The sequence below is a fragment of the Staurois parvus genome, unplaced genomic scaffold (assembly GCF_062004578.1).
Source record: "Staurois parvus isolate SC_StPar_1 unplaced genomic scaffold, SC_StPar_1.0 ptg000270l, whole genome shotgun sequence".
Classification (NCBI taxonomy): domain Eukaryota; kingdom Metazoa; phylum Chordata; class Amphibia; order Anura; family Ranidae; genus Staurois; species Staurois parvus.
Window position 1 is genome coordinate 812,411 of NW_028318066.1, and position 123,567 is coordinate 935,977.

The window sequence follows — 123,567 nt, forward strand, 5'->3', positions numbered from 1 at the left end:
AGAACAAATAAGGCATTAGCGTCATTCTTAACGGAATCCAGTACTAAGATCAATATATAGGCTACCAAGACATCTTTCTGAAGATATAATTTGACTGGTTGTGATGCTGATCCTCTGACTTCAGTAGTTAGTGAATCACTGACCAGGAACATGCCTGCAGATAAAGAGTTCTTAATTTGACCTGACTTTAATTTCAGCTGGTTTGTTCCAATGTTATTATCATTTCCCAATGTCCATGAATTTAAATTGTATCCAAATCCAGGAACATAAATATACTTCTGTATATTGAAGATTATTATTCTTTTCTCTCTTTTTGCCAGTAACACAACTCCTATCTGAGGGTGGCAACACTCACTCACCATACTGTGTCTATTGATCAGTGTTGTCACCACAGGACAGGAAGTGTGTTAAGACTACAGAACTCTTCTTCTCTTTACCATAGTGGGGATGCATTCTGTAGTCCACAGAGAGCGTTGGAAACAATACTAACTAATAACAGTCAGAAGTGGCAGAGAGCACAAGAAGTTAAAAGCTCAGATTCCTGGCAGGATCACAGGTATTATGTTGCACATATTATATACAGTAGATATCAAAAAAAACTTTCACTGATATATTTAACAGATCAAAAGGGAGCAAATAAGAGAAGTTCATTGTTAGAGTTTACATATAGTTTATTATGGTTATTACTAAATCTATTGTTATATGGAAGCTAAATCACTAGATTCATTATTTATATAAAGAGTATTTTATTTTTTCTGGTTGGCATGTGCTGAAGCAAAACATGTAGATTATCTCAGTATTATGTATTTTAGCTTTTACATTCAAGAAAAGAATGATTGAAAAAAATTATACTGCAAAATGCAGAGGAAAAAAAGCAGGAAACATTTCGGTTAGCCATTGAAACACAGGCATTTGCATTTTAATACTAAACGCAGCAGTTTACAAGAAGGCTTGTTGACAAAAGCCCTCAAACTGACCATACATATATAGACATCTAACAAATTCCTCCATCCATGCTAAAAGCACAGATAGACAAATCTTAGGCAGCAAGCTATTGTTTTCTGACAGCCGCCACCACCACCACCACCAGCTGTTACGTTATCTGAACAGTACCTGCCTCCGATTGGATGTACTGTAGGTGTTGTTTGACTGACAATTTCTCACCTGGCTTCTTCAACAAACGATTGAAAAATTTACTTTTACCCCATCTTGATTAGCAAAATTTATACTGGATTATAACTCTCAGTGTTTTCGAGGCTGCTCTTTAGAGGGTACGATGCTCCACATTCGGTGGACCTGTCCAGTGGCCCACCGCCTGTGGATTAGAGTTTATAATCTTATCTATTCATCCATTCATCTTAAAAAGGATCCTATTGAGGCCTTACTTTTTAAGCCACTTCATGGCCTCCCTCGTGGACCACACTCACTGGTTAATTTTTTTTTCATGGCTACTAACCAGACTATCGCTGGTTCTTGGAAATCCCCTACTCTTCAATTTGAGGAGGTCAGGTCCAGAATTCAAGGTTTCTTTATCAATGAATACTGATGGCGGTATTGGAGGACAAACTTCTTTCTGTTTGGCAATCGTGGTTGGATTACCAACCATTTCTCGTTTCACCACAAAATTTATTAATCTATGATGTGCTGAGTTTTGCCCCTCCATTCCCCTTGTGTGGGGATTGTGTCTCCCGGCTCTCCCCCCCAGGCGAACGTCTCTTCTTTGCTGGTCTGTCTCTTTTTCTCTCTGCCTTTTTTTTTTTCTTCCGTTTTCCTGTTTTCTCTTTCCTCTTCTGTATGGTTTGTGTATACTTGACCGAGTGCCTCTCAGTTCTTATTGTTATTCTGCAGGTCTATGATTTTACGGGACTACTGTCCCTCATGAGAACGTGGCTCTTTATGTGTTTTCTTTTTTGTCATAATTTTGTATGTAACCTTTATATTTTTGTAGGTGGTTGCAGGCCTTATGGCCCTTTGCCTTCCATAGTGTTATCTAGACCCCAGAGGGGGTCTTGTATGTGTATCTCTGCGTTTGTTGTGTGATGTTTCCTTGCCCTTTATTGTTTGTTGTTGCCTTGTAACATTGGATTTGTTACGGTTTGTATGTTTTTTTCATATGCTTAATAAAATCTTTGGTAAAAGAAAAATTTACTTTTGTCATTCTGTATGTTCCCAACAACCCATGAAGTGAATTTCAACTGATTCAGCATGAATCAGACTAAATTCGATGCATGTATGGCCAGCTTTAGGCTTCACGTGGATCCTTCAGACCATTGGACCTCAACTTCTGTTCTTATCAAGATAAGCCCCAGTCCCTCTATGTTCTGAGCCCTATTCATTGCTACAGCTGTGAAATTACAGAGCTTTTACTATCAACTGTACTGCAGCCTACTGACAATCCCACATTTATGGTAGTTTTGTTTTGTCCCATTTTATGAAATAATTTCTTTCCTGTTTATGGTAATCGTATGTGGTCTCCATTGCTCAATCAAGCAAGTGTAGAAGAATTAAAATAAATCAGAACGTGTGTGTGTGCACTACTCCTCTGCAGCATGTTACAGCCTATAAAGTCTAAAACTGGTAAAATATCTGTGCTGTCAATCTATAATATAGTAGAATGGCTGGGCACACTATCTAAGACCATTATCCAAGTTCCTAGCCTGCATATTAATAATGTATTTATAACACTATAACAGCTGTTCATTTTAATAAAATGGCTGATCTTCCATTAGATAAGAGTGAGATTAGAGTTACATTAGAGTTCTTTAACTACAAAAAGCAATAATTTTACAATGCAATGAAATTGCTTTGAACGACTGAAAAGAAAATGAGGAACAGAACTGAAATACTTCAAGGTTTTACTTCTTGTTTGTAACCATGTCCTACATTCATGACCTAACCTGATCACACTGCCAAATTCCTACATGAAGCTTCCTTAGGAGAAAAAACACACATGAGCAAAGGATGCATATCATAGTGAACTTAATGGAATTGAAGCACTAGTACAGCTGTGGGTGAACAGCAGATTTACAGGCAAAGACTATGCTGAACACTGTGCCAGAACTAATGGAGATTTGGGGCAGAGTGACCCAAGAGCATCTCACCCTGCACCCCTCTCTGCACCCTCCCTGACCTACACCGCTCATAGAACTCCTTTTTCCGTTGCACCACCAACACTCTCTTGAGGGCAATCTTGTTTATCAAAAGAAAATGACATAGATCAAAAATCAAATAAATGTGTTAAAAAGGAATGTTTGCGTAATCCTCCCTCGGTGTAATTAAGAATAGTAAATGTTTCTGTGATATTCTTCTGGTGAAAATCTATCACACTGTCAAGCCCTGAATTCATACTAGAGAAAAGTATAAAAAATAAACAGAACTATACTGAGAAAAGCCATTTATTATCACAATAAATCTGCTTTTTGATTAAATGGTGACATTGGACCCTGAATCCCTGCACTGTAAACTACCCACATTCTTATACAATTATGTAACAAGCCTCATGTTATTAAATGCCATTATAAGGTGGGAGTGCCATCATCCCAAATGACTGTTAAAGAAAATAATTAAAGGGGGGAAAAAAAAAACAAAAAGAGAATGGACTATCTTGGCATCGAAAGGACAACACAATCATAAAAACAATATATTTGTATTCATAAACAAATAATTTTTTGATCAGACATGTACATGAATCTGTTCTAAAATCACATGGATTCAACAGCATGATCTCATAATTCGCAAAGGTCATTATTGTTACAACTCCACCCGTAATAGGGGATAATGTTGACTCCTCTACATGTTTTGTGGAATTAATCCGCTTCTTCAGGAGGGAAAGTCAAAGAATACTCTGAAATAGAATCATAACAGTCAAAATACAACATCTCACAGAATTGCATATAATATATGTTACATATGTTAAAATCTCAAAATCCACAAATAAGTTACTTACCAATGTGAACTCATGCCAAATAGAAGGGGCCAAATGGGGGCACCAGTCTATCTCCCCCATGGCAGACATGGAGGGCAAAATAACGGGCACAAAGACAGGTGAACCACCTGTGCGACTAGAAAACATCAAAATAAGCATATTAGAAGAGAGAAAAAAAAAATGTTTTTTTGTCAACTATATACTAACTTTAAAAACAAGATAGCAATATCTCAGCTGAGAAAGGAAATACTGAATTGTGGTCTACCTTGAATGAATAGAGAGTGAAACTTCCCCTCCTGGCAACATCCGCAACAAGGGGCCTAACCAACTCCGGTCAGCTCCATACTATTCTTTCTAATCATTGACATCTCCTTACAGACCATCACATTCTCAAAAAATATGTAAGACTGAGTCTTGAATTGGTCTTTCGTCGTGCCACTTCCTTGAAAGAACATTTGACGAGTAGTCATGATTTACATGAACCTCGGGACTCTCCTGGTCCCCGAAGCACTTTTTGTTGTGGCTCTTGTACACGTTGCCCCTGGATCCAGAAGGGTTTTAACACCAAACGTCCTAATGATTAATTATTTTCTCCACGCACTTTTACGGATTGTGGTACCAGAGGGGTAATTTATTTGATGACCTGTATTTGCCGTGCATTTTATGTTGGCATAAATATCAGAGAACTTCACCAAGGTATAGGTGATCACCTTTATTATTCACCTAACGGTAAACCCACTACTGTGGGATGCCATATAGGTTTATTCGAATGGATTTGACTGTGCAGTGGTTAAGTACATGATGCTGGAGGTAATACCTGAAAATCCACATGGTGGCGATTGGGATTGTCTAATTCTACAGTGTGAAGCCCTGTTTATAGAGAGACTGAATACCACCATCCCCCCAGGTCTCAATGAAGTATTAACTTACAAACCCTTCTTATGAAATGCTATGTCATCTAGGTGGCAAATATGATTTTCTGTGCTGGCTTTGCTCAACGTCCCTTGCTGTTTTTTGCTTATCTATATTGAGTATTTGGGTTAGATTCCCTTTCTTCCCCTTTTTTCCTCTTTATTGTGTTGTTTTATATATTTGTTTATACATTGCTGTGATTGACTATATTGTACATTGTTGCCTCTGTGGACTCATTGCTATTTGGCCACTGGTTGGCGCCTTTGCGCTTCCCCATGGCGAACATGTGATTCTGGGAGAGAGGAGGTATTTCCCCTGCCGTGGTGGTCCTGCCTCCTTCTGAGCCTACTCACAGTCTCCAAGTTGGTTGCTACCACGAATGTGTGAGTGTCTTCGCATGCGCACTTTGGGGGATCTGGTCTGGTGGTCAACATGTCCACACGCGCTGGCTTGGGTGTATAAATGGTGACCCAGTTAGTCCCCTTGTTGCTCATGATGCCAGGAGAGGACGTTTTACTCTTGCTTCATTCAAAGTAGACTATAATTCAATATTTCCTTACTCACTGGTACATAACTCTATTTGACTTCATACTTGGGAGACTTTGATTACTATTATTATACTATTTAGGCTTTATTGTATATGGGAAATTGTATGTAATGGGGACTCCCTTGTTTATCTTTAATTATTGGTCTTTTTTGGCTCATTTATTTGGGCTGGATATATACCTCATTAGAATCATTTCTTATATGCTTGTAGGTTTTTTTTATGGGGTCTTATCTATGTTTGGTCAGCATGGACATCTTTAACGTCTTGTTCGGGGTCTCCTTACATCTCGAGTTATGACCTGATATCATCTTTTTGGGTATCTTTAATTCCCTCCTAGCTGAGCTATTGCTATCTTGTTTTTAAGGTTAGTATATAGTTGAAAAAAAATTTATTTTCCTCTCTTCTGATATGGTTATTTTGATGTTTTATGGTCGCACGGGTGGTTCACCTGTCGCTGTGCCCATTATTTTTTCCCCCGTGTCCGCCGTAGGGGGGATATGCTGGCGCCCCCATTTGTCCCCTTTCTATTTGGCAAGAGTTACATTGGTAAGCAATTTATTCGTGGATTTTGAGATTTTAATGTGTAACGTGTTATATCAATTCTATGAGATATTGTATTTTGACTGTTATGATTCTATTTCAGAGTATTCTTTGACTTTCCCTCCTGAAGAAGTGGATTAATTCCACGAAACATGTAGAGGAGTCAACATTATCCCCTATTTGGGGTAGAGTTGTAGCAATTATGACCTTTGTGAATTATGAGATCATGCTGTTAAATCCATGTGATTTTAGAACAGATTCATGTACATGTCTGATCAAAAAAATTATTTGTGTATGAATAAAACTATATTGTTTTTATGACTATGTTGTCCTTTGGGTGCCTAGATAGTCCATTCTCTTTTTGGAGTTGTTTTCCCCTTTAATTGTTTTATACACATTCTTATACAAAAGGATTAATCCAAAAAGTAAAAGTGATATTAAAGAGTGTTTAGTCATTTTCATATATCCTAATTTTTTTATGCACAGGATTAAAAATATGATTTCAAAATTGCTTTATTTTATTTAGTTTGCCAAATATAAAGTATTGCATGTGATTATTTCATATTTATATCTTCAGCCACCATGTAGAACTTTTGTGTATTTAAGAGGTTTTGCTATCTAACAAAAGCCGCTTTGTTGAAAAAAAAAATCAACATAGTTTACAGACCTCAATAGCTCAAGCTCTGATTATGCACAACCCACTTCTCTCCTGCTACCTGGCTGCTCTGTTCAGATACACCATATACTGATTTCAACACAGAGAGAGTCTGAAAGCAAACACCTACTGCTGTGCCTTCTATTTACAAACCCCACAATGCCGTGTGACACAAGTGACAGGAATAGACCCTGATTTAAATGTTTGCTTGTAAAATAATTTTTTTTTGTAAAAAGCAAACAAGACATAACAAGCCAGGGCTGGCAAGACAGTACCACATTAGCAGGCAGAGACAGTAACAGGCTGGGTCAGGAACTTGTGGGCAGCAAGATTCAGAGCAACAGGCAGGAACTGTATGCAGTGAACAGTCGATACATAAACAGATAAGGCTGACAGAGAGGTCAAGAAACAAGTTGGGTCAGCAGAAGGAATCACAGAATCAACTCACGGCTGAAGACCTTTTAATAATAAGGCCTGGCAGGATTATAAATTGCCCACTTGACTCTATTTCTAGCAATGACCATGTACTACATAACCGTGCAGAGTGTTATATGCAGAACCATGAGCAGGTGCACATGCTGAAATCAGGCTATGCGGGCTGGCAAGATATTTCTAACAAAAAAAACAAAACTAATTTAAAACCATTAACATAAAAAACATAATTTAACATAAAAAAAATGATTAACATAAAAAAAATGTAAGCACTAACTAAAGTACGTTTTCATCATATGCAACTGCCATGTTTTTATTTAATAAAATACAATTTTTTTTACCTTTTTTATTTATATATATATATATATATATATATATATATATATATATATATATATATTATTTATTTATTTTGTACCTGAGTGCTACTGATCCCCTACAGCCTCTTTCAATCACTTCCTGTCTACATGCACTTCCTGGTGCACGTCTCCAAACTGCCTTTATCAGGCCCTTGGGGCTCTGTTCTTATCACTGATGTGAGGAAATATTCCTCTCACTGATACGAAGCACTATTCCTCCCACTGACACCAATGATGAGGGACCATTCCTTCCATTGAGACCAATGATGGGGCACTAGTCCTCCTACTGATACCAATGATGGAGCACTATTCTGTCCACCAACAGCAGCTATACGGCACAATTCCTTCCACTGACACCAACAATAGGACACAGTACCTCCCACTGATATAAACAATTGGGTGTTATTTCTCCCACTGATACCAATGATGGGCACTATTCCTTCTACTGATACCAATGATGGGGCACCATTCCTCCTACTGATACCAATGATGGGGAACTATTCCTCCTCCTCATACCAATGATGATGCTCTATTATTTCCACTAACACCAGCAATGGGGCTCTATTTCTTCCACAGGCACCAACAACAGGACAAAATTCCTTCCACTATAAACAGTTGAGCACTATTTCTCCCACTGATACCAATGATGGAACACTATTCCTCCCACTAAAAGTAATAATGGAGCACTGTTCCATTTCCTACTGACCATCGGTGGTATGTAATCTTTTCACTCCCACTGACCATCAAGCCTGAGATGTTATTTCCATCAAGCCTGAGATGTTATTTACTCCCATTGATGGAGCATTTTTTTAATGGCCCCGTTCCGACCCCCCTAAAGTCCGAAGGACAGTAAACTGCTCTTTATTTGGAAAGTTTGGAAACCCCTTCTCTATAAGTTAAGCCATGGCAGACCCACTCAACACCAACAAGGTCAAGCACTACCTCACCCGTACACTACAAATCATTGTGACATTGTATGATGCTATATAAACTACCTACCAACTGAGCTCTTTTACAGTGTTCTGAAGCTCTCTCGCATTCTTGGGGTGTCGTATTTTCACCAACTTGGAGACACTAATACATTTGAGTTTAAGAAAGGACTAACCCCTTAACCGCTATTGCATATTAAGTGTATCTGGGATTTCCTGACAGATAAATGTACAGTGGGATTTGTAAGGTGAAAGCCTCGGGGTTTAACGTCAGCTGATCTAGATTCTCTCTGTATTTTTCTTACAGATTTTATCTAAAGAAGAAACACATGACTGCAAATTGAGCAGCGTCAGAGAACGGCTCAGGTTGTTAGTGTTTCAGGGAGAGGAGATAATGGATCCTGACCTCATTAGCACTAATCTTTATCAACAAGTCAAGGTTTTAAAGATTTCACTTGTAAAAAGAAACATTTGAGTCTGCACCTCATACAGTTCAAAAACAGCAAGCACTCAGAAAGATCCGATCTTTAGTGTGAAAGAATGGAAAAAAAATTCCAGCAAGATTTATTGTTTGCTGTAAACACAACCCATACTGTTCTACATAACATATTGGCAAAAGGATTTCTCTTTCCATGTGACTTGAACTGGGCATACATGCAGAGATCGATCGATGATACACAAATGATCCAATCCAAAAAAATCTCAATTGACTTTACCATCTCATCCATTAACATAAGGAATTTAGGAAAACAGCATCAGGCAAACTTCCTATTTCTGTGCCAATAATGGGGAATGCTGCTAAGCACTACACATCTGTATCATAAGAAAAGACTAAAAGCAAACACCAGGGAAATAACCCGCCTTCCTATTTCTTAACCAAATACAGAGTGACTGTCATCAAGCTGGTTGTATTACATACCTCCCAACTTTTTGAGATGGGAACAAGAGACACCTATTAGCAAATGTATGTAGGCATAGGACACACCCCCTGCCGCACCCCCTTAAAAGCGAATTATACAAAAAAGATTAGGTAAACCCATAAGTGCTTTTTATAACCACTATTATCCCTTTATACTGGCTTTTGAAGTTTACAAATGCAACAATTTTGAAATCAGATGAAAGGTTTAGCACTGTGAAACACTTTTTGAAAGATAAACAGTGCAGTTTATATACAATTATATAGATCTGACCAAAACGAGGGAAAATGAGGAGGAAAGAGGGACAGTCTCTCCAAATCATGGACAGTTAGGAGGTATGGCATTATATCACATCATCTGTAAATTGCTGCTTTTAAACTAGTATATCCCCACTTCTGATCCATTCTGATAAGCATAGTGTATTTTTGTATTTACAGCTTGTTTTTATTTTTACAGTGTTCACCTTATAGTAACTTTTTATTTCTTAAACATTTTTCAATGCTAGATTTTTCAATCTGTGTAATTGTACTGAATATAGAAGTTCATAAATGAATCAATAGAAGGAGCACTATGTGTATTTGTTATTTAACCACTTCAATACCAGCACTTATACCCCCTTCCTGCCCATGCCAATTTTCAGGTTTCAGTACTGTCGCACTTTGAATGACAATTGCGCGGTCATGCAACAATGTACTCATATGAAATTTTTATAATTTTTTTTCATGCATATAGAGCTTTCTTTTGGTGGTATTAAATCACCACTGAGTTTTTTATTTTTTGCTAAATAAAACAAAAAACACCTGAAACTTTTGAAAAAAAAACGCACTTTTTTTCATTTCTGTTATAGAATTTTGCAAATAAATACCATTTCTTCATAAATTTAGGTCAAAATGTATTCTGCTACATTTCTTTGGTGAAAATAATAATAATTGAATTTGTATTTTTTTTTTTGAATGTTTCTTTACTTTTTTTTATTTTTTATTACATTTAATTTTTTTTCTTACTATCTTATTTGTCAGCACACTGTGACCAAAGCAATACAATGTTACCATAGTAACATCGAACTACTCTGGATAAGGGATCAGGATTTTTTTTTAACACATTATGATTGCTAATACCAATGTATTTCATTGATATTTGCAATCATTGTTACTGAATGAAACTGATTCAGTCTTTTTGTTGTGATTAGCTGTGATAGGGCAAAGCTCAACACATGATACAGATGGGCTGTGATTGGCCCTGTCTGTATCATGTGACTGCCTTGACCAGTCACAGCTAACAACATAATTGTATACAATGGATGGCATGACAGGAAGCCATCCATTGTATACAATTGACATGTGATCTGCTGTGATTGGTCACACGGTCACATGACACTGGCAACAGGGTGGTGTAGTGATATGTCATTGGCTGTGTCCCTTGGACACAGCCGGTGACAGATCGTGCCGCTGCGTGGCCCCGCGGCCCGCATGAGCAGCTTGTTTTGATAGGACATCATATGATGCCCAGTCACAATGGCGAGTGTCCCGCCTGGCTGTCAATCTGCTATAGACCTGGTGGGAAGGTGTTAACCTTTCTACCCCAACACATTGATTGCATTGTTTTCAGTGAGTCACCCAACTCATCAACTTGCATTGTGAAAGGAAGCAATAAAACACAATCACTATGAAACAATACAAAACAGGAAGTAGAAGCTGCATATGTAATAAGCGAATATGGGGGCTCCCACTTATATACAGAATTTCACACTACAAGTAGATGCAATGGGGGGATTTACTAAAACTGCAGCAGACAGAATCCAGAGCAGCTGTGCATAGCACTTCTATCTTCAGTGTGTTAAACAGCAACTCCGCTTTTGTTGAAAACAAAACAAAACAAAGAAATCCTTTCTGGGAGATCAATGTACACCATTAACAAACTGTGCAGGAGATTCCTACCATTTTGATGTGAAGACACAGCTCTTTGTTTCACCAGACTGGTCACATTCTCATTCTGGATGGGAGTGACTGCTTCATTATAATCAGCTGATGCACTTTCTATGTTCTAATGAGGAAAGCTGCAGTGCCTGCATTCCTTTAGTAGAGAATAAACCTTAGTAAGTATCTCACCAATATGTACACTTCTATTGCAGAAGATGCCTAATATCTGACTTGTATCTTGGTGCAGACTTCTAGGAAAATCAGAAAGCCGATTAAACAATTAATAAATTACATTTTTCGAGGTGTTCTGTATACCAGTTGTCATATTGCATTGATTTATTTATTTTTAATTCCAGCACTTCAGATTGAAAAAGAAAGCTATTTGTAATAACATTAAACTACAGCATGGCTTGTATGTCAATTGTACTGTATATGTTATTTATATATATATATATTGCTATATTATATTTCCACAGGAGTGGAGTTACCCTTTAAGCTATAAAAATGAATGAAAAGCTGTGTAATTGGCCCTAGTACGTGTGTCTCTTAGATTGTAAGCTCCAAGGAGCAGGGCCCTCCTTTCCCTCTTGTATTGAACTGTATTGTTGCTGTATTGTCTCCCTTATATTGTAAAGTGCTGAGCAAACTGTTGGCGCTAAATAAATCCTGTATTATAATAATAATAATAAATTAATGTAAATTAGGGACCTTAGATTGTAATCTCCTTGAAGGTCAGAGACTGATGTGAATGTACAATATATATATATATGTAAAGCATTGCTTAAATTGACTTTGTTATAGAAGTACCTGCTGTAATAAATAAATAATAATAGCTGATTGGAAGCCATGCACAGACTCACCAGATTCTGTTGCCTCCAGTCTTAGTAAATTCCCCTGAATGTTTTTAAAAACACAAATTAATAATCTTTTATATAATGGCATATATATAAAATAAAAAAAAAGAATATATTTACTTTAACCACTTAGCTACCACCCCCCGCAATGTATTGAGGATTGATGGCTGCTGTAGGCAAAGCGACGTACCCATATGTTGCTGCCTACTTCCAGGTTTTCTGACAAGAGCATGCGCGTCCCCTGGCTGGCACCCACTGTGATTGTACACAGCAGGAGCTTGTAAGCAAGTCCCGGCCAATGATTCACGGCTGTGACCTGCTGATCGGCTGTGTACAATCACAGCACAGAGCTCTGTGTTCCCATTCAATATAGAGCTCTGTACACAGGGAACGACCTCTGTGTTTCTCATCCCTGCAAAGCAGGGATGAGAAGCTTAGAGATCCCTTAACAAAAACAACACACTGTACACATATTACACATAGTTAGGCACACATTTAACTCCTTGAAAGCCCTCGATGTCAACCCCTTTCCATCCAGTGTCATTAGAAAAGTGACAGTGTATAATAGTATCATTAATACATATTAATGTCACTGGTGATGTCAGTGGCAGTTAGTCAGTTTCACCCAGAGTCAGTGTCAGATTGCCTGCCACACGCAATCCCGTTATAAGTCACTGATCACCGCCATTAGCAGTATAGAAAAAAAATAAATTCCAGTATATATATATATACTGTATATATCATAGTTTGTTGACACTATAACTTTCATGCAAACCAATCAATATACACTTATTTTCATTTTAATCAGATATGTAGCAGAATACATTTTGTCCAAAATTTATGAAGACTTTTTTTTGGATATGTTTGATAGCAGAATAATGTTTTTTTTTTCAAAATGTGTGGTCTTTTTTAGTTTATATCACAAAAAATAAAAAAAACTCAGTGGTTATCAAATACCAACAAAATAAAGCTGTTTGTGTGAAAAAAATTCTATAGACTTTTTTTGGGTACAACACTGCATGACCGTGCAATTAATAGTTAAAGTAGCACAGCACGGTATAGCAAAAAATGGCCTAGTCATGAAGGGAGTAAAATCTTCTGGAGCTCAAGCAGTTAATAGGAATCAGATTAACACACACTAAATGTGTCTTGACTGTGGTGATTACCTTGACTTTTTTTTTCACAGGAAAATACACAGAAAGGATCACTCCAGTCAGTGTTGGCAAAGGTTCTTTAGGTGAGCTTCAGATTGCACAAGGACTGATGCTAGAATAAAAGGTATCTTTTGGCAGCTTATTGTGTCAGTTGACTACTAAGGCTTTTGGTGTATATCTCATGAATTCACTTGAAGGAGGAACTCCAGTCTGAACACAAACTGCTTGGCTCTCTACATTTAACCTACTAAGAATTTTGAATTATTTTCTGAAGCTGAGAGGGCTACCAAAATGCACATTATAAAAAACGAAAGCATTTTTTGTTAGGAAGCAATCAATATAATGTGTGCCTGCACTGGAGCTTTGGGAACCAGTGGAAGGAGTGTTGTGTCTGTGCCTTCCTCCATTACTGACAGCTACAAAATGTTGAGGGGGAGGATCTTTCCCTTCATTTCCTATCTTGGAGACACAACAGAAAGTGAGTGTAAATATCCTCAAATGAAGAGGAATGCCACCACTGGAAGATTTCCCCTCATCTCTTGACCATAGCTCTGAGGAAGGAGGTACGCCTCCAAAACGCGTAAGATTGCCAGTCCAGCTGGGTTGCATGGGCACACGTGATTCCCCTTGCTGTGGCATCTTGAGATTTTGTATGCAATTTTACTTTCCATTTGGCATCTATGTTTTGTGAACAATAAATCGTTGGTAATGCACTAGGCGTTTGCGTCCTCCTGATTGTTCTTTTTGTATTTTTCACAAGACTTCCCAGGTTGAGGAGGACAGCATCTACTACACATTCCTTGCAATGTTCATGATCCATTGTATATCATACATCATTTGTGGTCATCTTATTTTTTGTTAGGAAGCAATCAATATAATGTGTGCCTGCACTGGAGCATTGGGAACCAGTGGAAGGAGTGTTGTGTCTGTGCCTTCTCCCATTACTGACAGCTACAAAATGTTGAGGGGGAGGATCTTTCCCTTCATTTCCTATCTTGGAGACACAACAGAAAGTGAGTGTAAATATCCTCAAATGAAGAGGAATGCCACCACTGGAAGATTTCCCCTCATCTCTTGACCATAGCTCTGAGGAAGGAGGTACGCCTCCAAAACGCGTAAGCTTGCCAGTCCAGCTGGGTTGCATGGGCACACATGATTCCCCTTGCTGTGGCATCTTTAGATTTTTTATGCAATTTTACTTTCCATTTGGCATCTATGTTTTGTGAACAATAAATCGTTGGTAATGCACTAGGCGTTTGCGTCCTCCTGATTGTTCTTTTTGTATTTTTCATAAGACTTCCCAGGTTGAGGAGGACAGCATCTACTACACATTCCTGGCAATGTTCATGATCCATTGTATATCATACATCATTTGTGGTCATCTTCCTCTTCAGTAGACATCTGAGCGTTGAAATTTACAGAGTTTTTCATGAGAGTTCATCTTCTAGTTTAGGGACATCCTTCAACCTAAATGGATCTTCTGTATAACTTCTGTTATATATTGGCATTGTAAGCCCTAGAAAGCTAATTTTATTAGATACACTGGAACAGGGTGGTGATGCTGGCTTTGTAGGAAGAATCTTTCAGCCCACACAAAATGAAGATCCAACAGATAATGTAAATTCTGACGAATCTACTACTTTAAAACATGTAGGAGATATTTGGAACTGATCAGAGCATAAAGAGAGGAAGAGATAAGGATAGAAATAAGCGTCCTTATAGTAGCTAGTAGGTAGAGAAGGAGAAGGGAGTGAAGAAGAAAAATAGTACAATTAAATAGTGGAACAGATGGAAAAGATAAAGAAATAGGAATTATCAGGAGACGACAGGGGGAGGTAATACATAAAATTTGTTATGGAAACTGTGATTGTAATGTTTTGAAAAATGTGTTGCATTTATAATGTAAAATTAATAAAAATTAATAATGTAAAAACAATTAATAATGACTACCTATGTCAACTAAGTATTCTGAGCAAAATCATGTTTAGGAGCTTATTATATAACTCATTAAAGAAAACCTTTACAGAGGAAAATACATAGCCTGAAACTGTTAAATTCTGATTCAATGACTTTATAATTGTATAATATAATTTCAATTATTTCAGCATAACTGACTCAGAACAAGTATGCACATTGGGAGCCCACTCTTTTCACTTACTGCATGCATTTTCTCTGCTCAGCGACTAAAGCTGGCCATACGAGAATTTTCATTTCAAAAATATTGATTTCATTTTCTAATCAGTAATGGGGGTCAAATCGATGTTCATTTTCAAGAGCAGTGACAGGAAATATCGAGGGGTAGGAAGGAAAACGTTTCTTGATCAAATGAAATTTTGATCAGTTTATGTGGTTATCGTTCAGAAATTACATTCATTTTAAAATCAAATGTTAAAAGTAAAAGACAATTTTTGAACTAAATTCATTCATTCATCAAATGTTCAAAGAATTTTTGTACGACTTTTTCTTAGGAATATTCTTGTCCAAAAATCTACACGTATATGGCCAGCTTTAGAAAGTATAGAAACAAGAATCATCAAGGCAACTAGCTCTTTTTCGGAAATCAGCAATGTCGCCTTCTGTATTTCTTTTAGTAAAGGTCTCCTTTAACACAGTATGCATTTTAAAAGTAAAGCGAAAAAAAACCTGAGCAACATTTCTTCATATTTTTGTCATTAAAACTAAACCCAAGAAAATAGCTACACACAGTTAAAATACATACATAAGAGCTGTTTTAACTGCCAAAGATGTATCTCTTTCCAGACAGCCCTGAGTCCTGCCATGCAGCACAGCCAGATTGGTGACCGACTTTTCTCTACTACAGGTAAGCAGTACAAGTTGGTCACCTTCCTGCCCTCAGTCTTTGAATTAACAATTTTTGTCCCATTGAGAGGTCACTCCCTATTATAGTCTGATGTCTGGTACAGGGGCAGTAAAAGGCTAATATCAAATTATATTTCGGAGCAGGGCCCTCTTAACCCTGTTGTATTGAACTTGTTGCTGTATTGTCTCCCTTTATATTGTAAAGCAATATAAAGCAAACTGTTGGTGCTATATAACTCCTGTATAATCATAATAATAATTTTTAAACCTGTTACAAGTTGGACAGGAAAATACAAATAATGATTCTGAATGCATACATAACAGCAATTATTTGTTTCTTTTTTTTTTATATTTTCCTGGAGTCAGTGATTTTATTCATTTTGGGTTTTATTTTGGAGTAGTAGCGGTTTAGTTTTTCCATTCGGACAGTGTCTGTCAGACACAGGGGGGGACTGACCATTTGGAAACTTGGGCACTGCCCGAGGGCCTAGGGTCAGTAGGGGGCCCCATGAGATGCCCCTGGTACCTTTTTCATAGTGTTTTTTGAGTTTGGGCAAGGACACAGGGGCCCCATGATCCCCTATTGCCCGGGGGGCCCCATGATTTGTCAGTCCACCCCTGGTCAGACAGCTGAGAGTTGGATTGCAGTGCAAGTCCTAGGCCCAGGGAAATCTTGTATGACTCTGGGCATGGGTGCACTTGTTTGGCTAAGGAGGAACAACTTCAATGAGAACTGCTAGTGTAGTGAGTATATGGTTTGTGAAGTGGCAGTGCTTTGCTGATGTTAAACGACAGATGAATATGTACTCACATAGACTTATATTGCAGAGAATGGGAAGAGGTGTGTCAGATCAGTTTTTTTTACTGCACTGATTGGTGAGTCCAACACTGGTACCTATTGGACTGTCATATTAAAGGATAAGTTCACCTTTTAGAAAAAAATAATAAATGCACATTTATTTGCAGGTAAAAAAATGTGCATTTATTATTTTTGTCTGCAGGAGCCTGTAGACCATTGTGCTAACGATCAGCAGATTACTGGTGCCATGCAGGTCTCCTGCACATCTGTCAGTATATCTGCTTGCCCGTACAGGATGTACAAGCAAGCAGGCATACTGACAGGAAGTATGAATGAACATACCACAGCATCGTGGTAGTTCATTGAGAAATACAAGCCGAAAGCCCATAAGGCTGTCGGGACTTGTAACCTCTCATTCACAGATGACTGTGAATGAGTAATGCGGCTGTGTGGGCGGAGCCTCACACTGACAATTTTTTTTTACTTTGATAGCTAGCAAGGGGGGGAGAAGATCCCCCTCTAGCTGTCAAAGTGGGGATTGGGGGGGGGGCGGGGGGACGGTCTGATCGTAACATGTTACATGTCACACCCTGAATATGGATGTAACATGTAACATATTTTACGAAAGGTGAACTTATCCTTTAAGACACCCAGTACAATTGCTGTAACAGGACAGCAGAAGTAAGACTCTGAAAATAGATGTTAGCATGTTATCTATCAAAATGAATTAATATTTCTGTGACTTCAGCTGAGCTTTGATAAACGTTTAGCTCATAGTAATGTAACCCTCTTGCAGCATAGTCTCCCTGTTTAGTAGCACAGACAATTAGATTTTATAAACTTGTAGTTATTTACATGTGTAGCACCCTTGTATTAAACAGGGGTTACCATTAAATTTAGCTGTGCTAGGTTGCTGTTAACCTGATGATTTGTAGTCTTTGTGAGCATTGGGGTTATCCCCTAAGCTCAGTATAGCTGTAGTTCCTCCCTTTGCCAGTAGGTGTCACTGGTACCTTTGGCATTGGTATGATGAGCTGCTGTGAAACTGAATATGCATACTTCTCTCAGCCAATCAGTAGGAGTTGCATGGCCACTGAGCATGCTGGGAGAGAGTATAAATATTCAGGGAGGTCAAGCAATCGGGGTCTTCCCACCCAGACCTTGGCCTGGTGTGGGTGTGTGAGGAATTGCTGTTCTGGGTAGGCCTGAAGCCTAAGGCCTAGCCATGTACTTGAGGCTCTGCCTGAGAGAGCAGGTTTGTTGTCTGGAAGCAAAGGGTGTAGACCTGAGATGAAGTACCAGAAGTTACTCTGCCATAGACTGAGGAACTGTGAGAGCTGGCCTCATCCAGAGAATTCCTGCATTTTTCCTTGCTATAGGAGGCTGTTGCTACAAAAATACAGATTGCTGGTCACAGCTTAAAGGTTCTTTTCCTGTACTGCTATCTACCTCTTCTTCTATTTTTTTTGTTTAAGGAGTCTGCTAGTCTGCTGCTTTATTTGACTTAGGGTGACTTGTGCCCTTCCCCTCTCTCCCTGAATTGTTGTTGTTCGGAGCAATAAACTAATTTTTGTTCAGTATAGTGAGCAAGAGACTGGCACCCATTTTTCTACACTGTCCACCACCCACCATGCCTACCAACCTACACCCTGAGGTGAAATGTCAGCCCACTCTGTCTCTGGAGGGCTCCACCATTCCTCTGGAAATCAGGAGGTGGCGCTACACATGCTTTAAAAGGAAAGGTAATTGGCTAAATGATCAGTCACAGAGTAATCATAACTTGCAGTTTACTTTATAGGTGCAACATTAAAAGCAATAAAACAGGTTCAGGATGGCAAAGAGCATACATACACTGCAGAATAAAATAAAATAGAGTATGAAACCTGCACAAACATGGCCTCTTAACAGCAATGTCTCTGTGGCTCAATCAGGGTAACATCTGGCTGCACAGCATAGACTCTCTATGACTCCATAACAACAGAGAGTTTATATTTAATCTTTATTTGATTATTTTCACATATTAACATAAAAAAAAAACAAAAAGGAAAAAACAAACAATTACAGATTTGTTATATCATCAAATTATTATAGGTTATAGTACATAGACCAATTACTGCATAACAGTTCTAATTTTTTTCATTCAAAATCAATAAGGTTCATCAGAATATTTATTTTAAAAGCTTGTTGGCATAAATACCCAAGAGTCCCATGAAAGGCCCTTACAATTAATGGATATAATTAAGCCAAATTACTAGTAAGCATTAGAACATGTATTTTTAAAAACCACATATTAACCTATAACCCAGGAATAATTCAATTAAAAAACAAAACAATATCCTAAAAGAGGACAAAAAACACCCAAAACTATGTCCACATTCTGTCCATGAACACCCCCCCCCCCCAGACCAGTTAACAGACTATATATAAGAAAAAATAAAGAGGGAGGGGAGGGTGAGGATATACCATCTTAAAATGTAACTAAAGTTCGAGAATGTTCTGATTGCAGCCACTCAGCTGGGAATCCTTTCCTAAGTCTCCCTTCAGTATGGATCATCTGTTCCATTGCCCGAATCTCGTTCATTTTGCACATCCATTTTGCTATTGAAGGGCAGACTGCCTTTCGCCAATTGCAAGCTACAACAGTCCATGCTGCATTGAGTATATGATGTAAGATGCCTTTTCTTATATGTTTAATAGAGCCTGGGATGATTGATAGTAAAGTAATGTGAATATCTAATTGAAGAGAAGAATCTGTAATTTCATGAAAAATGCGAACCATGTTTGACCAAAATGGGAAGTTGAGAGGACACTGATGACAAATATGAGACATCGTACCCCGTGCATTTAAAGATCTCCAACAGGTCTACAACAGAGAGTTTAGACCAGAATCACTACTTTAGGAAAACAGTTCAAAGCACAAGCAGTTACTTGAGATTATCCTCATGAACAGGATCCCTCTCAGTAAAGTGCAATGTAGCTCTGGTAACATAAGTGAACAACTGGAGGGATCCAAGCCCTAAGGACATAGAGCCACCAAACTTGAACTGGAGCATTCTGGTTACTATTGGGGAGAGGGCCCCCACAGAAGTTAAATCTTTTGAAGAATCTGCATGGTATTGAGCTCTGGCTCAACAGTCTGCATGCCAGTTTCGTGTGAAGGGCCGTTCACCTGGCTGCAGATCAGGTGTGGTCACTCCCAACTGTTGAGGGAAGTAAGCTAATGAACCTTTCTTTCCTCGGTGTGTTTAGCAACCCAGGAAGTTGTGTGAAATGAAGTTAAAGCGGCCTGTGCCTGAATCTAAGCATGCGAGTAAATGGGCTCTTCACTACACTCCACCCTACTTGAACATACTGTCCCTGGCAAGTCTGACAACCATTCAGATTCAGCCTGTGCAAAGTGTATAGGGGGTCTAGCTACTTTAGTTCCATGTTCGGGAACAAGGGGTGATGCATCTGTCTTCAGGTGCTTCAGTGAATTGTGAATCACTAGACTCCACAACTGGAGCATGAACCTGAGATGCGTGACCATTAGGTTGTTTAATAATTTCAGTATCCATGGCTTCTCCTAGGGGGCTTGGATATAATGGTTGAAAAGCAGTAGGCAGCCACCACTGAACCCTTGGTGGGAAAGATGTTTATGACTCACAAATTTTAACAGGTTCTTCAAAAAATCCCCATATCGGCCTCTTTGTGAGCCTCAATGGGTTTGCATTTACAGTCTAGGTGTCTTAGCTTTTCCTGGGTTCCCTCTCTCTGTAATCTTAGACCAGTGTTTCTCAATCTTTTTTTATTCCAGGCACCCTTTAAAATTATGGACAGTACCGAGGCACCCTTTAAAATTATGGGCAGTCTTGAGTCACCCCCCATTGTAAAATGTGAAAATCTATTCTAATAGATTTATATAACACAGCATCATCTACAGATGTAGGACACTTGACATTAGAGGTGATTTATTCTTCCAAAGGAAATACACTTTTGCACACTCGTACTGATTAGTATTCCATTGGTTCTCTTCTGGAAGTGTTTCTCTTCTCTTTTCTCAATCACTAAGCTAATGTGACCTCAGCACTGATGGAGAGGGACAGGGGAAGGTCAAACTAGGATGCTCTGCAGGCAGCTAACAACCTCCTTATCAACTGATGATGTCATTGGTTGTCAGGATGCTGGTGTGTAGAGGGTCATAATGGTGCATAATGAAAACCTGTGGCTTTGTGTAACTAAAATGCAGGCTTGTTCCACCCACTGGCCTGGTCAATTTTTAGACATTTTACCAAGGCACCCCTGAAGAAAACTCAAGGCACCCCAGGGTGCCTGGGCTCCATGGTTGAGAAAGGCTGCCTTAGGCTGACAGTTGGAATGGGCTGCTGTAGGAAAACCTCTTTCTATAGTGTTTGCTAAAGGAATAGAGATGGTTTCCTTTGCAAAGTGAAAGTTTACTGAGTTCAACAAACAAGCTGAAACTGTGTTCACTTCAATATATCAATCATGTACCAGAAAATTTTCTGTTCCCTTGAACTCGATTGGGTTTTCAAAGTGAACACAGATTTACCTTTTTAACTAAGATTAACTTAGTAAAGTAAACATACAACACACCAAGTAAATATTTTACATTGTTCAGGGAACAAGCCTCTACTCCTGGCCTAAACCAACCTCTATAGTTTCCTTTAACTTTGGGGTCTGAAGAATTTAAAATGGATTGCTGAATTTTGCCAACACAGCTTTTTATAGCCATTTTTAAACACGGCTTTGTATAGCCATTTTTGATATTTCTAAAGAAGACAAAACATAATATTACAGAATATTTGCTTGCTGGATTGCTATACAGTACAATGCTATAGAAACTGTGTGACTAGTTACTTGTTATACAGACCTTTGCCTCTACTATGTTTCACTTCAGCAGAAAATGTTTACAATTTCAAATACGACTGTTTTTTCTATTGAGTTTGTAAAATAATCTGCTTCCATTTAGTGTTTTTAAAGCAGACCATTTGCCTGTTTTCCAGTTTGCCGTTATGTAGGTCCCAGCTCCATAAATATTTCAGAAAGTGGCCAATGAATTAGATAACAATGAAGATACACAAAGCTCAACTTCTGTATAAATAAGCCCCCATGTCTTTTTCAGCTCTACATACTGTAATTCTAGAGTTTGGTCAGACAAAGCAGTTTCCTGTTCAAGTTACCTGTGATCTTCAGCCTTGTGTAGTTCCTAAATATTGTAGTTCTACAAAATAGGAAAGAAAAAGGAACAAGAAAAGAACAAAAGGATTTTTTTTTATAAATCTCATGCTCAGAACATCCTTGATTTTACTGACAATGTTAAAAAATTGTTGACTAACCATAGGAAATAGCATTAATTGCCATTCTAAATTGAGATTATATCACAATGTGCCCAAATATAGTTTATAATTTCTACAAAAAGGATGAGCAGCTTTGATATGGAAAATGTCCCTGAAAGCTAATAGGAATGCAGAAAAGCACATGGCACAGATGGTTATAATATGTCCTTGGAAATGAACGCATTGCAATTTTTTTCATTAACACACAAAAAAAAATTAAAGGTAGATTTGAGTCTATTGTTTCATGGAATGCCATGTGCCCATCTGGTTAGTACACAGCACAGTGTTATCAATATACAACCACAGCAGCTAAAAGGACATAGAAAGAAAGGGCAAGTCCTATATGTGTCACTAGAGTTAATGTGTAGATAAGAGGTCTGTCACTGCGCACAGCAGATATTCACACATGGTTTACATTTGTGTTTAATTCAGAGGTTGTTAACCTTTATCGGTCAGGGACCTGGATTAAGCCTGGCATTTTGCTTTGGGACTTTAGGTCTTGAATTAATAATGTATTTTATTTTTAAAAACTTTACTGTTAGCTGCATATTTTCCTCAGTATTTTCGTAAGTGTGAAGAAACAAGATACTGTTGCAATTTGAGAGTAAAGATTGTAAAGCTGGATTATTTTTAATATACATTTATGTGGCTCATAAAATGTACTTTTTCAGGCACTGAACAATATATTCCATTGATAAAAAAAGAAGACACAGCAGTTGTCAAAGTTGACAGACCAAAATAAAACTGGAAGAGCAATAAACATGGAGATTGCAATTGAAGACCTGCTTCTGAAAATGCTAGTTGCCTAGCACTATGCTTATCAATGATCTTGATAGGAAAGAATATTCCATTTGCAAGTGTATATTCATTTGGCTTAGTACATAATGAATGGCAGTGTTCAAGTTAAATACTGAATTATGTGCAAGAAACAGAAGAAGAAAAAATGGAGTATTGCATGCACATAACTTGATGACTGGAGAAGTAAATACAGTTTCACCTTATTCAAAAGTCAATGTAAAGTATACAAGAAAACACTCCACACTCCACTGGTAAATCAACCACGTGGAATCTTATTGAAATAGTTTAGCATCACTGCTACAATAATGGTGTGGTTAAAAAAATAATTAGAGCACAGTGATGTGCTTTACAAATTTTCTCTTGACTCTACATCTCCAGGACTATGAAAGTACTGAAACACAAAATGAATGAGTGTTGTAAAGAGAAAAAAAAAATCCGGGTGGAGAGCCTGATCATATGACTTTGAAAAGTCACATGACATGGCTCTCCTCTTTTTTTTTTGCTTTTTTTGTGCTCTCCTCCAATCACAAAATTCTCTCTGCGCCTTTGATCAGAGAAAAAACTCTGCAAGGCTTCACCAGCTATACAGTCCGATTTTCATGGGATGGGTAATAGTGTGCACGGCGCAGTTGTGCATAACAGCAAGCGTAGAAATATAAAAATAGACACATAAAGAGCATTGTAAACAATTCCTGGATCAAGAAAGAAAAATTATATGCAGGTTAAGCTAAATAGAATTCAAATGGAAACAAACATTTCTGGGTTTAGATCTCCTAAGTTTCCTGCAGCATTCAATGGTTCCTTCTTCTAATCTCTATGTTCTTACAGGAGGACTTATTAGTGATATATATACCAGAGGGTGGAACCATTGAACACTGAGGGAGACCATGGGGATTGACACTCCCTGAAGTGTCAGTCTCCCCTCAACCTTGAGCTGGAGATTTCTTGGGAACAGAGTGTGTCCACTTGATGTGTGAGCCTCAGTAAATCAGGCCCAATGTTTTGTAAAGTGCAGCTGATCTTTGCCACATGTATAACTAAAAATATACACTGAAAATGCAAAATATTATCTTTATTTGAAGCCCATCTCCAGACAACATTAGAAATACATATATGGTTACCAGGGGCAGGCTGACCATTTGAAAACTTGGGCACTGCCCGAGGGCCTGGGGTCAGTAGGGGGCCCCATGAGATGCCCCTGGTATCTTTTTCATAGGCTTTTTTGAGTTTGGGCAAGGACACAGGGGCCCCATGGTCCCCTATTGCCGGGGTGCCCCATGAGTTGTCAGTCCGCCCCTGATGGTAACTATTTGCTAAAGTTAAAGGATTTCTATTATGTTTAGCTTTCTAGTACCCAGGCTGCACAGCCTAGTTCTCAACCTCCACTTCATCAACAGTGGAATTTGCCCAAATATAAAACACCAGCCTGCTGAGTAAACAGAAAGGGGAGTAGCAACACACTGATGAGATTATATGTCTGCTCACTCTGATCTCTCCTCCTCTCAGCACATATACTCTGAAGCAGAGCTTGATTGGCTCCTGAAGCTGACCCTTCATGTGAGAGTGCTACTCTGCAGGGTACTACAGGAGTCTAATATCTAAACAAATGTAGGTGCTTACAGCAACAATATTTAAAAAAAGTTTTTGTATGTTTGGCTGCATTAATCTGGAATGCAGTTTTTTTTAAATAATTTGGCATCAGAATTTGCCAGGGAAAATTGACCATAGATGGACAAAATGGGTGATAACATTTGGCTGGTTCAACATTGTCTTTTATAGTTACTGTAGAGATAGGAGTGGCCTTGCAGTTCATCCCAGTGCACTGATTAGATGAAGAATCAAGTCAGATCTAATGTGTTACTGTCATGCTTTGTGTGCTGCATAGATCATCTTGTAGATGGAGATTAACTGGAGCAGATTGGTGTTCAGTATCCTATGACATGTCCTCTTTTGTGGTCTCTTCCCTTTGAAAGTTACAATTTAACAAATAAAAGTGCTTGTGAAGACATTATTTTCACAGGGGATGTGTGCCTTGTTCTTTGCATTCACCGTCCCAGGCTGCTGCGTCATCTGCTCGTACTCAGTGCTTTCGAAATCACTGCCATGAATAGTTATTTACAGCGGACACTTCATAACAGCTGACACTGGTGGGGTTAATCTGGTGGTGCAGAGAGGACACATGAAGAACATTGCAAACAATCCTTCACCAAAGAAAGAAACTTTATATACAGGTTGAGTTGAAAGGAATGTAGAGTGATTTTGTACATATATTCTTTGTCCAAGATGTATATAGTTTATATATATATATATATATATATGCCAGATAAATATGAAATATATTAATGTTAGGTAGTCGTCTATCCAGCCGTCAAATGGATCTGTAGTCTAATTTTCTTTTTTTTTTTTTAAATCCTTTTATTGTCAAAGAAAATTAAAAATGGGAACAATGCTTACAGAATATTGAAGAAAAGAAAATACAATCAGCATAGTATACAGTGTTAAATCTTGGATGCGCAGATCCAGTGACATATGAAAACCAGAAGTATTAAACAGATATAGCATTGAAATATAAGGAGCCATAACTACTTTGACAATACACATAGAAACCATGAATAAATGAATAGATCACCTGGGACACTGTGAATAGGTCTATGGGTGTCCGTGATCACTTACTGAGGGATATATGGCGTTATCGGCATTAGATTAGGGTATCACACCTGCAAGAGCCTGTCTACTAATAATTGAGAAGGGGCAAGCCCAGGTACATCTAGTCAGCCTTGCCACACATTCTGAAATTTGTAGTCTAATTTTCATAGTGGGGTTGATTTATTAAACCGGGAGAGTGCAAAATCTGGTGCAGCTGTGTATTGTAGCCAATCAGCTTCTAACTTCAGCTTGTTCAATTAAACTTTGTAAAAAAAAAACCCAAAACCTGGAAGCTGATTGGTTTCTATGCGGAGATGCACCAGATTTTGCACTCTCCAGTTTTAGTAAATCAACCCTACTCTCTCACTCTCAGCTATGTAGGCAGAAGAATATTGTTTAAAGAAACAAGTATGCATCTAACAAATTAGCAATAAAATGAGACAAATGAGATCACATCATATATCAATACTTTTTTTTAGCATATTTGCCTTCACTGCACTTGCAATCCTGGGCAGCCAATCAAGACAAATTTGCACAGGTTTGCGACCCAATTAACACTGGAGATGATACATATTTTTAACAAAATGGGACAAATTTTCACTCAAAGTAAATGCACAATTTAGATGTAGCCAGGTGCAAGTTTCATTCTGTGGGAGTGCTACTTTAGAGCATTTGTTATTTAGACATTTATTTACTTTTGCAAGTATAGCAATCTGTGTAGTAAAAGTGCCAGTGACATGGTTTGGGGAGAAAAATATACAGGGAACATATTTTAAACAAATAGTTTAAAAGAGCATTTCGGCCAAAAAAAATGTATTCTTAAATTGTATGTGGTTAACATATTAACAGTATTGTGTATAAAAATTCCTTTTACTTTTTTTCCCATTATAGACACACATATCAATTTGGTTGGCAATGGCGGAAGGGACGATCTATAACAATGACAGGGAGCTCATGCATATAGAATGGAGCCAATACAAGACTTCCAGCCCACAATTTGACCAGTTTGGGTCCTGTTGTATACGAGGCTAAGGCTGGAAAACTGGAAAAACGTCTTGGACTCTGCTGTCAACTAGTCTGTGTTGCAGAAGCACTGACAATGGATACAATGTGAATGGAGAGTTTAACAAAATTGCCACATTGTGTTTTGGTTGTAGCAAGAGCAAAGGCTTGTCATTTAACTTACTCATAATGTTGCTCTAGCAAACATTTAAGACGTTTTTTTCCACTCTAACCCCTTTTTAACTAGTAGTTATTCATAAATAGCTCTAAACTATTCCTTCCTTTTTCACTCATTTATACACATTGTTTTTGTTCCATATTTGTTCATTCATTCATTTTTTTTGTAGCATTGTATTGGAAATATACAAAATAAAAGGGCAATTAAATTGCACCAAAACACATAAAAAATGAGGGAATTAAAGGAATTAAAGATAATTACTTCTAGTAATGCAATTATTTTAGATTTTAGCTAATCAAACTGGGAAAAGTGGGTTGTTGTTATTATTAAAAAAAACCAAAAAAAACCAAAAAAACTTTGCATTTACTCTCTCTCTCTCTCTCTCTCTCTCTCTCTCTCAAATGCAAAGTTGTTTTGTTTTTTTTGTCTTTATATGTTTGTATGTATGTATGTATATATATATATATACATACACACACACACACATATATAATTTAGTCACTGTGGTCCTTATACACGTATGATAAAGAGTTAAAACTCTATAAACACGTATTGCTATGCACACATTTGACTCTATGGGATATATTTACTAAAGCTGGAGAGTGCAAAATCAGGCTCACGTCTGCATACAAACCAATCAGCTTCTAACCTCAGCTTGGTGAATTAAGCTTTGAAAATACACCTGGAAGCTGATTGGTTTCTATGCAGAAGTGAGCTTGATTTTGCACTCTCCAGCTTTAGTAAATAACCCCCATGAGCCCCACCATTCGCTAAAATCTGATACCTGTTTTTACCCTCACTGGTCTTTGTAGCAGTTGCTCACTACCTATTTGTTGTACTGTACCCCATTCCCGTTGGAAGAAAAGATCTTTGAATTGAGCTGTACTCTCGTTTTTTCTTGATATTTTTTCCGGCTGCCTTGCATGACAACTTGTTTGTATGCAGGCTTTACAAAAATTATTTTTAAAATAAAATCGGATTTTAAAAAATCCTATAAACAGAAATTACTAATAATTTCAATGGGACATATAGTAGGAGGATATTTTCTGCTAAAATCACTAAATGACAGTAATGGTAGCAACAGAAAGGAAGACTGTAAACTATATACACCAGTTCTGACAGTTGGAACTAGAAGGTGGCTGCAGCAATATTGGATTTTATCAGTACATCAAATTGTGCACCAAACTGAATTTTTAATTTTTCCATGCGAGTATATTTGATCTCAAAAGGCATAGCAGCTAAAACAAATCACTAAAGGACTGGGTATCAGTTCAACATTTGATAAGTGAACAGTGACATCTAGTGGAAATTCAGATTTCTGCATTGTTGTGTTTTATAGCAGTAACTACAACTTGTTGAAGGGCTCATTCATAATATGTATTTATTTATTTAATTTATTTATGCATTTATTTATTACAGGTACTTATATAACACCGTCAATTTATGCTGCGCTTTTCATATATATATATTGTACATTCACATCAGTCCCTAACCCTGAAGGGGTGTACAATCTAAGGTCCCTAACTCACATTCATACATACTAGGGCCAATTTAGACAGGATCCAATAAACCTACCAGCCAGGGGCGGACTGACAACTCATGGGGCCCCCGGGCAATAGGAGATCATGGGGCCCCCGTGTCCTTGCCCAAACTCAAAAAAGCCTATGAAAAAGGTACCAGGGGCATCTCATGGGGCCCCCTACTGACCCCGGGCCCTCGGGCAGTGCCCGAGTTTCCAAATGTTCAGTCCGCCCCTGCCCACGTCATAGCTCAGCAAGGGTACTGGCAGCAAGAAAAACATAAAATATTCTGCAGGTGCATTAAGAGACAATCATGACTTGAAGAGAAAAAACACACTGGTAAGCAGCAAAGACATCCCTATGGTACACTTCACAGGGGGGGGTCAGGCCAGTCTGCACATGACCTCCCATCTAACTGGGCCAAAGAATGGAACTTTGCTTTAAGCCTCATGTTGGAACCAGGCGCAGTCCCTAGACACCATTCCAAATGTGTTCCCATTAGTAAAGTGAATATCTCCAAGATCATTAGACTATAGCATTTTCTAAACTGTATTGTATCATTTATATTCACTTACCACTGTAAGACAAATCAAGAAAACCAAGAGTCGAGGTGTATGACCCAACAGCATTGTCTAAATCACTTGAGCAAAAAAAATGACATAAGGAGGAGAAAAAAAAGAGAAGAAAAGAAGAGAAGGAGAAATTGGAAATCATGGGTGTGCCAGTCTAATGCAGGCCATAGAAGGGTCGTTTATCGGCTGATTTTTTTGTCTGCACGAAAATCGGCCGATATTCACGCCGTTAGTGGGGCCCGCCCATCGGCCGTTTTTCATGGATCGTCTTGTTTACTTTTATCGGTCATGCTTGAAAATCCACGAAAAAGAGCTGACGGGCGTGGACGATGGTGGCAGCATCGGCATTGGCGCTGACCGATTTTTCGTTTATCGGCCGAAAATTCGGCTGATAAACGACCCGTCTATGGCCTGTGTAAGAGTCCATCATCAGCTCACCAAGAAATCACCTCTAGGTATCCAGAACCTGTAAATAAGAAAACCAGGGGATCCATATCTTTTCAAATGGTGACTGAGTTAGAATTTTGACAAATAGTTTCCTGGGGAAATTTTATTTTATTGTACGCATGTTACACAAAAAACATTGCAGCTTACCAATCAAGAGATGTGGTGGCTGCATTAGTTTTCTTTTCTTTGGCTTCTCCCCCTCTGTTTTACCTGGTGATCTGGCCAGTAACACACCTCCTGTATTATAGAGACACCACTCTGGATGAATGACAGCAGAAACAACGGAATTGTCAGTCTGGGGGGAGGGGAGTGTTAAAGCAGAGCTCCACCCAAAAGGGGAAGTTCCACTTAAGCCTTTGTCCCCAGCCCATTAAGGATTGGCACCTTTGGGGAGGGGGTACCCGAGTTTTACAGGTGGAAGTAGAAGGTGTCCTCCCTTCCTCCCCTTAGTCTTCTGGGACATGTCCCAGACTGAAGATGCTGGCGCCGGGGAGAGAAGGCGGCCGGTGAAACCAGTGGTGGTGAGGACACGTAAACCAATTAATTTACACGTATTGGGATTTTTTTTAGCAAAGACATGTAGCAGAATACATTTTGGGGTAAATTTATGGTGAGATTTGATTTTTTCAATTTTTTTACTGGACATGTTTAATAGCCCACAGTCAAAAATATTGTTTTTTTTTCTCAAAATTGTCGGTCTTTTTTTTATAGCGCAAAAAATAAAAATGCACAGGCAATCATATACCACTGAAAGAAAGTTTAATTTGTGGGAAAAAAGACAAATTTAATTTGGGTGCAGCTTTGCATGATCGTGCAATTGTCAGTTATTGTAACGCAGCGCCGGAACGCAAAAAATGGCCTAGTCAGGAAGGGGGGTAAATCCTCTGGAGGGCAAGTGGTTACAATACTTTGTTGTGATTATTTATGTTACTTCTGTATCCTGAAAGCCTTTTTTTATGTCATGTGACCAACACAGCACCAGTCAATGCTGTGCAGACACAGATTCATTCATCAGCAGAATACTAGAAACTCTTCCATCAGAACTTTCCCTGAGGACAGGGAAGACCTGGGAAACATCATGTGACCTCTGAACAGCAATCATTAAATAAGGCACTCAGATGATTTTTTATATTAACGTGTTACTAAACCCAGGACCTGCATTCACTATATCTGATCTCCCACAGTACACACAACATGGAAATTCAATTATTTTATAAAAATAAACTGCTAAATACCTTTTCTAATCAGCAGTTAGAGCAGTCGTGTGACTTATATCAGTGTTTGGCCAAGCACTGGTTAATTCTGTTGGGAGAGTTTTCATTCTCCTCTGACTGTCCCCTCTGTCTGGACAGTGCTGATTGGCCCTATGCTGATCACATGCACCCTTCCAAAAAGAAAAACTCTCTAGCGATACACACTAAACTGAGCATGTGCAGAGTGCCTCCTAGGGTTTTGTTCTATCGACAGATAGCTTGCGGACTGTGGAAGAAGGGGAGAATCAGAGAAGACAGGATCAAACAGCCTTTTTGCACAATGCAGAGGATTAACCCCTTAGGTTCCACAGTGAGTATATCAAGCATGCTTTACTGCACATACAGACTGAGTTTACTGTTGTGGGTTTAGTAACACTTTAAATGAAATACAGCGGCAAGTTCTTTATACATAAATAGTAGGAATAACGGCAATTAAACATTGTATGTTTAGCGTCACTTTAACCACTTCAATACTGGGCACTTTTACCCCCTTCCTGTCCAGGCCAATTTTCAGGTTTCAGCGCTCTCACACTTTGAATGACAATTGCACGGTCATGCAACACTGTACCCAGACTAAAATTATATTATTTTGTTCACACAACTTGAGCTTTGGTGGTATTTAATCAACACTGGGGTTTTTATTTTTTGATAAATTACCAAAAAAACCCGAAAATTTTGAAAAAACCCCTACTTTTTTCTTTGTTTCTGTTAGAAAAGTTTGCAAATAAATAACTGTTCTTCATAAATTTAGGCCAAGATGTATTCTGCTGCATTTCTTTGGTGAAAATAACCCAAATCAGTGTTTATTATTTAGTTTGTAGGAAAGTTATAGAGTTCACAAACTATGGTATAGATCTGAATATTGATCAATCCTGAAGTACTGACAGCCAATCTAATTTCTTAAGGCCCAAGAATGTCAGAACAGTACAGATATCCCCCAAATGACCCCTTTTTGCAAAGTAGACAGTCCGACGTACTTCATAAGAGGCATGGTGAGTTTTTTTAAGTTGTAATTTTTTTGTCATAATTTTTCGGAAAATGAAGAAATTAAAAAAATTATTTTCACAATTGTTTTACATACTGTCACCAGTGCAGTACAATGTCAGCATATAACTGGTGTGGCGGTTATCAGGGACACTGACTGGTGACAGTAGAAAAAAAAATTGATAATTTTTTTTCAAATTTGTTTTATTTTTTTTATTTTATTACATTTTTTCTCTTTTTTTAAGATTTTTTTTCATATTACACTATGACCAAAGTAGTATAATGTTACCATTGTAACATTGTACTACTTTGGGGAAGTGATCAGTATTTTTTTTTTTTTTACACAATTTGATTATAGCAAAGAATTTCTTTGCTATAAGCAAGCATTTAACTGAATGAAATTATTTCATTCATGTTTATTTTGTTGTGATTAGCTGTGATTGGCCATGGCTAATCACATGACACAGATGGGCTGTGATTGGCCCAGCCTGTGTATGTGATCGCTGTGACCATTCACAGCTAGTCACACTAGTATACAATGGATGGCATGAAAGAAAGCCATCCATTGTATACAAATGTCATGTGACCTGCTGTGATTTGTCACAGCAGGTCACATGGTACTGGCAACGGGGCCGGTACACAGATCTGTCATCGGCCATGTCCAAGGTACACGGCCGGTGACAGATCTGGCTACAGCTCAGCCCTGTGGGCACATGCAAAGTGCGATCCGGGAAGGACATCATATGGAGAGACGAGGTGTTTGCTTGGCCGTCATTTGCCGGGCGGCAAGTGGTTAAATACACTAAACAAACTGAAGCCAAATTCCAGCTCACACTTCATAAAGTGGGATAAAGGTTTTACAGGAATAAATAAAAGCTGATTATTTTAACCACCCCTGTCAGTGGTAAATGGATTGTGTCATTCATGTAAACTGATACATTCTTCAGGAGAGCTTGAGCTTCTGGAAAACAACAGACTTACTGGTCAGATCACCGAATGAAAACAAAAGAATGAAAGCCTAAAAAAGAAAACTAATGCAAACATCATTATCTAAGAATTGGTAGGCTGTAATATAATAAATGTTTGCTTTTTGGGTTTAATATCGCTTTAATAACAAATAATCCTTCAGTGTGTCATTTATCTCTTCTTTTCTACATAATTGTTGTCTTTCAACATGGATACACAAGAATATCATTTCAGGCAACACAATAGAGAAGGAAATGACTTTCTCACACCATATACAGTACATAACAGGAGCTGGTTTTGGCATAGTTCTTTGAAGATGTATAATCTGTCATTTTTGTGTTAACCACTTGCCCTCCAGAGGATTTACCCCCCTTCCTGACCAGGCCATTTTTTGCTATACAGCACTGCGCTACTTTAAACTGACAATTGTGCGGTCATGCAACACTGCACCCAAATCTAATTGATATATTTTTTTCACACAAATACAGCTTTCTTTTGGTAGCATTTGATCATCACTGGGTTTGCTATAAAAAAAATAGAAAAATTTAAACAAATAAAATGTCTTCATAAATTTAGGGCAAAATGTATTCTGCTACATGTCTTTGGTGAAAAAAAATACAAATAAGTGTATATTAATTGGTTTGCTTGAAAGTAATGGCATCTACAAATGGCGGTATATATACTGGAATTTTTTTTTAAATTCTAGTAATGATGGCAATTGTATGACGGGCATTCTGACACTAACTGACACTGGGTGGGAACTGACTAACTGACATTGACATCCCCAGAGACACTAATGCAGGCCATAGATGGGTCGAAAATCGGCCGATTTTTCGGCCGAAAATAAAATCGGCCGATTTTCGGATCGTTAGTGGGCTATTTGGTCGGCCGTTTTTCGGTATTTTGGCCATTTTTTTTCTGTAAAGTTGGAAAAAAATCGCCCGATTTTGCCGATCGGCCGATTTTTGCGTCAATTAGTGGGCAAATCGGCCGATTTTTTGCCGATAAAAAATCTGCGCATGAGCAGTGACCTGCAAGAGGAAGACAAAAAGAAGAAAAAGAAGAAGAGGAAGAGGATGAAGAAGAGGATGAAGAAGAAGAAGAAGAGGAAGAAGAAGAGGATGAAGAAGAAGAAGAAGAAGAGGATGAGGAAGAGGAAGAAGAAGAAGAGATTGAGGATGAAGAAGAAGAAGAAGAAGAGGATGAGGAAGAAGAAGAAGAAGAAGAAGAAGAGGATGAAGATGAGGATGAAGAAGAAGAAGAGGATGAGGATGAAGAAGAAGAAGAAGAAGAGGATGAAGAAGAAGAAGAAGAGGATGAGGATGAAGAAGAAGAAGAAGAAGAAGAAGAAGAAGAAGAAGAGGATGAGGATGAAGAAGAAGAAGAGGATAAGGATGAAGAAGAAGAGGATGAGGATGAAGAAGAAGAAGAAGAAGAGGATGAGGATGAAGAAGAAGAGGATGAGGATGAGGAAGAAGGAGAAGAAGAAGAAGAGGATGAGGATGTAGAAGAAGAAGAAGAAGAAGAGGATGAGGATGAAGAAGAAGAGGATGAGGATGAAGAAGAAGAAGAGGATGAGGATGAGGAAGAAGAAGAAGAGGAGGAGGAGGATGAAGAAGTAGTGGATGAGGATGAGGAAGAAGAAGAGGAGGATAAGGATGAAGAAGAAGAGGATGAGGATGAAGAAGAAGAAGAGGATGAGGATGAAGAAGAAGAAAAAGAGGACGAGGATGAGGAAGAAGAAGAAGAAGAAGAAGAGGATGAGGATGTAGAAGAAGAAGAAGAGGGTGAGGATGAAGAAGAAGAGGATGAGGATGAAGAAGAAGAAGAAGAAGAAGAAGTGGATGAGGATGAAGAAGAAGAGGGTGAGGATGTAGAAGAAGAAGAAGAGGATGAGGATGAAGAAGAAGAGGATGAGGATGAAGAAGAAGAAGAGGATGAGGATGAAGAAGAAGAGGATGAGGATGAGGAAGAAGAAGAAGAAGAAGAGGATGAGGATGTAGAAGAAGAAGAAGAGGATGAGGATGAAGAAGAAGAGGATGAGGATGAAGAAGAAGAAGAGGATGAGGAAGAAGAAGAAGAGGAGGAGGAGGATGAAGAAGAAGTAGTGGATGAGGATGAGGAAGAAGAAGAGGAGGATAAGGATGAAGAAGAAGAGGATGAGGATGATGAAGAAGAAGAGGATGAGGATGAAGAAGAAGAAAAAGAGGACGAGGATGAGGAAGAAGAAGAAGAAGAAGAAGAGGATGAGGATGTAGAAGAAGAAGAAGAGGGTGTGGATGAAGAAGAAGAGGATGAGGATGAAGAAGAAGAAGAAGAAGAAGAAGAAGTGGATGAGGATGAAGAAGAAGAAGAAGAAGAGGGTGAGGATGTAGAAGAAGAAGAAGAGGATGAGGATGAAGAAGAAGAAGAGGATGAGGATGAGGATGAGGAAGAAGAAGAAGAAGAAGAAGAAGAAGAAGAAGAAGAGGATGAGGATGAAGAAGAAGAGGAGGATGATGAAGAAGAAGAGGATGAGGATGATGAAGAAGAAGAGGATGAGGATGAAGAAGAGGATGAGGATGAAGAAGAAGAAGAGGATGAGGATGATGAAGAAGAAGAGGATGAGGATGAAGAAGAAGAAGAAGAAGAAGAAGAGGATGAGGATGATGATGAAGAAGAAGTAGGATGAAAATAAGAAGAATTCCAGTCCAGCAAAAAGTGTCTCTGCAGAGAGCTCCGCTATTTCTGACAGTTCTCTGACAGTTCTTTGACATTTACAGCGGTTGCAACAATGTATCTATTTGTTTCCGAATAAAAACATCTGTATCCTAAATGGAAACAAATAGATACAATGTTTCAACCGCTGTAAATGTGAAGGAACTGTCAGAGAACTGTCAGAAATAGCGGAGCTCTCTGCAGGGACACTTTTTGCCGGCTGTAGAAGGGATGAAAATCGGCCGTTTTTTTTTACCATTGATGGTAACGTCGGCCGCTTGAACGACCGCATTTTCGTTTTTTAAAAGAAAAATCTGCCGTTTTTCTCCCCATCTATGGCCTGCATAATACAGTGATCAGTGCTAAAGAAAAAAACACTGACACTGGGCAGGAAGGGGTTAACGTCTGGGGCGATCAATGGGTTAACTGTGTGCTGGCTTTTATCTGCTTGTTTGCAGAGAGATACAATCCAGCTGACAGGAGAGAGATCCCTTTTTTTTATACTCACAGATCTCTCTCCTGTCAGCTACTCCACTAATTGTCGAGTGATTGACACCTACAGGAGCCAATGACGATATGATTCCAGTGTGGGGAAAAAAGGGTCTTGCCCCTTCCTGCAGGTGTAATTCTGCAATTTGAGCCATACAAAAGAAATGTGGTGCAATCCCTGTCCAAAACACAGGCCGTTCCCTGCACGGCATCAGTGTGAACCGGCCCTTAAAAACTTTATCTTTTATTTACTCAGGTTATCTTTGTGTAATATTACAATGTGTTTGATGATCTGAATCACTGAAGTGTGACGAATATACAATATATATATATTAGAAAGGGGGCAAATACTTTTTCACATCACTGTGTAATGGCAACTTTGAGAATACCAGGTAAAACTCGGACAGGAACTTGAGGAAAACAAACCTTTTATTAATCAGCGCTGAGTGACCTAGCAAGGACTCATGTCAGCAAGCTAAATGCCTTGAAAAGCATCTCACAGGGTATACATCTCAGCAATTATGTCACAATGCATATATTTTCTCTTTCGCTTTCTGTACATTCAAAAGACTTTCTAAACAGTGCAGAATATGACCTTGTGGTTTCACATATAAACTCTCTTCAGCTAAACATAAGGGTACCAGGTGCAGATTGGAACAAACAAGGGAGGGGGGAGTGAGCTGATAACTTTGCTGTTCAAACAGATGCTGTTAGAAATGTTAAAACGTAAGGGCAACTCTACAATATTTGGGTGCTGCCACAACTGTACAGGTCTGTGCACTTTTAAGAGCTGACCAGTTCAAGACATTTTGAATGAAAAAGAGTACTGCCCATCTGCCTGAGGGGAAACAAGGGACTTCCTGCAGGCTCTAATGATAACAAAAACACACAGTGCCCCAGGTAGTCGGAGTCATGTGACCTCTGTCTAGGCTGACAATGACAGGACTGAGAATCTTCTTATGGCAAGAAAGGGTGGGTTCCTGTATTTAGAAATGTGTTTTTTGGTTATTAGTGATTTTTAATCATTCCTCCACTTTATTGCCACATGGAGGCAGACTTTGTTACTTCCATTCTAAAGCCCCTGGTGTAATAAAGGTCATATACGATAAAAAATACATAGTGTTTTCCCCTCCACCCTGCACAAGGACAGAGGCGCTCTCTGCAGCAATGCGCAGGCGCAAGACATGGCAGCGGACTACATGTCCCGGCAAGCATTGCCCTACGCCGTCCAGTCCTGCACACGCTCAGTGGAGGCCCTCGGCTATCAGGCAACGGACTCAGTGTCCCGGTATGCATTGCGGCTGTCCTCCTCCCACACAGCGGGATTACTGCAGAGATGGCTGCCCGCATAGCATGTCTGGTGAGGAGGCTTCACCCGGAAAGGACGGGGATCCGGAGGATGCTGTGTACTGGAGGTGAGGCCCCCGGTCACAGGGCAGGCGAGGTGGGGGGTTGGTGTCATTCACCTATAGAGCCAGATATACTGCATTGTCACACAGACACTGTCATTTATTGTCATAGGAGGGGGCAGTGACATCTGATTACTAGGTAAGTGAACTGAAGAGCTGACACTCTAGTGATGGCTGGGTGTATACAAAGTGTGACCTTCAGGAAGTCCCAGACACTCAGTGTGGTCCACCACAAGGACGAGGGGGCGGGGACTATGAATGAGGGATGGAAAGTCCATTGATAGCTCCGCCCCCTCCATTCATAGATCGCTCTTCATTCATAGGGGCTGTGACCTGGCTTCTATGAATGGAGGAGGGGAGCATTGATGGAGAGCCTGTGACAGCGCCTGCACTTCTATTAACCCTCACCACACCAGAAGATTATGGGGGAACATCAAAGGAAGACAATTTCTACTTAACCAATTGCCCTCCTGAGGATTTACCCCCTTCCTGACCAGGCCATTTCTTTTTTCGTTCCGACGCTGCAAATTGTGTGGTCATGCAATTCTGCACCCAAACAAAATTTACGTCCTTTTTTTTCTCACAAATGGAGCTTTTATTTGGTGGTATTTGATCGCCTGTGCATTTTTATTTTTTGAGCTATGAACAAAAAAAGACCGACAATTTTGAAGAAAAAAATATATTTTTGACTTTTTGCTATTAAACATGTCCAGTAAAAAAAAAATCAAATTTAGTCATAAATGTAGGTCAAAATGTATTCTACATGTCTTTGCTAAAAAGAAAATCCCAATATGTGTAAATTAATTGGTTTACGTGAAAGTTATAGCGTTTACAAATGGCGGTATAGATACTGGATTTTTTTTTAATATACTAGAAATGGCAGCAATCAGCAACTTATAGTGGGACTGCGGTGGGCATTCTAACACTGGTGGGAACTGACTAACTGCCACTGACATCACTGACACTAATACAGTGATCACTGTTAATAAAAAGCACTGACACTGTACTAAAGACACTGGGCAGGAAGGGGTTAACATCTGGGGCATTTTGTGTGTGTGCTGTTTTACTATTTTGTCTGTGTGTTTTACTGTGTAAGTATGCTGCTTTGTATTGCTCTGCTATGCAGAGTAATACAAAGCAACACGCTGGTGCTGACAGGGGAGAGAGCTGTATTGTGTTCCTCGGCAATCGCCGGGTGCCAGCAGGGAATATCCACCTGGGACCTGGTGATCGAAACCTGTGGCTGCCAATGGCAAAATCAGGTATATATATGTGTGTGTGATGGTGAGCCCTGCTGCACTACTTCTGCTATAGGGCAGTCAGGAAGCGGTTAAATAAGATTCAGCAGCACGGGACACATCACACGGATCGGAACATCCCTTAGGTGAGCTTCTGTAGATCAAATTGCTGAGAATGTTAAAGTGGTTGTAAAGGCTCATTCTATGTATGAAGGTAAAAAAAACACCTGTGTGCAGCAGCTCCCCCAGCCCTCCTAATACTTACCTGAGCCCCATTGCAATCCAGCGATGTGTACGAGAGCCTCGACTCTCCAGGGACCTCCCTCCTTATTGAGATAGCAGCGGGAGCCATTGAGCCAATAAGGATAGAGATCGGGCCGAGCTGCTGCTGTGTGTGTGAATGGACATGCAGAGCAGCGGCTCAGAAACGAGCCTGATTGGGTGCCCACCATAGAAAGCTGCTTGCTCTGGGGGCACTGGACAGGAAGGAGGGGCCAGGGGCACTGGTGGGGGACCCAAGAAGAGCAGGATCTGGACTCCTGTGTTCAAAACCACTGCACACAGCTGGTAAGTATGACGTGTTTGTTTGTGTGTATATATATATTTTTTTTTATTGCCTTTAACCCTTCACCTACAATGCACTTATACCCCCTTCCTGCCGAGGCCAATTTCCAGCTCTCAGCACTGTCACACTTTGAATGACAATTGCGTGGTCATGCAACACTGTACCCATATTACATTTTTATCATTTTTTTGTGACAGATAGAGCTCTATTTTGGTGATATTTAATCACCTCTGGGTTTTTCATTTTTTCTTAAACCAAAAACCGCTGAAAATTTTGAAAACATTTGGCACTGATGGACACTGACAGGTGGCACTTCTGGGTCCGCACTGATCATCAGTGCCCTGACAGCTGGCGTCAAATCCAGGTAAGTATGAATCTGTTGGGGAGCTGTTAGTAAGGTATAGTAAGAACATAGCACATGGAAAACAATTGATTTTAGTGTTTAGTTTTATGAATGGGGTACAGACTTCTTTCCTGGCAGTGGTCTGCAGGGTTTATGGGCTTGTTCACATGGGTGGTGAGGGCAGCTTGGAGGCAGTAAAAGCAGGCGGTGGAGCCTTGGTTTTACTGACCCTTGACTGCCCACCTGAAGGGCTGTACACATTGTGCAGCAAAAATTAAACCATGTGTTGCATTTGATGGGCAGTACTACGGCTGTCAAACGAGACTCAACTGCAACACATGCAGGTATGGATCAGTGGTTCAGCCTTTTTAAATAAAAAACAGGTGATGGGGATGTGACATATCACTTCCTCACCGTTTGTCAAACACCCTCTAACAAGGGTACCACCACAGATCGCTTTTTAGAGGGGCAACAAGGTCCTTGATGCACATGAGAACAAGCCCAAAGACATGAGAACTGCTCTGTAGAGCTCCTTATTTGTGCAGAGTGTGTAACATCATCCAGAATTGTGATGTCATGTTTGTCCCTTTTTTTTTTTTTTCCTTTTTTTTTATATCAGCCAGCAGTTTGGTGAGCAGACCTCCTGTGTTCACAGATCCAGAAGTACAGAGCATACTGAAGAAGATGACTGGTCTGGTTCTGGAGAAAGTTTTCCAGCCGGGGAAGCAAAGCGGTATACCACCCACATACAAGTTAATGACACAAGAACAATTTGAAGAGGTATGTGTAAAAATGAAAAGTCCCTTGCAGTGCTGGCTCCATGAACTCCGAGAGCAGTGAGTGTTAGGCCTGTTGGACATGGGAGTAACAAATGCTGAGTATTTTACTGATCTGAAATATGTATTGTTGTCTATGGGACTATGCACACAGCTGAGTAAAGATTGGTAATACAGCATTGACTATAGTAAAACAAATATAGAACATTTTTCATTTTAGTGCAGTAATTTTACTTGTTTACATGAGTATACAGTGAGGAACAGAATTATTTGAACACCCTGCGATTTTGCAAGTTCTCCCACTTAGAAATCATGGAGGGGTCTGAAATTCACATTGTAGGTGCATTCCCACTCTGAGAGACAGAATTTAAAAACAAATTCAGGAAATCACATTGTATGATTTTTAAAGAATTTATTTGTCTTGCACTGCTGAACATAAGTATTTGAACACCTGAGAAACAGCAAGAATTCTGGCTCTCAAAGACCTGTTACTGTGCCTTTAAAAAGTCCACCTCTACTCCACTCATTAATTTAACTTAGTAGCACCTGTCTGAGTTCTTTAACCTCCTTGGCGGTGTTCCCGAGTGTAGCTCGGGGTAGAATTTCTATACCAAGAACGGTAACCCCGAGCTACACTCGGGCTTACCATGCAGCGTTCTCTGGGGGTCACTGCAGCACTTACCTTGTCCTTCGCTCCCACGATGGGTCCCCTGCAGTGTCCCCGTCCATCTCCTCCGGCGGATGCCGGCATCTGGCTTCCGTGTTCCGGTCCCCGTGACGTCGGAACGTTCGGGCGGCGGAACCGGCGGGAAATTTGAAATTTTTAAAAAATGACATTTTTGCTGTCATTGCTGTTTCACTGCATTTCACATACATTTTGTCCCCACTGCTTTGTCCTGTGCCCTGCCTGCATTTTGAATGTTCTTTCTGCCTGGAAACTTAGAAAAGTCCATGGCGGCCAAAAAAGCATCCCTTTACGTCAAAAGCGGTTTTAGAACAGCGATAGTAAATCAGAACCACTTGCAGAATTGAGTGATAATGATTTGTGGGGAAATTCGTCATCAGACACTGAAAACGATTTTGCGACTTTGCTCAGCGATGTGCGAATTTGCCTCTGTATTTCAAATTTCAGTGTTTTTGGTTTGATTATATTATTGAATTAAATTTATTATTATTATATTATTATTTTTTATGATTATTTATTAAATTATAATTTATGATTTCGTGTTTCAAGTTTTATCATATCCGGAATGTTTAATAGACTCTTTTTCGGACAGATTTCAGTGAGTTATTCCTAAAAATTACAGCCTACAATTAAAAACTACATATTTCCATGCAAAAAAAATGGTACCGCTTTCAGCACAAAATTCCTGACATGATCATACCGCCAGGGAGGTTAAAAACACCTGTCCCCACCCCACAGTCAGTCAGCCGCCAACTACTACAAATACCACACAGGGAGAACAAGCAAACTCCTTGCCTTTAGTTCCATGGTTGGGATTTGAATTGGTAACCCTAGGGCTGCTAGGCAGAAGTGCTAACCACTAAGCCACAATACTGACTGCATATATATACTGTATATGTTAGTCTGTTTAATAATCACATTTTACAGGAACAGGTTAACTCTTTTCAAGAAACAGGTTGACTCTTTGCAACGACATTTCCAGGCTTGCCAACAAAGGTATTTACTATAGCACTTTAAAAAAAACGACAGGGTGAAGGCAGTTTTCAGTTTTCCTGGTCTGCGCATGCTCAGTCGTCCCACTACTGAGATTTCTGAACTGGGTGAAGTCAATGCCTGTTTGGATTTTTTTAAATATATCACTTTATACAGACAAATTTACAATTCTTGTAAAGCAGTTATTTTTAAAAATGTCAAACATATGTATAGGTAATATAAATTGCTTGAGATCATGTCATTAAAAAGTTTTTTCACTGCTGTTGACCTGGTTCTAAGAGGTGAACATATTTAGACAGTCTCTAAGTTTTGTGACCATCAGTAAATTCCGAATGTGTCTATTTTTAAGAGTTCTTTAGTAAATATCTTCTTAAAGTAGTCGGTCATGCAGGGAACTGCAACCATTTGCAGATAAGGTGATTTAGTAAATCAATCCCTATATGCCTTGAGGGAACGTTTTCACGGCTTTTGCCCTATGGCAAGATGCATTATTTAGAAAAATGATGTCATCATCACCAAACATCCTTTCAATTGGTGGAATAAGAAAGGTGTCCAAAATCGCAATATAAACTTGTGCATTTATTGGAGATTTAATGACTGTCCTCTCCCCCATACCTTTACCTGACATGCAACCCCATGGGGGGCTTTGTAGCTCTGGGCCCCCTGCTGCTCTAGCCTGCTAGTGACCCACAACCAGATTTCACTGTGGCTGAACAGAGAGGGGAGGATGCAGGAAAATATATTTCAAGATGGTTAGTCCCTTCGCCAAGAATGAGGTTGAAGCCAAAATGGTTGAACTGCGTCCATCTCTGATGCGCACTTTTGCGACAGGCATAACTACAGATTTAGAAAAAGTTACAGAGAGACCTGATATGGATGCAAAATCATTCAACAGTGAGCATGAATTAGGCAAGGATACTAATGGGTTAGTAAGAGCATGACATCAGCATACATACATAACTTAAATTGAGAGACCAAGAGCGGGTACCCTGAGATATCTGGGTATGACCTTATGGCAATGGCCAACGGTTCCAAAACAAGCACAAACAGTAGGGGCGAGAGCGGGCACCCTGTCGGGTGCCTCTGCCCAGGGTAAAAAAAGTCGGAATTGCAGCCAGGCAGTCTTACCCTTTTTTGGGGGAGTTGTATAAAGCCCGTACACCAAAGAGAAATTCTTCACTAAAGCCCAATTGCTGTAATAAGGAAAACAGATGAGATCAGAGGACACTATCAAAGGCCTTATTAATGTCTAGGCTCAACAACAACTCCACCTTAGAGTGCACATTAGCATCTTGGATAACATTCAAAGTGAGAGGTACATTATCTGTAATAAGCCTGTCAGGAATAAATCCCGATTGATCAGCTAAAACTAAGAAAGAGATAATGGGGGCCAATCTACAGTTGTGTCCAAAATTATTCAACCCCCACTGAAATTGAGTGTTTTGGCCAGTTTGACATTGCTTTTGATCATTCAGTCATCTTGCTTACATTTACATTAAAGAGGCACTTGTAGGTCAGACAAATATAACATAACAGTTATAATGAAATAACCACAAATGTCTTTTCTGTGCTCACAGCATTATCAGTTTTATTCAACCCCCAAGTGACATTCAATCTTAGTACTTAGTACAGCATCCTTTTACAGTTATAACAGCTTTTAAACGTGAAGCATAGCTTGACACAAGTGTCTTGCAGCGATCTACGGGTATCTTCGCCCATTCTTCATGGGCAAAGGCCTCCAGTTCAGTCACATTCTTAGGCTTGCGCACTGCAACTGCTTTCTTTAAGTCCCACCAGAGGTTCTCAATCGGATTTAAGTCTGGTGACTGCGATGGCCACTCCAAAATGTTCCAGCCTTTCCTCTGCAACCATGCTCTAGTGGACTTGGAGGTATGCTTGGGATCATTGTCCTGTTGAAAGGTCCAACGTCTCCCAAGCCTCAGGTGTGTGACGGACTGCATCACGTTTCCATCCAATATCTCCTGGTACTGAAGAGAATTCATGGTACCTTGCACACGCTGAAGCTTCCCTGTACCTGCAGAAGCAAAACAGCCCCAAAGCATGATTGACCCTCCACCATGCTTCACAGTAGGCAAGGTGTTCTTTTCATCATAGGCCTTGTTCTTCCTCCTCCAAACATAGCGTTGATCCATGGGCCCAAACAGTTCTAATTTTGTTTCATCAGTCCACAGAACACTATCCCACAACTTTTGTGGTTTGTCCACATGGCTTTTGGCATACTGCAGTCGACTCTTCTTATTCTTTGGAGACAGCAAGGGGGTACGCCTGGGAGTTCTGGCACGGAGGCCTTCATTACGCAGTGTGCGTCTTATTGTCTGGGCTGAAACTTCTGTACCCACATCTGACAAATCTTTTCTCAGTTCCTCAGCAGTCACACGGGGACTTCTCTCCACTCTACGCTTCAGGTAGCGCACAGCAGTCGAAGTCAGCATCTTCTTTCTGCCACGACCAGGTAGCGTTTCAACAGTGCCCTTTGCCTTGAATTTGCGAATGATGCTTCCTAAGGTGTCTCTTGGTATGTTTAACATCTTTGCAATCTTCTTATAGCCATTGCCCTTCCTGTGAAGAGAAATCACCTCTTCTCTTGTCTTCCTGGACCATTCTCTTGCCTTCACCATGTTTGTAACCACACCAGTAAATGTCTAGAAGGAGCTGAGTATCACAGTCATTTTAAAGCTGCCTAATTGGTGCTTATTATGCTTGATTGCTGCTCGGTGACATCCACAGGTGTTTTCAATACCTGATGGAAAGCACCTGTATGAACCTCTGTTCTTCAGAGTGGTAGTCTTTAAGGGGTTGAATAATTGTGGCAATGAAGAAACCACATAAGAACCATTTACTACTGTATTACATAAACAATTGATGTCATTTTAGTTGCATTTGGGTAGTTACAACGTCCTTGTAGGATTTGATTCTGAATACAATTCCAAATGTACACTATAGTCCCTAAACCCCTTTACAGCATTGGGGGTTGAATAATTTTGGACACAACTGTATATGTTAAGATACGGCTGAAGATCTTTAAATCGTTTTTCATGACAGAAATGGGACTGTAGTTTTGTGGTAAAAGGTGATCTTTTAAGGGTTTGGGTAACAATGACATGTTGGCCAAAAGCATCTCGTCAGGAAACCTGCCCCCCTGCAAAACCTCATTAAACATAGACACCAAAGATGGGGCTAGAAGAGGGGCAAAATGTTTGTAATAACTGGCCGAGAACCCATCGGGGCCCGGAGCCGTGGAACTTTTCAATATGCTAATTATTCCTAATAATTTCCTCCAGAGTACAAGGGACATTAAGAGATGAAATCTGAGAGGGTGTAAGAGCGTGAAAAGGTATGGTATCAAGCCAAGAGACAGCAGGGATCTGCATGGTGAGGAGCTAACAGGGAGGAGTAAAACTCTTTAAAAAATTTCCAAAACTTTGTGGAGCAAAGAGGAAATATTACTGTGCTTATTACTTAATATAAATATATATATATATATATATGGGGGACGAATTGAATGGCTACGTTTACAAGCGAACGTAGTCGACACTAAATTTCTGTGTAATAAAAAGGATGCCTTAGACCAGTGTAAAGCTTTTTCAGTTTTTTGAGGTATCCGCAGGTGCACCTTCCGAGTCCTCCCAAACCCCCCCTCCCTATCCTTCTCCTCCTTTGAGGCCCACTGCGTCCGACTATTCTCCCCAACCCCCCTGATGATTGCTGTGATATACCGGCCTCCTGGATCCATACCCCGCTTCCTGGATGACTTCTCCTCCTGGCTACCCTTCTTCCTCTCCTCCGAGCTACCCACCATCATCCTTGGGGATTTCAACATCCCTGTCAACCTCGACAACCCGGACACAGCCCGTCTCCTCCACTTAACCTCCTCCTTTACACTTGCACAGTGCATACAATCCTCCACCCACTCCGACGGTAATATCCTTGATCTCGTCTTCTCCAACCGCTGCGCTCCCCACAACCTCACTAACGCCCCCTTCCCTCTCTCTGACCACAACCTGATCACCTTCTCTATCTCCTCGTCCTCCAACGCCTACCCCTTCAAATGTCACACTACTACCAGCCGTAACCTCCGCAACCTTAACCCTGCCTCCCTCCACTCTGCAGCTGATCAACTCCATGACAGCATCCTTCCCCTGTCCTGCCCCGACTTGGCCATGACTGCCTACAACAACGCGCTCTCAACAGCCCTTGACTCACTAGCGCCTTTAACCACACGCAATATCAGACCCCAACCGCTCCAGCCCTGGCAGACTGATCACACCAAAACCCTCAAACGACACAGTCGTGCCCTGGAGCGACTATGGCGCAAAACCAAATCCCAACAAGCCTTCACCCGCTATAAATCTGCCTTCCACACCTACACCTCCTCCCTCCATGCTGCCAAACAGGCCTACTTCTTGACCCTCATCAAGGCCCTCTCCTCCAATCCTCGCCGACTCTTCTCCGCCTTCAACTCTCTACTCTCTCCACCCCCTCCTCCACCCAGCACCTCACTCACTGCCCTTGAGATTGCCAATCACTTCAAAAACAAGATTGACACCATTCGCAAGGACATTGCCGCAACTCACACACCCTCTCAACCCTTCCCCTCTCACACAGCTACCCCCTTATCCCCCCTCCCCCTCGACATAACCCGCAGGGACTTCATCGCTGCTCAAACTCTCTCCAACCCCCTTCACCCTCACTCAGCTACCCCCTCATCACCCCTCTCCCACGGCCCCACCACTGCTCTGACCTCCTCTTCCACCCCACCCTACATTCCTCATACTGAAGCTCCCCCAACACTCCGCACCTTTGACCTTACTACCATCGAGGAAGTCTCCAAGATCCTCTCTGATGCCCGCCTCACCACCTGCCCCCTCGACCCTATCCCCTCACAACTCCTACGACCTCCTTCCCCCTCCATCCTACGCTCCCTCACCCACATCTTCAATCTCTCCCTCTCCTCCGGCACTTTCCCCTCCCCTCTGAAACATGCACACATCACCCCCATACTTAAAAAGCCCTCCCTGGACCCCAATGACCCGAACAACCTCAGACCCATCTCCCTGCTCCCATTTACATCTAAACTCCTCGAGCGCCTAGTCTACACCCGCCTATGCTCTCACCTCAACGACAACAACCTCCTCGATCCCCTACAGTCTGGCTTCCGTCCCCTACACTCCACCGAAACTGCCTTACTCAAACTCTCCAACGACCTGCTAACCGCCAAAGCTAATGGCCACTATTCAGACTGGATGTCACTCCACTTCCTTAAATTGAACCTCTCCAAAACCGATTTTCTTGTCTTCCCCCCAGCCCGGACACCACCCCCCATTGACTTCTCCGTCACATCCAACAACGCTACCATCAAACCCGCCCTGCAAGCCAGAGTACTTGGTGTAATTCTGGACTCCAACCTATCCTTTCAACCCCAAGTCCAATCTTTAACAAACTCGTGCAGACTCCACCTCCGCAACATCGCCAAAATACGCACGTTCCTAACCCCAGAAACCACTAAACAGCTCATCCACTCCCTCATCATATCACGACTCGACTACTGAAACTCCCTCCTCACTGGCCTGCCTCGCCGCTGGCTATCCTCGCTTCAGTCGATCCTGAATACGGCTGCCAGACTCATTCACCTTTCCAACCGCTCTGTCTCCGCCACCCCCCTCTGCCAATCCCTCCACTGGCTTCCGATTGCGCAACGGATCAATTTCAGAATCCTAACGCTGACGTACAAAGCTGTCCACCATACTGCCCCGTACTACATCACTGACCTAATATCCAAGTACCGCCCAGCACGCACACTCCGCTCCTCACAAGACCTCCTTCTCTCTAGTTCCCTGGTCTCCTCCTCCCATGCCCGCCTCCAGGACTTCTCCAGGGTGTCACCCATCCTCTGGAACTCCCTGCCCCAACCCATCAGATTATCACCTACTCTCCTCTCCTTTAGGCGCACCCTGAAAACCCATCTCTTCAGGGAAGCCTACCCCACCCCCTGCTAACTTGCCGACCTCCTCCACTCTTCCTACCACTCCATCCCCCACAGCTATCTCTTCCTGTGCCACCATCCCCTCCCTCCTAGATTGTAAGCTCGAAAGAGCAGGGCCCTCGATCCCCTCATGTTTTGCATTGTATTGGTATTGTTCTGTCACATGTTCTGTCCCCCTTTGTAATGTACAGCGCTGAGCGAACTATTGGCGCTTTATAAATACTGTATAATAATAATAATAATAATATCAGGGTATTCAGTTCTAAGCGCTGTTGTGATATCATGCCCCTATTCAATATGGATGGGTTACCTACATGAGCTCTATAATGCGCTTCCAGATCCTTGGTGAGTGTCTGAATTTGTTTCCAATGATCCCTATTCCAGGCTGCCGCCATAGAAATAAGGCGGCCGTGTAGAACCGCCTTGTGACCCACCCACAGCATAGCCGGGGTGGTGTCAGAGGTATTGTTCAGCTGAAAATACTCTTGGATTGAAGTAGCTACGTCTTGACGGTAGGTGGTATCTGTGACCGTAGCGTCATTCAACCACTAGGAGTAAGGAGTACACGCTAGGCCTATAAAAGTGATAGACAACGCCATGATATTATGATCCGACCAAGAACACAAGTGTATCCCAGCATACGTACAGTCAGGTCCATAAATATTGGGACATCGACACAATTCTTACATTTTTAGCTCTATACACCACCACAATGGATTTGAGATTAAATGAACAAGATGTGCTTTAACTGCAGACTGTCAGCTTTAATTTGAGGGTATTTACATCCAAATCAAGTGAACTGTGTAGGAATTACAACAGTTTGCATATGTGCCTCCCACTTGTTAAGGGACCAAAAGTAATGGGACAGAATAATGATCATAAATCAAACTTTCACTTTTTAATACTTGGTTGCAAATCCTTTGCTGTCAATTACAGCTTGAAGTCTGGAGCGCATAGACATCACCAGTTTTGTCTTCAGCAAGTGAAATGCATGCTCAAACGGATTCAGGTCAGGTGATTGACTTGGCCATTGCCTAACATTCCACTTCTTTCCCTTAAAAAACTCTTTTGTTGCTTTTGCAGTATGCTTTGGGTCATTGTCCATCTGCACCGTGAAGTGGCGTCCAATGAGTTCTGAAGCATTTGGCTGAATATGAGCAGATAATATTGCCCGAAACACTTCAGAATTCATCCTGCTGCTTTTGTCAGCAGTCACATCATCAATAAATACGAGAAGCAGTTCCATTGGCAGCCATACATGCCCACGCCATGACACTACCACCACCATGCTTCACTGATGAGGTGGTATGCTTAGGATCATGAGCAGTTCCTTTCCTTTCCTTTTCCATACTCTTCTCTTCCCATCACTCTGGTACAAGTTGATCTTGGGCTCATCTGTCCATAGGATGTTGTTCCAGAACTGTGAAGGCTTTTTTAGATGTCGTTTGGCAAACTCTAATCTGGCCTTCCTGTTTTTGAGGCTCACCAATGGTTTCCATCTTGTGGTGAACCCTCTGTATTCACTCTGGTGAAGTCTTCTCTTGATTGGTGACTTTGACACACATACACCTACCTCCTGGAGAGTGTTCTTGATCTGGCCAACTGTTGTGAAGGGTGTTTTCTTCACCACGAAAATAATTCTTCGGTCATCCACCACAGTTGTTTTCCATGATCTTCCGGGTCTGTTGGTGTTGCTGAGCTCACCGGTGCATTCCTTCTTTTTAAGAATGTTCCAAACAGTTGTTTTGGCCATGCCTAATGTTTTTGCTATCTCTCTGATGGATTTGTTTTGTTTTTTCAGCCTAAGCATGGCTTGCTTCACTGATAGTGACAGCTCTTTGGATCTTATCTTGAGAGTTGAAAGCAACAGATTCCAAATGCAAATAGCACACTTGAAATGAACTCTGGACCTTTTATCTGCTCATTGTAATTGGGATAACGAGGGAATAACATACACCTGGCCATGGAACTGCTGAGAAGCCAATTGTCCCATTACTTTTGGTCCCTTAACAAGTGGGAGGCAGATATGCAAACTGTTGTAATTCCTACACCGTTCACCTGATTTGGATGTAAGTACCCTCCAATTAAAGCTGACAGTCTGCAGTTAAAGCACATCTTGTTTGTTTAATTTCAAATCCATTGTGGTGGTGTATAGAGCCAAAAATGTTAGAATTGTGTCGATGTCCCAATATTTATGGACCTGACTGTAGAGTTGGCCAGAAGGATCGGAGAGCAATATATGTAATCCAACCTAGCATAGGAATCATGCGGATGGGAATAAAACGTGTAATCCCTAGCTCCCACATTATGAGCCCTCCAAGAGTCAATCAGCTGGAACGAATCTAAACATTTCTTAAGAGATTTTGGGAAGGCTGGGGAAGAGGGTGAAGAGGAACTTCTATCCAATAACGGGTTGCCACCAAATTAGTCACCTCCTACCAATAAATGGGAGGACAGGAACTTATCAAGAACTTCAAAAAAATTTGAATAAAAGGTAGCCTGAGCTGAATTCGGTGCATGAACATTAGCTATTGTAAGTTCACGACCTGCTCTCTGGGTCACGATAGACCTGTTGCACATCTAAGGAACATGAGTTATGGAAAAACATCGCCATCCCCCTACTTTTGGTGGAATGTAAAATATAAAATGCTTGCTTATATGATTTGTGGAAAAATGTAGGATGTTTATCCGCTGCAAAATGGGTCTCTTGTAATAAAAGGATCTTCGCCCCTAGCCGCCTATACTGGAAAGCTGTTTTGCGCTTATGCAGAGAATTAAAACCCTGGACATTATGTGAAAGGCAATGGATCACCATTTTTAAACATGTAGCAAAGGGCACTTAACAACATTATCGTAGCAAAAAATTCTGGGGGGGGGGGATTACCCAGCTGTACAACCAAAAGTATGACAACAATCATGTACCAAAAAAGAAAAACAACATAAAATGATATAAGCAGGGCCAGAGCAGCCCCTATAACTATGGAGATCAAAAGAAACCATGGATCAGGTAGGCGAACTGCCTCACCTGAAAAGACAGAAAACTATCATTTCCAGAGGCCATCAGGGCCCAAACCTTGCCGCCAAGGAGGCACCTCTGACCATACTTGGCAACAGGGTGGGGTTGCACATCGACAGCTCCCACAGACCCAGCCTGCAAGCAAATAATAAAGGCCTAAGAACCCATATAAAACATGTAGCATGTCAAGGCGTATAGGGAGTTAACCCAAAAATAACGGACACAACTAATGATAAAGCGTCAAGAGACATGTCCCAATAAGTGATCAGAGGTGGGGGAGAACAGCTAAAACCGAGGATCACCTTCATACGGCCTCTTGTCTGACTCTCCTCCTATCATGCCGTGCAGATGGAGTGTTCCAAATGGGAGATACCCAGGAGGTTGAGGGTAGGCGTTGAGGCGCAGGAGCATCTGCTAGGCCCAATTTCACCAGGATTTCTTGACTATCAAGAGGAGTAGTAGATGTATACTAGCTTCCATTGTGTGGAATGATCAACTTAAAGGGAAAGCCCTATTTGTAGCGAATTCGAGCCGAGGATAAGACAGACATGACCTTCCTCATTTTGCGTCGCTTCTCCAGTGTGGCCTGAGAGACATCTGTAAAAATTTGCAGGGTCGAACCCTCCAAGGATATCATAGGGGTGTTGCGAGCAGCTCAAAGAATGTCCTCTTTAATCAGGAAATTTTTCATGCACAGAATTGTCCCGAGGAGGTTTATCTATAGGAGGCTTTGGACGCAGCGTTCTATGTATACAGTCACAAGTAAAGGCCTTCGCATCTTGATCTGGAAGACGGGACTTGAACAACTTAATTATAGCTTGTGAAAGATCAGTCACTGTCTCGGGGACCCCACGGATGCACAAGTTATTCCTGCGATTACGGTTATCAAGATCTTTCACCTGCGCCTGTAATTGAGTAAAGGTCGTGGTCCCTGGAATGCTCGCCATAGGCCAAACTGAGTTCATCATGTTTCGTTTCCAAACGATCAGTTTTGGCCTCAACTGCAGCTGTCTCCTGAGAAAGGACATTCGTGCTTTTATAAAGCTCTGATTGAAATTTAGCAGCCAATTTAATATACATAGTCTCCAGACAAAATTCCAAATCCCCCTTTGCAAGCTGCTGTGAGTACTTGCTCTCCTGTGCAGAGGACTGGGCCACTGTGTCCTGTGAGAAACGGAATGGGGATGCTTTCCCGGCGCCATCTTGGGACATGCTGCACTGCTCCTGTTTCCGCAATAGGTAATTAGTAAGGGACTTTTGAGCGGTCCCCTTACCTTTCTTTTTAGTTGACGACATGCAAAGTAAAAACCGAGTAGCAGACTGGCCCCAGAGAGCAGGCAGAACTTGTGGCAGGAACGGAGCTTCTACTACATGTGGCTGTCCTCCGGGAAGTCACTCATGTGCCGATTTTTTTTTTTTTTTTCTCTTTTCTCTACACAATTAAACAATTAAAGGAACATTTTCCAAGAGTGGTGATTCCATACTTTTTGCCAGGGGTTGTAAAAGTTACTAGTGATCTATCTTGAGATACATTCTTTAATTAATAATAATTTTGTATGCAGAAAGCCCCATGGTTTTATAAAAAAAATAGGACTTTAATACCAGCAGGAACATTGATGATCCCACTTCAGGTAAAGAAATAGATTGTGTTTGTAGGTTTCTTTAATTTTCTTGGATAGCATGTATTGAAGAAGCCATGGTGTGCTAACAGTTTACTTTTTTCCTGTCACATAGGCCATCCAGAAAGCTGCAGAGACTGCAGTGAGGTACTTGGAGATGCCACCTATGTTGGAGGAACGGACACCAATAAATGAAATCCTGACTGTAGATGAGATTCTTTCTGGCACAGATACTGCCAAATATGTGTTCACCGACATAACTTACAGCACACCACACCAAGTAAGTATACTGCCTGGCTGAAGCAACATGATGGCTCAGTTCATTAAGCACTAGGATGTATCTAAACCCAAAAACAAAAATAAAATATACTTTAACTTATAAGTTCTTAGATGGTGTGGCTGAGTTCACTTTCTTTTTTAAGCTTTGTTCTCTTTTTTACCTGGTGATTTATCCAGTAACGCTTTTTCTCTGTTAGGGTGACAACACTCAATTGCCCCTCTGTTTTCAGGACAAAAGAAACAAGATAGCACCCTTCTCCATAACATATAGGGATATAGTTCTGTAGTCCTCAGAGCTAACTAATAACAATGTAAAAGTCAGAGAACACAGGAAGTTGTCAGCTCACTTGATCTGAGGCAAGAACAATAGGCATTTTCTTAAAATTAACAAACCTCTCAATACCAAAATAAACAGGACCACGTAAGAGAAGTTTATTGTTTGGATGCATTTTAAGGATTTTTATTTTCAGCCACGTGTCTGTAATTTTTAAATCTTACTGGACTCTGGAAAAATATATATTTTTTAATAAAGATATTCTGCTGGTGTGTTACATTTTGTGAATTGAGCTCTGGTACCAAGGGAAACAAATAGCTCTTAGTTTCAGATGGGAGCACTCCTCTTTCTGTTCAAAAGGGAATCCATGAGTAGATCCCCTGCTGAATGGAATGGATGGCAATTTTGTGACCTCCATTCTTGTTCAGTTTTTAGCCGCCCTTTGACATTAGATTCTGGTTGACCAATTTTAGAACTATAGGCTGCTGGGTGAAAATGAACTTGTGTTGATTTATGTCAGGCTACCTCTGACCATTTTTAGGTTCTTAACTGCCAGCTTGTGCGAGGGCCATTACTCCATATTCTCTCCATAGGACTTTTCATAAAACCCCTATCACTTGAATCAAAGTCCAGCTTTCCAAGGGAAAGCTTAGAAGCCCTGTCAGGTGTTTTGTGATCTGTATCCCCATTGGAGAGAGGAAGTGTCAAATGGTCAGTCTGCCCCTGCCTTCATGTATACTATGCATGAAGGTAAAAACCTTGTGTATACAGCAGCCCTCCCCCTTCTCCCCAATCATGACTTGGCCCCCCTCCTATCCAGCTACATTGCCAAAAGCCTCTGCTGTTTGGGAACTCTTCCTCATTAGTTCAGACAGCAGCGGGAGCCTATTGGCTCCTGCTGCTATCAATCACAGCCAGTGAGCCAATGAGGAGAGACTTTGCATCAGTCTTGATGATATCAGGGGCATCTGACTGCCAGAACATAGATGAGAACAGACTGCAGAAACCATCAAGGACGAGCCTGCAGGAGCAGAGGATCATTCAGTAAAATGGCTTTTCTTTATCGTACATCACAGGACACAGAGCAGGATATTCATGACTGTGGATTATACGCCACCTCTAGGTGAATGGACACTGGCTGATCAATCAGAGAGGAAATCCTCCCCTATATAACCCCTCTTACACAGGAAGTACCTCAGTTTTTTTGCCAGTGTCTGTAAGATGGATGGTCACTAAAAGTGTTGCTTGTGCTCCAAGGAGCATAACTAAGGTCTGAGTGGGTTCCCTTGGGAATCATGGACTTAAATCGGATCCATTCGGAAAGCTGCTTAGCCAAGATGGATGGTACCTGAGCCTCACTGCATAAAAAGAAGAGTCCTCTGGGATTTGCCTGTAATACTGCCTTACGGCGTTGGACCCTGCGTAATGGAACCCTGTGCAGTAAATACTGACAAGGGCGCTTTCTGCTGGGGTGCTGCACAGGTCTGAGGCAGCTGCCCCACATTGTGGGGACTGAGTCTTTTGAAGGTCTGCATGACAAAGCCCACTGTGATGGGTGAAGGTTGGACTCCTGTTATGATTCAGAGTCCTGTGGCGGGAATGGTAAATTTACATTTGCAGTATTAAACAATCTGCCAGCGATGGGGTTACTAGGTCAATCATTTTGTGTCAAGGGTAAGGTACCCTCATGTGACAGGGGTTGATGCCTTAGTGATTCCTTGGAGCCAGTTTTCTCTGATTTTATGCTTTTCCTCTGATTCAGCTGCTGCCACGTCTCTTATGCAGGATTTGGATGGAATCATTTCTGGTGATACTGATTGCCCCAGCCTTGCTCAGGAGGACCTGGTATGCAGACATAGTGAGACTGGCAGTGGAAGGTTCATGGTCTCTGCCGTGCCAGCCAGACCTGCTGGCTCAAGGACCTATATTGCACCCAGCTTTACAGCCACTAAATTTGACAGCATGGCTATTGAGACCCAGATCCTGAAGAAAAAGGGGGTATTGGCTTCCGTAATCCCCATTATGTTGAACGCTAGAAAGATAGTCTCTAGAACATTTATTGCAGAACTTGTAAGGCTTACATTTCCTAGTGTGAGGTCCGTAAATGGCACCCACGAAAATATGTGATTGGTAGGATTCTGTCGTTTTCTTTAATCAGGGTTGGAGAAGAAATTGGCTGTTGGTACCATTAATGGCCAGGCTTAAGCATTAGCTGTTTTTTTTTTCCTAGAGGTCCATTGTGTCTCACTCTTTGATTTGCACTTTTTTCCAAGGAGTAATGCATATTTCTCCTCCTGTCAGGTTACCTTTGTGTCCTTGGGACCTGAACTTGGTTTTGGAAGTTTTTGCACCATTTGAACCTATTAGGGATATTCCACTGGTCCTGTTGACTAGTGACAATCACTTCTATAAAAAGGGTGTTGGAGCTAGCTGCTCTTTCTTGCAGAGAACCACTTCTGGTTTTGCATCAAGATAAGGTTTTGTTACGACCTTAACCGACTTTTTGTTTACCAAAAGTGATTTCTATTTTTCATCTCAGTCAGGACATCGTTCTACCTTCATTCTTTCCTGGGCGTCAGTCAGCAAGAGACCTTGGATGCAGTACATGCTCTAAGGGTCTTCTTGAAGGTGACATCACAGGTCAGGAGGTCGGATGCCCTGTTCATGCTGCCTGAGGGGCCTAGGAAAGGGTAGGTGGCATCCAAGGTGACTATTTTACATTGGATCTGCCAATTGATCATTCTAGCCTTTGGTTTGAAAGGTAAGGTCCCACCCTTTTGGGTGAAGGCACACACAAGCAGGATTTGGGGGGGCATCTTGGGCAATCTGTCATCAGGCATCAGTGGCTCAGGTTTGCAAGGCCACTACGTGGTCTTCAGTTCACACATTCACAAGGTTCTACCAGGTGGCTGTCAGAGCTGCAGAGGATTCTGCCTTTGGCCGCAGTGTTTTACGGACGGCTGAGTAGGTCCTGAGGGAATGTTGATGGTGGCTATCAAGGTGTCGCCCTCCCCTCAAATTTCTTTATTGATTTAGGACAGTGGTCTCCAAACTGTGGAAATGGATTTTACAGGTAAGTAGGTAGCAAAATCCAATTTTCCTGTTCCCCTAGAGGTGATCAAGCTTTTAATCCTTGCAGTGTTAGATTCAGTCCCACTGCAAGAAAGGGTTTTTACATCCCCTGGAGTTCAGCTTTAAAATTATTTTTAAATGCATGCATTTTAAATACTAGAACCTGGTATCGGTCTCCTGCAGTCCCTGCACAGCAGGGCTGGGATGTGAGAGGAAAAGCTGTATAAAAAGCCAATCAGTTCATATTTTGTCTAGAAGCATGCTGAGAGAAGAAGAGAGCAGAGTGACATAAAGATGTGCTCATCATTGTGTTGCTTCTCATTTTACTGTTCAGTCACAAGGGGGTCCAGGTTGCCCTGGGCTTAGAGAAAGTGGGTTAATGATGCTGCCATCAAACTGTGGACATTTAGTTGTTAGGGAAAAAAAACTGATTCAAATTGAATATTGTAGAAAAGGTTGTTTTTTGGTTGTTTAATGTGCTAATAATTTTTATCTTGTTTTTGGTTGGAATTCTGCCTAAAGGACTCTCATATGTTTGTTTAATCATAGGAAAGATTTATTGTAGTGCGAGAGACAAATGGTGTTTTGCGGAAAGCCACCTGGGAAGAGAGAGACCGAATGATCCAGGTTTATTTTCCCCTCCAAGGTCGAAGATTGGTCCCTTCACTTGTGTTCAAAGAGAAAAACATGAAGGTAAATGACACACTTAAATGCAAGAATCCCTGCTGAGTGCCAAAACTGGGGTGTGATGTCTTCCTTGTTCCTTGCAGCATGTATTTAATCAAGATCGACACGAAGAGCTCCTAGACCGCTGCATTATCCAGTTTGAGCCTGATTCCGGAGAATATATAAAGGTAAGTACTTAGTAAGGCCTCTGGTTTCTTGATTTTCAGCTTGTGAACTTTGGTGTAGGAAGTTTCAACACCAATAAATTATAAATGAATAATATTTCAGAACAGATTGGTATTTGGCACCAATGCTTATAGTGCTTATGATCTTTTTGGACGGCATGAAATTCCAAAACCCTTCTCATCTTTATTCTGTAACCTTCACACCTAGCCCCTAATCATACAGTAGCCATGAACCTATCAGCAATGTTTATTTCATGCCAACAATATCTTATGCTGAAACAAACCTATAATAATACTGTATAGATATAAAACCTCAGCTTTAGCATACAGAACGATACTAAATGTGTCTGCCTAACACAGTTGTCCAACATAGGAACTGATCCACATCTGTGATGGAACAGGTATAATCCTTGTGTGTAGTAAATGAGTAATACCAGGTTAGCGCTGAAATCCAGGTAGATGCACAAAAACGCTCTTTGTTGCTGTTGTGTATTTCATTAACAAAGTAATCAAATGCATTTTACATTCAAATAAAACCAAACTCTGTGTTCATATCAACCGCTCTATAGTTCTTTGCACAGTGGTACTTTCACTGGGAGAGAAAGGGGCAGCATTGGGAGCCAACTAGGCTCTAGTGCATGGACATATGCTGACAGGAGGAATATGTTAAAGGATAAGTTCACCTTTAAAAAAAATTAAAATAAATGCACGTCTGTTTTACAGATAAAAAAAAAATGTGCATTTAATTTTTTTTTTTACTTGGAGCCTGTAAAGCATTGCACTCGCGATCAGTAGGTTGTGAGTACCATGCAGGACTCCTGCAGACCTGTCGGTGTATCTTTGTGCTTTATTCCTTCTACAGGCAGGCAGCTACACACTGACAGGAAGAGACAATGAACTACCAGAGTACCCAACAGGGCCATGATAATAAATTGAGAACTACAAGCCAACAGCTGCAAAGGTTGGGAGACTTGTAGTTTCTCATTCACAGAACCCGTGTTAATGAACGACATGGCTGGGTAGGCAGAGCCCCGTGTTTTTTTAAAATAATGATATCCAGCAGGGGCAGAATATTCCCCACTTGCTGCCACTACAGTCAGCGGCTGCAGGAGTGGAAACATGTTACATGTTCCACCTTTAAAAACAGGTGGAACATGTAACATGGTCCCAAAGGTGAACTTATCCTTTTAATGGCTTAGTGTGTTGCTGCTTTATTGTCCAATCAGCAGCCAGTTAGGTGCTCTGTAATTCTGATAGAACAAGTGTTGTCACACCCAGGTTGTGATGCCAAGCAGAGGTGTATTAATCAAAAGTTGAGTATAATTACAAATCACTTGGCTGGTAAGACAGTTCACTTATGTTTTTCAACAATTTTTTATTTTGTGGTTTGTCTGGAGATTAACTTTAAAGACTAGGCACTCATAATCAAGCTTTAAAAATGTTTATCTCTCAGGCACCTCTCTTTCTTTTCATGGAATAGAGAACATTCTTTTCTCTGTGCCAGAGCTCCGAGTTACTATCTGTGGAAGGATGCAGTGATCAAGGCAATGGGGGAGATTTACTAAAACTGGAGCACTGAGAATCTGGTGCAGCTGTGCATGGTAGCCAATCAGCTGATCATTTTAGCTTGTTCAATTAAGCTTTGAAAATAAAACCTGGAAGCTGATTGGTTTCTATGCAGAGCTGCACCAGATTTTGTACTCTCCAGTTTTAATCTCCCCCAATGGTGATGAGTGAATGATCTGCCAGTCTGTGGTTACAGTAACACAGATATTATCCTCCTGAGTGATTTTGCATATTTCACTCCTGTGTTGTAGGTCAGGAACGAAATATTTCAGGACATTGACAAGCAAAGAAAGTATAACCTGTTGAGGTCGACACGGCATTTTGGAGGTATGGTGTGGCACTTGTGCTCTCTAAAGAACATTGATGGACTTCTTATAGACATGCTTCAACAAGATTTGTAAGTTACTAAATCATACATCTAAAAGATTATTGTATACGAAAATATCTATAATATACCATCCTTCTGTTTATAGAGTGGACATGGATTAGAATGCCTTTCTGTGCCCCCATTAGGGAAAGTTAGTCTCTATTTGTCCTGTTTACTGTTATGACCAAAAACAAAAATTCCAAATTGAACAGAAATAGAGGGGAAATCTTCTGATGTGGACGCTAGGGATTTCAGGTCACTTCCTGTTTTGGAAGAGAAGAGATGGCAAAATAATTGAGGTTATAACCCTGTCTTACCCTGGCCAAAATGAAAAAAAAAAAGTTTTGCTGTTCTACTTTAATCCAACTGAAAGCCACTGAAACTCTTAGAGACTATAGGGTTATACGGCTGCTTACAGGTGGATTGGACACTGGCAAAAAAAAAAATGATAAAATTGTAGGCCAGCCCAGGATAGCCCTTCCTCTACCCAGCATGCTCTAAAAAGAATAGTTTAATCGCTTTTTGTGAGCATTTTTTTTCTTTATTTTGGATTTATTCTTCTATTTGACTTCAATCAAGATTCTTTGCTACATCACTGATTAAGCTGGCTTCTACTTGGCAGATATGCAGACTGGCCTCTTTTTCACCCTGACTTTGGAGTACCATACCCGGACCCTACTGAACTGAACACTTGCAGGGATAGTAATGTGTCTTTCTGGCACTGGGTTCTGCTTAGGTGCTCTGTAGACATCAAGTACTGGTAGAAGTTAACTGCAGAGCGCTTTCTAGGTCCAGAGCCATGGCATTGCTTCAGGACTTGTCTGTTTGTCTCTGAAGACTCACTCTGGGAGTTACCTCACATTTTGCACCACTGGGTGCTTTTTTTTGCTACTACTGATTTTACTGTGGAAAGGGTTAGAAATGAGCACTGATATCATCTGGATGAAGAGCCACACATTTTATGTTTTTTCTTGCCATTAAGCATCATCCTGCTGCTGCACCTTTTGAGTGATAATCTCTAGTTGTCCTCATAGAAGAAGGCTCAGTGGCCATTTTGTTATAGCTCAGAGTGTGAGATGGAAAGGGTCTACAGCACTGAGAGGATTCAGGTGGGGATATGTTAGGAGAGAGTCTTTGCTGTGATGATAGAGATATCACTGCACATGTGCAGCTTTAGAATCAGGAAGCACATTTGCTCTTGTGTTGCTGGGGCAAGTGTCCAACAACAGGCATAAGCCAGGACATAGAAATGTAAACATTGGGAATATATTGGACAGACTTGAGTGACTTAACAGGCCTACATGTATAGCATTTGCATTAAACAATGTTGTTATAAATGGCAGTGAATTTAAAACTACTGGGGCCCCTTGCCTGCTTCAACCAGTTTAAGTAAAAGGTGAATTTAGCCTTTAACTTTTTAAACTGTAGCAGATTAGATCTCTCAAAAAGGATCTCTTTACAGCCAGGGTAGACCCCTTTTGTAATAAAGCAGGTGCAACATATGTCTGGACCCACATGCTTCAGTTTTAATGGCATCTAAACCTGTTTCCCATATGGGTCTAATGTCCACATTGATGTATAAAGCACTCAAAAACGTACCTGACTTGCATGGCTTCAGGGACATTGTCATTGACCTAAACTTGATACCATTATCGAATTCCACAGGAGGCCAGAGCACACATTTGCCTCAAACTAAAAGGTCCAAGGATGGGTCAGCTGAGCTTCACCCTTCTTCATTTATTTCTCCAATAGATGTTCCCAGACCTTAAGACAACCCGCAAAGCTAGAGATCAGTTTCCAGCTAGGTCTTCTGCATGAAAGTGTGTCTCCACTTCTACAAGTGGGAGCCGATTGTGAATCCTTGTGGGTCTTTGGATGTTTGCAGAGAACACTCCTCTAGGCTCACAAGCCAATCCATTACCTCTTTCACTCTCTTCAGCTACTCCCTCTTCTCTTCCTAGTACTAACGCAAAGATTAATGCACTCTCTCCAGTCCCATGAGTTCCTCTTGCTCCTAGACTCCTTGCTCCAGTCCCTGGGTCAGCTTGGCCTCTTGAGCTGTGCCCCATTTGGGCCACTGCTGCCCTGTTTAGAAGGATCTCATACCCTTGGAGCATGTGTTGCCCTCAGTGGTACCTGGTGCTCATCAGCATTTTCTTTTTTCTTTTCTTTGTTACAGGGGAATCTGTTATTCTGTTTTGGTGGGTTCTGGTTCTCAGCTTTTCACTTGGTCCAGGTTTAGGTATTTCTTTCCATGTGGAGTTATTGCCCTCTGGTGGTGACTTTTCTTTTATTAGCCTTGAGCATAAGGTTGATTCTCCTTGTACTCCCTTGGGTCATGTTGATAGGTTCCCCTATTTGGTAGGGCGCTTGGCCTCATCCAGTTTCAGATTCTGGCATTGGTTCTTAAGGCAGCTCTTTGCCTACAGGCCATCCTCAAATCTGTTTTGTTGGACCTATTAGTGGTTGTTGGTCTGCTGTGCACCTCTTAGCTGGAGTGCTTTGGAATATGCTGAAAGTATCTGAATTCCTGTGTTCCTCAGTTAGTGAGAATGAAAGCATTTTTTGCTCTCCATAAAATGTTTAACAGCATAGGTCCCACCCCTCTCTGTTTAATATTTCATACAAAATTCTTTTACATTCTTATAAATGTATTGTAAAACCTAGGGCCCCTTCTGCGTTTATGTAGGTTCAGCAGTGTACAGTCTGCTTTTACTCTATAGTGAACTTAAAGCGCAACTTCACTCACTCAGTTAACGTTGGCTATTTTTAATCCTTATGCTGCTAGCGTTGGTAAATAAATAGGAAGGTATATTATCTGCTTCCTGACCGCCCTATAGAAGATATACTGCTACAGGGCGGCACGGGTGCGCAAAATCGTGTGTGTGAGAGATTTTTCAAATCCGGGTAGGGGGCGCATGCGCCCTACCTGTGCCACAATTTGTGGTAGCGGCTGTCAATCACCAGGTCCCAGCCAGTTGTATTAACAGAGTAACAGACCTCTAAACCCGGGGTACTGAATTAAAATTCACGGAGGTTCAGTTAACATTTTCTTTCTGCAGAGGTCCGAATCTCGTTTTTGTTTTGTGCCTCTTGGGTCCTTCACATCACAACCCCTTTTTCACTTCAGAGCCCTGCTTACATCACAGCCCCTCTTGCAATCGCACACTCTCACATCACAGCTCCTCCTTCTCACCACACTACAGCCCCCCCATATCACAGCTCCTCCTCCTCACCACACTACAGCCCCACCATATTACAGCTCCGCCTTCTCACACTACAGCCTCCCATATCACAGCTCCTCCTTCTCACACTACAGCCCCCCCATATCACAGCTCCTCCTTCTCACACTACAGCCCCCCCATATCACAGCTCCTCCTTCTCACACTACAGCCTCCCATATCACAGCTCCTCCTTCTCACACTACAGCCCCCCCATCTCACAGCTCCTCCTTCTCACACTACAGCCCCCCCATCTCGCAGCTCCTCCTTCTCGCCACACTACAGCCCCCCCATCTCGCAGCTCCTCCTTCTCGCCACACTACAGCCCCCCCATCTCGCAGCTCCTCCTTCTCGCCACACTACAGCCCCCCCATCTCGCAGCTCCTCCTTCTCGCCACACTACAGCCCCCCCATCTCGCAGCTCCTCCTTCTCGCCACACTACAGCCCCCCCATATCGCAGCTCCTCCTTCTCGCCACACTACAGCCCCACCCCCCATATCGCAGCTCCTCCTTCTCGCCACACTACAGCCCCACCCCCCATATCGCAGCTCCTCCTTCTCACCACACTACAGCCCCACCCCCCATATCGCAGCTCCTCCTTCTCACCACACTACAGCCCCACCCCCCATATCGCAGCTCCTCCTTCTCACCACACTACAGCCCCACCCCCCATATCGCAGCTCCTCCTTCTCACCACACTACAGCCCCACCCCCCATATCGCAGCTCCTCCTTCTCACCACACTACAGCCCCCCCCCCATATCGCAGTCCTCCTTCTCACCACACTACAGCCCCACCATATCACAGCTCCTCCTTCTCACACTACAGCCCCCCATATCACAGCCCCCCCCATATCACAGCCCTCCTCACCACACTACAGCCCCACCATATCACAGCTCCTCCTCACACTACAGCCCCCCCCCCATATCACAGCTCCTCCTTCTCCTACAGCCCCCCCCCCCCTATCACATCTTCCCCCTTGACCGTAATACCTTAACACAGCATTGCAGAGGGTGGACTCCTCTTCTGTATGTACTCGCCTGTTGAACTCACAGCAGGGAAGAGGGTGTGTGCTGTTACTTTTAACAGCTGCAGTGGCGGGAGGAGAGGAGTCCCCCATTTAGTGACGCCTGCTGTAAACCAGCGGTCCTTGCTCTGTGGGTGGCTGATCAACCTCCCATCTGATGGTGCCTGCATAGTTCAGGCCAACACCACTTAGCTGAGTCAGCAAAATGACATCAGTGAACCTTTTAGGTAACTGTAAGGAGGTATTCTTCCCACTGAAGGCCAATGTAGTAGACAATTTTCCCACTGACTTCCAAAGTTCTCCAGGGGTTCCCCAAGACCTGAAACATATTTCAAGGGTTCCTCAGAAGTGAAAAGGTTGAGAATGGCTGCCATAAACTAAATGAAGACATGGTAGAATCTAGGTGCTAAATAACTAAGGAATATACTGCAACAAGTACACATGTAATCTCTGCAAGGTGGGAGTGATTGTCTCTGTTGCTATGAAGAAAAGGGAATCGGACTGTCACCACATGATATAATACATTCAGCTGGTAGCGAATTGGAAAGGCAGGCAGATGTCTTCCTGCCACTTCAGCTAAAACAACCCCCTTTTTTTATACCTAGCCTGGCTATTAGAGAAAATACATATCTGTGCAATTTCACTATTGTTTTTCTCCAGATTAGATGATGCTGTGAGTCTAGTGCGACTCTACCACATGGTACATCCTGATACTGAGTGTGCAAGAGAATCCCAGGGAGCTGACGGCAGGGATCTTATTATGGTAACACTTTCTTTTTCCCAAGTATGTATTTTGAAGTCTGGTAACATGGCAAAGAAGTATCTAAGAGCTGGCATAAAGAAATTCTTCCTGCCGTATAAATCAAAAAGGGGATTATGTACTTACTGCAAAATTCTTCATCATGGGTCAACCAGGGAGACAGAAGATGAAAAGCCTCCATCTTCTATAGATTAGGAAATGTGTGCCTGTATGTTGACTAGTCATTTATAGAGATGGGGTTTATGTAAACCGTAATATCCCTTCAAACTGCTGCAGATCAAAGAGCTGCAACATATTCATCTTTTCATCTACATAGTTTAAAACTAAACCCCGAGTATACGAAGAATTTCATTATTTGAAACACATTTAGCTATTGATTGTAAGTGCAACAATATTTTCTCCTGGCTGCTGAATTAAATAATGTATTTGCTATCCAAACTCTGGAAGGCATTTTATCTGTATTCTCTTGATTGTTGCAGATGTTTGTTAAAATGGAAGCAAAGAAACCAGGCTATATAGAACTGGCTTTACAAGCATATCCACAGCCTGCCAGCAGTGCAGCATCTTCCTGACACCACTGGTGGACGTCTCCAGAATTCTACACTTCAGTTTCATGAAGCCATTTCTTACCATGCAAAATGTATTGTGTGTCCCCCTCTGTATATCTGTGATGGACACATAAGCCTACCCACTACTTTGTCATGATTTCTAAATAAATATTCATTAAAATGTTACTGTGTTTCTAAATAAGCATTCATTAAAAAGGTTACTGCGTTTCTTCTTTTCAAGAAGGTACCTGGCGAATAAATATACGAAGACTCCTCTATAGGAGGCTGAATATGTACCTATTCGGTCAATTAAAATTAGCACTGAATACCCATATTACATTGTCTATTATCACATTTCTGATGCATTATTAGCTTAGTCTGAATGTATTGTGGATTTTAGATAATAATCAAATTGCTTTTCTCACTATAACCCCACTACTAACACATTAGTCTGGAGCAGCTGCAATGTTTCTGTGATAATTCTCAATTACCCTCTGCTGTTTTAAAGATAATTCTGATGGTTCAGGGTTGATTTAGTTTTAGCTAAGTTTAAAAAGGGGGGGGGGGGGGGTAAAGGTGAAAATCTGCTGTATTCAAAAGCAGATCACCCTTTTCCCAGCCCCTTTTGTTTTTAATCCAACATACTGGGAGGTGGGTTCTGCAAATTTCAGATACTAACTCACCCACCCAGCAGATCCGGCGTTGGCTCAATTATATCCTCTAATCTTCTGCCCCCGATCGCTCTGACACCGCCGTATTTCTGATGTCATGAAGATGATGCGCCGCTAGGTTTCCTCACCCACCTCTTTGCTAAACACTATGGGGTTGATTTACTACAACTGGAGAGTGCAAAATCTAGTGCAGCTGTGCATGGTAGCTAATCGGCCTCTAAATTCAGCTTATTCAATTAAGCTTTGAAAAAAAATCCTGGAAGCTGAATGGTTTCTATCTAGAGCTGCAACAGATTTTGCACTCTAGTTTTAGTAAATCAACCCTTATGTCTCCCAGGAGGCACAGCAAGCACTATGCATGTCATTTGCCTAGGCGAGTTATGTGCACGGGGTGTGGATGTTTCGCTTCAAAAAAAAAAGTGCTATTCTTATACAAAATGGGAGGAGGGAACTTTAGTAGGAGGGTGAAGTTCCACTTTTTAACCCTTTCACTGCCAGGTCCATATGTTGTACGGACCTGTCAGCAGGTTTCCCCCCCACAATCCAGTGGCTGCAGCCGAGATTTGTCTAAAACTGACACACCTGTCAAGTGAGAGCAGTCGGGCGGCTGCACTGCCACCTGATTGCTTCCACACACCCCCAGTACTAGTACCCCATATCATGTATTCTGGGCTCTGCTTGCCCATCTGCAGGCCCGGGGCCAACATGGCAGGTACTGGTGGGTGGAGGGGAGTGAGTAGAGTGTGACATCGACGTGTATGATGTTACTTCTGGGTCATTTGTCACTTTCCCGGCTACCACAGCTGAGAAGCAATGCATTGCAATACATTGAGTGGAGTCCATTAAAGAGAACCTTTAATCAAATAGGGGACACAAGTTACACCCAAGCACATAAAATCCCCCCCCATAAACGCACATGCATGTGTCGGGAGTGCTGAAATTGAGAATATAAGCTAGTCCCATGCAATAATTCATATAATTAATCTTCTAGGCATTCTCTTTAACTACTTACTCAACATGTACATCCTCTATAGACCAGAACAATTTACAGTTCTGCTATGGACCGGTTTATTTGGCATTAACTATTACTGCTAACAAAGTGATACAAATATTTTCTTTTTTTAAAGGACCTCCATTTCATGATGTTGGCTTGCAGAAATTATTTTTTTAATGCAATCCTTAGACAAAAAAAAAAACTTTTGATCAGTATTGGTTTAAAAAGTGCTACTGTAGATAAAGTGTAACACTTTAATTTGTGCTGTTTTAAAATTATGACTCTGGTACAAAGTAAAAGGTATTTGCAGATAAGATTTGTTTTTTCGTTTTCCAATTTTGTGATTTTTTAAAGGTGAAATTGAAAAAAATGAAACAAAAAAAAGTTTGGATATTATTTTTTTCTGTATTTTACTAGAGGAAGGGGAAGGTGTTAATTAGAGCTGATTAGGTTAATAAGTGGTTACAAATACTTCAAGTTAAAAAAAAATTACTTATCAAAGGGATGAGCTTTGATCTGCAGATGCTGTCAGTCAAAGCAACCTGACAGCATCTGCAGATCAAAGCTCATACCTTTGATATGCAGGTATGAAACCGAGTAGATACAAATGTAACAATGTTATGTTGTACAGTGGGGCAAAAAAGTATTTAGTCAGCCACCAATTGTGCAAGTTCTCCCACTTAAAAAGATGAGAGAGGCCTGTAATTGGCATCATAGGTGGACCTCAACTATGAGAGACAAAATGAGAAAACAAATCCAGGCAATCACATTGGCTGATTTGGAAAGAATTTATTTTCAAAATATGGTGGAAAATAAGTATTTGATCAATATCAAAAGTTCATCTCAATACTTTGTTTTACAGTAGTGTTCAAAATAATAGCAGTCAGACATCACTAACCTGATCAATCGCTGTTTTTGGTAGAAATGATATTTCTACATGGCACATAATTTACTAGCAGGTGTAGTAGAGTAATAGAAATCCAACAGACCCAACAGTCATGACACGCATGCTGCAGATTCTGTGTAATTGAATCAGTAATTGAAAGGGGCATGTTCAAAATAATAGCAGTGTGGAGTTCTCTTAGTGAGGTCATTCATTCTTTAAAAAACAGGTGGCAATTATTGCCCTTATTTAAGGAAGGAAGGCAGCAAATGTTGTACATGCTGGTTACAGTGCATTTCTCTCTGAAATTCTGAGGAAAATGGGTCGTTCCAGACATTGTTCAGAAGAACAGCGTACCTTGATTAAAAAGTTGATTGGAGAGGGGAAAACATATAAAAAAGTGCAGAAAATGATAGGCTGCTCAGCTAAAATGATCACAAATGCTTTAAAATGGCAACCAAAACCTGAAAGACGTGGAAGAAAGCAAAAAACTACCATTCGAATAGATAGAATAGCCAAAATGGCAAGGACCAACAATCAGCTCCAGGAAGAAGGTCTAAAGTGACCTGTGAGTACTGTTACAATTAGAAGACGCCTATGTGAAGCCAAGCTATCTGCAAGAAGCCCCCGCAAAGTCCCACTGTTGAAAAAAAAAGACGTGCTGAAGAGGTTACAATTTGCCAAAGAACACATTGACTGGCCTAAAGAGAAATGGCGCAACATTTTGTGGACTGATGAAAGTAAGTTTGTTCTTTTTGGGTCTAGTGGCCGGAGACAGTTTGTCAGACGACCCCCAAACACTGAATTCAAGCCACAGTACACTGTGAAGACAGTGAAGCATGGTTGCACAAGCATCATGATATGGGGATGTTTCTCATACTACGGTGTTGGGCCTATTTATCGTATACCAGGGATCATGGATCAGTTTAAATACATTAGAATACTTGAAGAGGTCATGCTGCCTTATGCTGAAGAGGAAATGCCCTTGAAATGGGTGTTCCAACAAGACAACGACCCCAAACACACCAGTAAACGTGCAACATCTTGGTTCCGGACCAACAAGATTGACGTTATGGAGTGGCCAGCCCAATCCCCGGATCTTAATCCAATAGAAAACTTGTGGGGTGACATCCAAAATGCAGTTTCTGAGGTAAAACCAAGAAATAGAGAAGAACTGTGGAATGTAGTCCAATCATCCTGGGCTGGAATACCTGTTCACAGGTGCCAGAAGTTGGTTGACTCCATGCAACACAGATGTACAGCAGTTCTCAGAAACAGTGCTTATACAACGAAATATTAATGAAGTGATTCAAAGGAAAGCAAAATCTTCAAACATTTTTCACTTTATATTGTGAATGTTTGAGTTTGTAAAGAAGAATACAAACACTGCTATTTTTTTGAACAGTCTAATATTCACTTTTCCTCAATTTTTTTTAGAGGAACAACACAAATTTGATATATTTTTCTTCATGTTTTGATTTGGAATAGAATGTGTAGTGTTCCCAATGCATTTGTGTGTATGGAAATAAAAGCTATTAGAAGGATTTTGAGCTTTATTCACTTTTTTCAACACACTGCTATTATTTTGAACACAACTGTATATCCTTTGTTGGCAATGACAGAGGTCAACCGTTTCCTGTAAGTCTTCACAAGGTTGGCACACACTGTTGCTGGTATGTTGGCCCATTCCTCCATGCAGATCTCCTCTAGAGCAGTGATGTTTTGGGGCTGTCGCTGGGCAACACGGACTTTCAACTCCCTCCAAAGGTTTTCTATGGGGTTGAGATCTGGAGACTGGCTAGGCCACTCCAGGACCTTGAAATGCTTCTTAAGAAGCCACTCCTTCATTGCCCGGGCAGTAAGTTTGGGATCATTGTCATGTTGGAAGACCCAGCCACGTTTCATCTTCAATGCCCTTGCTGATGGAAGGTGGTTTGCACTCAAAATCTCACGATACATGGCCCCATTCATTCTGTCCTGTACATGGATCAGTCATCCTGGTCCCTTTGCGGAGAAACAGCCCCAAAGCATGATGTTGCCACCCCCATGCTTCACAGTAGGTATGGTGTTCTTTGGATGCAACTCAGCATTCTCTCTCCTCCAAACACGAGTTGTGTTTCTACCAAACAGTTCTATTTTGGTTTCATCTGACCATATGACATTCTCCCAATCCTCTTCTGGATCATCCAAATGCTCTCTAGCAAACTTCAGACGGGCCCGGACATGTACTGGGTTAAGCAGGGGGACACGTCTGGCACTGCAGGATCTGAGTCCCTGGCGGCGTAGTGTGTTACTGATGGTAGGCTTTGTTACGTTGGTCCCAGCTCTCTGCAGGTCATTCACTAGGTCCCCCCGTGTGGTCCTGGGATTTTTGCTCACCGTTCTTGTGATCATTTTGACCCCACGGGGTGAGATCTTGCGTGGAGCCCCAGATCGAGGGAGATTATCAGTGGCCTTTTATGTCTTCCATTTTCTAATTATTGCTCCCACAGTTGATTTGTTCACACCAAGCTGCTTGCCTATTGCAGATTCAGTCTTCCCAGCCTGGTGCAGGTCTACAATTTTGTTTCTGGTGTCCTTCGACAGCTCTTTGGACTTCACCATAGTGGAGTTTGGAGTGTGACGGTTTGAGGTTGTGGACAGGTGTCTTTTTTTTTTTCTTTTTTTTTCCTCATCCCCCCTCCTCCCCCTCTGCAGACTCTAGCCCATTTTAATCTCTTGAGGCTTGTTGATTTTTTGCTAATATCCTAGTTCATATTTTCCTATATTTCTCTTTCAATCCTGCTCTTTCCCACTTTTCCCATCTCCTAAAATAAACTCTCATCCTATCTTCCTGCATATGGTATGATCTTTCCATTCTACCTATCTGGTTTACTCTATTGATCCAGTCTTCCTCCTTCGGTACCTCAGCTTTCCGCCAAAACTTGGGTATCAACCCTTTCGCCGCATTCAAGAAGTACCAAATACCTGAATCTTTATATTTATTTACAGATGTCTCCACATTGTGTAGGAGGCACGTCGTTGGGTCTAACCCTATGTCAATTTCAGTTATTTCTTTAAGCAATTTGACTATTGTCTTCCAAAAAACCTGGATTTTCGGACATTCCCACCATATGTGAAACATCGTGCCCATCTCTCCGCATCCTCTCCAACACATATTTAAGTTTTCCCCATTCATCTTGTGCTCTACACTCGGTGTAATGTGCCATCGTGTGACACACTTATAATTAACCTCAACCTCTCTCATACTAACATTATTGTGTATCAATCTAAACATCTTTCTCTGTCTATCTTCATCAAAGCCAACTCCCATATCCCTTTCCCATTTTGTGATAAAAATTCACTTTGTGTTTGTGTCTAACTCTGTGAGTATTCTATACACTTTTGAAATACCGTGCTTCCCATCCCTTCGTGTCTCTAACAACCTTTCAAACATATTCCACTCCTGTTTTATTCTCAGGGGTTTCGGTAGATTTCCAATAAAACATTTCAATTGATGATATTTCCACTCGTCTATTCTAATAAAAATATCTCCCTTCTTCTCTATTAAATCTTTAAGTGGTCTCAATTCCCCCTCCACCAAAACATCTCTCAGTTGGGTGTCCTCCTTTCTAAACCACCTCCCTGATATCTTATTCTTTCCCGGGGGAAAGTACTCAATATTTGTGAGAGGCATTAATATAGAATTAAATTCCCATTTCATATTTTTGTGTAAATTGTCCCATACCCTAAAAACATTTAAAGTGTAGGTACTTGTGCTTTCTTTAATTCCCCTGCACTGTGGTGGAACCCATATCATCTGACTCAATCTAATGCCACGAAGATCATTTTCAATTGTTACCCAACTTTTCCCCTTATGGTTAAATGTCCAGTCATATATTCTTGCTAAAACCACTGCTTTATAGTATCTCTTGACATCTGGAAGACCCAATCCCCCTTTCTCTTTAGTCCTACTCAATGTTTTGTATGCTATTCTAGGTTTTTTATTCTTCCATATGTATCTTGTTAACATTTTTTTCATTATCTTAAAGAAGGCTTCTGGAATTTTAATTGGTACCATTTGAAATCTATACAGTATTTTAGGCATAATTACCATTTTGACTAGGTTTATACGTCCTATCCAAGATGGATTTCCTCCTTCTAGTCTTTTTAAGTCTTCCCTGATCTCATTTATCAAAGAGATATAGTTTAATCTATACAATTGCTTAGATGAGGCAGTAAGTTTTATTCCTAGGTATTTTATCTCTTTTTCTCTCTATATAAAGGGGAATTCTTTTTGTAGTTTTTCTTTTTCATTCTTTGGTATATTAATATTCAGGATCTCTGTTTTCGTTGGATTAATTTTTAAATTTGATAGTTCACCGTACTCCTTCAGAATCTTCATTATATTTGGGAGAGTAATTCGGGGATTCCCCACATAGAACAATAAGTCGTCTGCAAAGGCCGCTACTCTATGTTCTATGGATTCTATCTGAATTCCTTTTACCGATCCACTATTTCTTATTATTGACAACAGAGGTTCGAGTGATAATACATATAACAGAGGGGACAGTGGGCAGCCTTGTCTTGTACCATTAGACATTCCAATGGGTTCTGATCTCTCCCCATTTACCGTGATGATTGCAGTAGGCTCTCTATATAATTTACTTATCCATTCTCGCATTCTATCCCCTATCCCCAGCACTTTTAAGTTGTCCATCATAAAGCCCCAGTCCACTCTATCAAATGCCTTCTCTGCATCAATTGACAAGAGCACCACTGGGGCTTTCCCTTTTCTACTTTTCTGAATAAGCATCAGGGTTCTCAAGCCGTTATCTCTACCTTCTCTCCCCGGTACAAAGCCCACCTGGTCTCCATGGATCCATTCGGGCATCAGATCCCTCAACCTGTTTGCTAACACCTTTGCATACAGTTTAGTGTCAGTGTTCAATAATGAGATAGGTCTATAGCTGGAGCACTGAGATGGATCCTTTCCCTCCTTGTGAATAAGTACCACATGGGCCTGTAGGGATTCTCTCCTCACTTCCATCTCACCTCCCAGAGCATTCATATATTTCTCCAGCATGGGTAACAGTACTTCACTAAATTTCTTATAGTACTTAACTGTATAGCCATCCGGGCCTGGGCTTTTTCCTCCCCCTGTGCTTTTTAATGCTATTTTGATTTCTTCCTGGGAAATTTCTGCGTCTAGGGAGTTCAGCTGTGCTTCACTTAGTTTTGGTAATCCCGCATTTTTTAAGTATGTCATCTTTTTTTCATTAATTCCCTCTTGAGCTTCTTTTAGGGGGCCTTGGGGACTAATATTATATAACTTTTTGTAATACTCCGTAAACACTTTAATAATCTCTTTATTTGAATGGACCAACTGCTCCTTTGAACTTTTTATCTTTTCTATATAGTTCCTATTTTTCTTTTTATTCAAAGCTCTCATTAGATATCTTCCTGGTCTGTCTCCCCATCTATATCTCTCGTTCAAAACCCTGTTGTATACTCTTCTCTTCTCCTCATCCATCAACCTCTCTAGCTCATCTTTTTTATCCAATAACTTCTGTCTCGTATCTTTTGTTATTTTCTTCTTATGGATCTGCTCCAAGTCCAATATTTCTTTTAATAGCCCACTGACCCTCTCTCTTCTTTCCTTTTTCTTCCTTGCTCCTGTCGCAATCAAGATTCCTCTTATGAATACCTTATGGCTTTCCCAGACTGTAGCTATCGATACTTCCTCTGTTTCGTTCTCTTTAAAGTATACCTTAATCTCTTTCTCGATTTTCTGAACTACATCCTCATCCAGAAGAAGAACCTCATTTAATCTCCACCCCAATCCTCCAGTCCACCTTCTTCCCCATCCCATTTTCATTACAACCGGAGCATGATCCGAGAACGTCCTTGTCTCTATGTCAATTTTAACCAGATGATCTATAAGTTGATGGTCTATTAAGATGTAATCTAATCTCGAGTATATCTCGTGTGCATTAGAGAAGAAAGTATAGTCTCTGTCTTTCATATGTGTTATTCTCCAGGTGTCCACTAGTTGATATTCATGCATCACTTTTTTCAAAGCTCTCAGAGATCTACTCCCCTCTCTTTGCACAGAAGAGGTATTATCCTTTTGTGGGTCCATACAGAAATTTAGGTCCCCAGCTACTATCAAACGCCCTTTTTTAAATTCCATTAATTTTTTCAACAGACCCTTCATATACATCTCCGGGTTTTTATTAGGGCAGTATATATTGGCTAAAGTACACTCAATCCCCTGAAGTCTACCTTTTAAGAATAAAAACCTCCCCTCCGGGTCGGTTCTATCCTCCAGCTCAAATCTCATATTCTTTGCCAGACCTATTGCAACCCCTTTTGCTCTTTTAATTGGAGAATCTGCATAGTACCATATTGGGTAGTGTTTGGATTTCAATTTCACGTTTGCCTCTATCTCAAAATGCGTCTCCTGTAAAAATACCACTGACGTCGCCCTATGGTGTAACTCATTAAACAGCCTAAATCTCTTCCCTAGACAACTCAGCCCGTTCACATTATAAGTTATAAACTGTATTTCTTCCATCATTCCCAATTAACTCCATCTCTCTTCCAGATTGCCTCTTCCTCTTTATCCCTTCTGTCCTGCAGAGTATTGACCGAATACCTCCTCCCCTCCCTCCCACCCAAATCAAATCCCCTCCCCCCTCCCTCCCAGGCCACCCCCCCCACCCCACCCCTTTTTAGGCCTTCTACCTGCCTATCAATCATTTGTGGTGAAGATACCACCTTTGATTTTTTATTTAAACCTTGGGGTTGAACTCCTCCCATGTACGACTTACCCACCCTCCAACCACCACAGATTCCCTCGCTTTCTTTAAATCTTTTAACCTTAACGGTACAATTTGGGGAGAAAGTTAGGGGATAAGAGGAAAAAAAAAAAAAAAAAAAACTCATTCTATCCCAACTAACTCCTCACTACCTCCCCCCTACCTACTTCCTGCCATACTTCTTTTCCCCCAATGCCTATTTCAGTCTCTGTTTCCCACCCACTAATCCTCATTCTCTGCAATTCCAGTCTGTCACAGAAGTCTCTTAAGTCCTCGGGAAATCTCATGTATGCTGTAACACCGTTCTTCCATCCGATCAGACACTCTGGGTTACCCCATCTATAATGGACATTTCTTGATCTCATCTGCTCTAGTAGGGGCCTCAAGGCTCTTCTTCTCCACAAAGTCTCGTACGATAGGTCCGCAAAAATCTGGATATTTATATCTCCATAGTTAATAGAAGTTCTTCCTTTAGTCCTTCTCCAAATCTCTTGCTTATCTCCATAATTTTGCAGCTGAACAATCACATCTCTTGATTTTTCCTTCCCGTTACCTTGTTGGGGCTTTCCTGATCTAAAGACTCCATCCAGTTTAATTACCTCTGTTTCAGGTCTATCCATAATAGAGTTTACCATTTTACAGACTTTTTCTTGCAGTTCTCCCCCTTTCAGGATATCTGGGATTCCTCTTATCCTCAAGTTGCTTCTCCTAGACCTGTTCTCCTGTACTTCTATTTTATACTGCAGTTGTTTCTGCATATTCCTCATCAAAGTGGACCTTTTTTCTAAGTCTGAAATGAAATGGGTATGTTTGTTGATATTTCCCTCTATTTCTTCCGTTCTCTTTAGCAGATGCCCTAGATCCTGACGTATATTTGTCATTTCTTGCTTAATAGTTTTTTCCAAGTCCTTAAACATTACAGTCATCTCTCTTTTGTTCGGCACTTGCAAATCTTTTTCAAGATCTTTCCTCGCTAAATTTTCTGTCCACTGTTGGCTACTACTATCCAGGCCTATTGACAATCTAGGGCTATTCTCCAAGGTAGTTTCCATTTCCCCCTTTTCATTTCCACTATAGGCCCTTTCTGGAGTCGCATTACCCTGGGAAGTAAATTTTTTAATTTAGCCCGTCTGGGACCCTTTAAGCCCACTTCCTTTAGCGCTTTTATTCTTCATATCTTCTGCACTTAGTATAGCTCTTTAAACAGCAGGAAGCTTTAGGCAGTATATTGGGGTATTAATATTAAACAGTCTCTGTCACTTTAACACTTCATTTTCTTATTTCTTTTCCCAGGTCTCTTCTGTAGCCACTTAGTAATTTCTCGTTCCCTTTTCAATTCTATTTTCACTTTTCCAATCCCCTGGGAATCCCCCTTCTCTCTTTGTTGGTAGTTAGCAGTCCTTCCCACAGTTCATCACAGTTACACAATTAAATGTGGGATCATACATATGGACTCACCCTCCTTCACTTGTTCCCTCACCCAGTGAGTCGACTCAGATCTCCAGCCGTCCACTCACCACATTCCGCCAATGTCTCTGGGGGATTCCTGCAGGGTCTTCTGTAGGTATGTGTGCTCTGTCACCTTCCACTCCTGGGCTGCTGATTTTATAGATTTAAAACCGGCATCTCTGTTCTCCTGTCAGGGAGCCGGCATTTGTCAGGGAACTGTCCGGCGCCTCTGCTTCCCAGTGCTCCTTTGCGGCTAACCAGCGTGGTCACTCCGCTCTGCTCCGTCTCCCCGGCAACCCGACAGCTGATCCCAGGTCTCCGCGATACAGACACCTCCCGGAGCTCCGCATCCACACTCGCCGTCTTCTCCCCTCAGCACGCCGGCACCCTCTCCCCCTGGGGACCTCCTCACTCAGGTAGGGCTTCGGGCATTAAAGTGCTCTCGTGGTGGTGGTCTCCTCGTGGGTTATCGGAGAGCACTCACATCGTGCTCTCCGACGCCGCCATGTTTAGGCTCCTCCCCAAAAACCACCATGAGCCTCTGTGGACAGGTGTCTTTTATACTGATAACAAGTTCAAACAGGTGCCATTGATACAGGTAATGAGTGCAGGACAGAGGAGCCTCTTAAAAAAGAAGGTACAGGTCTGCGAGAGCCAGAAATCTTGCTAGTTTGTAGGTGACCAAATACTTATTTTCCACCATAATTTGCAAATAAATTCTTTCCAAATCAGCCAATGTGATTGTCTGGATTTTTTTCTCATTTAGTCTCTCATAGTTGAGGTCTACCTATGATGCCAATTACAGGCCTCTCTCATCTTTTTAAGTGGGAGAACTTGCACAATTGGTGGCTGACTAAATACTTTTTTGCCCCACTGTATCTCTCTATTTTATGCCTGAACTATTACTAAACAGTGTCAGACACGAGTCCCAGCTTTAAAGCCTGGTTCACATTGATGCAGGTTTGTGCAGGCACAGGTCTCAAATACAGCCATTGCATGGGAAAAAGCCTAAGCAGTCAATGTAATAAAATCATGACAGAATGCAGGAAGTGTGAGGCAGGGACAATACAACAGGGCAGAAGGACAGCATGTGCTACACATACCCTGTGTACTTTGACAAAGTTATTTGGGGCATGTGTAGCCAGTGTTCCCATCTTGCTAAATGTGATCCTATTCCACATCACCTCATTCAATGTGCCATGCTATATTTTCCCTATCCTATGTGGCCTCATTCAGCATCACTAACATACTACAGGTTGTAGACACTAGTGACGCGTATGTTCCCTAAATGACACCAGTATGTGCTTGATATTTTACCTAGGCTTTGGGTGCCCTTCTTACATTTAGCACCTATGCGTACCCTGAAATAATGTAGCTGGTAAGTGGCCCATTGTCCACATTATACATATCTACTGCGTGTACAGTATAAAAATCTATATATTGTTTAGCATAAGAATACTTGAATGCAGAGGAGAGAAGTTAGCAATAACCTTTATTTAGTTAATGCACAATAATCAAAATGTTTCATTTCAGACAAAAACAGAAAACCTGGGAGAACGAACAAGGGGAAAATATACAAAGGCCTACTCTGCACAAGAAAAGGCCAGACCTTGAAGCTCTAGTGTGCAGGATGGCCAACTGGTTTGGTCACTTAAATTAAAATCCCAAATATGACATGTTAATCAGAGAGCTCGTCATCTAAGTTTATGTCTGTTGTATCAATATCGTCTAATTCCATGTTGTCCAAATCCTCTTCCAGGTCAAGGAAAGCCTACAAACAAGGAAATGAAATAGATTTGAAGTAAAGGAATGCATAGATTCAATGCAGACTCAGATTAGTGAGCTCTGTAACAAAGTGCGCCTATATGGCATACCATCATGTACATAATGATCCTCCAAGCATTTCAAATTGTGAAAGATTCTCACATGGTATCATCCTGGGCAATTACTTGAGAGAACGTCCCTCTCACCTGAACCACTGTAAACATGCCTACCTCCTGCCGTTTGGAGGGAAATTTATAAGTATTTAAATCCCTGTCAGGGTTTTCATTTTCATTTTTTTGCCATCAGTGTCCCATTTGAAAGATGTCCTTTCACTTCCTGTTCTAAAGACACGAGGGAGGTGAGAAGAAATCCATCTCAGACAGATATCACTAGAAGAAGTGTCTCCATTAGATAATTTCCCCTTATTTCTGTTATAGTGACAGCTGTACATTTTCTAATCATTTCCCTCACTTTTAGTCCTGGCAATCGTCACCAGGACAAATAGGGAAAATCTTCCTAATAGGGACACTGGCAGTAGTAATAACCTGACGGAGTCTAACCAGTATATCCAAAAAAATACTTTGGCTTTAGACACACTAATTACTTACCTGTCTGTCAGTTATGTCCTACAGGTAGGTGGATCCAACTGATGTAGTTATCTTGATAGTTTGCCAGAAATGTTCATATATGATATGGAGCTATCACTTTGTTCTACTATTTTTCTATGATACCCGATAGACTAGTGCGGTTACAACATTCTGAATCTACCTCTAGCAGTCAAAAAATCTCAGAATCGTGAGCAGGTTGTCATTAATACATAACAAAAGTGTAATCACACAGGTTTCTTTATGATGACATGTAACCCTTATATAACGCACTGTGATAAACAACATTCAAACATTCATTTCACCAAATACCAACTTCCAGTGGAAGTAAGCGTGAGGCAATTCTTTCATTTTGAAAACTCTTTCACACAGAGTGGTGTCCTCTCCATTCAGCAGGGAACCCCTAGCATATCCCCTGCTGAACTGGAGGCATATGGGAAGGATTTTTTTTTTGTCATCTGTGTCCAGTCAGCTTGTGGCTGGCAGACCTGTGATGTCTCTGGCCGGATATAAAAAGGACTTCACTGTCCATGTACATCAGGCAACATCTGATCTGTCACGTTTAGCTCCCGAAAAACAAAAAGGACACAGTTATTTTCCGTTTTTTTTTTTTTAAACGCACCTGCGCAGACTCAGAGGTAGTGGGGTGTAAACAAGTCCATTTAAATCTGCCTGTCCATAGGACTGCGTGAAGAATCCCATCAGGGTCGCCTGAAACACTGACAGGCGGACCTGATTGGTAACCCTGTATAAAAGGGGCCTTTATGCCCAGGGCTTTTAATTTATACAAAAAAAGTGGGTAATTTTTTTATTTTTTTTTGTAATTTCAAAGATGGGGGGCTTTATCACCTTGTTAAAGCACTGAGTTTGCTTTGTGGCAGTCCTGTTATAATTCAGTTGACTAGATCAACAACCTGCCAAAAGGACTGTAAGAGAGTTCCGCAGACATCTGCCACATTAAACAAGTTGTCAGATTGTTTTTTTTTTATATGAACTATACTCATCTATATGTAAAGTCACCTTCTCTTCTGTGATCGTGGCTGTTGGCATCACTGGGACTGAAGTGGGAACTGGAGCTGGAACTGGAGCAGAAGAGGGTACTATGGATTCAGGTGCTGCAGGGGGAGGTGTTACTTCTCTCTCGGTTTCCTCTTCCTGTAACGAATTAATAGTGCAAATGTTCAATGTTAGACTGCAAGCTACCAGACAAATATTAAAACCCTGAGCCAGCACTTGCCTGATTATCAAACCTATATTTTCATGATTCCCTTAGCCATAGTGCCAACAGAAAAAACAAATAAACAGCAATTATGTATTGAAAAAGAGAATGCTGCTGCGCTTACGAAAGAAAGCAAAAATGTCAAATACACATATTAAGCAGCAGTCCTAATTGTGAACTCATACACACAAAATTTTAAATAAATACCATATAGACCGCGCTTGGGCCGTGCAAACAAACTTTGTGACAATAAGTAAATGATTTGTGTTATACAATAAACATTTGTTATACTGGTATTGGTACTCAGACCCAGTATGTAAAAGTGCAAAGGTGCTAAATTCTTGATTGTGAACTCCACATTAAAGGACAAGTGCTTCACTGTGCTCAGACTGGTGCCCCACATGGATTTGCACTCACCGTCACCCCATGACCACCTATCTCTAGGATGGTCATATATGCTTTTTGGACTATCCTAGTGTGCAAAGTGGTAATGGTAACTGATGTTCCTTCACAAGTGTTAAGCAACGTTGCTAATAGTAACCGGTGTAACCATTAGCAAACACATTTTCATTTATTTTTCCCCAAGGAGCTTACAAAGCATTGCACCACCGATCAGTGGTTCACAGGTGCAGTGTCAGGCTCCTGCAGACAAGTTCTACAACTGTCAGTTCATACCTCTTATGGTCTTTCATTTTGATAGCTGCAGAACTTGTGAATGAACTATGCAAGCACTCATGAGCACCCTCTCAGTTCATTGAGGACTACAAGCTGCCTGTTGCTGTGGCAGATGGGACTTTTAGTTTCCTCATTCACAGATTGCTGAAATTTTCAAAATGTGGCAGTGTGGGAAGAGGAACCCCCGCCCGCTGTCACAGGCAGGGGGGAGCGCTTACGGGTTAGGAAGGGGTTACTTGGAGCATATTGCACCCTAAATACGATTGTAGAGTGTAACATACTCCAAAGGTGAACTTATCCTTTAAAAATCATCCCTAGATTCTACAGTCAGATCACAATTCTGCTCTTTGATAAATATACTTAACCCCTAGACGCCGACGTAACACAAATACAATACGGCCTCACAGAACTGGGCTTTTTTCCATGGGGCAGCATATTTGCGTACCTGTCTTTGTGCTGCGCGCTCCCAGCACAAAGACCACGGTGTCACTGAGAGCACCGGGTCCCATTCTAATGATCGGGACCCGGGACTCCCGATTTCAGGTCACATGATTGCTGTGATAGCCTCTGATGGCTATCACAGTTATCAGTCACTGTACAGCCCGGCCCCCTTGTTTGTTTTCTCTCTATGAATGGAGGATAGAGATACATTGCATCTCTCTAACTCCTGGCATAGAGAGAAAAAAAAAAAAAGTTTGTAAAAATAAATATTAAAAAAATAAAATAAAAAATACCTAGATCAAGGTTTGAGCTAGTTCAGTGCCAGGGTTAGTGTTTGGGTCAAAATCAGGATTAAAAAATAAATAAATAAAAAAAATAAAAATTTGATGTCAGTTAGTGTCAATGTCAGTGTGTTTTAGGTAAAAAAAAAGACAAAAACAAAATATGCACTATTGTTTCTGGGCTGTACTACGGGTACAAAAAAAACAAATAACATACACATATATGGGATCGCTGCGATTGTCAAGAGAATTTAATTTTGGGTTGTTCTTTGGTGGTAGTAACAAGAAACACAGCTAAATAAAAAAACATGATTTATTATTTTGGGCCAGTTTTCCTTTGATACTAAAAAAAAACAAAAAAACAAAAAAAAAATCAGGAGCTATCCATTACCATTTACCACCAAATGAAAGCCCAATTTGTCCTGAAAAAAACAAGGTATAATCCACCTGGATGTACAAAGTAGTGATGATATGGACGGTTTTACTACACATGTCTACAATGCAAAGTTGTGCTTAGGCATTTAGATTTGTTTTACCCTTAGGCATGAAAGGGTTAAGAGACTAATTATGAAATGCATCCTGTAATAAATCAGGAAAATGTCTAAGCTAATGCTTTCAGATGTGCCAAATAAAATGTATGCCTGGGCAAAATAAAAATATATAATGAGTACACCTCCATTGGACCTTCAAGAAATAAACAAACCCGTTGCTGCCTTTTTTTCTAAAGACCTGTCCATACACACTGTGGGCAGGGAATGGCTCTTGAGATGTTGTTCTTGGAGTGTGCTTACATCAATAGAACTAAGCTCCCAGTAGCTGCCCCTGAAGGAATTTTACAAGCCTGGTGATGACATCACAGCTAGTAATGAAGTAAATAAAAAAAAAAACCAAGTTGGGCGTTCTAGAGAGCGAGATTTAGTTCGGGTATCACTTGGACATACATATTATGAAAGCGAAAGGAAGTTCAGTTTTCATATAATCACTGTTCCACTTGTTCCTCAGATATCTTGTTCCTGCTCTCTTTTGGACTCCTTGGTGTGGTAATCAACTGGCTGAATTCTCTATGGTGAATTACCTCATTCTCAACAGTGGTTCTCTGTGCTGTCAGTTGTCAGTTCTGCACATCCTGGACAGCAGCCTCAATTTTCCCCTGGCTTCTCTGAAACCTTATTCTTGCTGCAGTTTTGGGGGGAAAAGGTAGGGTCTTCAGGGTCTGGACTATGGCCCTAGATCTGTAAGCTCGCTGAGTTTAATTACAATCGAACACAGGATGCAGTGTCTGAAGCAGGCTGGCTCCCACTGCTGCAGGGTTCGGGCATGGATCCCATGATGTTCGAGAGTAACTTATATGAAAACTGCTAGTGAGCCCTGTAATAAGCAGTTGGATCTTGCTATAAGAGTCAGAGTAGTGAAGAAGGAAAAAAAAAAAAGAAAAGAAGAATGGTTTAGAAACTTCTCCTCAGAATAGGTCTGTCACCTAAGGGCACCAATTAAAGACTTGAATCCCACGAAGTGGGTGGGGTCATGTGAGCGCACATGGAGCGTTCTTAGCAACGTTTTTGCCATTGTTCAATCATATGAAGGTACTGTAGCTCGCATATAATCATGGTCTATGAATAGAAGTCATGTGTCCTGTACTTTAGTTATTTAGATTGCAAGCTCTCAAGAGCAGGGCTCTCCCAACCCTCTTGTAATGAACTGTATTGTAACTTTACTGTCTTCTTTTAATTTGTAAAGTGCTGTGCAAACTGTTGCCACTATGCACACCCTGTATAGGAATAATACCTTTCAGAAAAAGATCTTAGAAATGTCTAATGCAGGCCATACATGGTTCAAATTCCAAAAGATTTTGCGTCCGAAAATCGAAAACATCATTTGCTCGGTAATCTGATGGTGCCATCATCGATTTCGAAAATCGCCTACCAAGTCATAAAGTTCACTCCATATAACAGGCGAAACTTCTGTTCCAATCACTGAAAAGGGGAGGAACCACAAAACCGGCCAGTGCCATTGACCCACTAACAGAGCAAAAATCAGCCGATTACTCTTAGGTCCAATTTTCGAACGAAAAATCGGTCGAATTTCGACCCATGTATGGCCAGCCTAAGGGCGTATATGTTAGCACTGGGAACCCCTACCTTTGGTCAGTCAGAAGGACACCAGTCACTTGTCCCAAATGTACATTGTAGCAAGAGTGCATTCTGCACCTGACATGTCACACTGTTGGACAGGAGCACAGCGATAGGTTACTGCAGATACAGGAATGTCATCTGAATCAGACAACAGCCCCTGTAGAACACTCTACTCCCTTGATTATAGCAGCCTCTATCAGCTGTAAAACAGAATGAAGCACTTCTGACAGGAGAGCGACATGTCTGGCACTTCAAGAGATGTAGGTTAAATATTACCACTGTAAATTACTGACACTCATGCAAGTCCAGTCACAGAACTCACCTTTGCCGTTTCAGAAGGAACAAATCCCTTTGCTTCAGCCAAGACATTTCTTTCTTCGTTTGGCTAGAAGACAGAAGATATCCGTTAAATGAAAAACCATGTACGGTAAAATCTGAATTGTGATCATTCACACATTACTAAAATACATATACAAGTGTTATGCCTCACAGGATTATATTCTGTACTACGTACCTATACAATAAAGGGTTACTTGATGATTGAAAATGTGTACAGTGAACAAAATATCAGAGGCACATCATTACAGTGATACCCCATTCAGTCACTGGACATAACAACAAGTATCAATACACTGGCCTACTTATCTGAGTTTGTCTCGGTTATGATTAGCCTTTATGTCAAGATGGCTTCTATGTTAGTAAAAAGGTTAAAAATGTTTTAAAAACCGGTTAACGAGCTTTGACACAAGTACTCACAGTGACATAGCGATATTCACTTGCTGGGCGCAAGGCACTAGTCTGCTGCTCTAGAAACTGTTCTCCCAGGAAGGCTTCCCGTAAACCAGGGAAAAGATTCTCATACTCAGTGGGGTCAGCCAAGGAGTCAGCTGCCTTTTGATTGATCTTGGACAGACTTTCCTTCCATAGTTTCACCACCCTACAAACAGAAATTGAAGTTATATCCATATCTATTAAGGCCTGGACATTATTCGGTTTTTTCAAAAATTGATCACGAATTCTTAACCACTTGACCTTCGTACGATTTACCCCCTTCATGACCAGGCCATTTTCAGCAATACACCAATACGTTACTTTAACTGACAATTGCACGGTGCGCTGTACATTAATGAAATGTCTTTTTTTTTTCTCACAAATAGAGATTTCTTTTAGTGGTATTTGATCCCTTCTGCATTTTTTTTCATTTTGTGAGCGCTTAATGAAAAACACTGACATAAAAAAAATAAATAAAATTATATATATACAAAAATTTAAAAAAAAAATCTAAATTTCCTAATAAATTTAGGCCAAAATGTATTCTGCTACATAAAAACCCCAATAAGCATATATTGCGCAAAAGTTATAGCATCTCCACTGACACTTTGTGGGAACGAGTGACACTAATACAGTGATCAGTGCTAAAAATATACAATGACAATAAACTAATGACACTGGTTGAGAAAGGGCTAAACATCTAGATCAAAGTGTTGACTGTGTGCACAATACACTGTTTTTACTAGGCAATCTGCTAGATTTTATTCCCGGAATAAAATCTAGCAGATAGACATTGACAGAACACAGCTCTGCCTTGTTTACATAGGCAGAGCTGTGTTCTGACAGTCTCCTCAGCGATCAACAGGTGCCATGGTGGAACCCAATACTTGGCTTAGACGATTGCCTAAGCCACCTATAGATGGTAAAACGAAGAACCAATGCACCTATTGCGGTTCACCTGGGATGAAAAGGGAAATCAGTCTTTTTTTTTTAAAGAAGCAGTGGCTGAATTGTACAGCCTAAACCACATCTATACAATGAAAGGAAATTCACTTTTGGTGAAATGGAGCCAGGCAGAGGTAAGGAAGGTATTTCACCTTAATCCTGCACCCCCAAACTAAATGAGCAATTAAACTTTGCTGTGCGGTGGGCCCCCACTGCCAGGGTAAATTTTGTCATAAACTTTATTTTTAGTATTTCCCTTGCACATGATTTGGTATTCAAAGTGAACACATATATACCTTGTTTACCTTAAAAAGTGTTACTAAACACACAACAGTAAAATCAGTCTGTGTATGCAGTAAAGCATGTTTGTTATACTCACTGAGGAACCTAAGGGGTTAATCCTCTGCATTCATCCTGTCTTCTTTGATCCTCCCCTTCTTCCACAGTCCCCAATCCATCTGCCTTAGCTAGAGAAGCAGTGACAAGCCTGCACATGCTCTGTTTGGTGTGTATTGCTAGAGAATTATTTTTGGGGGAGAAGGGCACATGTGATTGGCAAAGGGCCAATCAGCGCTATCCAGACAGAAGATCAAGGGTTATGCGGCCTCATAGAACAGTCAGAGGAGAATGAAAGCTCCTCCTACAAGATTAACCAGTGCTCAGCCAGACTCTGATAGAAGTCACAAGACTGCTATATACTGCCTATGAGAAAAAGTATTTAGCAGTTTATATTTGCTAATATAATTGCATTTCCATGTTCTGTGTACCATGGTAGACTAGATATAGTGAATGCAGGGTCCTGGAATTAGTAAAACTTTAAGTAAATGAACATTCGCTTGCCAAGTTAACAGCCTCTAATCTTTTAGCAAAGCAGCCCCATTGTCTTCCAAAAGTAATTTGGTATTCCTGCCTGGTGTAGCAAGCAATGTTTGTCACAAGCAGGTGTCAGAATATATTATTCAACTGTGCATTTTCTGTTTCAATACATTCTATGCAATACTGTACTTTGGAAGTGTAAAACTTCTATCCATCTAGGTCACACTAGAATACACAAGGAGATCTTTTTACTGTAAAAGATGATATACCGTACTTGTTTTTGCCTATACTATAACACTATGTCCTGTTTGTAGTATTATGCGCTGCCTTTTAATAGAGATTTGGGGGTTGTACAAGGGTGTGTAATTTGAAATACACTATTCCTTGCAAAGGATCACTTATAACTTATAGAAGATAGATATGTACACACTCATTTTAAGTGGAGCTCCAGCCTAAGTTAATAGTTAAATGCAGAATTGTTTAAGCAGTTGCAGGCCTGGGGCAGATATACTGCAGCAGCTCCATGCTGGATCATGGATTTAATACGTGCTTCTGCTCTACCAGGTAGGGGGCACATGTGAACTCGCCTTCTGCCCCAGCTGTGTTGTGATTCGTTACAGCACAAGCAGATCAGCGGAGTGGATGATAGGGGAAAGCTCTGTGATTGTAAACAATACAGAGCTCTGTCCTGACAGCAGTGATGTGCTGGTTTTTGTTTCCCTGCAAAGCAGGGAATAAAAACCGGCACATCCCTTAGTAAAATCAGCACACAGTAAACACATTACACTTGTTAGGCACACAGTTAACACACACAATCTAAATGTTCCTACTCACCTGGACACTTGGCTTGGCAGGTAAGTACGTGCCAAGAAAGCAGCCTCAGGAAGTCGACCAGTGGAAATGAGAAGCTCCAAGCAAGTATCCATCCTGCAAGGGAAGCAAATGATTGATAAATAGTACAGACACCATTTAAATTATTAAAATTATAAAAGTTCATGGGGGCTGGTTAGGCTGCCATTTGCTTCATGCACTATAAGAAAAAGACTGAAATTATGCTCAAGGTGCAATGACTGAAGACAGTATGTTGGTTTTACATTAAAAAAAACTGTCGTACATACTTTCCTAGTAGAAAGTAGCTCAAGAAAGCTACATTGTTCTTTCCATCTCTTTCAGCACCTTCAGCCAACTTGTTCACCATGGTGGTATTTCCTGAAGATGTTGCTAATAGTAAGAGACCACCATAATCCTGAGCATTGTGTAGACACTCCTGAGCCAGTCCAAACTGGCACTTGCTGATGGCCAACTCAGCTAGCTGCTTCCACTTCTGTTCAGACTATAAAAGGAAGGGAAAACATTTCATTAATTAACCAACAAAAAGAGTTATTGCAAAGCTATCAATATATGTAACATTCTGCATGAATAAACTACTCTAATGTAACTGTATACTGCAGTGGTATAAACACTTACATGGGCAATGTTTACCCGCATTGGATGTGCATTTAATAGATTTCATTACAAAAACCTTGAGTAAGGGAAGCCAAATAAGGGCTGGTTCTGAACACCATCGCAGCAGCTGGTATGCAGTTCAATTCGGTGCTGAGCTCAGCAGATCTCGCAACTTTTTTTTTTTTTTTTTTAAAACGACTTTACTGAGATGTCACACCTCATAAAGTTCAACTGTCAGCTGCGTGGTACGAGGCAGTGGTGTGAACAGATGTGAAGAGTTCCATTTAAAAAGCAGTTCTTGAGGTTCAAACAAGAGACAGCGGAGCAGCATATGAGTCTTCAGCAAACAGGAAGAATTATGTACCTTAATCTTCCATCCCTCAGTGATACTCCATTTGTTCAATGTTAGCTTCATTCATTCATGTACAATGACTGTTCATAAAACTGGAGTGTGTGTGAATGGCTATCCACGTCTGTAGTTACCTTAACACAGAGGCAACCCAAATGCCACATTGACAAAGTCATTGAATTTAATTATAATGTTGCTTATAGGATGTTATATACAGATATCACTGTAGACTTTCAGAGTGCCCAAAAGATTTGATAAGGAAAGAAAGGAAGGAAGGAAAAGAACAAGGCAAGACATTACCTCTGCCTCTACTGCCAGCTGATATGCGATCTTTAGTTCTCCTAGCTGCAGCGCCAGCTCAAAGCGATGCTCTGGGTCTGTGGACACAGCTAAGGCTTGTTGTTTGAAGCCCTGCAGAAGGAATACCGTTACAATTATTGAAATCTAAGTCACTAGGGAATTATAAATAGTAACATTTCGGAAGCCATTCATTCATTTACCTGTTTCTCCAGGAAGTGGGCAACACGTGTCCTCTGTTCTTTGGGGATGGTTGGAATGACTTTGTCAGCCATGCTGAAATCCCTTCTCATCACAGCTGTCTGATACTCCAAAACTGACACCAGCAGAGAATAGCTGACAATGTTTAGCTCTTTGTCTCCCAGGTACAAACGATTATCTTTGGGAATGTAACCCAGCAAATACATTGTCCTAAAGTAAGACAAGTTGTATATCTGCTACTTTTTAATGTTTCCGTCACAAAACTACACAAACATACCAGCAATATGATTTAGTCACTATTACTGTGAAAATAAACTACCCCACAGATTGGGCTCTAACACTGGCAACAGTTCCTACTGCCCCCAGAAAAGGGATCCGCATGACTTCAAGGATCATGGAAAGTGACTGAGTGGTTGTACAGTTCCAGGGACACTTTCACTAGAAAAGCTGACAGCCAGTTTGTGAGGCCACTGGGAGCAAGTAAAACCCCCCAATGTCACGGCTGTAAGAAGGGTTAAGCAACCTGCTAACAGACTTCAGTAAGTTTCTGCATAATTTGAAGCTTGTGAAAAATGACCATACTCCCATTAGGATGTGTGTTTAATATTTTCAAACTGGAGCTGATGGGTTCTTTTTAAGCTTGGTGGTGTTCACACTGCACTCAAGCCTGTGTGAACCAGGTCTTAATGTTTTTCCATAGTCACAAAGACTCTCACTGCTGCAAGCTAGGACATTATTCACGAGGACTGGTAGTCTTTTTTTTTTTTTAATCCCATTCCTTTATACAGCTAAATGTTACAAGTATACATAAGCTAAGAATGAAGCCACTTACCTGTCCAAGTGTGCAATGGTAACAATTTCTCCTCCTACGTAGTAGTTGAGTCTGTTCACTGTGCTGGTGTAGATAAAACAGTCTCCAACCCACAAGCCAGTCTTTACTATTTCCTGAATTTCACCCAGAACCTGGTAAGAAAGTTATGAGTTCAAATATTTAATGCACATATGCTTTATTGGTTTTTTTGCCTTCCTCTGGATCAACTGTGGGTACAGGAAAGCATATATGGGGGTTTTCTATGTGCATGTGTGTATTGTGTTTTTTTTTTTTTTTCCTCTGTTGATTGAATGGGATGGACTTGGTCTTTTTTCAAACAGATAACTATGTAACTGTGTAAAAACATAAGGGAAAACAATGTCATCCAAACCACTTGTTACAATAGTTTAGATTAAAACTTTTCCTTCATTATTGTACATTATCCACTCAGATGATAGTGGAGAACAAGACCGCCACCATAAATATCTACACTCTGGCTACAGGACAGCACATAAAATAATGTGTTGTACTTACTTCAAAAGCATCCTCTATGCCATCCTCAGAAACTCCTTCATGCGTCTCCTGTGCTGCAGCTACTTTGTCAGACAAGTATTTGAGAATGAAGAATGATTCCTCTGTGGCAATGCAGACCAGCTCTCCAGAGTCTGACCAGAAAATCTGCAATATAGGAATAGCACAGTGTATGTAGTACTATATGGGACGAAAATATTCACTGTAGGAGAATCCTCTGGGTCCATGTGTTTTAAATGACAATGACCGATTAACCACCAGTGAAAGCTTTGTGAAAGTCACATTTACTGCTTTATAAACATAACCCTTCGACTTTTAACAATGCAAAGTAGCTATTTTACTATGACTACTATTCAAAAATTCCCCCAGAATCCTTTGTGCTGAACTTTTAGATTACACAAATTATGTCTTTACATACAATAAATATTTCTGCTTAGCATTTTGTGAACTCACGTGTTTGGGTTGGATTTCTATCCTACGAATAAGTTCAGTATTTTCCCAGTCATAGAAGGCCAAACCGTTAACAGAGCGGACACCAAGAAGAAAGCCGCCATAGATTCCTGGAAGAGTGTGCAATATATTTTGTTTTGTTTAGTTGCCAAATTATAAAAAGTTAATCATCAATCGTAGAATGAAACTAAAAATTAAGTGTATCTTGTGTAAAATATTAAATCTATATTTATTAATAAATGTATAAATCCTGATCAGTGACTTTAGAATATAGGTGTACCTTGGTTTACGAATGTAATGTGTTCTCCGGGACGTTTCGTATTGCGAAAAATTCGTAAACCGAAATGCAGTTTCCCATAGGAATGCATTGAAAACTAATTAATCCGTTCCAGAGATCAGGAAAAAAAAGTTAAAAAAAAAAAAAGTCGCTGTCACTATAGGTCACTGTCGGTTTTTAAATGTAATTACTGGCTTGTTTTTCCTTCACTATAGCTCAGAGAATCAGCTATCACTTTCCCCCAGCTAAAAGAAAGAAAGTTTCCTTTTAGTTTATTTCCCTGGAGTTTAAAGAAACAATGTTTCCTTTTATTTTGTTTCCCAAGATAAAAGAAACAAAGTATCCTTTAGCTCCTGGGAAAGTGACCGCTAATTCTGTGAGCTATAGTGAAGAAGAAGAAAAAGAAAAAAGCCAGCAATTGCATTTAAAAATCGGCATCATCATACACTTCGTATTGCAAAAAAATTTGTAAACCGAGGCATTATTTTCAATGGATGTTTATTCGCTCATGTTTTCTGATCACACACACCTATCTACCTGTTATGATGGCTGCTTCACTGGCCAATAGTAATGTTTAGGAGACAGAAAAGGGGAGACAAGCTTTGGTACTATCATACTCTTTTTAGGATAGGATAATGGACATAGATAAAAAAAAAGAAATTACGATAAAAGCTTAGAAGCCCTATAGAAGTTAAACATCCATGCTATTTCAGAAGAAGAAAACCAACCTTCTGCACCAAAATCAGGTTTAAAACTTTTCTTCTCTTTGAAGTTTTTGAAGATCTTCACTACACTATTGCTTTCACGAATAGCATACCTGCAAGTGATATGAGAATTGAAATGTTAGCTGTAAGGTTATTTGATTTCTCTGTGTATACAATACCAAGCTATTGTGGAAAATGAATAGTTCAGAGTCAACCAGGAGTCTGAGGTATATCCTGGGTAATCTCTTCAGTACCTGAGCAAACTTTTCAGTTGACTAATAATTAGCACTGAACATGTATAATTTTGGAACATGCATCCCCAGTGAGTAAAAATCTGCAAATATTTGGGGACTTTTAAAAAAAAAATGTTTTTGCTTAAAGTGACACTAAAGAATTTTGTTTGGCTTAAAATAAAAAAACAAATTATACTTACCTGCTCTGTGGATCTATATTACAGAGTGGTCCCTTACCTCCTTGACAGTCCCCTGCTGGTGCGGTCAGCTTCTCCTTTGAGCCTATGGCTCCCACTGCTTTCAGGGTACTTTAATGAGGCTTATTTGCTCTGCTAAAGACATTCTGAAACATTCCACTTACTCAGAGGAGTCATGAGCCCAAACAAACTCTTGTGCAGATCCAAAGCTCTTGTTTCTCAGCGCCATAGCTGTGTATATAATGTATTCTCCATCGCCGCACACAACCACGAACCTAAAAATCAGATAGCGACTTATGAGCTGTAGAGTGTATGCACTTGCATAATAAATACTAGTCACGACCCATAAAAAGTCCTTACCTGCCGTTGGGATTGTGTTGTATGGTCTGTGGATAGATTTCACAGCTGCCCATGTCCTTCACAGCGAGAGGGAGCCGTTCTCCATCCTTAATTTCTGTTTCACCCATGGCTTTTAGATTAGCCTGTTGCACTTCAGAGTGCTTAGCCCAGATGATTTTGCCATTCGCATCCATAGACATTGCTGGCTCTTCACGACCCAGCTAGAAAGAGAACAGTCATATAGTTCAATACCAGCAATGCAGAGGCATCTGTATATCTTTAGGACCGCCGAGGAGCAGATATACTGCTACAGGGAAGCCACCTTGTGCAAAATCTCGTATATAAATGTGTTGCTAAACTTCAACCTTGGGGCGCGCATGTGCGCCACCGCCGGGCCGCTTTGGCTGTTTGTATTTACAGTAGAAACCAATCTGCAGATGCCGAGCAGTGGATGTCTGCTAGCACCCAATGATCGTCAGGGAGAGACACAGAACTGAGCACTGCCTATGTAAACAAGGCAGAGCTCCGTTCTGATAGGGAAGAAGTGATGAATCTTGTGTTCCTGCAGAGCAGGGAATAGCATCCATCACTTCCCTTAGTAAAAGCAGCACACAGTTTACACAAAAGCACTAGCTAGGCACACATTTAACCCTTTGATTGCCCTAGATGTTTAACCCTTTCCTAACCAGTGTCATTAATACAGTGTCAGTGCATATTTTTAGCACTGGTCACTGTATTGGTGTTACTGGTGCCCACAAAGTGTCAGTGTCCAATTGTCCGCTGCAATATCGCAGTCCTGCTATAAGTTGCTGATCGCTGCCATTACTACTATATAAAAAATTCCAGTATATATACACCACCACTTGTAGCTGCTATAACTTTTGCACAAACCAATCAATACATGCTTATTGGGATTTTTTTTAACCAAAATTATGTAGCAAAATACATATTAGCCTAATTTTATGAAGAAATTTGATTTTTTTTACAGGATATGTTTTATAGCAGAAATTAAAGTATATTTTTTTTGCCTGTCTTTTTTTGTTTATAGCGTGCAAAAAGAAATCCGCAGTGGTGATCAAATACCATCAAAATAAATCTCTATTTGTGGGAAAAAATAGCATAAATTTTATTTGGGTACAGAGTTGCATGACCGTGCAATTGTCAGTTAAAGCAACGCAGTGCCGTAATGCAAAAAAAAGCCTGGTCAGGAAGGGGGAAGGTAAATTTTCCGGAGGACAAGTGATTAATATGGTAGTTTTTTTTCAAAGGGTAAAACCTTAATATTTTCTCTTACACAAATAACTTTACATGACCAGCGGCACCATTTTTTCTTAAATGATACCTGAACCTTTCCATGACTTACCTTAACAATGATGCTGCCCTCATCATACCCAAGAGCAACATTGTTGGAGCCCCGGAGTCCACACACACACCAGACTCGCTCCATGCCATAGTTCAGAGTACTCTCAAGTCGATAAGTGCTGGAATGCCAAATCCTAACAGTGCCTGTTGGGAAAAGTTTCATAAAATTTGATTACCTTGTCCCCCCTAAAACATATAATTCTATCTAAAATCATCTTCCTGCTTCTCACAATACAGGGTTTCTAGCCTAAAATGTGTACACATTCTGATGTCTGAACTTTTATACAATATACCTCTATTGCTATAAATTAAAGAAAAAAAAATCAATTTTTCATGTATTAACCCAAACAAATCCCCTTTTATTCCTGAAAACCAGTAAGGCCTAATGAACACTGGGGATTTTGTAAATGCTTTTCTCCTCGCAGGAGAAAAGCAACATCAAGAACATGCCTATGCAGTGTTTAGCAAATGGTTTAGGAGTGTCTAGTGTTTGGGCATTTATTTATTGGCTGAAATAATAATTTATTCTAGCCATTGAAATGAAAACAAATGGTCAAGTGCTAAATGCACCTAGCATTTATGCAGTTTTTTTTCCTGCCAAAAATACACCTTTCTTTTCTTTTCAATGGGTTTTTATTGGTATTTTAGTATTTGAAGTACAGAATACAAACTTGACCACTTTCAAAGACAAAAACAGAATTTCATCCAGCACCAGTAGTCAACAGCGGTTTAAAATGTATGAAATATAGTTAAAGTAGGTAAGGGTTTGGATAATATATCCAAATACAGAGGTAGGAAAAACATTTTGTGTCGGATAGGTAATAAGTGCATAGAAAAGTTGTTCGTCTATAGTTTCACAGCCGACATCAACGTGAACTATAGCGAAGAAGATATGTTAAAATGCTAGAGCCGAAAAACTTAAGTTAAAAAAAAAAAAAAGAAGAAGGGGGGGGGGGGGGGGGAGAGAAAGAGAAGAAAGGAAGGAAGTAGGAAGTGGACGTTCCCAAAGCTTGAATTCAGTTAGTGAGGTATGATTGGGTTATAGTGAAGGAAAGCTATTCGCTGAGATTTCCAGGTGAGCATATTGAATCCACGGAGTCCAAATTTTAAGGAATCTCTCGTGGGAGTCTGAGAGTATGCTAGCCAATTTTTCATTTATTAAAAAGAAGTCAAGGCAGCGATGAACTTCCGTAAAGGAAATTAATTGCGGTTTCCAGGCTTTCGCTATGGTTTGTTTGGCCGCCAATAGTACATAGGTGGCTAGTTTAAATTTGTGTTCAGACAGACCCGGAGGTTTTAGGTGTAAAATAGTGTACCACAGAGTCTCTCAGGAAGGGGTAGGTGAGTAGAGATTGAAGTAATTTGAGGAGTTTTGTCCAAAATCGGGAGATGATAGGGCATGTCCACCATATGTGTAGGACATTGCTCGGTGCGTTACAGCCACAAAAACAAGTGTTGGAAGAAGATGAGTAGAGTAAAGCTAGGCAGGATGGGACAAGATACATCTTGTCACTGTTTTAAAGGCCAATTCCATGGTGAGGACATTGATGGAGCATGAGGTCATGATTAACCATATCTGTGACCAACATGCATGATCTTTAGTGCCTTTGAGGTCCCTTTCCCATCTGGAGATGTAAGCATGGCTATTGGGGTTCCGCAGGTTAGTGAATTGCGAGTACAGAATTGAGAGAAGTTTAGGGGAGAGAGGTGTCCGGTGGCAAATATGTTCAACAAGGATAGTTGTGTGGTCGGATCTTTATTAGTAAGGATTGAAGTTACCCAATGATTGGGCTGTAGATAGCGGAAAAGTTCCGTTGCGTGGGGGGACGGCGCCCCTTGTGTTTGTCCCTTATTTCTGCCCAGGTGTAAACTGAGCAGCCCATAAGAAATGAGTGAATACAATGGAAGTTGTGGGAGGTCCACCAGTGAAAGGAGGAAAATACCCCTCTCTTGAACTCACAAGTGATGGGTTTTTTTCTGGCTCTAAACTCCTATGTACACACCTATGTGTGCATGGACACATAGGCTAACATGGAGGGGCGTTTAGCAGTGGAAAAAAAAAAAAAGTCAAAACACCCATAAAACAGACGTTTTTGAGCTCAAGTGTGCAATGAGGCCTAAAACATTAATCTAGTTAGTCATCATTGTTTACTGTACAACTTAGTAAGCCTCATCCTTTTTAAATGCCCCTGCAAGTATTATAACCTGTTCAAAATGTTTTTTTTTTTCTGCACTCATAACATCTCTACCAAAATGTACATTGAAATCATTCACAGACTTACCATCTTCGGAGCCTGTGATTATAATAGGGAGTTCAGGATGGAAACTGACACAAGAAACATTCTGAGCATGTCCTTCCAGAGTTTGGACGCACGTCTTGTTCTATACAGAAAAATATAGGAGAAAATCAAACAGCAACTCTATGAATGATCCTAAAGGAGAACTCTAGATTCATTCAAGAATTCATTCAAGAATGCAATAAACATTCCCAGGAGCATGCAGTAAATATGAAAATGGCCGATCATGGAAACCAGAGAACATTAACCCCTTCACACCGGCGCCTCCCGGCCCTTTAAGAGTTTCAGAAGCCGGGAGGCGGGACAGGCGGGGTTTAGGGATCATGTGACCACCGTGACGCGTTGTCACGGCGGTCACATGATCAGGAAAGGTCCCGATCGAAAGAGGAGACTGGGACCTTTCCATGAGTACCGGACATGTGTGCTGGGAGCGCGCACTCAGCACATTTTTTTTTTTTTTTATTAGAACGCAAATGTGCAGCAGCTCGGCGTCTAGGCCCAGACACCGGGAGGCTGCACATTTGTGTGCGGCCAGCATGAAGAGGTTAAGCTGTTAGTATATGACTCAGACCCACATGAAGAATAGGATGGAAGGTTTATAAATGCTAGCATCCTCGGCAGTCTAAACTATTGGTGCGAATGCTTCTTTTATGCACCAGTTATTATCCTCCAGTTGCGAAAGGACAGAAGCAAAGCCAATTTACCTTGGAAGGGTGGCAAAGCTGTAGGGCTTCAGATAATTTTGTATGACTCAGTTCTGCCAGCAATAACATGAAGAAGAGGAGACGTCATACAATCATTCTTGATTTTTGAATTATACCTCATCATAGAGACTGTTAGAACCCAAGATTAAGGGGACAGTTTAGCTATAAATATTGCTTCCTGAAGTTCTTCCTCAACATGAATACTGGAAATCTAACAAACCTTCCTATAACTAAACAGCTGTGGTTTAACTCTTAGAACAGCCAGAATCCAACAACACATCGATAAACAGCCACATTTTCCTTTGCACCATAACTAAAAACCATGTACATTTCTTCGTGCAACCCATGATTTCTCTCACTAACCTGGTAGTCCCAAATCTTTACAAGTCTGTCATCAGCTCCAGAGATGAGGTATGGCTTGTCACCTCCACTATAATAATCAATGCAGTTCACCCCTTTCTCGTGTCCCTCGAGAGTGAAGTTAGGGGAAGAGGAGCCAAGCTGCCAAACCTGTACAAAAAAACATTGACAGTACAAGTAAAATAAGATAACAGCACAACTTATAACATTAAAGAAGAACTAAAGGCAAATCTTTTTTTTTTTCATTTTAGATTGAGTAAGGGAGAGTTATAACCCCAATCAGTTTCTTTTGCATTAGTGTCCCATTGGGGAGATTTCACTGTCCCATAGCCAAAATAGGAAATGAAAATAAAATCCCTCCAAATAAGGGGGAATCACCAGAACTAGTTTCTCCATTGATATAATTCCACTCTGTTCCCATTCTAGTGACAACCCAAAATTTGGAATTTTCTTTCACTCTTGGTGATAACAGTATACAGGACAAATAGGGTGAATTTCTAATGGAAACACGGACAGCAATAACAACCTGACAGGTGATCTAATCCCTCTCCACTCTATCTAAAACAAAAGGAAAATATTTTACCTTTAGTTATACTTTAAGGACCTATCCCACCATCATATAAAGCAGCAATGTTTGGTGTACCTTAATAGTGCGGTCAAGTGAAGCACTTGCAAACTGGTTGTTGTCCTTGGGGTTGATGACAATTTGCATGACGTAGTGTGTGTGACCTTCAAACACCTGAGAGCAAGACCATTTCTTATCCCAATCCCAAAGTTTAATCATCATATCATCTGCAGGAAAAAGACAGACATAATTCACACAAAAACTGTACACAGCTCATGCTAACATTACTATACAAAAACAACACATTTTATTTCAACATTATCAGTAAACATACCACTGCTGGTGAGAATGAAAGGCTGTGTGGGGTGCACAGCGATACAACGGATATAGTCCGAATGAGCCTCAAACATGTGAACCCGTTCCAATGTATTGTAGTTGAAGACTCTGATTTGCATGTCATCCTTAGGATAGAAAATGAGCAGTGAACTTTACATCTTCACATAGAATGGATCTTAAGAGATATTACTTACATGAAAAATCAAATAAAGGGAAACCTTTCAAATTAGAGCCAAAAGTATCATTGTTAGTCCTATGTCCTTTTTATTGAACACTTTGAAAATTTAACTAGCAGGCATTACCTCTGCAATAGAAAGCATCAACCACAGTGGACCTTTGCAATCATCCCCATCTGGACTGAAGTATTCCAGCCATGGGAGAATTATGGAAAGTCCATGCTTAGCCGTTTAAAACAACAAGACCTAGGCCTTACATCGCAGAGTAATGAAGAATCTATTTTTAGTGTCATTCCATCAGTAGTGAAACACTGTTTTTCATGTGCCTGCAATTTAGTGAAGCCTTGATGGTTCGGCCAGCAAGGCAGCCAGAACATAGGAACAGGAGAGCATTTTCTCTGCAAAATGGATAACAGGCACATGGTGTGGCAGTCCATGTATGTATTAATGAGTTCCAAGTGGGCAAGGGTAGTCCAGTAGGCACTAAGGGCAAGCTGCAAAGAAGCGAAGCATAACTCTGCAGAAGGGAAACAAAGAAACACAGCTTCCTATTAACCACTTCCAGTCCAGGCACTTTTACCCCCTTCCTGTCCAGGCCAATTTTCAGCTTTCAGTGCTATCACACTTTGAATGACAATTGCGCGGTCATGCAACACTGTACCCATATGAATTTTTTAGCATTTTTTTGAGACAGATAAAGCTTTATTTTGGTGGTATTTATTCACCACTGGGATTTTTTTTTTGCTATGTAAATTAAAAGTCCAAAAAGTTTGAAAAAAAGTGTTTTTCTTATAAAATTTTGCAAATAAATAGTATTTCATCATAAATCTTGGCCAAAATGTATTCCGTTATATTTTTAGTAAAAAAAAAATAAAAATAACCCAAATTAGTTTATAACCAAAAATTAATAAATTTTTTTAATATTATTTATTATTTTTTTCCATACTGTCACCCTAGCAGTACAGTGTCACCATGGTGACACTGTACTACTTGTGGGGGGTGATGAAGATTTTTTTTTTTTTTTTACACTGATTGCTTTTACACCCATAAAGGATGTAAAAGCAATCATTTCTCCTTCTCTCTAGCTGCATTCTTGCAGCCATTGAGAACTACTGAGTTGTGATTGGTCACAGCTTGTCACATGGTACAAGGCTGTTGTGAATAGCCTTGTACTATGTGACCTCTGTGATCATTCACAGATTTCACACATAGTAAGCAATGATATCACAAGTGACATCTTGCTTACTACTCTGCATGTGATCACTGATTGGCCAATCAGTGATCACATGATCGGGACCTCGCACAGAGGTCCCGTCCGACAATCGGTGTTCCACTGTGTCCAGAGGACACAGCGGGCACTGGATTGCGGTGCTGCGCGCGCCCAGGGAGCGCGCACAAGCAGGGTGCGGGGAGGATATTTATAAAGGGCCACCCGACCCTGCACTGCCACCGTCTGGCCGTTTATATATAATGGCCGGACGGGAGGTGGTTAAATCTCTTCCCAGTACACATTTAGAGGTGCTGTGTTTCTTTGTTTCCCTTCTGAGGAGTATATTCTCTGCCCTTCTTGGAGACAAATCACTACAGACAGTTTCACCAGTGTGATGCATGTGTAACACATCTTGGGGGTGTAACCAGCAGGAGATATTACTGGCAGAGCCTGAGATTAGTCTAACATACATCTTTGGGGTGTAGGCAGCTGGAGATACTGTTGAAGTCTGGCTGAGAGTGTGTGCTGTGACCAGAACATGGGTGTTGCAGCTACTACCTTTACATGAAAAAGTCATTTAGCCCAAAAGTCTCTTGAAGAAATTAAAGAGAAGGGCACTTCATAGTATCCAACAAAAACAAAACCCAACAGGCAAACTGGCAAGTGTAGGCCTACAGAAGTAAGAGGAGAGCACAATGAGTGCTAGATTCTTTCCAGGCAGCACAGTGGCTTAGTGGTTAGCACTGCTGTCTTGCAGTAACAGAGTACTCAGTTTGAATCTTTGTTATGACATGGAGTTTGCATATTCTCTGTGTGATTGCATGGGTTTCCTCCCACACTATAAAGACATGCTTGTAGGTTAGTTGGCTCCTGTGTAATATGGCCTTAGTATGTGTGTATATGCATGTGAGACAGGGACTATAGTTCCTAAGAATTTTGGGGATGGTCTGATGCGAATGTAGAATATATTTAAAAAGCTATACATTGTCAGTAATATTCAACTGGGAAAATTCATCCTTGGCCAAGATATGTAGTAGGCGGCCTACTGAACAAGAACATTCTCTGATCTGACTGGAAATTAGCAAACTGAGTGAATGACCTGTAACAGCAGTAAGTACCTTTACGGATAGTCATCAAAGGTGAAATGCAAATGGTAACCAAAATACAGTATAGCAAGCATATAAAAATTAGAATATCACATTAGAAATGTTTTGACTTTTTATTCATTTTTACCCTGCACCAGGACCAGGGCATTGTTTCCAAAAAATGTCGCTGAATTACTTTAGTGAAAATGTCAAACTTACTGCTCCTGTGACGACCCAGTTTTTCCTAGCCACAAACTTCGCCGCTCTGACTGGCAAATCACATACTTCAAAAGTTTTTACAAGTGTCTGAAAGCACAAATAAAAGTTTTAAGACAAACATAATGAAGCACCAAAGTGGTGAGTTTGAAACTTTTCACCAATTAAAGATAAGAATTTAACTTCATCCCAGTTGGGTTAAAAAAATAAAAAAATAAACACAGACACAACGTCTACTAATTTCACCCCATAAATAAACCATAAATTAGTAAATGGCAGCTTCCCTGGGAACACATTCCTGGAAACCGCTCTGTCTGGTTTCCCCCACTGTCTTACTGTACATCTTCCCTACACCCAACTTGATAACAGGCGCTCATGTAGCTGGGACCTAGGGACAAGCCATAGAAAGAAGATATTTAACCATTTCACCTCCAGATACCTTAGTACCATTTAGGAACTTCCAAAGTATCTTAATACACCAGTAAAAATGTGTGGGTATAGCTGCAACAATTGATATATATAGCCATAGAAAAAAACTGAAATGAGGCTACCTGTCTGAAATACTTCTAAGCCAAATAGGTGGCATTGGTGTAACCCAAAGCCTACTGAAGCAGATGAAAGACACTAAGGGGCTCCTTCAGTGCCAGTGTTTCTCTGCAGTTAAATGATACATTCACTTTTTATATAAAAATAATAAATGCACATCTTTTTGCAGGAAAAAAAAAAAAAAGAAAAAAGGGAGGTGCATTTTTAATTTTTTTACACTGCAAGCATTGCATCTGTGATCAGCAGATCAGAGGTGGAATGCTAGGATCCTGGGAGATGTTCAGTCAGCTATCTGCCTGTGACTCATACAGATAGACAGTTACTGAATGGCAGGAAGACTCAATGAACTACAAGAGCGCTCACCAGGACCCTTGCAGTTTGTTGAGAACTACAAGTCTTAAGCTGCAGCGACAGGGCCACACTGCTTTCAAATTATTACAGTGGGTGTAGGGAGAAGATCCCCACCCGCTGTCACTGGGAGGAGATCGGAGGAGAGGGGAAGAGGAGGTAGGACCTGGAACATGTTATGTTTCACCCTAAATACCAGTGGAACATGTTACATGTTCCAAAGGTAAAGTTAACCTTTAATGAATGTGCACCAAGCCAGGTATAGTATATGCATAGTTACATTAGTCCAAGCTGGACCAATGTAACTATGTAAAATATACCATACCTGGAATTAATCTGGAATGTTTGAAGATTTTTCATTAGGTATATTTTCCCATGAATTAAATAGCAGCAAACATAATTTATGTACACTGTATACAGTATGTATGTTTTTAATTCAATACATTTAAAACATATATTTATAACGCAGAGACAAGTTATCCTGCATTACCTGTGTCTCATGATTCCAAACACAAACACTGCCATTGTACAGGCTGGCCAGCATCCATGGCTCTGTTGGATGTAAATCAACACTTTTCACTCGGTCAGACCGAGCGGTGAGCTTCCTCTTGATATCAAGTCGCAGAGGCTGTACACAAAAAATTAAAACACAGTGTTAGTAATACAAAACACCTTCCATTGCTGTATTTATATATTTTCTATAAATCTCATGTCTACCAGATGAGGAGTGGGAGTATTAGGGTATAATGCAAAACAACTCATGCAGGTTGCAGCTATAAAGTGCCAGAGAACTGTATAACGAATGACAGCCACTGCAAATGTTTAAAGGATACATTCACCTTTGGGAACATGTTACATGTTCCACCCATTTTTAGGATGTAACATGTTCCCATACAGTGGTGTATTTAGGTTTTGTGCTGCCCTAGGCAACACAAAAATCGGCTCCCCCCCACGGAGGGACCCTGACACCGACCAACACCCCCCTCCCCCACAAACAGAGCCTGGTATTGACCAACACCACCCCATCTCCACCTGAGAGAGCCTTCCTCTACCACCGCTCCCAATACACTGGCCACCCCACCCTGGCGAGAGGGAGAAGACACTCACATTCACAGCTCTGGATATCCCAGGGAACAAGAGTCGGGCTCTGCATACACCATCAAGCAACCCGCAGCCTCTCTTAGATCCCTTCTTCCATCCCTTCTTCCGGAGGGCCATGCTGCCACCCTAGGCAAATGCCTTGTGGTAAAATACACCCCTGTTCCCATAGCTGCCCCGCCTCCCTCTGACAGAGTACAGGGAGAAGTCTCCCCGTACTATCTGTCAAATTTGAAAACAGATGCACACGGCCGCATCATTCATTCACAGACTTCCATGAATGAATGAACTGCAAGTCCTGGCGGCCTTAGTGGCTGTTGGCTTGTAGTTTTCAATGAGCTACCACAGCGCTCCACAGCTTATTGAAGCTGTCAGAATATCTGCTTGACTGTACATCCCGTACGGCAAGCAGATATTCTGACAGGTCTGTAGGAAACCTGAGTGGCAACAGCGCTCTACTGATCGATGGTGCAATGCTTTCCTGGCTCCTGTAGACAAATATAATAAATGCAAATTTTTTTACCTGCAAAAAAATGTGCATTTATTATTTTTGTCTAAAAGGTGAACATATCCTTGTCAGGCAGCGGCTCACTTTATTCATCCTGCCAGTGGGCTGCAATTCGGTGGATGCTTCAGAACTGCTTCCATCTACCGGGAGGAGAGGCACAAGAAGGGCGGTGTTTTTATGAACCAGTGTACACATGGAAAATATGAGTGTATTGATTTTTATGGTGCTGTGTCAATGAAACGTACTACACTAGGGGGTGTGCTCTCTTTTTGTTTTTATGTTCATAGTGTTCAGGTCACCTGGGGAAGTTGTGAGAGCTGCATCAATAAGTGTCACTTTGAAAGTCATTTACTGAACTTATTGGGGGTTAATGGTGAAAAGCGCACCAGCTGGAGGTTTTGTCCTATGAGTGTTGGTGTGTACGTTAATAGCACTTTAACCTCCCTGGCAGTATGATTATTTCAGATTTTTGGTGCTGAAAGCGGTACTTTTATTTTGCATGGAAATTTGACGTTTTATATTGTAGGCCTGTCATTTTTAGGAATAACTCACTGAAATCTGTCCGAACAAGAGTCTAGTAAACATTCCGGATATGATAAAACTTGAAACACAAAATCATAAATTATAATTTAATAAATAATCATAAAAAATAATAATATAATAATAATAATAAATTTAATTCAATAATATAATCAAACCAAAAACACTGAAATTTGAAATATAGCGCCAAGTTCACACATCACTGAGCAAAGTCGCACTATCGTTTTCAGTGTCTGATGACGAATTTCCCCCACGAATCATTATCACTCAATTCTGCAAGTGGTTCTAATTTACTATCGCTGTTCTCTAGCCGGTCTAAAACCGCTTTTGACCTAAAGTGACGCTTTTTGGACGCCATGTACGTTTCTCAGTTTCCAGGCAGAAAGAACAGTAAAAATGCAGGCAGGGCGCCGGACAAAGCAGTAAAGACAAAATGTATGTGAAATGCTTTGAAACAGTAATGTTTACTACGTCATATTCGTTTATTAGAAAATGACAGTTTCTAAAATTTTTAAATTTGCCGCCGGTTCCAGCCGGGACCGGAGGAGATGGCCGGGGACGCTGCAGGGGATGCATCGTGGGAGCGAAGGACAAGGTAAGAGCTGCAGGGACTCCCTGAGCAACGCCGAACGGTAAGCCCGACTGTAGCTTGGGGATACCACTTGCGGTACTGAAATTTTACTACCGAGCTACACTCGGGAATACCGCCAGGGAGGTTAAAGGTGCTTACAGACGCAAGATTGTATCCACCAATCAATTATTGTAGAAATGTGAACATCCATCTGCTGATAGCAGGTAGCTGCCATAAGGGAAATCACCATCAGGTAACAGAACATCTGTATTCTATGTAATAAAGGGTGGACAGGAGTCACATGATCAGTGCACACTGTGACTGAAATCTACACACCACACCCTTCACAATACCATTATACACTGCTCAAAAAGATTAAAGGAACAATTTTTAATCAGAATATAGCATCAAGTCAATTAAATTGCTGGGATATTGATCTAATCAGTTAAGCAGCAGAGGGGGTTGGTAATCAGTTTCAGCTGCTTTGGTGTTAATGAAATTAACAACAGGTGCACTATATGGGAAACAATGAGACGACTCCCAAAACAGGAATGGTTTTACAGGTGGAGGCCACAGACATTTTTTTCCCTACTCTTTTCTGACTGTTTTTCACTAGTTTTGCATTTAGCTAGGGTCAGTGTCACTACTGGTAGCATGAGGCGATACCTGGACCCTACAGAGGTTACACAGGCAGTCCAACTCCTCCAGGATGGCATATCAATACATGCCATTGCCAGAAGGTTTGCTGTGTCAGCACAGTCTCAAGAGCATGGAGGAGATTCCAGGAGACAGGCAGTTACTCTAGGAGAGCTGGACAGGGCCACAGAAGGTCCTTAACCAATCAGCAGGACCAGTATCTGCTCCTTTGTACAAGGATTAACAATATGAACACTGCCAGAGCCTGACAAATTGACCTCCAGCAAACCATTGGTGTGAATGCCTCTGACCAAGCAATCAGAAACAAACTTCATGAGGATGGCCTGAGGGCCTGATGTCCTCTAGTGGGCCCTGTGCTCACTGCCCGGCACCATAGAACTCGATTGGCATTTGCCATTGAACACCAGAATTGGTAGGTCAGCCACCGATGCCCCGTGCTTTTCACAGATGAGAGCAGGTTCACCCTGAGCACAGGTGACAGACTTGAAAGGGTTTTGAGAAGCCGTGGAGACCGTTATGCTGCCTGTAACATTGTTCAGCATGACTGTTTTGGTGGTGGGTCAGTGATGGTCTGGGGAGACATATCCATGGAGGGATGCACAGACCTCTACAGACTAGACAATGGCACCCTGACTGCCATTAGGTATTGGGATGAAATCCTTGGATCCATTATCAGAACTTACGCTAGTGCAGTGGGTCCTGGGTTTCTCCTGGTGCACGACAATGCCCGGCCTCATGTGGCGAGAGTATGCAGGCAGTTCCTGGGGGATGAAGGAATTGATTCCATTGAATGGCCCCCACACTTGCCTGACCGAAATCCCAGAGACCACCTCTGGGATATCACGCTTCGGTTCATCCAACGTCACCAGGTTGCACCTCAGACTGTCCAGGAGCTCAGTGATGCCCTGGTCCAGATCTGGGAGGAAATACCCCAGGACACCATCCATCGTCTCATTAGGATCATGCCCCGACGTTGTCAGGCATGCATACAAGCACATGGGGGCCATACAGACTACTGAGAACCATTTTAGACCATTGTGAGTTGCTGCAATGACATTTCAGCAAAGTGGACTAGCCTGCTGCATCATTTTTTCACTTTGATTTTCGGGGTGTCTGTGAATTCAGTCCTCTGTAGGTTGAGAATTTTCATTTCCATCAAACGATGGGCCATCCTTACAGATCACCCAGTCCATATCAGTATAGATATCCAGCATGAGATTTTTTTCCCCATTGAGATCTGATGTGTTTTCAAAGTGTTCCTTTCATTTTTTTTGAGCAGTGTGTATGCAGACTACACCACCCCCACACCTAGTCTGTCACTGACCCCCATGACACCCGGGTAATCCCCCCTGTAGAGATGTCAGGCCATGGGACGCTGCATTCTATGCACTACATATAGAACTCCATGTCCCACACTCCCAGTGCTGGTATTGGAGGTCAGGCCACGTCCCCAGTACAGGAGTCTGCGATGTAGTCGTGTTGGTGCCCGGGTACTACAGTCTGCTCAGTCGGTACACTCACCATGTCTCCGGGTCCTCCTGCTCTCTCTCTGCTGACTGACGTGGAGCTTCCGGGAGCCCGGGCCGATCTCGCGAACTCCCAACCCTTCCACTTCCGGTCGGTTATTAGAGTCGGGGATGTGTGGCCGCCACCTTGTGACTGGCGAGAGTCAGAAATCCGTGACGTGGCTGGAGTAATGCGGAAGAGCAGCCATGCTGTGATTGGCGGATGTCCGGGGATGACTATTTCCAGCCTTAGGGGACGTGCCTGGCTGACAAGCGCGTTCTTAACATCTCATGCGCGCTCTCGTCAGCGGCGCTCCTTCCCCTTCCTGTGAACGTTGTGTGACTTCCGCTCCCGGAGTGCTCCGCGCCGCATCATGGACCATAGCGGTGAGTATCGGGGGGACAGTGGGCCGGGCTTCTCATTGCACCCCCGTGTGCCGGTCCCGCTGGGTGTATCATGGTGCCCCGTCTGACCATGACACCCACCCTGTCTCCGCCATGGTGGGCCGCCTTTACTGCTCCTCTTTCTGCTTCATGATACTCGGACGGAGCCTGAGGCCTGGGCCCACCAGCTTCCTCATCAGGGTGACAGTGCACGGCCTTTCTCCATCACTGATCAGACCGTACTCTGTCAGTGTCTGGCCAGTCAACTTCCATCCTCCTCTTGTCAGTGCTGTACCACGCCTTCTTCCATCACTGATCGGCCATTCCCTGGATTCCTGCTTCCCGTTCTTCCATCGTGGTCATATTCTGCCCCAAAGGCTTCTTCCTTTTCATTCTTCCATCTTAATCTTCTTCCACCCCAAGTCGTCTTCCTTCCCTTTCTTTCATGTTGGGCTTCTTCCTTTTTAATCTTCCATATCGGTCTTTTTGTGTCCCATGGTCTTCTTCCGTCACGGTCTTCTTCCGTCACGGTCTTCTTCCGTCACGGTCTTCTTCCGTCACGCTGCTCTTCCGTCACGGTCTTCTTCCTTCCCGCTCTTCCGTCACGGTCTTCTTCCATCACGGTCTTCTTCCTTCCCGCTCTTCCGTCACGGTCTTCTTCCTTCCCGCTCTTCCGTCACGGTCTTCTTCCTTCCCGCTCTTCCGTCACGGTCTTCTTCCTTCCCGCTCTTCCGTCACGGTCTTCTTCCTTCCCGCTCTTCCGTCACGGTCTTCTTCCTTCCCGCTCTTCCGTCACGGTCTTCTTCCTTCCCGCTCTTCCGTCACGGTCTTCTTCCTTCCCGCTCTTCCTCCGTCACGGTCTTCTTCCTTCCCGCTCTTCCTCCGTCACGGTCTTCTTCCTTCCCGCTCTTCCTCCTTCCCGCTCTTCCTCCTTCCCGCTCTTCCTCCTTCCCGCTCTTCCTCCTTCGCGGTCTTCCTCCTTCCCGCTCTTCCTCCTTCGCGGTCTTCTTCCGTCGCGGTCTTCTTCCTTTCCGCTCTCCCGTCGCGGTCTTCTTCTTCCTTTCCGCTCTCCCGTCGCGGTCTTCTTCTTCCTTTCCGCTCTCCCGTCGCGGTCTTCTTCTTCCTTTCCGCTCTCCCGTCGCGGTCTTCTTCTTCCTTTCCGCTCTCCCGTCGCGGTCTTCTTCCATCCCAAAGTCTCACTTTGTTAGTGTTTGACCAATCCCTGTCATTGCATTCTTCGTGTTGTGTTCAGCCAGACACCTGATTCCATCCTGGTCCTTTTCCATCCTTGCTTTGGTCAAATAAATAAAAATGTCAAACGTTAGTTGTTGGTGTTTTTGGTCTGAAAGAATGTTGTCCACCTTTAGTGAATCTGTTTTGTTTTTCTAATTATGCATAGTATCTTGTCTAAGGTGCCAAAATTCCACCAAAAACTGTTCTATATCAATACAATGGTTTGTTGCAATGCACCATGGTGATCATCACGCAACATGCAGATTTCCATTCCATTAACACTAAGGTCCTATTCATACTCGTAAATGGGTCTGTCTGTAATCATTTGCGAGCGATTGGCTGTGGACACAAGCAGTGTATCCATGGCTGATCACTTGCATGTAATTGCTCCATGAGTGATTACATGCTAGTGGCTGCAATTTGCTGCAGGAGCTGTCAGCCATCTTTCAATGGGGCTGTCTCCTACAGCTAATCGCCAGTGACCCCTGAAGGGGTTCCCACATATGATCACTCATGGGCCTCATTCACAAGTGTGAATGAGACTATTAACTAGATGGTAAAAATTAAATGTCCAGAGGGGTATCATTATAAACACTAATAAAGTGGACGTAAAGGCTGAAAGTTTTTTACTTTAATGTTTTATCTGCATTAAGGTAGAAAAACCTTTTATTGTCAGAGGGTCAGGGCTGCTCTGTGCAAAGCCATTGCACAGAGCAGGTAAGTATGAAATGTTTATTATTTAAAAAAAAAAAACAAACTTTACGATCACTTTAAAGTTCTTGTAACCCTGCATCTAATTTGTCATTTATATCCTATTGTAGACAATGATTTACAAGGGACAAACAGTATGGGATCCTTGAGTGGATTGGATGTCAGACGGCGAATTCCAATTAAACTCATTTCAAAACATCCAAATAAAAGTAAACTCTCCCCTCGACCCCAAAGAAATATGAGCAGAATCCCTGCCAAGTCTCAGCAAGGTGAAGAAGGTATATTGTATTATGCTTTAGTATTTGTTTTATTTCTGCAGTACACATTCTGTTAGGTGAATAGTTTTGTTTTTATTTGCAAGTTCCTCAAGGGCTCATTTACACTATGTGTGGTGACCAGTGTTTTCCGCACTGGACAAATACAGATCAACACTAGGGCACATAGAAAACAATACGCCCTGTTCATGCCACAATGCTGGTGTGATGTGCAGAGTGAAAAAAATGAAGTGTTCACTGCAAACAAAATAACCCACAACTGCCTGCATGGTATAACGCTGCTTTTTACCATGCCGTCTGGCGTGAACCTAGCCCATGGGTAGGCAACCTGCGGCTCTCCAGCTGTTGCAGGACTACAAGTTCCATCATGCCTCTGCAAGTCATAGCTGTGACTGTCCGTTTTGTAATGTTGCAATGCCTCATGGAAAATTTAGTTCCACAACAGCTAGAGAGCCGCAGGTTGCCTACCTCTGACCTAGCCTAACACTGAAAAATGAAGGCTGTTTCTATGTTTTACAAAGATAGGATCTGTTTTGCTAAGCAGGTTTGGAGGGAATGTGGTGGTACTGTCCACTGAAATAGATTTCTGGCTTTCTTTTGCAAATGTGTCTCATGGTTGGTTGCAGTTAGCACTGCCTTAGAAAATAAAACCTACAGTTTGACTCCTGAGTAACAGAAGGGTTTTTACATTCCCGTAGCAGAGCTGGGGCTTGCTATACAAGTTACAACCAACCTTACCATACAAGTATACAATCAATTTTACATTCGCCCAAACTATGTAATACGAGGTCCTACCTAACCTAAACTACCCAATCTGTGTCCAATCAGGCAATCCCTTGTACTAGATGCTTGTTAGTAGATTTAAAGATTGTACAATCAGACTGTGACATCTATGGTGAGCATAAAACAGTGCTTGTCTGATCTATCATAGGAACTGTCTTTAGTGTCAGAGGTCTTTAATACACAGTAATGATTTTCCGTGCTGTGTTTATTTGATACAGTCATTCATTTATATCTTAAGTGAGGCTAAAACTCTGGACAGAAATGTTTATTTTTATAAGGTCATTTCTCTACGTTTTGTGCAGTTAGTTCTTCTTTTGGTACAGTTAACCATCCTCTGGGTAATCCCAAGTTGAATGATTCCAGATTAGTTCTCAGACTCCGTTTCATTTTTGGTGTGACTAGTAGCCATTATGGCTGCTATTCCCCTGGCCATATATTGCTTACAATCCTCATTAGTTTGAGCAGCAGTGTAATTACATTGCCACTTGCTCTTTTGGATGACTTGGGTGTCTGACTCCTCGGCTGACCCACCCACTTACTATGCATCAGTTGGTTGACAGACCTGGAGACTGCTGCTCTGTCCCACACACCCAACGTTTTAGCTCATCACAGGTTACAGTCTGATTTATACCGTCTCCTTTAGCTGTCCATAGATGACCAGTTTAGTTTTAATTTAAAAGAATGAAAGGTTTCCTCCATCCACACTATCGAGGTAGATAGAGTGGAAGGGATTCCTCTGAGATTGTATTCTGACAGCAGGACTCAGCGTTGTCAGTATACACTGAACAGCAGCTGCAGCCAGTTGACTTCATCTGCCCAACTGTCCACCTTAGCCAATCAGAATAAGCCTTGTATTCATTGATAAAATACAAAGCTTCCTGTGAATAGCTGAACAGTGTTTGGCCTGACTCAATTTTGTTCCAAGAGTGGGACGGGAAGCCCCTGTACTGTTGCTGGAACCCAGCACTGTATACTGCATGTAACTGATGCTACATACAGTTTAGACAGCGCTCCCAGTGGCCTCATGTACTACCCCTGGTTCACATCTGTGCAGGTGGTGCCACTATGGGACCCACACAAATACCTGCAGCCGCACCACCCACACAGAGGAATGCGGGACCCACAGGCAGGTGCCATTAATTCTAATGGCATGCCTCCAGCACTGGAAACTGCAATTGTACGGGAACCTCGGTTCCCCTGCAGGCTGTGATTTCCCAAGTAGTGGAGAGACTTCTTCCCTGTGTGTCCTGTGGTAGGGGAGTCCATGCAAATGAATGGGCTTTCGTGCCCGAGCAAATCGTGGTCCGCACGACCGCACAGGTGTGAACCAGGGGTTAGTGACTTGTACCAGCTTGGTCCAAACAAACTGTTTAAAGTTGAATCAAACCCGAAGTTAGGCTTTATTTTTCTTGCTGTTAATTGTGACATGGTGTGTGATAGCACTTTGTAAACTCCACCTTTCATGGTAAAACAAATCTATAATATATATATATTTTTTTTTTTTTTTTGTCTCGAGAAGGTTTTGATTATAATGAAGAAGAAAGATATGAAAATAAAGCCAGTGACATGTTTGGCAATCAGAGGAGATTTCCAGCACACATATTTTGGGATTTTAAGGTACAGTGTCATTGTAAAAATGTTGTTCTAAGGAATAATGATTTCCATATTTATATTCTACTTTGGGGACGGGTTTGAAAACAACTTGGCTTATGCATCCTTGAAACACATTACTGTACTAACACTTTAAAATGCTTTCTCCCACAATCCAAGAAGTATAAAACTATTGTTTATAGTTGATGTGACTATATCACTGCTGTTTCTTACACGTAGTACATATATGTAGTGTGTATATATACATGATTTTGCATTTCCGGGTAGGAGGCGGGTGCGCCCTACTCCCCGCCGCTATTTGTGGTCGCGGCTGTCAATCACCTGGTCCTGACTGGTGATTGCCGAGCGTCTCCAACCCCGAGGGGGACGGGGACTGCTTGCAAACAAAACAGTTCTTTCACCTATCAGCTCCTACACACTGCTTTATGCACAGCCATGCAAAGCAGTGTGCTTATAGTGAAGCACAAATATACACAGCCCCACAGTAAAACATACACAGCACACAGTTAACCCTTTGATCTACGCACATGTTAACCCCTTCCTGAGCACTGATCACTATATTGGTGCCACTGGTGATTTCAGTGACACCAAGTCATTACCCCCCCAGTGTCAGAATGCCCCGCCATGATCGCTCATGAGCCCCGTGGCTGTGTCCATAGACAGACAGCGGGACTTGGCCCTGCTCCTTTGTTACTGGCTTTGACAGCTCATGGCTCCCAGTGCCTCAGCAAAGCCACTGTGACAAGTAAGTGAGGGGAGAAAAGATGTGCAGATGTGCACAGCGCTGGATCAAATGAGGGCTTAGGTAAGTAAAAGGAGAGGGTGAGGAATCATAATGGATGCCTATATTTTTTAACTTTTAAAGCAAGGAATGCATGAAGGTAAAAAAATGATTAGGCTTTAGAACCACTTTAAGTCCAGAAACTTTCCAGAATCTACTTTAGGCTCAGGGAAGCCATTATTTGTGTAAAGCATGATTCCTGATTTCCTCTCTGCCTTCACATGCTTCTATTTGGGTAAACATTTAATTCTTCTTTTCTTAGCTAAACCTTATCGGAGAAAAGGATGATACTCCTGTCCATTTCTGTGACAAATGTGGCTTGCCTATCAAGATATATGGGCGCATGGTAAGTAATAGTTTTAATGGAGCACACTTATGACTAGAAATGGAAGTTCCGGCTATGCAAACCTCTAGATAATGCATATAAAAGTATGGTGTGATGAGAACATTGCGTAACTCCAAAAAATTATAGTTTAGTCAGTATTTATGAAGTGCATAGCATGCTCCTGGTTATATATGTTTCTAGTTAAGAAAAACCCCTACATATGCTTTTGGCACTTTAAGAGTCCATGCACACTAGGCTTAAAAAAACACTGCTTTGTCTGTAGAAGCAGCTTAATGTTTTCTTATGTGTTCATGCACATTAGGACATTCAGCCCTGGTTCACACTGATGTGGTGCGGAATTCGCAGCGTTTTCAATGCGATTTCCGCACCACATCAGAATCGCACCCCGTTAATGCGAACCGCTGCGGGTGTGTATGTTGCGTTACCACCGTGAAAGTGGTTCGCAAAACGCGGTGCGATGTGCAGAATCAGATCGCATAGGTGTGAATACCTATTCGATCTGATTCTAGTGCAACCCAAAAAAGGGTCCTGCACATTTTTGGTGCAGGTGCGTTGTGAATAGAGCCATACAAAATGTATGGCTCCAATCACACCGCACGCAAAACGCATGTGATTTGCACAGTAATGCGGTGCAGTTCCTGTGTGAATCACATGTAATATACCACACCGTACATATGTGAACCCAGGCTCAGAGGCGTATTTTAAGCACAGTGTTTAGAGGGAGGTAAAAAACCCTTCTTTTCTGAATTTTTGAGAGGAGGTGTCTGGCAGAAAAAAAACCGCTAAAAGCTCCTGAATTGAAGGACTGTACAAAAACGTGTCGTACAGTTGTGGGGTGTTTTTTTTTTTTTTTTTTTTTTAAGCTCAGTGTGCATGGTCTGTAGTTCGTGAACTTTGTGAAAGTGCTAATGCCAAAACAATTTTTATTCTATGTACAGATTCCTTGCAAGCACGTTTTCTGCTATGACTGTGCTCTGTTGCATGAGAAAAAGGCAGATAAGCTGTGCCCAGGGTAAGTCATCTTCATACATTTAAGTTTTAATATATTTGATATTTTTTATAGATCCACTTAATTTATCAACCTCCCTCCCATTGATGTCTTGACATTGATTGTAGAAATCATATAGAGGTGTTTGCCATTTGTCTTTATATCACACATTCAGCATCTATTGTCCCTTTTTTATTTGCAGTAAATATCAATCTTTAAGTATCTTCCTCTATTTTATTTCTGTTGCTTTAGGCATGTCATGACTTATATCCAGTTCCCAAATATAAATTCATAGGTGTAATTGTTTCTTTACTACTATATTTAGTACTGTGCCCCACATTTTGTTTTTTGTTCTGCCACTTTTAATAGTGGATCCTAAACAATGTGTGTGTATCATTTTCTTTTTATTTTATTTTGTCATGTAATGTCTCTTTTTCCCCTTCCCAAAAGAACACTTGTTGAAGAAAGTACTGACACCTATAAACGTGTGAGGTAGGTTTTCAATAGTATAGTGATTTTCTTAAGGTCACAGGGTTTGTGGTGGAAATTTTTGCATTTTCTCTAAATGATGTGTGACAAGGGCTATACTACAAGAACGGTTTACTCAGAGTAGATGTAATCTTTCTTTGGGAGGTAATTTTATTATTGCAACCAGATATTTTTCATCCCACTTTTATTGAGTGTGAATGAATATCATTCAGCAGTGGACATCTGTTTTGCCCTATACATGGGTTGACTTCTGACAGATTATATGTAGCCTACTTATCCAGTTTGTGGTTACCCTGAGTCTCACTGGAATCACTTGTTACTGCATGCATATTTGCATGTGAAAATCCAGTGTTTATTTTTTATGGCAATATCTCACCACAGAAACTCCTCTGTGAAAAGCCTCATATGTCTAAATGCTGCTCTGATTAAACATGTTCTTAAGATTCTTATTTAATGCATATGTTGATGTTAAAACTGAAATCAAGGTTTTGTTATGTTATGTAAAATTGAACTAATGTGATAAAATGCTATGACTACTATTTTTAATTTTATGCTAAAAGTTAGTATATGTAAAACTTTTTGAAAGTGTGGAAGAGTTAAAAAAAACCCACAAACTTACATTTTTTTTTTTTAATTTATATTGCTGTCCCTGTATCTGCACTGGGTAGTTTTCTTTCTCTAATTGCACTGTTGACCATTGTAATGAGGACGGCAAGTTATGAGAAATCTATCATCTTGTGGTTGTCACCAGCAGAACTATAGGCAAAACTTTTTTTTTTTTTTTTTTTAACATTTTAGATAGAATAAGAGAGGGTTATAACCCGTCAGAATTTTTTTTTTCTATGTGTTCCATTGGGGAGATTTCCCTTCACTTCCTGTCCCATAGCTAGAGCAGGAAGTGAGAAATCCCTCCAAATTGAGGGCAGTCCTGGTTGTCATCAGAACTGGTATCCCCATTAAAAGATATCCTCTCTGTTGCTGTTTTGGAAAAACCCAAAATTTGGGATTTTTTTTTTACTTTCACTTTTGGTGATAACCGTAAACATGACAAGATATGATAGAGAGGAGATCTCCCTTATGGGCTCAGAAAGCAATAAAATCCTGCAAGGTGTTTGAATTACTCTCCACTCTATCAAAATTAAAAAACAAAAAGTTGGGTGCAAGGTTCAGTCCAATAATGCAGTTACCTCTCAAAGGTTTAGGAAACATTCCCACAGTTTCCTTACCACTTTTCCCCCCCCCAAGCAAACCACACCACCATCACCCCTCCTTCACCCCACTATACTTACTAGACCACCAATACCCATTGCATGTCCTTGCAGTTCAGCTCATAGACTTCTATAGTAGACAAATAGTAGCTGATCTGCCTACCAGTCCCACAAAATGGTATGGGAGCTTTGTGGAAACTTCTCCTTACTCTTTATAGTTGAAAAATACTCAGATGTTTGAAAGCCAGGTTAGCAGTATTGGTGGGCTACGTACTGTAATAAGAGCTTGAATTAATTATATTTGGTGGAGAAAAATGTGCTCGAGGCTCAGTCAGATTTGTAATTTTTTTTTTTTTTTTCTCCAGCAGAGCTCATTTGAGCAAAATTATTTTGGTTATGGGTACCATATCGGAGGGTGCTTGGGCCAATATTTCTACAGTGAGGTTTATTGTAACCCTTGTGTTTCTATTTATTCATCCCAGCAAGTATTTATCTTGGTTTGAAGTTAACATTTGGTCATAGATCAACTTTTTATCAGTACCTGACAGGTTGACCTGTATTGCAGTGCATTGTCTTTTTTTGCCGATCTGCCTCTTTTCAAATTGACCTGCTGAGAGTTCAACACGGCATAGATGGATCTTATTGCAAATTTGCACATCATAAGGATTTTTTGTGCCATTTAATTTAATTGTTTTTAATTAAAATGTAATTTTCTTTCTCATCCATTGAAGGACACAGGATGGTTTGTATTGTCAGGTTATAATGCTGCCCACAAGAGGGTTGAATACTGGCACAAAAAAAACAAATTGTAAGCCAGCCCAAGATAACCCACCCTCCTACTCCCACCATGCTTCCACTTTTGCAAGTGTCCTAGGAGGATACAGTAGATGTCTTTTATTCAGAGAAAAATCTAAACTTTTTTTCTAGCTTTTTTTTTTTTTCCTTTTCAAGACTCCTGCCACATTACTGCTGAATTTGTCTTTAAATGCAGCTATCTGCATTGGCCTTTCCTCAGCTTGACTTTGTGCTGAAACAGCCATTGTGGGTACTGGGTTCCGTTTGTGACACTTTCCAGACCTTTGTGTACTAGTAAAGGTTAACCTTTACTGAAGTGCTTTTCAAGTTCAGAGCCATTGCCTTAGCGCTTGCCCTTTTATTTAAAAACTGACTTTGTAAGTAGGCTGTTCAGGCCTAGCACAAGAAGCTACCTTGACTCTAAATATGAGATTTTTTGCTTTCCGTCGGCCTTAAAGCAGAAGGAGTTAATGATGAGGGATTGTTCTCTGGCATCATTCTTTGGGTGGAGTATTGCCTGTACTCTCCTGCCAGTCAGTGCTGAAGTACTGCCAGGCGTAACATTGCCTTCTCTGCTTTGTCCAGGGATGATTTTGCTGCAGTCATGCAGCATTTTATGAACCACATAGCATTAATTAGTGCATTTTGGCCGCAGAAGCCTTTATGTGATCGACCTGTGGCCTTTGAGCCCTCTGATGCCGGGTCTCTCCAGTACTTGATGGCTGATCCTGCATCTAAGGACTTTTATTAATGCGGTATGCACCACTTTAAAACCTGAGGAAGAGCCTGAAGCCTCCACCAGGATATTCCTTTAATGCCAGTTCACATATATGCGGTTTGAACTGCATCCAATCCACATGACGTGAAAAAACATTGCTTTCGATGGTGCCTGTTCACATATGTCCGGTGCACTGGTGGTGCGGAATCAGTGCATTTTGAGAAAGAGTCCTGTACGATTTCTGAACAATGCCTTCATTGCAGATTACGGGCTATTAACTTGTATGGAAACCGTTTCTAAACCACATATCTGTGAACAGGAGACGATCCTGAGCTATTCCTATCCTGAACCTGATGTAAACCTGACATTAACCTCTGAACAACTACTGTATCAATTAGCTGTGAAACCTGAGCTTCAATCTGCACCGAACATGTGTGAATCAGCTCTTGGGGCTGCTAAGACCACCAAGACCTTTCTAGTGCACCCACTGTTCCCAGTCTTTTTATTTTATAAAGACTGGAAACACCATGACAAGATCTTTTTATTTTCCAAGTATCTGCCAGCCTTGTACACATTTGAGGCGAATTTCACTAAAGTGGCCAACTCTTCTGAGAGGCCAGCAGTATGAAAAAATGGCTAGTGGTCTATTCTAGAACTCCTGTTCTCTCTTTCAGGTCCTGTACATCAACCTGTCCTGGTTGTGACCTTGATCTGTCAAACCCTGATTGACTCATCTAAGGCTATTAGATGGGACCTAATTAGTATGAAGGTTGATCCCAAAGTCACAGAGATTTAGACCTCATGTTTTGCAGCCTTGAGTATAGAGTGTAGACAGGTTGGGGGAAGTCTCCTAACCTCTCATGTGAGTCTCCTATCAGACAGATGTTAGTCAGGTGTTTTGACATTTTAAAAAAAAATTTCTCTGCATGACCGAGGGACAACACCTTTTAGATCTCCTATCAGGGATACAAGTGGTGACAAGAGTACTTATCCTTCTTCGTGTCTTGAAAAGTTCTTCGTGACCTTAATTCGACTACTGTTTTCCAGGTTTGCTAGGTTGCCACCTTGTTTCTGTTCACACATTGTCCAAGTTTTGCCAGGTGGATTCTCAGGGCTCATGCAATGCCAGCTTTGGGCATAAGGACCTTTTTTAGTTAACTTTTTGAACTACAGATAATCCTCAGTGTGTTTTTGGTGTTTTCTGTTTTTTTAACTGATTTTTGACATTCGGACAGTGCAAAACCTTAGTATCCTTCAGTGAACAAGAAAGAATATATGATTTTTATACTCCCCACAAGATCTTTTTCTTGGAGAGATGCAGGTCCCACCCACCTGTGCGCATGATGATCATGGTACTTTGTACTACCACAAACTGTGGCTTGCTTAGGAGTAGGATGGGTTATCCTGAACTGGCCAACATTTTTTTTTTTTTTTTGCCAATGTCCAGTTCTCTTGTAGGTGGCAGTATACCCGCAAAAAAACAAGACATTCTGTGTCCTTCAAGAGACTCTAAGAAAAGGATTTTATGATGAGTACAAAAGTTCTGCCGTCCCTGCTATTTGATAATTGCTTAACATGAAGCTTGATCTTTGCAGTAGTTACTGATTATCATTGGTACCATTCTTGAGTTGTGACAGACTAAACGTTACTAATGCTTGTCTAAGACCAAGTCTTTCATATACACACATTTTAAAGTACATACTTTGTTAAATCCGTTTCAGTCAAATACCATGCACAGTTCATATTTGCAGATTTCACATTAGGATTTCCCCAAAGATTGAGTATATGATAGCAATCCTATTTTACATGTCACTCCGGGGTGAACGTCTCATTTTTCAAAGTGAAGGCATCTCTGCTCTTGCATTGTAGCACCTAGCGGACTAACCTGTCCTTAACATTAAATTAGAACTAAAGGAAGGGTTATGACCCCTGTGAGTTTAGGGTTTTTTTTTTTTTTTGCCATCTGTGTCCTAGGTCAAAATAGGAAATGAGAGGGATTCCCTGATTTGTTACCAGAACTAATGTCCCTATTGGAAGACTTCCCTTCTTTTCTTATTCTGGTGATAATCCAAATATGAGATTTCCTTTAACTTTTCAGTGAACATGGTAAACAGGACAAATAGGGGGATCTAATCCCTGTCCACTCAATCTAGAAAAAAAAGAAGAAAAAAGCATTTAGATATCCCTTAAGACTGTTGTAAAAAAAATCGTAGTCTTGGGCTAAGGCAGTGTTTCTCAACTCCAGTCCTCATGGACCCCCAACAGGTCATGTTTTCAGGATTTCCATTATTTTGCACAGGTGATTTGATCAGTTTCACTGCCTTAGTAATTACCACAGCTGTTTCATCTGAGGGAAATCCTGAAAACATGACCTGTTGGGGGTCCATGAGGACTGGAGTTGAGAAACACTGGGCTAAGGTAACACACCTGAAAAAGAATTTTGATTTTCAGCCTTGTGACTTATACTGAAATCTCTCTGGACCTGATCTGAAAATAACTTCCCCCCCCCCCCCCCCAAAATAAAGATCCTTCACCTGGTGTATAATCTTCGTGAATTGACCTGTTTATAAATTGCATTAATCCTACCTCCTGTTTGGTGCAGTTTAACTACCAGTTACATTGTTGTGCCACGTAGCTGGTCAGCAAGTGCTCCATTATCTGTTATAGCTCAGGATAGTTATTTGGCTCAAACCGAAAAATCCCAACAATCATTTTGTTTAACTTTGAAGTTTGCTGATCAGTTGCTTGATTCAGATCAAGTCGTTCAGACAGGAAATTAAGAATTGCACAGCTATAGTCTGCAGCACCCAGTGGCCATGAGGAAGGAGCATGTATGTCTAAAGGGATGCTGGAAATGTTCTTCCATATAACACTCACTCTTCAAAGAATATCCAAGGCAGGGTGCTTTGACATTTCCATTTCCAGGAGCCTAGCAGTCCCTCCCACCAAACTCAGAACAAAGACCAGCATATAGACACAATGATGTCACAAAGGGGAAGGGAAATCTTGAGAACAAAGTGATTTTACTGTAAAAAAAAAATGAATTACATGGTGACCAAGGGGAGGGGGAAACAAGGGAAGGTATAGTTGTACAATACACTTCATCTTTACTATACAACATTGTTATATCAATGAACAGACACACACACTTTGTATTATGTATATGTATATGTACATGTTATATGTGTGTGTCTTTAATTCTGTGGAAACCCTTAATAATTTCCAGTTGCAGCCGTCAGCAGTGTGATATTGAGGTCCAGCTAGCTGCTTCTATTTAGGTATCTTTGTTACAGGACTTTGCTTCACAAAATACTATACTGTTCAGCCGATTAGTTATGCTTAGACAATATACGGTCTACAGGCTTCTTTGGGAGTTTACAGTCCAGTGCCAGGGAACCCTGGGAAGTAAAGGACCCATTCGCACTTGTCTGTCTAAAGAAAGAGTAAAGCTTAATTTTAAAAAATGTTGGCAGGCAGTGTTTTGTATGACAGAAGAGGGGCTGCGTAGGTCTATCCTGTCATAGATGCCTCTACCTGTCTGTCAGCATTTTTTCTGTAAGTGTACACTGAGTTGTGCATGCACAGCTCAGTGTACAGTCTTGGTACAATTTTGTGCTGCAACAAAGTAACCAAAATCCTGGTGAAGATGGAAGTTTTTCTTTAAGAGGATCATGGACACTGAATCACTGGAAGGAAGTGCTTTGGTAAGTGTGCCGTTATGTGCAAGCATGCCATGCATACTTATACATTATGGCAAAAAGCTCCTGGGGGACTGAAATTTTGCTTCTGCTCTGATGGTTTACTTCTGCTCTCAGTCAATGGAAATGCATCAAGACACGTAAATGTCAGTTGCATGGATTGGTATTGAAAAACAATGTAAAATACAACAAACATTTTGATGCTTTTTCCTTTTTATTTTTTATTTTTTTTTTAAACACGTCTGGCAAAAAATGGACAACTGTAACTGGGTTTTTTTTTATGTTGCGTCTTGAAAAAAAATCAGCACTTAAATTTAGAAATCTGCTCCAAGGTGGCCTCCTTCTGAGAATGCTAGGTCTCTGGCTATCATGGTTTTTTTCTGGCTTCAATACTTTAAGGGATAAGTTCATCTTTTGCACAAAAATCATTTTGTTTTTACAGGTAATTATTTTTGGCTGCAGAAGCCTGTAAATCATTGCACCAGTGATCAGCAGATCGCTGATGCCATGCAGGTCTCCTGCAGACCTGGCAGTATATCTGCTTGCCCATATGGGATGTACAAGGAAGCATACACTGACAGGAAGATTCAATTGGCTACCACGGTGCTCCACAGCACCGTGGTAGTTCATTGAGAACTACAAGCCGACAGCTGCTAAGGCTGTTGAGACTTGTAGTTCATTCATACACGGAGCCCCGCACGGCTGTGCTGTTTTTAAATACTGACAGCTAATATGGGGAACTTCTCCCTGCATTTCTGTCATGGGGGGGTTATGGGTGAGGGGGCAGCAGCTGCAGCATTGGGAATATGTTACATGTTCCACCCAAAAAACAGGTGAAACATGTAACATATTCCCAAAGGTGAACTGATCCTTTAAAGTGCATGACTAGAAGGACAGGTTGGGGGTATACAGATCAGAAGCTTTTCCTTTCGCTTTACTGGCAGCATACGTTTTAAAGGTCAGTAACATAGTATTGAAGCCAGATGCAGCAACATTACTAGTTGCAAAATGAGGTCAGCAGCACCTTAAGTTCTTCTCGGTTTAGGTTTCCTTTAAATTAAATTTGCAGTTGGTAAGAAATGCACGGCACAGAGAAAACATGCAGTATAAGCTAGGTCTTGGTTACCACTGCAAAACACTGTATGTACATCTTTATAATAGTTTGCTATATAATCTTTTTGTTCCCTTTTTACAGTTGCAATGATCCCGTCCAGCGAATCGAGCAGTGTGCCCGGGGAACTCTGTTCATGTGCAGCATTGTGCAAGGATGCAAAAGGACATATTTGTCCCAGAGAGACCTGCAGGCACATATTAACCACCGACATATGAGAGCTGCAAAACCAAATCGTCCACAGCCAGAACCAATCCATCCTCCAATGGCCCCACCTCCTACAGAAATGCCTGATCGTTTTATAATGCCCCCTGATAAGCACCACTTGAGTCATATGCCTCCTAAACAGCACATACTGATGCCCCCACCACCAATTCAGCATGTGCCTCATGAGCATTTTAATCAACAGCATGAAGATATGCGTGCTTCCCCAGCAGATATGTCTATGGCGCCACCTCCTCCTCGCCCAGTTAGTCAAGATGCTTTTCGAATTAATACTAGAACACACAGCAATTTAATAACTGTACCTATTCAAGATGATTCCAATTCTGGGGCCAGAGAAGCTCCTCAGGGACCTGGTCCAGCTCTTCACCATCCTGAGTATCCTGGTCAACCTGTGGTAACGCACCCTCACCATATTATGCCTCCACAGCAACATTATGCTCCTCCCCCTCCACCACCTCCTCCAATTAGTCATCCAATGCAACACCCACCTCAGGCCGCTGGTACACCTCATATGGTATACAGTCAAGGACCCCCACCACCTTTGACGACGGCTCCTCCACCAATCACTCCTCCACCTGGACATATAATAGCGCAGATGCCACCCTACATGAATCATCCACCACCAGGACCTCCACCACCCCAACATGGTGGTCCACCTGTAAATGCCCCTCCTCCACATCATTACAATCCTAACACTTTGCCACAGTTTAACGAAGAGCAAGGAACTCTCAGCCCACCTTTCACACAACCTGGGGGCATGAGTCCAGGTATATGGCCTGCACCTAGAGGACCACCACCACCTCCACGAATGCAGGGTCCTCCGACCCAAGCACCTATTCCTGGACCTCATCATCCTGATCAGGCTCGGTACAGGCCATATTATCAATGATTTGTGTATACTGAACTTGCTTGATTTATTTTAATGCCTAATTTGAGAACTTGCGTGAAAAAGTCTAGAGACTTTGTATCTTTGTTGAGGGTTCTTGTGCATACCTTATTACATTCAATATTCTCCTATTCCCAATTATGCCACTGTGCATATATTATACAAAGTGATGATTTTTTTTGTGTGTGTTCTCATTGCATAGCACTAACAAGTTTTGTCTTTTTACCACTTTGCTTCCAAGTCTTACTTTTCTGTTACAGCACATGATTAGGTATCATTTGTGATGCTTTTATGAATGTATGTTTAGATGTACAGTTGTATCCCTTGCTCTCTAAGGTAGTGTGAATAATATGCAGTTATAACTGCTATATTGTAGCCTGGTATTTTTACCAGTGGTCAAATAAAAACTGTTCCCACAAGCTACTGAGCTTTCCTGCACATTTGTTTTCAGTGTAATCTAAACAAACTATTTACTTTTTATGTATATATTGATTTTGAGAATAATTCTAATGATAAAAGTAAAACATTTTACTTGTTTAAAAGACAAAAAAACCCCAAAAGAATACAAGTTAATTGTAAAAGGTGTGTATGTGTTTTATTTATTTATATTTTGTTCTTTTATTGTGCCAGAAATTTTGTTAATGTATGTTATGATTAAGGGAATTGACAAAGAATGGTGCTTAGTTGTGCCAAGAACAGTCCCTTACTTCTATGACAAATAATCCCAGATTCACATACATGGTACAGAATCTGGCACAAAATGAGTCAAACATAAAATGAGAATATTTACTAGTAAAATAGTCTTTTTACAAAACTGGTTTATAATTTCTGTTGTCAGGAGAAATTAAAGTGACACTAAACTCCTGGTTTAAAAAAATATTCAGGTATGTGTTTTGACTCAAATACCTTCCATTGGTCTTGTTTTCCTCCAAATTCCTCTTTTTTTTTTTTTTTTTTTTTTTCCTCCTGAAGTGGTCCAGATTTCTGTTAGAGGATGCCTACATTTGTTGTCAATGGTCTCGTTTTGTGTAGGCATATATCCACCCTCTCTTGCTCACTTCATGGACTATGTAGCATGGGATGTGCACGTTCCTAACAAAGGGAACACAGACAATTCAATGATAAACAGTTGACAGGGCCTTTATGCAGTGGATGTGTATGAATTAATTTAATTGAAGAATAAGGATATTGTTTAGTGTTACTCTAAAGTGGTTGTAAAGGGTTTTGGGTTTTTTTGTTTTTTAACCTTTCAACTCCCCTCCAAAAATAACTTAGCCCGATCTCATTTCAGTGTTGTGCTTGTGAGCAGCATCACTGCTTTCTCCTCTCCCTCTCCTCACTGGCTCAGAGGCAACAGCGGAAGCCAATGGGTCCTGCTGCTGTCAATCAGATCTATTGAGAGAGGTGGGGGGGCAGGGCCAGGGCCAAGGCCAAGTCACACTGTTTTTATAGAAACAGAACCCTGATCGGTAGCGAGCCTGCATGTCTGCTACCATAGCATGCATTTGCTTTGGGGGCAGACAGTGAAGAGGAAGATCAGACAGAGCAAAAGAGGAGGTTTGGGGTTGTTCTATGCAAAACCACAGAGCAGGTATGTACAACATACACTGCTCAAAAAAAATTAAAGGAACACTTTTTAATCAGTATAGCATCAAGTCAATTAAACTCCTGTGATATTGATCTGGTCAGTTAAGTATCAGAGGGGGTTGTTAATCAGTTTCAGCTGCTTTGGTGTTAATGAAATTAACAGGTGCACTAGATGGGCAACAATGACACAACCCCTCAAAACAGGAATGGTTTTACAGGTGGAGGCCACTGAAATTTTTTTCCCTACTCATCTTTTCTGACTGTTTTTCACTAGTTTTGCATTTGGTTAGGGTCAGTGTCACTACTGGTAGCATGAGGCGATACCTGGACCCTACAGAGGTTGCACAGGCAGTCCAACGATGGCATATCAATGCGTACCGTTGCCAGAAGGTTTGCTGTGTCTCCCAGCACAGTCTCAAGAGCATGGAGGAAATTCCAGGAGACAGGCAGTTACTCTAGAAGAGCTGGGCAGGGCTGTAGAAGGTCCTTTAACCCATCTGCATGACCAGTATCTGCTCCTTTGTGCAAGGAGAAACAGGATGAGCACTGCCAGAGCACTACAAAATGACCTCTAGCAGGCCACTGGTGTGAATGTCTCTGACCAAACAATCATAAACAGACTTCATGAGGGTGGTCTGAGGGCCCCACATCCTCTAGTGGGCCCTGTGCTCACTTCCTGGCACCAAAGAGCTCGATTGGCATTTGCCATTGACCAGAACTGGCAGGTCTGCCACTGGAGCCCTGTGCTTTTCACAGATGAGAGCAGGTTCACCCGTAGTACATGTGGCAGACGTGAAAGGGTCTGGAGAAGCCATAGAGAACAATATGCTGCCTGTAACATCGTTTAGCATGACGGTTTTGGTAGTGGGTCAGTGATGGTCTGGGGAGGCATATCCATGATGGGATACACAGACCTCTACAGGCTAGACAATGACACCCTGACTGCCATTAGGTATCAGGATGAAATCCTTGGACCCGTTTTCAGACCCTATGCTGGTGCAATGGGTTCTGAGTTCCTCCTGGTGCACGACAATGCCCGGCCTCATGTGGCAACAGTATGCAGGCAGTTCCTGGAGGATGAAGGAACTGATACCATTGAATGACCCCCAA

General features: G+C 41.2%; 3 protein-coding genes across 5 annotated transcripts; 2 read left to right on the forward strand and 1 right to left on the reverse strand.

Annotated features, from left to right (window-relative positions):
* The first annotated feature begins 36,906 nt into the window (after positions 1 to 36,906).
* MRPS22 (mitochondrial ribosomal protein S22) lies at positions 36,907 to 64,449 on the forward strand. Its single transcript, XM_089681527.1, has 8 exons — positions 36,907 to 37,065; positions 39,825 to 39,985; positions 52,414 to 52,578; positions 56,473 to 56,616; positions 56,694 to 56,777; positions 58,592 to 58,737; positions 63,616 to 63,718; positions 64,195 to 64,449. Exons 1-8 carry the CDS (start codon positions 36,987 to 36,989, stop codon positions 64,285 to 64,287), a joined length of 975 nt encoding a protein of 324 aa, XP_089537653.1. The 5' UTR covers positions 36,907 to 36,986; the 3' UTR covers positions 64,288 to 64,449.
* A 12,084-nt stretch (positions 64,450 to 76,533) lies between these two features.
* COPB2 (coat protein complex I subunit beta 2) lies at positions 76,534 to 104,802 on the reverse strand. Its single transcript, XM_089681528.1, has 22 exons — positions 104,645 to 104,802; positions 100,240 to 100,377; positions 98,859 to 98,945; positions 96,167 to 96,293; positions 95,911 to 96,059; positions 95,271 to 95,417; positions 94,189 to 94,288; positions 91,908 to 92,050; positions 90,566 to 90,765; positions 90,370 to 90,480; positions 89,800 to 89,888; positions 88,798 to 88,904; positions 88,348 to 88,491; positions 87,835 to 87,965; positions 87,005 to 87,212; positions 86,805 to 86,915; positions 85,828 to 86,042; positions 85,544 to 85,636; positions 82,934 to 83,114; positions 82,500 to 82,562; positions 78,450 to 78,584; positions 76,534 to 76,831 (listed from the first exon to the last, which is right to left on the reverse strand). The coding sequence occupies exons 1-22, from the start codon at positions 104,645 to 104,647 to the stop codon at positions 76,739 to 76,741; spliced, it is 2,775 nt and encodes a 924-aa protein (XP_089537654.1). The 5' UTR covers positions 104,648 to 104,802; the 3' UTR covers positions 76,534 to 76,738.
* A 60-nt stretch (positions 104,803 to 104,862) lies between these two features.
* On the forward strand, positions 104,863 to 121,293 carry LOC149459165 (E3 ubiquitin-protein ligase Hakai). Of its 3 annotated transcripts, none has more exons than XM_089681529.1 (7): positions 104,863 to 105,015; positions 107,067 to 107,234; positions 109,534 to 109,631; positions 110,669 to 110,752; positions 111,691 to 111,764; positions 112,191 to 112,232; positions 119,844 to 121,293. In XM_089681529.1, exons 1-7 carry the CDS (start codon positions 105,003 to 105,005, stop codon positions 120,871 to 120,873), a joined length of 1,509 nt encoding a protein of 502 aa, XP_089537655.1. In that variant the 5' UTR covers positions 104,863 to 105,002; the 3' UTR covers positions 120,874 to 121,293. The 3 variants fall into 3 exon arrangements, with proteins under 3 accessions (XP_089537655.1, XP_089537656.1, XP_089537657.1); XM_089681530.1 differs by having other exon boundaries at positions 107,067 to 107,225; XM_089681531.1 differs by lacking the exon at positions 112,191 to 112,232.
* The last annotated feature ends 2,274 nt before the right edge of the window (positions 121,294 to 123,567 follow it).

Bases quoted from the DNA above. Each gene is read 5' to 3' on its own strand.
- COPB2 (XM_089681528.1), bottom strand. The intron at 96,060-96,166 runs GTATGTTTACTG...TTTTTCCTGCAG, and splicing joins TTTCATTCTCACCAGCAGTG to ATGATATGATGATTAAACTT. The intron at 86,916-87,004 runs GTAAATGAATGA...TTCCTTCTGCAG, and splicing joins CCCACTTCCTGGAGAAACAG to GGCTTCAAACAACAAGCCTT.
- MRPS22 (XM_089681527.1), top strand. From the start codon at position 36,987: ATGGCTGCCCGCATAGCATGTCTGGTGAGGAGGCTTCACCCGGAAAGG. The intron at 37,066-39,824 runs GTGAGGCCCCCG...TTTTTATATCAG, and splicing joins GAGGATGCTGTGTACTGGAG to CCAGCAGTTTGGTGAGCAGA. The intron at 56,617-56,693 runs GTAAATGACACA...TGTTCCTTGCAG, and splicing joins TCAAAGAGAAAAACATGAAG to CATGTATTTAATCAAGATCG.
- LOC149459165 (XM_089681529.1), top strand. The intron at 109,632-110,668 runs GTACAGTGTCAT...TTCTTTTCTTAG, and splicing joins ACATATTTTGGGATTTTAAG to CTAAACCTTATCGGAGAAAA. The intron at 112,233-119,843 runs GTAGGTTTTCAA...CCCTTTTTACAG, and splicing joins GACACCTATAAACGTGTGAG to TTGCAATGATCCCGTCCAGC.